The sequence below is a fragment of the Carcharhinus amblyrhynchos genome, chromosome 6 (assembly GCF_965287045.1).
Source record: "Carcharhinus amblyrhynchos chromosome 6, sCarAmb.v2.hapA, whole genome shotgun sequence".
Lineage (NCBI taxonomy): Eukaryota > Metazoa > Chordata > Chondrichthyes > Carcharhiniformes > Carcharhinidae > Carcharhinus > Carcharhinus amblyrhynchos.
The window spans coordinates 114,342,146-114,449,382 of record NC_137329.1 but is presented as its reverse complement, the minus strand read 5'-3'; the positions used below and the strand labels follow the sequence as shown (position 1 = coordinate 114,449,382).

General features: G+C 43.3%; 1 protein-coding gene across 4 annotated transcripts; it reads left to right on the top strand.

The window, feature by feature from the left end:
- The first annotated feature begins 26,847 nt into the window (after nucleotides 1-26,847).
- On the top strand, nucleotides 26,848-106,399 carry scaf11 (SR-related CTD-associated factor 11). Of its 4 annotated transcripts, none has more exons than XM_080191252.1 (15): nucleotides 26,848-26,929; nucleotides 32,199-32,286; nucleotides 53,701-53,867; nucleotides 66,398-66,475; nucleotides 71,028-71,110; nucleotides 73,354-73,409; nucleotides 73,748-73,851; nucleotides 78,315-78,418; nucleotides 79,646-79,765; nucleotides 84,558-84,673; nucleotides 86,858-90,271; nucleotides 97,325-97,680; nucleotides 99,383-99,625; nucleotides 100,698-100,817; nucleotides 101,595-106,399. In XM_080191252.1, exons 2-15 carry the CDS (start codon nucleotides 32,226-32,228, stop codon nucleotides 101,739-101,741), a joined length of 5,169 nt encoding a protein of 1,722 aa, XP_080047378.1. In that variant the 5' UTR covers nucleotides 26,848-26,929; nucleotides 32,199-32,225; the 3' UTR covers nucleotides 101,742-106,399. The 4 variants fall into 4 exon arrangements, with proteins under 4 accessions (XP_080047378.1, XP_080047375.1, XP_080047379.1 ...); XM_080191249.1 differs by having other exon boundaries at nucleotides 26,879-27,078; XM_080191253.1 differs by lacking the exon at nucleotides 66,398-66,475 and having other exon boundaries at nucleotides 26,879-27,078.
- The last annotated feature ends 838 nt before the right edge of the window (nucleotides 106,400-107,237 follow it).

Below are 107,237 nucleotides of genomic sequence, written 5' to 3'. Positions count from 1 at the left end.
AGAACCCATCAACCCGCTTCTTAAAAATATTTAGCGAGGCAGCCTCCACCACTTCAACGGGCAGAGAATTCCAGAGATTCACCACCCTTTGAGTGAAGAAGTTCCTCCTCAACTCCGTTCTAAACCGCCTCCCCTTTATCTTGAGGCTGTGCCCCCTAGTCCTACTGTCTTTTTTGAGCGGGAAGAGTCTCTCCACCTCTATCCTATCCATCCCATTCATCATCTTATACGTCTCAATGAGATCTCCCCTCATTCTTCTAAACTCTAACGAGTACAAGCCTAGTTTATTCAGCCTCTCCTCATAGCTCAATCCCCTCAACTCCGGTATCAGCCTAGTAAACCTCCTCTGCACTCCCTCCAGGGCCAAAATATCCTTGCGCAGGTGCGGCGCCCAAAACTGCACACAGTACTCCAGCTGCGGCCTCACCAATGCCCTATACAGCTGCAGCAAGACCTCCCTACTTTTATATTCAATCCCCCTCGCTATGAAGGCCAGCATCCCACAGAGTATTCCAAAGTACATTTTCAGCTCTTGGATTGTAGTCACTGTTATAGTGGATCTGGGCCAAAGAGCTGAATGGCCTACTCCTGTTCCTAAGTTTGATGTTTCCATCATTTATCAGTTGAGGATGTACCTGTACGTGTAAACTAGCAGAGGGATTTGATGCCCATGTTTGTCTGATGCAGAGAAAATTCAGGGGGGTCCAGCTTCAACGCTGAGAAATCTCAGGGCCTTTCTCTCTTGACTATATCATTGTGCTGCCACTTCTGATGGGCTTCTGTTGCCACTAATGGGACAGGACAGACCCAGGGATGGTGATGGAGGAGTCTGGTACATTAGCTAAAAGGTACGATTCTGAGAACATGGCTATGTCTAGGTGATGCTTGACCAGACTATCGGATAGCTCTCATGGTTTTGGCACAAGTCCCCAGATGTAAGCGCAGAGGAAGCGTTGAGCAGACTGTGTGTACCTTTGTCATGTCCGGTGCTGTCAATGACACCAAATGGTCCCATGTTATTGTATATTTTTTCACGATAGTTCAATACAAACTGAGTGCCTTGTAAGGCCATATCAGAGGCAAATAAGAGTCAATCTTGCTTTATAGTCACAGTTTATTTAAATAATTGGTTGTAAAATTCCCTACCTGCTGTGGTAAGATCTGATTTATGATTCTTGATAATTAAACTAAGTTACTGAATTCAAATCCGGTAACATAACTATAATGCTCGCTTGCATATATTATCTTCGATTGTATTACATACATAGACCACAATAACGCAAGAAATTTAAAAAGTACATTCAACATCCTTTTCCTTCCCAACTTTGAAGGGTGTTTACCGTTGAAGGGACCACAAGACCCACATCTAATTGAGTTCTTTTTTAGCTGCGTAGCAGTATTTAGAATTTTAATATCAGTTCCACAGGTGCAGATGGGCTTTCTGCTGGAGGAAAAATGACACCCGAGTCACAAATTTGGAAGTCCCAACCCTGAACCTGGCACCCACCATTTTCACTGATGGGTGGGGGGGGGGAGCGGCAGTGGGAGAGGCACAGGTAACAAGGGGAGATTGTAGTTTGCACATGTATGATTCACGGAGGCAACTGCACATGTGAAAGTGCAGCTGCCTTCAGCAAATTTTTTTTGTTTTGTTTATATCCAGTTCAATCCAATCCAAAGTCCAACTCAAAGTGAGACATTCCAGATCCAAGCTGACAAGACAGGCTTCCCACTTCCTGTCTTGGACTTGATCTACATGATCCAAGCTGATCGGAGAAGGCATAGCACCTCCTCCAAGGCTTGATCTCTTTTGCATCTTAGCCAAAAGGCCTGGATGCTGCTTTAAAAAGTTGCCTCAGCGAAACCTCATAATGTCGATACTACACTCGAGCTTAGCCAAAAGGCCGATGCAGTTTTCATTGGAGGGTTGTCCAGAACACAACTTGTAAACTCTGGGGGAGGGAGGGGTGCGATTCTCCCATCCCACTGCACTGCTTGCCCAGTGGGCGCCATGGCCTCCGGGCACCTCCCAGCGCCGGAATTCCAGCGCCGTTAGCCAAAAATTGGCAGGGGGCTCCCTAATATAGTCAACAGCTGATTTAAATATCATTTAAATCCTATTAGCGGGCCCAGGGCGGAGATCTCCAGGACAGAAATTTGGCACTGGAAGATGCTAGCGGGGCACGAGCGCTCGCGGGAATCCTGGGATTTCCTCCCACCCTCCACGCGATTCTCCCAGCCCACTGCGCAAGAAAGTTGGGGCGGCACAGTAGCACAGTGGTTAGCACTGCTGCTTCACAGCTCTAGGGTCCTGGGTTCGATTCCCGGCTCGGGTCACTGTCTGTGTGGAGTTTGCACATTCTCCTCGTGTCTGTGAGGGTTTCCTCCAGGTACTCCGGTTTCCTCCCACAGTCCAAAGGTGTGCGGGTTAGGCTGATTGGCTATGCTAAGAAATTGTCCCTTAGTGTCCAGGGATGCATAGGTTAGAGGGATTAGTGGGCATAATATGTAGGGATATGGGGTTGGGGCCTGGGTGGGATTGTGTTTGGTGCAGACTCAAGGGGCCGAAGGGCCTCTTTCTGTACTGTAGGGTTCTATGATTCAAAATTAGCACAGCAGGATGGGAGAATTGCCCCCGAGGTTTTTGAAATCAAATACATTTAGGAGCTGGAGCATAGTGAAGGTGGGTGAGGGCAGGGTTAATAGAAAAGAAGACAGTAGGACTGATGTATGAGGAAAGATTGACGAGGTTAGGATTGTTTTCACTGGACTTCAGGTGAATGAGGGGGAATCTCATAGAGACTTATAAAATTCTAACAGAACAAGACAGGGTAGATGCAGGGAGGAGGTTCCCGATGGTGGTGCTGTCCAGAATCAGGGGTCACAGACTGATGATTCAGGATAGACCATTTAGGATGGAGATGAGGAGACATTTCTTCACCCAAAGAGTGGTGAGCCTGTAGAATTCATTACCACTGGAAGTAGTTGATGCCAAAACATTGAATGTATTCAAGAGGTGGCTGGATGTAGGACTGGGGCAAATGGGATCAAAGGTAATGGGGAAAAAGCAGGATTAGGCTGTTGAGTTGGATGATCAGCCATGATCATAATGAATGGTGGAGCAGGCTTGAAGGGCCAAATGGCCTCCTCCTTCTCCTAATTTCTATGTTTCTATGTCTATGTAAGACAATAGTTGGATAGGATGAAGGCAGCAGAGTTTTGAATAATCTGAAGTTACATAGAGTAAGCAACTAGCAAGAAGAGGATTGAAAACGTCAAGTTAGAAATGTACTTAAAGTACCAAAGATAAGTGATATAAAGAAGTGAAAATAGATTTTTGGTGATGTTTAAGAAAAGCTCAGTTCAGGCTTAAAAAGACATCCTGAATGATCAGATACGAAGTTGCATGGATTTTGACTGCAATATTTCTGGTGGAAGCCAAACAGGGGTGTACCAGCTAGTGAGCTACTGATACTCGCTGAGCCAGAATTGTGGGAATTGTAATTGTCTTCACTAGTCACGGTTCGAGAGGACAAGATCGTCCAAGATTACCGTTCCCACTTTTACCATGCGCAGCTGAAGACTCCAATCAGAGCAGCAGCGTTTTGGGCACGATAAGCCCCGCCCACAGCACGATTCAGTCTCATGACTTTTCTTTCAGGCTGAGTGCATGTGGGGGGCGCCTAAGAACAGGTTTTCACAGTCGGATCGGAATCACTCCCAGATTCAGCACTTAGAATCAAAATGGTAAAATAGGGCCCACAGTCTCCAATGGACACCAGGTCTGGACAGGGTCAGGTTCGGCTATGATGCTCTCCCCCCACAGCCCCCTCGCCCCGACCCTCACACGCTCTTTGGATACACTCACCATTGAGGCTTACCCACAAGTAAACAGCCACTTGGGGCAGGGGAGCGAAAGGGTGACTTGCAGCCAAGAAATCACCGCCTAACAAGCGGTCATCACTTGCAGAAGGGGAGAGAATTATAGAAAGCAATGACAAAAGTGAGAGAGAAAAAAGATTTGCTGAACCTGCGATTTTGTACGGGGTGGGGTGGAAGCTAAAGGTAGGTTGCTGCCGCCTACAAACTGCATTCGATTTACAAGAAATGTCCACAAGAAGCATTGAGCTTATAATGAGAATTTATGTGAGAACTTGTGTAACTGCAGCAGGCTGGAACTGTGTGATATTAATGGGGCAACAAGCTCATCATTTTCCTGTGATATAATAAATCTAATTTACAAACCTTTTAACCTTTAGAAGGGAACAACCACTGTTTCTGTTCTGCCTCATAAGGCTGTAAAAGCTGGGAATGTAAAGCAGATTTTTAGAGCACTCATCCTTTAAAGAAACAGTACGGTGCTAATTAATTATTTATCAACCCAGAGCAATCTTACCTTCCTCCAACCTGAGGACAATGTTCCTTTTTAAATTATTGATTAATGCTTCCATCAGCACAGTCTCAAGCCAGCTGCTCATCTCTCCTCTTCTGTCTTCTGGTCGGGTGCAGTGACAGACATGGCATCATTCCCAAGAGGAAAGTTGCCTAGGAAACAGGGTCAGATGTTGGGTAACTGGAAACATACTGCTGTAGTGTACTCACTTACCAATGTTGGAAATGAATGTGGCAGAAATGCTGGCGTCAGTCAGTTTAAGATTTTGTTTATCGATCCAATTGTAACTTTGGTGCATTTTATGAGACACTTCTACTCTGTCCCAAATCCATCAACTGCCACAGCTTCCGGGCTAAAGCTTTAAAAACTCTGCTGCCCCTGCCTTAATATCCTATTCTCCTATCACCCCTGTGCTTGTTGGCCTATATAGGCTCCCCAACAAGCAACTTCTTGCATTCAAAGTTCCTGTCCTTGTTTGCGGTGGCACGGTGGCCCAGTGGTTAGCACTGCTGCCTCACAGCGCCAGGGACCTGGGTTCGATTCCCAGCTTAGGTGACTGTCTGTGTGGAGTTTGCACATTCTCACCATGTCTGTGTGGGTTTCCTTTGGGTACTTTGGTTTCCTATCACACTCTAAAGATGTTAGGTTGATTGGCCATGCTAAATTACCCTTAGTGTCAGGAGGTTAGCAGGGTTAATAGCTGAGGTTATGGGATAGGGGCTGGGTGGGATTGTGGTCAGTGCAAGCTCAATGGTCCAAATAACCTCCTTCTGCACTGTAAGGATTCTATGGCTTGCCCCTCCTAATCTCTGTCATCGCCTCCAATACCACAGCCATCCAAGATATCCGCACTGCTCTTATTTATTCCCATTTCCAACTTTGGTGGCTGTGCCCTCAGTTGCCAAGGCCTTAGGCTTTGGAATTCCTTCCCTAGGCCTTGTGGCCTCTCTTCCTCTCTTTCCTCCTCTAAAGCAGTCCTTCAAATGTTTCTCTCTGACCAAGCATTTGGTCACCTCACCCTAATGTCTCCTTAATTTGGTTTGGTGTCACACTTTGCTTTATAACACTCCTGTGACGCTCCTTAATGTATCTCATTTCATGCAGCGCTACATAATATACATTGCTATTCTTGCTTCCACCTCCCTCACTGTGAAGATCCTTGTCTGGATTCTCCCTCACATTCTTGCCGTAAATCGGCCAGCATAATGGGGCAAACAGTAGGAGAAGATCAGACAGGGAGGTCTACCATTGCCTTCTTCACCGCAACCTCCATTTCCCTTTCCTACAATCACCGCTGAATGTTCCTTTCTAACAGCTGCCACAGTGAGGGAGCTTTCAGTAAAAATAATGATTGCTGAGGTTTTACATTCTCTTATGCCCCACTTCTTCCCGTGCTGAATCGCTACTGGGACTCCCCTGGCAGGATGCCTGTTGGGTCATAGAACTCACAACAGAAGCCCACCCATTAGAACTGAGTCCTTTCAGTGTCTGCTGAGATTAATCAATTCACTACCAAAAACTGCCTTACTATTGTATTGTTTTAAACAAGTTCAGGTTTTATGATTAAGCTTTATGTGATAATCTCATTTGGCAACAAAGATGCTTGAGGGACAAGATTGTGACATCTCGGGGGAACTCCATAGAGGTATGTGAAGCATTAAGTAGAATAGGGAAAATAAACTCAAACCATCAGATACAACACAATAATGTGGCTAATGAATCATAGGGCCCGATTTTACCAACAATTTGCGCCCGTTTTTGGGCGCAAAATTGTGGTAAAGTTGGGTGTGAGGTCTTTATCGCAATCTGCACCCGAGAGTGCACAGATCGCCACTTTACCGAGATCTGCGAAGGGCGGGGATCCGTTCCGCACCCAAATTGGGCGCAACGACGATTTAAATGCATTTGTATGCGTTTAAATTGAATCAATGAACTGCCCGCCCAACTCTATCAGCATTTCCCCCTTTACCACCGCGTTCGCCAGTCCGGAACCGCGCTTTTAGGGACCCGCTGAATAAAAGTCTGAGTCGGGCACTCCAGCCTCTGAAGAGGGCGTTCAGTGTTTGCAATTGTTCTCTGACTCAAGTCAGTGGTGGGGATGGGGGTGGAGGCGGCTCAGATCATTCTGTGGTTGGAGGGAGGAGGAGGGGAGTGAGGTCAGATCGTTGCCTGGTTGTGGGGTGGGGGGAGGAGGAGGAGGAGGAGGAGGAGGAGGCGGGTCAGATCAGATATATCTCTGGCCGGAAGGAGGGGAGGGCTGATCGTTGTCTGGTGGTGGGGGGGGAGGGCTGATCGTTGTCTGGTGGTGGGGGGGGAGGGCTGATCATTGTCTGGTGGTGGGGGGGCAGGGCCGATCGTTGTCTGGTTTTTTTCAGATTGAAAGCTAGTTTTATTGGTTCAACTGACACCTGAATTCACATTTGAACGTATTCAAACTGGAACAGTTGTCTATAATTAAATTATAATTTGTCATCGACACTTTGCAGCACAGTACAAACCCCTGACCTAGTCAGTGCAAATCCAAATACAGCGTATTCCAATGGCTGAAATATAAAAAGTACTCAAAAATTCTACACTTTGTTATTCTTCAAATAAAAAGGAATGTTACTCTCTCATTTCCCCATCTTCTTCCTCTTCCTCATCTCCTCTGATGTACAGGGCATTATTACACCTTACTAGAACTTCGCCAAGGTGACCCCCTAAAGCGCCATCAATATATTCTCCTGCATTCACCAGCTGCATGTTCCCTCGACTGATAAGAAGTAGCCCTTGTATTCCATTCCCCATTTTAACATCATCATCACCGGTTTGCCAGTTAAGCCATTGAGGAAAGGTTTTGGACTCAATGGTAAACTCCCACAGGGGGGTGGGTAAACATAGCCCTCGAGGCCTGGCTCCTCTATCTCTCTCCCTCCCTCACCATGCTGGGGGGGGCGGGGCTGATCATTGTCTGGTGGTGGGGGGAGGGGGAGGAGATGGGTCAGATGTTCTTCTGGAGGGGAGGGGGTGTGAGGCTAGACCATTCTCTGGGTGGGGGGAGAGTGAGGCGAGTTCATTGTCTCAGCGGAGGTTTGGGGGGGGGGAAGAGTGAGGCCAGATCGTTGTCTTGGTGGGAGAGGAGGAGGGAGGCGGGTCAGATGGAACTCTGGTGGGGGTGGGGGGGGGAGGCAGATGGATTTCTGGGAGGGCAGATGGATCTCTGGTGTGGGGGGGGGCAGATGGATTTCTGGGAGGGAGCAGATGGATCTCTGGTGGGGGAGTTGGGTGCACTAATATAAGGAACGTGGAAAGCTAGCAGGCAGGTACATCAAGCAATTGGGAAGGGAGGTGGAATTTTGACCTGTGTTGCAAGGGGATTGGAGTGCAAATATAAAGAAGTTCTCATACAGTTACGTGGAGCTTCGGGGAAACCATACTGGAAGAATTATGTGAGGTTTTGGCATCTGTGTTTAAGAAAGGATATACTTGCAATGATGGGGTTATAGAGGAGATTCATAAGATTGGTTCCTGATGAGAAAACTGTCCGATGATGAGAGACTGAGTTAATTGCGTCTATGCTCCCTGGAGTTCAGAAGAATAAGCGGTAACCTCATTGAAACATACAAGATTCTGAAGGAGCTTGAGAGGGATCACTCCGAGAGGTTGGATTACGGGACAGAAGCTCAGGGTAAGGAAGCAATCATTCAAGACTGAGATGGGGATAAACCTTTGGAATTTTCTACCCTAGAGGATTAAGCTTGCTCCATCATTGAATATATTTAAAGGCTTACATTAACACCACAATGAAGTTACTATGGAAATCCCCTAGTCACCGCGCTTGGTGCCTGTTTGGGTACACTGAGGGAGAATTTAGCATAGCCGATGCACCTAACCAGCATGTCTTTCGGACAGTGGGAGGAAATAGGAACACCCGGAAGAAACCCACGCAGACAAGGGGAGAATGACTCAGGGAATCAAAAGATGGTTTACTTCTGCTCCTACTTCATATGTCCTCATATTTTTAAGACAAAAGAAACAGGAGTCAATTTTCCCAAAAGCCAGAGTGTTTTTTTCATGTAGATGTTAAGCAACATCTGGGAGACCTAAAAGGAGACATGCTTCAGATGAGGATACTGGATTCTTTCAAGAAATAGGTAAATTCTGCAGAAAATTGAGTTAGGTTTGGTTTTATGTAAGGGAGAGGTAAAATGCTCCGAAGAACCTTGTTCATCCAAATTTCCTTTTACAAAGTCTGCTGATCTTGCCCTTGCTCCGACTTGACAGTTTTCTCTTTGAGGGATCTTTCTATGGGAAGGTAATGGCTCCATAAATCAATACAACAACTATCAACACAACTTCTTTTTCAAGAGAAACTTTGCAGAATTAGGAAGTCACCAGGATAGAATCAAGGCATTCAGACAGTATCACAAAATGGCTGCTTACTTGAGGTTCTTTTAACTGCACTGGAAACCTTTTGCTCTGTAAAATGTGGGTGATTAAAATGGATGCCTGATTAAAAGAAGTTCACAGCGTCACAAGATGAAGGAAATATTCTTGAGCCATCAACTTGGGAGGTATTTTCTACCAAAAAGGCACTTTTACATTTGTAAATTCTTGAATGCATTCTGAACACTGTGAATGCAAGAAAAGATTTTGCACGGTTCTGTTCGTTATCAATATTCCAAAATTCATAAACTGCAACTTTGTTTTAATCTGTATGGATGTAAGTGCATGCTTTTCCTCATAGATCTCAAGAGGAAAGCTTAACAAATCACACATGACAAAGCTTTACTTCTTGTATTCTTAGAAAAGCCACAACTTTGTAGGAAGTGGTGACTGGTTGCTTTCGTATTCCTTCAATTTAACTTTTGCAGTGCCCAGCAGCCATTTTGACATCAAAATGCAAAGAATGATGAAAATAATTTTAGCTTAATTTTATTCAGTGAATGGTAGGAACATAGAAATAGGAATGGGGCACTCAGCCCTTCCAGAATGTTCTGCTGTTGAATTTAATCATGGCTGATTTGTACCCCGATTCTATTTATTTATCTACATACAAACATACAAAATTAGGAGCAGGAGTAGGCCACTCAGCCCTTCAAGCCTGCTCTACTGTTCAATAAGAGCATGGCTGATCTGACTATAACTTCAATCGCACATTCCTGTCTCACCGCCAATAACCATTCAAGAATTTGATTGTTTGCCTTATCTTCAAATCATTTTACAGCCTCCTCTCCGCCTCCCCCACCCAACCAAAAAAAGTCAATTAATCTTAGTTTGGAATTTTTTGGTTAACCTCAGCACCGCAGCTTTTTTGAGGAACAGAATTTCAGATTTTCGCTGTCCTTTGTGTGAAGAAGTGTTTTCTGACTTTTCTGTGAATGAGCGAGTTCTAATTTTAAAACAATTCCCCTCTTAATGTCAGCTTCCCCAACAGAAGAAGTGGTATCTCCCTCTCTCCCTTATCAAACACTTTAATCATTTTACACACATCGTCAATTTATCTTCTGCGCTCAAAAGAAGTATAAGCTTAGTCAACGCGGCTTCGCCTCATAATTTAACCCTTTAGCTGCAGTATAATTCCAGTGAATCTGTGCTGGACTCCCTTCAAGTGTTAAGGCATGGCATCCAGAACTTTTGATTTATTATTGCCACATGTATTGGGACACAGTAAAAGGTGCTGCTTTTTGTGCGCTATGCAACAAAACATACCATTCATGGAGAGGCGGCACGGTGCACAGTGGTTAGCACCACTGCCTCACAGAGCCAGGGACCCGGGTTCAATTCCCGGATTGGGCCACTGTCTGTGTGGAGCCTGCACATTCTCCCTGTGTCTGCGTGGGTTTCCTCCGGGTGCTCTGGTTTCCTCCCACAGTCCAAACGACGTGCTGGTTAGATGCAATGGCCATGCTAAATTCTCCTTCAGTGTACCCAAATAGGCGCTAAGCGTGGCGACTAGGGGATTTTCATAGTAACTTCATTGCATATTAACTTCATTAACATGCTGGTTAATGTAAGCCTACTTCCGACAAATAAACTTTAAAACATAGGGGAGAAGGTGCAGAATATAGCATTACAATCATAGCTAAGGTGTAGGGAAAGATCAGCTTATTATATGGTAGGTTCATTCAAAAGTCTGACAACAGCAGGGAAGAAGCTATTCTTGATCTCAGAGATTTTGTCTCTTCTTCTGATGGAAGAAGGTCATCATTAGATTTTTAATGCCAGATTTTTTATTGAATTCAAAGTTCACCGTCTGCCATGGTGGGATTTGGACCCAGGTCCCCAGAGCAATGCCCTGGATCTCTAGATTAAAAGCTCAGCAACAATACCACTATGTTTTTGTATTACCGAGTAAAGATTCCATTACCTTTCCTACCACCAACATTAAGTTCCCTTGAATTTTTTCTATTTCATTTTTTAAAAACAGGAAACACGTTAGCTGTACGTCAGTCTCCTACTGAACCCTTTTTCTAAGGAATTTACGTACATATATGCGTAACAGCTCTTCAGCTGTCTTTTCACTAACTTCACTTAAAACACATTGAGTAATCTCTCTGCTTCACGGTTTCCCTGCAAATAACTGAAGCCTCTAATTTTGGTAACTCTCCTTTGCACCTTCTCTAAGGTTCTCCCTAAAATCTGACACCCAGAATGGGACGTGATCCCCTAGCTGAGCCTGAACTTGTTGCTGAATGATATGGGTACTCAGACAGATATGTCACCAAAATGATCTCACATTGCCTAAAAGTGATTTGATTTGATTTGATTTATTATTGTCACATACAGTGAAAAATATTGTTTCTCACACACTAAAAAGACAAAGCATATCATTCATAGAAGAAGGAGAGGGTGCAGAATGTAGTGTTGCAGTCATAGCTAGGGTGTAGAAAAAGATCAACTTAATGCAAGGAAGTCCATTCAAAGGTCTGATGGCAGCAGGGACGCTGTTCTTGAGTGAATTGGAATGTGACCTCAGACTTTTGCATCTTCTTCCCAACAGAAAAAGGTGGAAGAGAGAATTGTCAGGGTGCGTAGGGTCCTTAACTATGCTGGCTGCTTTTTCGAGGCAGCGGGCAGTTAGGTGGAGTCAATGGATGAGAGGTTGGTTTGCATAACGGACTGGGCTTCATTCGCAACCCTTTGTAGTTTCTTGCTGAGTTGGGCAGGGCAGGAGACATACCAAGCTGTGATACAACCAGAAAGAATACTTCCTATGGTACACCTGTCGAAGTGGCACCATTGATCCGTTTCCTTATCAGTACCATAACTCCATGTCGTTTGGTTCTGCTTTTTTTTTAAGTTTACACAGTTAACACAATTCTGACCATGTAAGTAGAACTTAAAAAGAAAATCTAATGTAAGTCAAGATAATAGCTGTGATAATGTGAAGACTAAAGTAAATTTTGACTTTGTCATCTTTCGTCGTTTGTAAATTGATTTCCATTTTGTAAGATGATGCTGGCAACGAGAGCATCCAAATTAACCTAATAACATACGACCCACCTACAGCAAAAATATAATGACATAAAGATGTATCAGTTTATGAAATCCATCAAAGGGCCAATACGTTTCCACAAAATCAAGACAGAAAATATTTAAAATGCACAGCAGAGCAGTCAGATTGTGATAGAATCCTGACAGTGCAGAAGGAGGCTATTTGGCCCAAAGAGTCTGCCCCAACTCTTCAATAGAGCATCCCACCAAAGCCCTATCCCCCTAGCCCCAGATATTTACCCCATAATCCCCCTAACCTACACATCTTCATTAAGGGACAATTTAGCATAACCAATCCACCTAGTCAGCACAGGAAACCCATACAGACAGGGGGTGAATGCACACAGACAGTCACCCATGGCCGGAATTGAATCCATGTCACTGGCGCTGTGATTTAGCGGTGCTAACCACATTGCCACTGAGGAAAGCAGGTTATTACCTCAAAATTCAGATACCAGGTACTCAATTTTTGCGGTCCCAATGGTGCCTATACGCACTCTAGTGCAAGATCGAACCATAAAAGTGGGGCCATTCGTCTCCACTTTCGACATCAAGGCCCCCCCCAGTGCAACGTCAAAACGTCTGGCGGACCTGCTGTGTCGTGCCATCGTTGAGTGTTCTTCATTTTCAGTGGAACCCATTCCAGTCGCAACGCACTCCTTATTTTAAAGGGTGGAGGCTGACTTTAAACAATGCAGGTGAGCTTTAATTCATGCCAGTTTCTCAGACTGTTGCCCCTCTGCTCCCATGTGCAGCCACTCAATGGTGCACATAATGCCAGCTGTACTCTACGATAATTCAAATTAGCACACAGGTCAAAGTTTGCATGTGATCTACATTGGAAGTGACAGACATGCTAATCCTGCATCGCTAAGCCCTGGACCTCTTTCCTGCCCCATCCAGTTTTGCAGCTTATATACAATTAGGCTCTCAAAAATGTATTACAACCAGCTTTGCACAGTCTGAGCAGAAAGGAACCTAAAAATAAATGTTTTCAAATTACAAGCGACTGGCAATGCAAGAAGGATTATAGGGAAAAAGAATAAGATTGGAATGCTACCTTTGAAAGGGGACATTAATCTGGTTTAAACATCATGCCAGAGCTCAGAAAAGCTCTTCAGTGTGGAAGGAAAGCAGCAAATATAGTAACCCAGGAGATTCTTGTAACTCAGTGATACTAAAAGGTATATGTTTATTTTAACATAATGTCACATAATTTCACATACCTAATACTTAGAATGTGCATTTTACAAAAATATACCACATAATTAATACCCTGAGAATTGTCTTCAAATCTGAGTTCAGATATGTTGCATTCCTGACAGCAGCAAGAATTCACAGGCATCAATCATCCAGTAACAAGGGTCATCTATAATCCAAACACTACACTTCACAGGCAATGAATTGCTTTTGAAACATGTTCAAAAGTAGGGAAACGCAGCAAACAATTTCATGGATTAGAAAATGATAATCCCCTGGAATTGGAAAGAACCTGTCCTAATAATGTGAGCAAAAGTACTTGTGCACTGGGGTGAGTCTTTCTGCACCATCAGCAGGGTAATAGGGAAAATGACTAAGGATCATGGCACATAAATGATATCATACTGTTTAAGAAATTTGCGATCCCTCAGAGCTTGCCAAGCTTGACATGAGTGGCATATTCTGAACCCGTTTTGCTCAGTGAGGTATAAACAGACATGGGGAGACTGTGACATGCATGCAGTGTAGAATTCCTGGAAGGGAACCCACAAGCAAACTTTGCCCCTTGAGTCTCATTTCTCTTTTCTGTGAAACTGAAATCAGCTCCCTGCCAAACCACGTGCTTTCAAAATGATTAAACACTGGGGAACATTGCATCAGCCAACAATGCCCTCACATTGCCTGCAATATGTGTGCTTAGCTTAGAGGCTTTCCCATTCCTTAGTGGCGCATGAGGTGGACAATGCACGTACCTATGTCCATTTGGGTGGCGCAGCTCCAACAACACTCATGCAACTCAATACCATCCAGGAAAAGCAGCCCGCTTGATTACTACCCCGTCCCCAAACATTCACTCCCTCCATCACCCACAAACAGTAGTAGTGGGCTTACATTAACACCGCAATGAAGTTACTGTGAAAATCCCCTAGTTGCCACACTCCGGTGCCTGTTTGGGTACACTGAGGGAGAATTTAGCACGGCCAATGCACCTAAAGAGCACGGCTTTTGGAGGAAACCGGAGCACCCGGAGGAAATCAACGCAGACACAGGGAGAACGTGCAAACTCTGCACAGGCACCCAGGTGGGAATCGAACCAGGATCCTTGGCACTGTGAGGCAGCAGTGCTAACCACTGTGCCACCGTGCCTTCAGGTAGATAATCAAGGAAGAGAAACAGAAACATAGAAACTAGAAGCAGGAGTAGTCCATTCGGCCCTTCAAGCCTGCTCCAGCCTTTATTTTGATCATGGCTGATCATCGAGTTTAAGATCCTGACCCCTCCTTTCTCCCCTTATCACTTGATCCCTTTAGCCCCAAGAGCTATATTTGATTTCTTCTTGAAATCACACAGTGTTTTGGTCTCACCACTTTCTGTGGTAGTAAATTTCACACATTCACCACTTTCTGGGTGAAGAAATTTCTCCTCATCTCAGTTCTAAAAGGTCTACCCCTTATTCTCAAACTGTGACCCGTAGTTCTGGATAAAATAAAAGCAAATGGGAAGCATGGTGGCACAGTGCCGCCTCACAGTGCCAGGGACCCAGGTTCGATTCCTGGCTTGGGTCACTGTCTGTGTAGGGTTTGCACATTCTCTTTGTGTCTACGTGGGTTTCCTCCGAGTGCTCCTCCCACTGTCCAAAGATGTGCAGGTTAGATGGATTGGCTGTGCTATATTGCCCCTTAGTGTCAGGGGTTACTAGATAAGGTAAATGCACGGGGTTATGGGGGTAGGGTCTGGGTGGGATTGTGGTCGGTGCAGGTTCGATGGGCTGAATAGCCTCCTTCTGCACTGTAGGGATTCTATGAATGCAGCAGATGCTGGAGACTGAAACAAAAACAGAAAATGCTGAACCAGTCTGGCAGCATCTGTGGAGAGAGAAACAGAGTTAATGTTTCGAGTCTAATAGGACTCTTTTTCAGAGAGCGGAAGACTTGCTGAGCTTTTCCCAGCACCTTCTAGCCTTCGGGATGAGAGTTGAGCTGTTTTGTCCACATTATAAATGCACCTTCCTTGGCCATCAAGTCCTGGACTGGGACTCGAACCCAGAGCTTGTAACTCAGAGTAGGGTTGCTATCCACTGTGCCACAAGACCATCGCACATGAGTATAGCTGTACAGTAAATAATATTACCTGTTCAGGTAATTAATTGTTTGAAGCATCATTACCTTCTGCTCTGAGCATGTGTTCCCTTATTCAAACTACTTTAATGCCCAGTTCTTTCTAACCAAGGGAAGAGCAGTAATTCATTGGAAGATAGACAGACCATTCATGTGAAGAACGGGAATAAGTTAAGCCCTTTCCCATGTTACACATTCGAGCTGGAAATGTTGATAGGGCAAGATGAAAATAAATTGAATCTGGATATTTGAGCGCATAAGTCTTAAGCTTCAAATGCTAAGCTCTTTTTTGCCAGTATGTATACACATTTAGTATGGCATTACAGTAAAATTGGACCTCATGAGAGTAGCACTGCGATCGTAGACAATGAAATTTCATACCTGCATGTGAAGCATGCCTTATCAAACAGCACTTTTCACTGCAGATTTAAGTATTAAAGTCTGTATGAGATTAAAATGTCAGCTGTGCAAACCTTTCAAAGCAATAATGGAGAATAATCACAGACTTAAATACATAGATTTTGTATGACAAATTGTTGCTCAGGTAATTAAAGCTTATTAAAGAATATTACAACATGCCAAGAAATTGGTAGATCATTTATTTGTTCATTGGCTTTGATCTGGATTTTTTTAATCCTTATCTTTTATGTATTATGTTTGTACTGGATGTTGAAATTTACAATATATCATCTAGTATTAGTCAGCCGAAGGTTAGAATTTTACAATGGGCAGTGCCAGGTTATTAAGAATGCATTTTTAAACTAAGGAAAATTACAACTCCTAACAATCAAACAATATTAAAAATGCATGCATTTTCATCTCCTCTCTTCCATTTTATTCATATCTTCAAATGCAAATTTTTATCCAGTAAATAATTCTGATTGGCATAACTCAAATACCAGTTCCTTTCGACACATTTGGTCATGTCCTCTGATTCAGGAAAATACTCCCAAATCTAGCCAGCAAACAGAACCTGAACTGTTGTCCTTTTGCTGTGTGACATCTCAGAGAGGATGAGGGAGTGAAACACAATGGAATGCAGCTGAGATGAGATTCTATTCCATCAAGAGGAGTCCAGCAAATGGGGAAAAAAAAAATGCATTTATCATAGAATCTCTATAGAACAGAAGAGGCCATTTGGTCCATTGATTTACACCGACTCTGACAGAGTGTCTGATCCAGGCCTCTCCTCCGCCCTATCCCCACACATTTACCATGGCTAATCCATCTAACCTACGTACCTTTGGACAGTAAGGGTTAATTTAACATAGCCAGTACACCTAACCTACATACCTTTGAACACTGAGGCGTAATTCAACAAGGCCAGTGCACCTAATCTGCACATCTTCATACTGTGGGAGGATTTAGATAACGTTCTTCATATCCAGTGGACACCTCAAGTGCTTTATAACTAATGTAGCACTTTCAAAGAGTTATCACTGCCATCTTGTAGGAAGTGTGGCCACCAATTTCTGCACAGGAAGCTTCCACAGAGGGAAATGTGATAATGATGAGGTAATCTGTTTTTGTTTTGTTTACTTGAGGAATTGGCCGGGGTACCAGGAATGACTCTCTGGTGAGTGAATGCTATGGGATCTTTAACACTCACCTGAGAATAGTGGACGAAGGAGGAGGGGGTTCTGGGAGTGGAGGAGCAAAAATGTGTTCGATCTGACTTGATTGATTATATAAATTGGGTTTGCTAGATCTGCCCCTTTTCTAAAGTACACAAAATTCCGGTGAAGGCGGCTTCCGGTAGGAAACGCGGCCACCTCCAAAATGGTGCTGGGTGGAAAACGATGGAGGAATGAGGCTGCAGGAATTGGAATGCTTAACCAGATTTGGCGGAACGAATGAAACCTGATGGATACAGAAGTATGTTACTCGCACAGTTTATCGAATGGGGAAGTGGCCACGTTCACAGGCTTCGACTGTCGACCAATATGTTCTCAAGTAACAGCTCTGACTGCACAGACTTGGCTGTTTTGTTTTCCTCTCTCGATGTTTTAAGATAAAAATTCCACAGATGGTTTTCAGCAATTTCAGGCAGGGAATTTTTAAGATTCCTTAATTTCTTCCCCTTCTGATTAGAGCCCTTATCAGGGGACTCATTGCGATCATTGTAATCTGTACTCTCATTAAAGAGGCAGAACTGGAACATGAGGAAGAGGGAATGAGAGTGGTTTTCTGTACCAAAGTTTGGGAACGTCTATTCCACCAGATTTTATTCTGCATTCTATCTGCACCATGTGAAGACTCTGGCCAAAAACTTCAAGGTGTTGTGAGAAGTTAGCCTAGACCCTAAGTGACCATGGGCGAGCATGAGATGTTTCACTCCAGGTACAATTCAAGTGACCCATTACAGAGAATTCATCAAACAAAGCTTATTTAAGAATACAGTTCAAATATAACAAAAACATTAGCATAACTTTTACCAATCACAAGACTGAAACATGACACAGTATAACTCCTAACAGCTAGCTATCTCTGTTGTTCCAAGTTAAATACCAGCCCATAGACACAAATCCTTCTTCAGACTTGGCACAGAAACAAGTATGCTCACGTGATGCTGGATTTGCTGCTTTTTAACACCTGCTGCAAACTGATCCTTTGAATGTTGGATCAATGTTCCGAGGCTTCCCAGTCCTGGAACTTTACAAAAAGCTTCTGGGGAGAGAAAAAGAGATACAGAGATACTACCTTTTCCACCGGCTTCTAACAGCAAGCAAAACAAAACTAAAAACTTGGAATGCTCTATAAGAAAAAAACTGTCTCTAGGCATCTCACCTGTCAATCATCCACAAATCAAACTCCACTTAGCAATTTCCACTGGACCATTAAGCCACAGAGCATGGCATTAGTCCAGATTAAAAAGGGCGGCACATTAGCACAGTGGTGAGCACTGCTGCTTCACAGCTCCAGGGTCCTGGGTTCGATTCCCAGCTCAGGTTACTGTCTGTGTGGAGTTTGCATATTCTCCTCGTGTCTGTGTGGGTTTCCTCCAGGTACTCCAGTTTCCTCCCACAGTCCAAAGATGTGCAGATTAGGTTGATTGGCCATGCTAAGAAATTGCTCCTTAGTGTCCAGGGATGCATAGGTGGAGGGATTAGTGGGTATAATATATGGGGTTGGGGCCTGGGTGGGATTGCGTTTGGTATGGGCTGAAGGGCCTCTTTCTGCACTGTAGGGTTCTATGAAAAACAACATGATGTCCATTATTCTGTTTTAGTAACAATTAGAGGACACCGGTCACAGAAACGATGCTGGCACATTCCTGCAAAGGTGATTAAAATACATTTCTTAAAGGCACAGTATCGTCACAATGAGTAAAATCGGCACTCGGCAACCCGAGAGTCAGTATGTAACACTTAGCAGCCGACATGTAAACTCCCGCTGCCATTGATTGGCAGTGGATGAGAAACCTGCACACCCTTGGAAAGAAGCCCCTCCCATGAGAACTGTAGGCCAATCAAATTCGCTGGCAGCTCTTCAACCCATCCAGGCACGGCGCTGCAGTGGCCAGAAGCGGTACTGCAGTATTCCGCCTGGAACTGAGCCCCAGGCGCTTTGAAAATGTAAATCTCTGGGGCCCTGAGGGCAGGAGGGCCAGGGACACCCTGGTGGGGGGGGGTGGTCAGGAAGGAGGCAATTGCAGCATTGGGGGGGTTAACCATGGGAAGGGGGAAGAGTCCTGGAGCTCCTACATGCTGGATGGAGGAGGCACCAAATCTGAGGGAGGTCTTCCGAGTGAGTGAGCCCACCCCTCCTCCTCTTCCTGAAGAAAAGCTTAACTGTAATTTTCCATCCTGAAAAATTGAGGCTGGGCAGGATAAGGCCTTTAAGCGGCTGTTTAAGAGCCTTAATGGGTGGATGAGCAGGTTTCCCCTTTGAAACCCAACCAAGCGTGAAATCGCTTCTGAATTTGGGCAGGTCGGTTCCTGCTGGGAATCCTATCCATTCAATCTTACCCTCCTCCTCCCTGCTGCCTCACAGGGTAGGGGTGAGAGTAATATTCTGGCCCAAGAGGATGCATTAGAAGAGGTCGCCTCCAAAAATCCAGTTAAGGAGTCATCAGAGGAACTCTACACCACTGCTAACTTGACCCCCTAATTTTCTCTCCCACACTAAATATTTCACTGTTGTTTTACTTTACACGCATTTGAAAGAAATTTCCATCATCCAATGGCTGGTGTCTCTGTGTGCTGCTGCCCTGCTGAGCTAACGTTCAGAGGGTCAGGGATGTCAGTAATATTTGGCTAGGCTGGGACTGCCTGAACTGCTGAGGACTCAACCAACCTGGGAAAGAGGAAGATGACTGTTCTCTGAGATTGGATTTGAACGTGGGGAACTGTAAATTGATGCAACTAAATAAAGTGACCACCAGATGGTGCCAACAATACTCACAACCATCAGGCTTTTGAATGGACCTATCTCATATTAAGTTGATCTTTCTTTATACCGTATCTATGACTGTAATACTACATCCTGCACACTCTCCTTTCTTTCTCTTTGTATGGTATGCTTTGTCTGTACAGTGCTCAAGAAACAATAATTTTCACTGTATACCAAAACATGTGACAATAATAAATTAAATCAAATCAAATCAAAAGCGCCTCAGTCTTGCAACCACTCAACTTGTAGCTTTCACTGATTCAATAAGAATTCACCCACAGAATCATAGAATCCCTACATTCAGTCTATTGAGTCTGTACCAACTTTTACTCAGGCCCTATCCCTATAACATTACCCCGCTATTTACCCCACCATGTATATCTTTGGATACTAAGGGGCAATTTGGCAGGGCCTCTGCGCCTAACCTGCACATCTTTGGACTGTGGGAGGAAACAGGAGCACCCGGAGGAAATCCACACAGACACAGGGAACGTGCATCTTACAAATTACCAATGGGACTGGAATTCTACTGCGCCAACATCCTTGACACCAGGAAGATAGCAGCATTCAGGTCCTTGCAATGCAGAATTGGGCGCAGTGAGGTATCCAATCCGTGACTATAGCCTGAAAGAGCCATAAGTTATTAACATTGCAGCACGCAGCCCGGAAAAAAGCAAATTTCTTAGCTCACTGCAATTCATCCCATTCCCTTGCACTTTGCCTATTGTCCTGCACGTTTCTTTTAGATTGAGTTTCTAGATCTTGTGGCACAGTGGGTTAGTGTCCCTGCCTCTGAGCCAGAAGCTCCGGCTTCCAGTCCCAGTCCAGGACTTGATGGCTAGGGAAAGTACACTCATAAAGTGATCAAACAGGTTGAGTGGCAACCTGCAAAATCCTTCCAAACATACCAATGGCCGGCAGTAAGAGTGGGAGAGACTCCTGGTCAACCCACGCTTGTTGTGGAGTAGTGCCCCTCAAGCTATAAGCCTCTGGCGACAGACTAGCGACCTGTTCCAGGAATGACTAACTATGGAAACAGATGAAAATTTGCTTTAGTGCACCACTAGGAGTGGAAGAGAATTGGAATATGTTTGTGAGCAGCACGGTTGTACTGTGGTTAGCACCGCTGCCTCACAGCATCAGGGGCCTGGCCTCGGGTCACTGGCCGTGTGAATTTTGCACATCCTCCTTGTGTCTGCGTGGGTATCCTCCGGGTCCTCCGGTTTCCTCCCACAGTCCAAAGATGTGCAGGTTATTTGGATTGGCCATGCTAAATTGCCCCTTAGTGTCAGGGAGATTAGCAGGGTAAAAGCAAGGGGTTACGGAGATAGGGCCTGGGTGGGATTGTGGTCGGTGCAGGCTCGATGTGCCGAATGGTCTCCTTCTGTGCTGTAGGGATTCAATGATTCTATGATACGGACATGTATGTATACTGGCTCTCTATAAAGGACCCTCTGATAAGGGAGACTCTGGTTGGGTCAGGATAGCAGTCAGTAAGAGAGCACAATTTTTATTTTGCCATAACTGTGCGAGTGGAGTGAGGCTGGAGATTTTTGGGGCCATCGTTGATTCATTTTAATCATTTTACCAGCCTTGGTCTTCAGAATTTCCTTGCATGATTGTTGGAGCTTGGCACCACCTGGTGGTGCCTTTGTTTAATTACATCATTTCATGCTGGGTTGTTCAAATCCAATTTCAGGAGAAAGATCCATCGGAATTCTGCTGCCTGCCACACAGGAATCGGAGCGGATGAGGAGCGGACAATGGGAGGGTCCATTGACCTCGGGTGGGATTTTCCAGTCTTGGGTCGATTGAGGCTGTAAAATCCCGTCCATCATCCTTTGTCCTTTCTGCATGTCACTAAATTTTATCCAAATGTATGTGGGTTGAGAGTTCATACTAAGTGGGAGGCAGAGATTGCTCCCCCCCCCATCCCACTAACCTATGCATCCCAGGACACTAGGGAGCAATTTAGCATGGCCAATCCATCTAATCCGCACATCTTTGGACTGTGGGAGGAAACCGAAGCACCCGGAGGAAACCCATGCAGACACGGGGAGAATGTGCAAACTCAGACAGTGACCCGAGGCTGGAATCGAACCCAGGTACCTGGCGCTGTGAGGCAGCGGTTCTAACCACTGTGCCACCGTGCCATGCAAGGTTGATGAACTGCAGGTACAGAAAGCGAGAGTGAATATGAGGTTCTGCAAAAATCGGCAGTACTGGATACAAAATATTCCTGGACACAGGAGGCTACATTTTCCTTTAGGAAACTGGATTAATTCTGATGTCTGAATCCTATCTCCATCTAGGCAGCACCAGCAAGTGAGATCTACAGACCATGTGTGATTGGCAGAAGTCAGCCTGTCACTTGTAATGCAGACAGAAGCGGGCTTCTCCCAAAGTAGTCAGGTTAAACTGCCCACCTCTGCTCCTAGAAACATTGGTCTGGTCCTTCAGTGGCTTGAAGATAAACCTACAGATCAGTGAAAAGCTCCCCTTACCTTAACCCCCTTTATGTCCTTCAGCACCCTCATACCTCCCTCATCTTCCCCTCACCAGCATTTGGAGGTCATTGGAAAGCTCATAAATCTATCCAAGTAAACAATCATCATTTGAATAGCCGCATAGGAAACAATCAGACTCTGCAGAAGCTCATAAAACTGTCAAAACAACTAAACTCACATTCTCCAGGACAACTCATTAAATGAACCCAGCACTATAAACTGCACTTCACAGGTCCACTCTGCAGGAGTGTATGAGCAGGACTTACAAATTGCAGCCACCTCAATGTAGTGCTAACATGCACATTCCTGAATAGGAGCGTAGCAGGTTCATGGCATTCCCTCTTGCCTGTGTTGGTGAAAATAACCAGCACTGGAAACAGAAGTGGCCATTGCGTGGTTCCCAACACTGCAAGGATGGAAAGCTTGGGGCAGGAAATCCTCGCCATGAGGAGTGGCTGAGCAATGGCTGAGTCACAGCAAGCCATGGCAGAGTCTCAGAGGGCCACAGCCAAGTCACAGTGGGCCACAGCTGAGGGCCTCAGCAGGCTTCTCGGAATTCTGCAGCCCATAGCTGAGAGCTTGCAGGACACCCTGAGGGATGGTACCGAGACACAGCGGACAATAGCAGCAGTCATTGAGAATGTGGCCCAGTCACAGGGTCATGGCTGAGGAGCTACAGAGCGAGGCCCAGTCTCAGAGGGCACTTGCTGCTAACTGATGGACCCCGATTCAGAGGGCCATCACAGAGGGCTCAACCACCGTGGCAAGAACGCAAATGGTCCTCCAGGACGGGCAAGACCAGGTGACGCCAGGGCTTCTGGAGTTCACTGCAGAAGCACCATGTCCTATGGAGTGACCCGGGGCCCACAGGGACCCCAAGGCAGGAGAGGGCTCGATCCCATCCTGGGGCCTTCCACCCATGACACTGTGGCTACGCCTTCTGACTCTCCCCTTCCTGATACTGGGGCATCTCAGGGGCAATGGGATTTAGAAGATATCATGGATATATCCCTTACGCCTGGAATCCAGCCAAGGCCCTCAAGGTCCAGGCCCTCCAAGAGCATCACATGCCATGGAGTGCAGTAGGCAGCTGGCCACCTCCACCTCTAATGTCCATCCTGGGGAGATATCGAGACTTCACCAAGGCGTCAAGGGCGATGTAATCTACAGCACCCTACACATTTGGCATCCCTGCAATGGCTGCAAATCCTGCAGCCCAGGCTTCCTCCTGGACCTGGTTCAGGTCAAATTTAACACACTGGCCAGCCTGGGCACACAGGGCCTCCATGAGCTCCTTGACACACTTGTGGATGGAAGGTTGGGAAATGTCGCAAACGTCTCCACTGATGGTCTGAAAGAACCCGGTGGTGTAAACAGTTAACGCAGTCACCACTTTCACAACCACCGAGACTGGGTGCCCCTCTGTGCCTTGAAGTGCCAGGCCCTGCAACAAATGGCACAGGTGCCACACAGTCTCCTTTTGGAGCCAGGGCCGTCGGTGGCATGCAATGTCCGACAGTTGCTCAAAAGACGTGTGGAACTGCTGGTGTCTCCGCTCCTTCCATCTCCTCCTCCCTACCACCCCACTCTCCCCTCCTCTAAGCAAATGGTAGCCGCATCCTGCCTCCAGCAACCATCTCCCTCTACTCCTGAGAGTCCCGGGCCTCCTGTCTCCACAATTCATCCTCCAGCTCCTCCTCCTCAACTCCAGCAGCAACCAAAAGGACAGCAAGACCAATGGGTTACATCGCAAAAGCCACCTCATTGCTCTGAATGGGGCAGGGGAAACAAATTTGAGGAAGGGGAGGGAACGATGGAAAGGTTAAAGAACTCCACTTGCCCTCAGCCCAGCAACACACACTCCCCATATCCGCCCCCACAGACTCCCAGCAACACACACTCCCCATACCCCTCACAGACTCCCAGCAACACACACTCCCCATACCCCTCACAGACTCCCAGCAACACACACTCCCCGTACCCCTCACAGACTCCCAGCAACACACACTCCCCGTACCCTTCACAGACTCCCAGCAACACACGTTCCCCATACGCCACTCCACACTCACCCCCAGCAACACACACTCCCCATACCCCACCCCACAGATCCCAGGATGGCAACACAGCCATGCCCCGATCCCTCCACCAATCACTGTCTGTAATGGCCACAGACAGTGCTGCTTAACAAGTATCGAGGCACAGCACTGCTACTTCAGAGAGTTTCCAGCCCATCCCCCACCTGAAACTGTGCTCGTTGCTGCCAGCATTAGGACCCAGAGTCAGCACAAAGACCTAAGGTCTGTTCTGAGAGTCTGAGGTTGGACCCCATGAGCAACAACCCACACACTCACAGGCCACAGCCCCCGATCCAAAATACAACATGGCCACCACAAAACAACCCCTTTTGAGCAGCATGGAGTACTTTGAAAGCTGAGACTTACCTCCTCGCTCACCCTCACTGATCAAGCGCCTGAATCCGACATTTATACATGAGGCGTTTCCCTGACTGATCCGGTTGCAGTGAACAAGGTGGTTAAGGCCACTGAGCTGAGATGATTGGGAGTGAAACACACTAATTAGATCACGATGAATGCAAAAAAAAATGCAGTTTGACATTTCGCCCGTTTTGGGCGGGCTCCCAATCATAGAATTATAGAATCCCTGCAGCGCAGGAGGAGGCCATTTGGTCCATCAGGTCTGTACTGACCACAATCCCATCCAGGCCCTATCCCCACAATCCCATGCATTCACCCTGCTAATCCTCCTGACACTAGGGTCAATTTAGCACGGCCAATCCATCTAACCCGCACATCTTTCGACTGTGGGAGGAAACCCCGGAGGAAACTCACGCAGACACGAGGAGACTGTGAGCCAAGTCCAGAATTGAACCTGGGACCGTGGCACTGTGAGGTAACAGTGCTAACCACTGTGGTTATGCTGATTTCTTTTGTAAAGTGGGAATGGGTGTGAAAACAGTCGCCATTCCCACTAGTCACATCACACCCGATTTTGCAACATTTTCCTGGTGCAGTGAGGTCATAAAATTCCATCCACTGTCTCAGGGTCAACTCTTCTTCAGGCCCGTCCCTTCCTCACAGGCCACACCCCTTCCTCAGGCCCTGGCTCCGCCTCCATCTTTTCAACTTCATTCCAGGGGCTGGGACTGATTTCCCCCTGGGTTGTTATCACTGCTGCCTCACAGCACTCTGTGCACAGTCTGCATGTTCTACCTGTGTCTGCATGGGTTTCCTCCCCATGTTCCGATTTCCTCCCACAGTCTGAAAGACATGCTGGTTAGGTGCATTGGCTATGCTAAATTCTCCCTCAGTGTACCCGAACAGGCTCTGGAATATGGCCAGTAGGGGATTTTCATTGCATTGTAATGTAAGCCTACTTGTGACACTAATAAACTTAAACTGTCCTCTCCTGGCGGGTCCTAGTGCCCTGCACAGAATGCAATCTATCTTTTTTATTGAATCATAGAACCCTACAGTGCAGAAAGAGGCCCTTCAGCCCATCGAGTCTGCACTGAATCAGGAGCTGAGTGCCTGTCGCATCCCCCCCCCCCGTGCTTATTGCAGTCATGCTACAGATTGCTGTGATGCGGTGTTGCAGCAGGGCGTGTTTAATGGCAATGAAATCCTCTGCAACCAGCATCAAATTTAACTGCTGCCATCACCAGCATCGCCCTGCGGCCAATCTGGAATGGCAGTTTATTCCCATGTGTCTCACAGCGCTAACAGTGGCCAACCCCGGGACTGCGGGCACACAGCGCCGCCACTGGTCAACACCGGGACTGCATGCACACAGCGCTACCGGTGGCCAGCACCGGGACTGCAGACACACAGCGCCGCCAATGGCCAGCACCGGGACTGCAGACACACAGCGCCGCCAGTGGCCACGACTGGGACTGCAGGTACACAGCGCCGTCGGTGGCCAGGACTGGGACTGCAGGCACACAGCGCTGTCGGTGGCCAGGACTGGGACTGCAGGCACACAGCGCCACTAAAAGTCAGCACCGGGGACTGCAAGCACACAGCGCCGTCGGTGACCAGGACTGGGACTACAGGCACACAGCGCCACTAATGTTCAGCACCGGGACTGCAGGCTTCACAGTGCCGCCAGTGGCCAGCAGTGGCACTGCAGGCTTGATGTGGATATAACACAGTAAAAAGTCTGACAACACCAGGTTTTAGTCCAACCGATTTATATTTATATAAATACAAATAAAGGGAATGCAGGCTTCACAGCGCCGCCGGTGGCTAGGAGTGGGACTGCAGGCACACAGCGCCGCCGGTGGCCAGGACTGGGACTGCAAGGTACACAGCGCCTCCAGTGGCCGGGACTGGTACTGCAGTCATACAGGGGCGCCAGTGGCCGAAACTGGGGCTGCAGGCTCACAGCGCTGCCAGTGGCCAGGACAGGGAAAAGTCTGAATGCAGGCACACAGCGCCGCCGGTGGCCGTGACCGGCATTGCAGGCACACAGCGCCGCCGGTGACCGGGACAGGGAATGCAAGCACACAGCGCCGCCGGTAGCCGGGACCGGCACTGCAGGCACACAGCGCCGCCGGTGGCCGGGACAGGGAATGCAGGCACACAGTGCCGCCGGTGGCCGGGACCGGCACTGCAGGAACACAGCGCCGCCGGTGGCTGGGACCGGCACTGCAGGAACACAGCGCCGCCGGTGGCCGGGACCGGCACTGCAGGAACACAGCGCCGCCGGTGGCCCACACCGGCACTGCAGGCACACAGCGCCGCCGGTGGCCCGCACCGGCACTGCCGCTCCCCTCCCCCACTCAGAGCGACATGTGGCCGTGAGGCTCAGGGCCCCGCGTTTCCGCAGTGAGTGAGTCGCTTCCCCAGGCGCTCGGGGGCCGGTAGCGGTCGCGTTTAGGCCGGAATTAGTGGCGGCTTCGGGGCGAGGATGATCACATGAGGCCCGGGGGACGGAGCTAGAGCGGAGAGCGAGCGAGCAGGGCCTCGGGTCTCAGGTAGGAAGCTGGAGGACCGCCCGAGGCTCGGGGCCCCGGGGACTTTACCAAGTGCGTGTGCGGCCTGGGGCCGGGGGAGGAAGGAGGGAGCTCCGGCCAGGAGGCCGCGGCTCAGCTCCGGGCTGGCGGCCTAGAGCGGAGGGCGCTTTGTTCGAGCAGTGGAGGTGGGGAGCGGGGCCTGGGCCCGGGCTGCCCGGGCGGGGAGAGGCCGGACGGGCGGAGAGAGAGAACGGCAGCGCCGGGAGGTCCGGCCCTGGGGAGAGAGAGAGACAATAACCACCGGGAAGAACCCCCCGTCAAAACACCGGGAAGAACCCCCCCCTCAAAACACCGGGAAGAACCCCTCCCCCCCAAAACACCGGGAAGAACCCCCGCCTCAAAACACCGGGAAGAACCCCTCTCCCCCAAAACACCGGGAAGAACCCCCGCCTCAAAACACCGGGAAGAACCCCTCTCCCTCAAAACACCGGGAAGAACCCCCGCCTCAAAACACCGGGAAGAACCCCTCTCCCCCAAAACACCGGGAAGAACCCCCGCCTCAAAACACCAGGAAGAACCCCCCCCCTCAAAACACCGGTAAGAACCCCCCCCCCCAAAAACACTGGGAAGAACCCCCCCCCAAAAAACACTGGGAAGAACCCCCCCCAAAAAACACTGGGAAGAACCCCCCCCCCCCCCAAAAAAACACTGGGAAGAACCCCCCCCCAAAAAAAACACTGGGAAGAACCCCCCCCCCCCAAAAACACTGGGAAGAACCCCCCCAAAAAACACTGGGAAGAACCCCCCCCCCAAAACACTGGGAAGAACCCCCCCCCCCCCCCCAAAACACTGGGAAGAACCCCCCCCCCCCCAAAACACTGGGAAGAACCCCCCCCCCCAAAACACTGGGAAGAACCCCCCCCCCCCCCCCAAAACACTGGGAAGAACCCCCCCCCCCAAAACACTGGGAAGAACCCCTCTCAAAACACCGGGAAGAACTCCCCCCCCCTCAAAACACCGGGAAGAACCCCTCTCAAAACACCGGGAAGAACTCCCCCCCCTCAAAACACCGGGAAGAACCCCCCCCCAAAAAGCTTGGAATCGTACCCAAAACACCAGGAATAATCATCATCCCGGGAGGGGGGTGGCATTAGCAATAATCTTCATCCTGGGTGGATTAGGAATAGTTTTCACCCGGGAAGGGGGACTTTGGGAATAATACCCATTCCAGAAGGGAATGGAAATAATCCCCATTCTGGAGGAATTGGGAGTAATCCCCATCCGGGGTGGGGGGGGTAGTTTGGGAATATTCTTCATTCCAAGGGTGGGGTTGGGAATAAGTCTCATTGTTGGGGGGATTGGTAACAATCTTCATTTGACCCGGGATAGGTTTGGGAATAATTTCCTCTGGAGAGATTGGGATTGACTTCATCTGGGGAGGTGGGGGATTGGAATAATCTTCACCCAGGAAGGATTGGAAATAATCTTTACACTGTTGGGGGGAGGGGGAATTTCCAATTCCATCCTGTTGGTGATCATTAGGAGGAGGGAATGGAATGGAGCAGTTCGACAATAATCTTTACTCCTTTGTGTTGTGAGGAATTGCAACTTGCATTAAAACTTTCAATTGTTACTTTTTTCTTGTCTCACATACTTCAATACTTTCAGTTTTCTGTATCTACCATTTCCTGTAGTTGCTCATTATGTCATACTACCTTTTAAAAGGGTAAACTGTTTGACAAATAAAATGACAATTGGAGAGTGAGTTGAGGAATGGACTAAGTTTCTAGCTCCTACAGGACCTGCAGCAGAACAATGGGCAGAGTGTTGGCCTTCTGCAATGTGAAATTCTCACTCTTAGGCTACATTAAATTCTGAAATATGATGTGTTAGTTAGATCCATTGGAATTAACATATATCAACGCAGCCAGTGTTTATTACACATGTTAAGCTAAACAGTTATCTAATACTAGCTCCTTTTTTAAAAAAAATCCAACCCATTCCTTTTCTAAAATGTTTACAGCTTTGAAACAGTTGTTTACGATACACTTTAGTTACAAAACAAACTGGAGTCTAAAGGGCATTTTCCAATTCACCATTCTCCTTCAGTTTCCACTTTACCAGAATCAAACTACTGGTAAATTTCACTTATTTTCTATTTTGAATACAATTGAAGATGGAAAAGCCTAGCCAAAGATGTATAAAGCTGAAAGTACTATAAATTCCATGTACAACTTAGTAGATATTAACAAAAATTTGTTTAGTGATTGCCAGTTGTTTGTACTACCACTTCCTGTTTATCTGTAGACGATTTTGGTATCTTATTTCATTTGATTTATTATTGTCACATATTGGTATACAGTGAAAAGTATTGTTTCTTGCGCGCTATACAGACAAAGCATGCCATTCATAGAGAAGGAAAGGAGAGAGTGCAGGATAGTGTTATTTGGGTTAATATCAAGGTAATATGTTTTTTAATGCAAGAAACAGGTCTTGGTTTTGACTCTTTACATGAAAATCACATCTCTCAGATCTCCTACCCTTTGCATTAAATATTTCTGAACTCTCACCACTTCATATGAAGAGTACAGTTGGAATGATTTACATACTGACTGATTTGACAGTGGGTTAAAGGAACAATGACTTGTTTTGGTTCACGCTGGCACAGTGGTTAGCACTACTGCCTCACTGCACCAGGGACCTGGGTTCAAAGCCCAGCTTGGGTCACTATCTGTGCGGAGCCTGCACATTCTCTCCGTGTCAGCGTGGGTTTCCTCTGGGTGCTTTGATTTCCTCCTGCAGTCCGAAAGACATGTTGTTTAGGTGCATTGGCCATGCTAAATTCTCCCTCATTGTAGCCGAACAGGCGCTGGAGTGTAGATTTTCACAGTAACTTCATTGCAGCGTTAATGTAAGTCTAATAAATAAACTTTAAATTTGTTACTAAGTGTGCAAGTTTGGGAAAAGGAAAACATCCGTGTCACCCTTCAAGCTGTAATGTTTAGATATATACTGTTGAGATGTTGAAGGGGAACAGATTTATTCAGGAGTGGTTCCTTTTGATCACACAACCTAGATGTTTAAACGCATTTTTCAATGAAGGAATTACAGCCCTGCACAGTTTTTTTTGTCAGGCTGGTGAAGGGGATATTCTGTTATTTTTATGTTGCAACCCTCTCAAACATTATGTAACTTTGGAACTCAATGCCTCACAAGGTGGTGGAATCAGGGTCACTGAATATTTTTAAGGCAGAGGTAAATAGATCCTTGTTAGGTAAGGGAATCAAAGATTACCGGAGGTAGATGGGAAATCTGGAATTCAATATGTACAAGTCAACTATGATCTTATTGAACGGTGGGGCAGGCTCAGGCTAAATGGCCTACTTTTGCTCCTATTTCATGTGTTAGTTTAAAGTTTTTTTCTTAGTCTCACAAGTAGGCTTACATTAACACTGAAAGAAGTCTCACAACACCAGCTTGAAGTCCAACAGGTTTATTTGGTAGCATGAGCTTTCAGAGTGCTGCCCTTCATTAGGTGAGATCTGACGAAGTGACAGTGCTCTGAAAGCTTGTGCTACTAAATAAACCTGTTGGATTTCAACCTGGTATGTAAGACTTCTTACTGTGCCCACCCCGTTTCGATGCCGGCATCTCCACGTCATGGCTACATTAACACTACAATGAAGTTACTGTGAAAATCTCCTAGTTGCCACACTCCAGAGCCTGTTTGGGTACGCTGAGGGAAAATTTAGCATTGCCAATTCACCTAACTGGCACATCTTTTGGACAGTGGGGGGAAACTGGAGCACCTGAAGGAAACCCACACAAACATGGGGAGAATGTGCAGACTACACACAAACAAGAATCGAACCTGGGTCCCTGGCACTGTGAAGTATCAGTGCTAACCAATGTGCTGCCTGAAAGTGTAGAGCGAATTGACACATTTATTTAACAAATACGTATCTGGTCAGCTGGTATCTGTGTAAAAAACAGATTCTTCTGCTTAAGACCTCATGACAATCTATGTTTGATTAAAGTGGGGCTGGATAGGTGGTCAAAATGAGGGATTTAGAAAAAAGACTTCAGAGGCTTACAACCTGATAATCTTATGTTCTGAGATGGCCTCCTCCTCATAGGAGGCACGAAATACACATCTGTAGATATGCTCAAGCTCCCTGGGGTGATGGACTTCCTTTCTGCACGATATTAGTGAATTTGATATTCTTTCTAACATTAAGATGTGCAATTTTGCCTTTGTCTCATCATAGAAATTAATTGATATATCCAGCTGAGTTTTGCCACTTGCCTTAATGGATCATGGTAGGGTTTTGTGTTGTGGTATTTGATTGGACTGATCTTTCCCCTGGGGCTCTTGGCCCTTTCTTTAAGCAAAGGGAGGGGTACTTGTTAGTCCCTTCTGGTTATAGGTGCTAGCACATTCTAAGACTGATTGGAGAAAAATGTATGGTTGAAGTGGAAGAAGGTAATCTTTCACATCCAGCGTCATTAGAGTAGATCAGCGACCGTTTATAACAAATGATTTGATTATTGGAAGAGCTGATAGCTTTACAAGGCTGCTTGAAAGGAAACCTTGCTGCTTTATGTATTTATTTAAATTTAATTAGGATATCAGCTGTTTAGTGCCCTTATTTTGGAGAGCTGTAGTATTTAATTGGCAGTTGTGAGAAATCAGAACAGAATGTCAATTAAAAACAATTAATCTTATCCTTCCTGAGGAGGACTGGTTTATACCTTGTTAATTGTATATATAGAGGCTTGGCATCAAGGACCTTATAATAAATGGGTATAACACCAGACAACTTTATTGCATCAAATGCTACCATTATAATTTTGTCTTTCTTTACACCCTGTTTCCATCTTTTGTTGGGAGGTAGTGTAGCAACCCGATAACTATGCCAAAATTACTCTGGCAGATAAGCTACCTGATGATATGTCTTTTTTATTAAGACCTCTCAGTCTCAGGTGGACAATTGAAGCAGGTATCATTGGAGCTATTAAGACAACACAGTTTTGTGTATGGCTCTGGATCAGAAACCTGTTGCATTATGCTGAGAGAGCTTAACTATTCTGTGCAAGAAAATATGAACTTTAATTGCCTTTAATTTTTGTTTAATTTGCAGTGTTGCATTTTCGACTAAGTGTAAAAGATGGGAGATAGCAAATTAAACAAACCTGCAGCAGCTCCAGAACAGGATGAAGATTTTGAAGGTAAGTTTATTTGCATTGTGATGTTTGTCAACTTTGAAAACTTTATTGTGAATTAGAAATGTTTTACATTTTTAATTATGTTTGTAACCAGTTGCAGTCCTGGGAATGAACCCTTGTTTGACACCGAGGGAACAGTTGTTTTTAATGTAGCAGTGAAAAATGCATTTTAACACATTGACGTGATCTTGATTAGCCATGCTCCCAGTAAACTCTGTTCTGCATTATCAGAGAATTTTTGCAGTTAATGGAAGTCTGGTGATAATCTGGTCTACCATCTTTTTCATTTCAGAAAGTGGGCTGCTGACAGATGATTGGAGAGAGTAACAGCTACTGTGTAACACTGGTTTTAAAGCTAGGATTTGTGTGGTACTTTTGGCCAGTTGTCTTGGGTTTCTGTAGCTGCACATGAACATGTGAGGCTGTGAAATGGAAAATCGACTGATGAGTCGTTGCAGGCCAATCTTGCTGGCGGGTCTGAGTGCAGTTTGTAAGGGAGATACCAGTGTACAACACTTTGGGATATCCCCTCCATTATATTGAATAAGCAGATTCCATTCTACTCTGGGTAGTCGATTTGTTTTGTTCTTTTAACAGATGTCACAAGATTGAGACAGAGTTAATATGTGAATAATATAATTGTTCCTGGTCAGTGTTAAGTTTGTTGAAAACACATACTTGCAGACATATTGGCCTAACTGCTGAAGTGGCCATTAAGGAGTTTTTAAATGTTTTCCAAACTCTTTGTGTTGATGTCAGTATGATTTACTGGCAGATTTTTCAGTATTCAGCCTATTTCCATCAAGGACTTCTGGTTTTTCAAGGTTGGTACCTTTGTTGAAAATTATTACTTAAATGGATCTTGTTGTCATGAGCACTTTAGAACTTTTTAAGGTTAGTTCTGTATGTTCCGAGTGACTTTTCAGAATGATCCCTATTTAATTTTGGTATTTGCATGATGGTATTTCAGTGCTATCTTGAAAACATACTGGTCAGCCTTTCTGTTCCTGAGATTGGGTGGGGAATTCCTGTTGACAGTGAAGACTTGGTGGTAAATAAATCAGCTTGGAATGTAAGTTAGAGCAGAACTTGGGGGAGTATGTATTCCCATGATCTTGCTACTTTTACCATCCTTGGTGGTGGAGATATCAGGTTGCTGTCAGATTGAGCTTGCTGATCAACATCAGTATATCCTATGGATGGTACATACAGTGCATTGGCACTGAAAACGTGTACACTGAATCCATTTGTCATGGTGTCAATTTCCCTTGTTCTGATGATAAGCTCCAGAGGTGATGTTGCAGCTGTCCCCATCAGGCAAGAAGACTATTTAATCACATTTGTGCTTTTAGCCTTATAGAAGTTGGGGATGACCCTGAGGGTTAAGGAAATAAACCGCTTGTCTCGGAACCCCAACCTGAGGTCAGTGTGGACCCCCATTACCCAGCACAATATTATCAGTGGGGACTTGATATTCATGATGCAAGTGAATGTCCAAGGTGGATTTCTTGCTAGCAGTGGTCATGTGAAAGTGTTTATGGAATCTGCTCCTTATGTTATCTAGTTGTCCACGCCATGACTGCACCCAGGAAGGTTATTAGGTTTTGCTCCAGCAGTGGATGTTGAATACTTAACTCTGACTGCAAATATTGCTTTTGGTACTTAGTGCACAGATATTCCTGTGTTGTAGTTTCAGTAACTTGGTGCCTCCATTCTGAGCTGAGCCTTCTACTCATGGCATACTTTTTTCATATTTCTCATTGAACCATGGTTTGTCTGCCAGTTTATTGGTGACAGTCTCGAGTTTTTTGGAGGCAGAAGTGTAAGAGTTGTGAGCAGCATGAGATTTCTGGCTGTATTACACAATCTTGATGTTGATAAGAGTCTACAAAGTCTCAAGACCGTCCAGTTTAGGGTTTCTACATTTGTCCCACTTGCTATGGCTGCATAACCTTGTTTCATGAAAACTGAGTGTGATTACTTTTCTGGTGCTATGTTTGATAGACAACGTTTGGTAAGTGAGGATATCAAGTGGATTACACTCAGAGGTTCCTTTGCCACCTGATGGTGATCCAGTCTCAATGCAAACTCCTTGGACTTGGCATTGGTAATAACTCCTGCCCTTTCCCCCTCCCTCCTCTTCTTCTAGAGTATATTCCCCTCTGTGTCTCCTCCTGAGCGGTGTTCAGGCTGCAGGGGTAGGGATTTGTCAGTTAGTGGGTTTGAGGTTAAATGGTGATCAGCAGAGGATTTATTTTGTTTTATTTAATATGAAGCCATGATGCTTCATCAAGTGAGCAGGAGCCAATGTTGAGGAGTTCAACAGCAAGGGTGTTCCTACCTGACTTTGTATCATTCTGACCCCATCTTTGGTGGATCTATTTTGCTAATGGTACAGGTCAAAATTTGTGCCTTTGACTGTTTTGCTATGTTAAGGGTGTTATATAAATTCAAGTTGTTAATGTAACTAGGGATGTTTAGAGGAGTCTGGTATTGTCTGGTTATTCTTTGAGATTGGCTTTGTTGGGCTGTTGCTTGACTGTGCTGGGATAGCTCTCAGTGTAATGCAGCAGTGTACAAATAACTAGAATGAGGGGCATGCACACGGTGGGTCGTGCGTGGGCTGCTCTTGGAGGTTCCGGGAGTGGCCTAGTACTTCGTGTCGGTGTGTGTGCTTGATCGTGGACCGGTAGACGGGCACCGCAACAGCTCAGTGACTAGCACTGCTGGCTGTGCAGATACATGGATTTGGGCCTGTGTCTGTGGGAGTTTGTGCATTCTCCCTGTGGTTGTGTGGGTTTCCTCTGGGCGCTCCGGTTTCCTCCCACACCCCAAAGATGTGCTCTTAGGCTGATTGGTTTACCAAATTGACACTATTCTCCCCTGAATCTGGCTAAGTTAGGGGTTCCATTCGTAGACACACAGGGTAGAATAGGTGTAGGGTGATGCGGCGGCGCGGGCTCGTTGGGCCGAAGGGCCTGTTTCCCGTGCTGGGTTGTTCTTTGTTTTCAATATCGAGTGGGACATATTGCTGTTGGATATGATCTAAGCTGATTTTACAAATAAGTAGCTTGTTAGGCCATTTCAAAGTACATTCAGAGTTGACCACGTGCAGGACGACTTGGACCATATTAAGGCTTAGACTGATAAGTGGCAAGTAGGATTCATGCCACACAAATGCCAGGAACGACCATTTTCAGCAAGAGAGAATCTAACCAATTTCCTTTGACCTTCACTAGCATTATCATCATCAAATTCCCCCCCCCCCCCCCCCAAAATCAACATCCTGGGATTGCTATTGACCAGCAACTGAACAGAACCAGTCGTATAAATACTGTGGCTTCAAGAACAGGTCAGCCCCCCAATAATGATCTGGAGGTGGGGCGGGCTGTTAACGCGCAAATAAGTGCGGCGTGCAGGAATGGGACAGCCGTAGTTATGGGGGATTTCAATCTGCATACTGATTGGTCGACCCATGTTGGAAGCGGTGGGCTCGAGGAGGAGTTCTTGGAATGCTGCCGGGATAGTTTCCTGGAACAGTGTGTGTTGGAGCCGACGAGGGAGCGAGCTATCTTGGGTCTGGTGCTATGTAATGAGGCGGGTAGAATTAGGGAACTTGCAGTGAAGGATCCTCTTGGGGAGAGTGATCATTGTATAGCGGAGTTTCTGGTGCAGATGGAGGAGGAGAAAGTGGGTTCCCGGACGCGCGTCCTTTGTTTGAACAGAGGGGAGTACGGTAGGATGAGAGAAGAATTGGCGAATATGGACTGGGGGAGCGCGTTGGAAGGTAGGTCTGCTGAGGAGCAGTGGAGGATCTTTAAGGAGATCTTTCTTGGTGCTCAGCGGAAATTTATTCCGACGGTCAAAAAGGACCGTAGGAGGAGAGGTAATCAGCCGTGGATAACGAAGGCGGTGAAGGAAAGTGTTAAATTAAAAGCGGAGGCGTTTAGAGTAGCTAAGAGTAGTGGGCGAGAAGAGGATTGGGAGAGGTTTAAATGTCAACAAAGATTGACAAAGAAGTTGATAAAGAAAGGTAGGAGAAACTATGAAGCTGGGCTAGCGCTTAATATAAAAAAGGATAGCAAGAGTTTTTATAAATATATAAAAAGGAAGAGGCTGGCTAGGGTGAACGTTGGTCCCTTAGAGGATGAGAAGGGGGACTTACTGGTAGGGGATGGGGATATGGCGGAGGTCTTGAATAACTTTTTTGTTTCTGTCTTCACGGAGGAGGACGTGAATAATTTGCCGGATGTTAGAGATGGAAAGGTGGTAGGACTGGAGGGTCTCGATGACATTACTGTTACTAGAGAGGTGGTGCTCGACAGACTGGAGGGGCTGATTGTGGACAAGTCCCCAGGACCGGATGGAATGCATCCGAGGGTCCTGAAAGAAATGGCGGAGGTGATAGTGGATGCCTTGGTGGTTATTTTCCAGACGTCGCTGGATTCCGGGGAAGTGCCGGAAGATTGGAAAACGGCTAATGTTACGCCGTTGTTTAAGAAGGGTGCCAGGCAAAAGGCGGGGAATTATAGGCCTGTTAGTTTAACGTCTGTTGTAGGTAAAATGTTAGAATCCGTCATCAAGGAGGAAATAGCGAGGCATCTTGAGGGGAACTGCTTGATAGAGCAGACGCAGCACGGTTTCCTAAAAGGGAAGTCGTGTCTGACAAATTTACTGGAGTTCTATGAGGATGTGTCTAGGGCGGTGGATAGAGGAGAGCCGGTGGATGTGGTCTTCCTGGATTTTCAGAAGGCGTTTGACAAGGTACCTCACAAGAGGTTATTGCAGAAGGTAAGGGGGCATGGAGTTGGGGGTAGAGTGTTAGCGTGGATAGAGGATTGGTTGTCAAATAGGAGGCAGAGAGTGGGGGTCAATGGGTGTTATTCGGATTGGCGGATGGTGACTAGTGGAGTGCCCCAGGGGTTGGTGCTGGGGCCTCAGCTATTTACCATTTATATAGATGATCTGGAGGAGGGAACTGAGTGTAGGGTGTCGAAATTTGCTGATGACACCAAAATTGGTGGAAAGGCAAATTGTGCGGAGGGTGGGGAGAGTCTACAGAAGGATCTAGATAGGCTGGGCGAATGGGCCAGGAAATGGCAGATGGAGTTTAATGTTGGCAAGTGCGAGGTGGTCCACTTTGGTAGGAATAATGGTAGGAAGGATTATTACTTACGTGGAGAAAAACTGCAGCAGGCGACGGTGCAGAGGGACCTCGGGGTCCTTGTGCATGAGTCGCAAAATCCCAGCTTGCAGGTGCAGCAGGTGGTCAGGAAGGCGAATGGGATGCTGGCTTTCATCGCGAGGGGGATTGAATATAAAAGTAGGGAGGTCTTGCTGCGGCTGTATAGGGCGTTGGTGAGGCCGCAGCTAGAGTACTGTGTGCAGTTTTGGGCGCCATACTTGCGCAAGGATATTTTAGCCTTGGAGGGAGTGCAGAGTAGGTTTACTAGGCTGATTCCGGAGTTGAGGGGGTTGAGCTATGAGGAGAGGCTGAATAGATTAGGCTTGTACTCGTTAGAGTTTAGAAGAATGAGGGGAGATCTCATTGAGACGTATAAGATGATGAATGGGATGGATAGGATAGAGGTGGAGAGACTCTTCCCGCTCAGAAAGGATAGTAGGACTAGGGGGCATAGCCTCAAGATAAAGGGGGGGTGGTTTAGAACAGAGTTGAGGAGGAACTTCTTCACTCAAAGGGTGGTGAATCTCTGGAATTCTCTGCCCATTGAAGTGATGGAGGCTGCCTCGCTAAATAATTTTAAGACGCGGGTTGATGGGTTTTTGATGAGAGAGGGGATTAAGGGTTATGGGGAGAGGGCGGGAATGTGGAACTGAGCCACGACAGATCAGCCATGATCTTATTGAATGGCGGGGCAGGCTCGAAGGGCTAGTTGGCCTACTCCTGCTACTATTTCTTATGTTCTAAGAGTAACTCACCTCCCAACTTCCCAGAGCTTGTTCACCATCCACAAGGCATGAGTGAGGAATGTCTCCACATGCCTGGATGAATGTCACTCCAACAATGCTCAAGAAGTTCAACACCATGCACGACAAAACCACCTGCTTGATTGGCACCCCCTACACCACCAATGCACTTGGCAGCTGTGTGTACCATCTACAAGATGCACTGCAAGTACTCACCAAGGCACATTCCAAACATCATGACTTCTAGCACCTTGAAGAATGAGGGCATAGGAAAACTGCCATCTGCAAATCCCCCTCAGGTCACTCACCATCCTAACTTGGAAGTTTATTGCAATTCCTTCGCTGTTGCTGGGTCAAAATTCTGGGACTCGCTGCCTAATAGCCCTCTGAGTGTACCTAAAACACATGGACTGCAGCGATTCAACAAGACAATTCATCACCTCGAGGGCATTTAGTAATGGACAATAAGTGCTATCCTAGCCAGCAATCTCCACAGCCAATGATTTGAATACATTTGAAAAGGTTTTCCTTCTCTGAAAGACATGAATGTGCCGGTTAGAAGCTTTGGTGAATTTCAGCAGCCCTGATCATTCTTCCTGCTGCCAGTCTTTAAATGACCAGATTTCTGAAACATAAACTGGCCACAGTTGAACTGTTTGGCTAGTCCTGCACCACAACTATGCTGTACCCTTATTAAGATACCAGATCTGACTATGTAAGGGTGCTGAATTACTGCAGATTTGATGTTGAATTTTCCCTTGTTTTCTGACTATACTTAAGAAACTTCCTCAAAGCCTTATTCATTCCTTGACGCCTCTTTGTCTGATTTCAGCTACACTTGCTTTAAAGCAAAAATATTTTTAAAATGCCAGAAAAAAATTTGTACTTTAATGATGTGGGTTTTGTGATGTTCTTTCAAAACCTGACATTGCCAAAGCACTTCTGGGAGTGGGAATTTCATTTGTCATCTATAAAAAGTGATTTCAATGACACCGTGCGCTAGAGGCAGATGAGAGAGGTCATTCAGTTCATCTTGTCTTTTTAAGAACGATATCACTTCTTCCCCTCCCCAATCCCCACAAAATGACACCAACACAATTCGATCGGACTCTGCTCTATTCCGTTCTAAATTTTCCTGAATCTCCTATCCTACTCATTATAGTGTTCTGGATTTTCCTTTACTAGTTTGTGCTCCTTTCAGATTGCTTACTTTCTAAGCTAAGTTTCGCTCATCTTTCCTCATAAATTAGCCTTTGAATGTGATGTACTTGGTTTTCCAGAAGACATTTGACAAGGTGCCATATAAGAGCCTAATATGTGTGGGTAACATATTAACATGGACAGAGGATTCGTTGACTGACAAGAAACAGAGGCAAAAATGTGTCGTATTCAAATAGGCAGGATTTAACGAGGGATCAGAGCTAGGGCCTTAACTGTTTATAATCTATGTTAATGGTTGGATAATTGGACCAAATGTGTGGTTGCTAAATTTGCGAATGGTGCAAAGATAACTTGGAAAAGAAATGGTAAAAAGAACTTAACTTTCTACATCCCTTTGCAAACCCCTTAAGTAGGTGGGCACAAATTTGGCAGATGGAGTATAATGTGGAAATATGAATTTGACCAGTTTGGCAAGAATAAAAAAGTAGTGCATTATTTAAATGGGGAGAGATTGCAGCGGTACGTAGGGATTTTTGTTGTCCTGGTACATGAATTTCAAACAGTTGACAGCAAATGATTAGGAAAATAAATGGAATGGGTTTTTTTTGCAAGGGAAGTGGAATACAAGAGGAGGAATATTTTGCTACCATTGAATCGGGTAGTTAAGAGTGTTGTGTACAGTTTTGGCCTCCTTATTTAAGAAGTAACTTAATTGCATTAGAAGTAGTTCAGAGAAGGTTCCCTCACTTGTTTCCAGGAATGAGGAGGCTACTTAATGAAGAAAGGATGGGTCTGTATCCATTGACCCTGAGGACTCTTGACAGATTGGATGCTGAGAGGATATTTCCTGTGCTGAGATACTAGAACTAGGGGACACCATTTAAGAGTATCTCCCGTTTAAGACAGCATGGAGATTTTTTTCCCCAAGGGTCGTAAATCCTTGGAACACTCGTGACCATACAGCAATGGAAGTAGGATCATCAAATATTTTTAAAACAGATTCTTGATTGACAAAGGAGTCAAGGAGTAGTGGGGAAGGAAGGAAAGTAGAGTTGAGTCATCAGTCATGATCTTATTGAATGCCAGAGCAGGCTCAAGGGGCCAAATGGCTTACTCCTCCTAATTTATTGTGTGTATGTTCAGTCTTGTGGCTATTCATCCAACTGTCCCCCATGGCTTGAATGACTTTCTTTTCTTTCAGGAATCAGAACAAATCGCTGTGATCAAGCTGTGGTCTGAAACGAGCACTGTACGATTTCAGCATGATGTCCTCCATCTTCAGTCCGACTGTGCTGTTTTGGATGTGTAGTTCAGTCTTCTGTTTGCTTAGTGGATTAAAGCTCGCTGTAGTTAGATGAAGTTGATTGTTGAGTTTCTTGAAACTGTTTGGGATTTTGTCCCCAACGCCACCTGATGTGCTATGCTTTGAACTTGTCTGTATTAAATCTGACCTGTTTACTTGTTTTGTATACTTTGTAGTTTCTGATCCAACTCTTCCAAGTGCAATTTCCCCTCCTGGTTTGATGTGTCAGTAAATTTGATCAATTTGGATTAAGTATCTGCAAGTAGTAGTTTATTTAGAGTGATTCTAATGATGATTCCAGTTGCCAACTGCCTCTACTCCCATGCTTCTCCACATACCTCCACTCTGCCCCAATCGAGGAATTCTCATTCAAAAGGTGCTACTGATTCCTACCATTCAAACTTTCCTTTTCATTGTGAGAATGAGAATCCTTAGTACTTCAAATGTTATAACCTTTCATGAGGAGATTTATCAAGTGCATTTTGAAGTCAAGGTACACCACATCTGAGGTACCACATCATCAAAAACTTAAGGAAGTTGGTCAAGCAATATTACCTTTCTAAATCTATACCTGGTGCTGCCTCCTGGGCTATTGTGATACAAGTAATTCTCAGGATTCCGCATGATCAGTACATTATTTAGCAGAGCATTGAGGCAGGACTGATTAGCCTACTGGTGCTTGCATTTGTTTTGTTTCCTTTCTTGAAAATTAACCTTTTCAAAATGCCTGCCTGTTTCTGACTTCTGTGGAACTCCCAAAGCCAAGTGACTCCTTCAATAGCTCATAAGTGTCATCTCTTGTCTCTTGCTAGTCCATCCCAGGGGATTTATTTGTTGAAAACCTTTTTAGCTTGTTTAGAATTTCCACCTCATTTACGTCTCATTAGTTCCAACTTCAAATATTACTGTTTTCGGAAGCCGTGTTCATGTCTTCCCTGATGAATACTTGAAGGAAACATTCATTCAATACGAACGAGAATATACTTGTGCTTATCCTCCATTTAGTTCAGATTGCCGTCTTTTGGGGGTTCTCATTTCTTCCCTTATTCTCTAAAACTTAAAGAATTTCTTTTATGTTTTGTATCTGCATTCTGCTATTTTCCAAATCTATCTCTGCCTCTCTGCCCTTCTGGTTTGATGTCATGAAGATTTTTGCCTTTTTCTCCAATTAAATCACTTATCAATTTGGGGCCAACGTTGCTTTGCACTTTATTAATTATGGCTGTACCTTTTTTAATCCTGTATGCTTAGCATTCTGCCTTTGAAACTGTTCCACTTGTTCACTGCTGAAATGAAGTTAACCTTTTAAAAGTATATCGCGACCAGGTAACTCCCCTCTATTCAACCTCCTTAGTTCATCATAATGAAGGTTTTAGGCTTCTTTTCACAAGGACGTGCTTTTTTGAAATTAGAATGTTTAACTATTTAAGGTGTGAGTAATAAGGAGCCAGTCAAATCAAGTTTTCTTGAGTCAAAGAATAAACTTGTTAGCCACTAAACTCAAGAAAAATAATAAAAACGTGACCTCTCAAATTTGACCCTCATGCAATTATTAGGGCCCACAAAGAAATGCATCCACATGTACACATATATCAGAAATAAGGGGAGTTAAACTATATATTCTTTTTATTTTCTTTTGTTGAACTCTTAAGTGTCCTTTGTCAGTGAGGCATATCTTTTAAACACTGCAGCCAAATTTAGGTTAGCTGCTTTCTTGCATCCAGTCAGGTGTAGAAAATATTGTAATTACTTGGAGATCTCAGTTTACTGGTAGGTTTCTGGTAGAGTTGACTTCTCAAACCAGCTGCCATTTTTACTCCAAAAGAGAGGGGGAGAGAGCAGCCTTCAGTCTAATTCCTCTGCTGACGATTTCTTGACGTAACTTGTGTGTCTTGAATTTTCTCTCTAGTTGCTGAGAAGCCTTACCTTGAAATACGTCACCCATTGTGCACTTCCCTAGGGTTTTGGGTGTTTGTGGCAGCCAATGTTCTAGTATCCAGTATTTTGCCTTTTTAGTATCCCTTCCTTCAAGTATTAAGACATTCGATGGATGTCTGCATTATAGGAAATATGTCTCCCTTTTCACACTCCAAGGGTAATTTGTCTGCTTCTCACAGTTGTCTTGGAATGTGGCTGTGCATTTTTTTTTTCAAATATTTTGCCCTGTCTCAGTTCAAGTTGCAAAATTTTCAGTCAATTGAATGTTGAAAAATCATATCTTCAAAAATTAAGAGACAGCCTTGTGATGAGTAATACTAGCAAATCTTCCGAGGCATTACATTTAGCCAATCAGAGGAGATGTGGTTTGATGAGGAACAAGGGAGTTATCGATAAAGTGGGATGAAAAAAATTTTACAGAAGGGAAATGTGGGAAGTGTACAAAACATCAACTGTTTAATACGTAGATTGAGGACCACCTGTATTACGATCTTATTTTTGAACCACTAGTCATGTCATATTAAGTATTTTGCCATCGCTGTCTTTGAAGAGTATCACAGCTTCCACTCCCTGTATATTACTTGGGTTACTTATTACCAAGTCAAGATAAGCACGGTCTCTGACAACTTCCCTGACTTGTTGGATCATGAAGCAACTATCTGTTTGAACTACGAACCATTAGGTAGCATGATTGCAATCTGTTTACATCGTTAATTATCACCTTTTGTATTTTCCCTTTAACGTTTGACTCCCATCCAGTTGAAGAATCTGTTTATTTCCACTTTGAATATATCCAATGGTTCAGACTCCCAGGTCTCTGAGTTAGAGAATCCCAACGGTTCACAACCTTCTCAAAGATTAAATTTCTCCTTTGCTCCATCTTATGTGAATGACCGCATATTCTGAAGCCGTGTCCCCTAGTTCTAGACTGTTATGAGGGGAAACATTCTCCCAGCATCTATCCTATCAAGCCTGCTTAGAATCTTCTGCTTCTGTATAATTACCTCTCTTTTTTAAATCCAGTGAGTATTGTCCCAACCTGTTCAACTTTTCATAGGAAAAAATCCCTCATATCGAAGAGCACCCTAGCGAATCTTCTCAATAACTTTCAATATAGTTGTATCCCTCCTTTTTAATGCTTTATTTTGATCTCCTTATTTATGTTAATGCAAGTTTCACTTTTCCTCAAAGATTTTGGCACTAGTATAAAAATGGTTCCGAGATCAGATTTGTAAGTATTTAAGATGACCCCTAAATGACTCCATGAGTAACCATTTGAAAGGTTCTATAGAACAGACCTTTTTTCTTAGTACAAGGTTTCAAAGGCAATGGTAACCAGGTACTGAACCAGGGCACTCAAGAATAAGTTGGCCTTTTAACTTATGCATTCCAAAATCAATTAATGTGCAAAGTTGACCTGCATAGATTAATGTTGAACAAGGCAGCGTCTTTACCCTGTAACCCATAGCGAGTGAAGCATATTTCAGTTCTAAATAGTTATCTCCAAAAGTCAAATAACCGGATTGCAGGTGGATAATTTGGTAGTTCTAGTTAGATGAAACTAGCACATACTGATTGTCCTTCTTTCTCGCACTTGGCACACTTTTAGACATTTGACATGTGACATCCACACTAGTTGTAAGATTAATATATAACATTTATATCTCAGCTGCCATTTCTGTGGTATTGCTACTGCCATCATGTTTAAATATGCGTTATTTTCTATATAATTCACTATTTATTGCTAAAGTTATCAAAATAATCGTGTATTTGTTGCACTTGTAAAATATTGATGCTGGTGTATCATTTTGTCTCAAATCCTGTCCAGAAGAAAAAAGTTGAGATCTCAACTCTTTTTAATTCCTTCGTGGGATGTGAATGCCCTTGACTAGCCCATCATTTATTGCCCATCTCTAATTACCCATATGAAATGGTGGTGAGCTGCTGCCTTGAACTGCTGCATTCTATGTGTTGTAGATACACCATGATGCTGTTAGGAAGGGAGTTCCAGAATTTGGACCCACAACTATGAAGAGGCAGCGACAGAGTTACAAGTCAGGGTGTTGTGCAGGGCTTGGTGTGTTCAAATGCATCTGCTACCCTTGGCCTTCTAGGTGAAAGAGGTTGCAGGTTTGGTAAGTACTGTCGAAGGGGCTTTACTGAATTGCTGAGGTGCATCTTGTAGGTTGTACACTGGTGCTGTGGATCACAGTAACAGGAGTGAATGTTGAAGGTGGTCGGTGGGGTGTCAGTCAAGCATTCTGCTTTGACCTGGATAGTGTCAAGCTTCTTTAGTGTAGTCGGAGCTACGCTCATCCAGGCAAGTGGTGGGTATTCCATCACGCTCCTGACTTGTGTTTTGTGGTGGTGGGCAGACTTTGGGAAGTTAGGAGGCGAGTAACTCCCAACAAAATTCCCAGCCTCTAACCTGCTCTTGTATACACAATATTTATATGGCTGGTCCACTTCGGTTTCTGTTCGACATTAACTCCCAGGATGTTGATAGTGGGGGATTCAGCAATGGCAGAGGTGTTGAATGTCATGGAGAGATGGTTGTAGCCTCGTACTAGTGACAAGTTATATTCACACCACACATCAGCCCAAGCCTGAATATAGTCCGGGTCTTCCTGAGTATGGGCACAGGCAGCTTCAGTACTGAGGAGTCACGAATGATGCTGAAGGTGGTGCAATCGCCAGAGAACATGCCCACTTTTGACCTTATGATGATGGAGAGGTCATTGATGAGGCTGCTGATAGTTCGGTCTAGAACACTACTCTGATAGTGCTTAGGATTAAGGTCAGCTATTGCAGAAACGTGCTGTTGTAGCAGATGAGAGGAACGTGCAAAGCTGCGGAAAAGCAATGTGGCACTTTGGAAAGTTACATTTATAAACATGTTTGAGATTGAAGCCCTCTTAAAATTTAGAATGGCAATTAACCATTTTAAGAAACCCAGAGCAAAATCAAACATGCACTCCTACTCAGTCCTTCTGTCAGCTCTCAAGCTGATGTTGATTTCAAATACTGTATTATAAACTGAATTCCTCTTGCTGTGGCAGGTAGATGACTAAAGAACCTTCAATTGATAACTTCCCATAAATCTCAGATGTAATATTGAATTGTCTGCACTGTGTTTAGCTTGAATGAAATGCTCACTTAAGCTCCACCTATAATTGTCAAATGTTGCAGTCACATATTGTAGTTGCTGGCTGTGACCTTGAAGTTGGCAAAATAAAATGAGCTGTCTCCTGGGACTGTGTGGATTTGTGTTGTTATGAATGCTTGCATGTTACTCTGGTCAAAGCAACTAGGATTTGAAACTGTCTCCTCCCTGTACGGCTAGCCTATTGGAATGTTGCCAGACGTTGGGAAAAATTATTGTTCTTGGTTTAAAAAGATGCAGTCAGAATGACTGCCCTTGACATAAAGGTAGTATTCGACTGAGTGTGGCATCAAGGAGCCCTAGCAAAACTGCAGTCATTGGGAATCGGGAGAAGCTCTAAGAGTCATACCTAGCACAAAGGAAGATGGTTCTGATTGTTGGAGGTGAATCATCTCCATTCCAATTTATTACTGCTGGAGTTCTTTAGGGTAGTGTCTAGGCCCAAATATATTCAGCTGTTTCATTTACATTGTCTCCATCCTGCAGTTAGAAATGGGATGTTCACAGATGATTGCGCAGTGTTCAACATCACTGTGACTCAGATACTGAAGCAGTTCATATCCATCAGCAGAAAGACCTGGACATTATTCAGTCTTGGCCTGATGTGTCACAAATGTTACTTGCCAAGTTAAGTGCCTGACAATGACCATCCCCAGCAAGAAAGAATCTAACAATCGTCCTTGAAATTCAGGAGCATTATCATTTCTGAATCCCCCTGTATTAACATCCTGGGATTTACCATCGACCAGAAACTGAACTGAACCAACAGTATAAATACATAAATACTGTGTTTACATGAGCAGGTCGAAGGCTAGGGATCTTGCAGCAAATAACTCGTCTCCTGATTCCCAAAACCCCTGTCTAATACATACAAGGCACAAGTCAGGAATGTGATGGAATGCTCTCCATTTGCGTGGTTCAAGAAGCTCAAAACATCCAGGACAAAGTAGCCTGCTTGACAGGCACCCCTTTCACATTCACATTCTCTGCCACCGATGCATAGTATCAGCAGTATTTACCATCTAAAAGGTGCACTGCTGCAAATCATCAAGGCTCCTTTGACAGCACCTTCCAAACCTGGGAACTCTACCATCTAGAAAGACAAGGGCACCACCTGCAAGTCCCCCTTCAAGTTGCACCATCTGACTTGGAATCATATTGTTGTTTACTGTTGTTAGGTCAAAATCCTGGAACTCCCTCACGGCATGGTGGGCATTCCGGTAATCCATGGACTGGTGTCGTTCATGAAGGAAGCTTATCACTGCCTTCTCGAGGGCATCACATCCCCTGAACGAATAAGAAAAGCATTCTGCTCGATTTGAAAATGGGGTAGCACGGGGGATTATTTTGCGTTGCACTTGATGCTATAGAAACCATTGAGCTAATAGGTGTTTCCACAGCACCTGGTTCTGAAATATCATTTGCTGTTGTTATTAGTGTCACTCACACAAAAGTAGCACCTTTAGCTTAGATCATGTGATTGAATTGACACACATCAAAGCTTTTCTCCATTTGGATTTTGATTATTGCAGTATGGGGTTCAGATAGCTCTTTGCAGTATAGAGGCAGTGTTCACATCAAAAGCAGATTAATGTCAGTTTTGTAGTAAGCAAATTATATTTAATTTTTCTATTAAATTTGCAACTGTTTGTAATGAAGATATGAATTTTTTTGTTGTTCGCTACAATCTCTATTTAGAGAGTTAAATGAAAATCGTTTTGGAACAGACTTCTTGAGAAGGTGAGAGGGCATGGGATCCAAGGGCCTTTGGCCTTGTGGATCCAGAACTGGCTTGCCTGCAGAAGGCAGAGTGTGGTTGTGGATGGGTCTTTTTCTGAATGGAGGTCAGTCACCAGTGGAGTGCCCCAGGGATCTGTTCTAGGACCCTTGCTGTTTGTCATTTTCATAAATGACCTGGATGAGGAAGTGGAGGGATGGGTAAGTAAGTTCGCTGATGACACGAAGGTCGGTGGTGTTGTGGATGGTCTGGAAGGATGTCAAAAGTTGCAGCAGGACATAAATAGGATGCAGGACTGGGCGGAGAAGTGGCAGATGGACTTCAACGTGGATAAATGCGTAGTCGTCCATTTTGGCAGAACCAACGGGATGAATGAGTACACTATCAAGGGCAGGAGTCTTAGTAGTGTTGGAGAGCAGAAGGATCTTGGGGTCCGGGTCCACAGGACTCTTAAATCGGCCTTGCAGGTGGAAGAGGTGGTCAAGAAGGCGTATGGTGTACTGGCCTTCATTAATCGAGGGATTGAGTTTAGGAGTCGGGAGGTAATGCTGCAACTTTATAAGACCCTTGTCAGGCCTCATTTGGAGTACTGTGCGCAGTTCTGGTCGCCTCACTATAGGAAAGACATAGAAGCTATTGAAAGGGTACAGAGGAGATTTACAAGGATGTTGCCTGGACTGGGAGGCATGCCTTATGAAGTTAGGTTGAGGGAGCTGGGACTCTTTTCCCTGGAGAGACGAAGGTTGAGAGGCGACCTGATAGAGGTTTATAAAATGTTGAGAGGAATGGATAGGGTGGATTCTCAGAGGCTATTTCCCTGGGTTGAAATGGTCGCTACGAGAGGACACAGATTTAAGGTGCGGGGAGGAAAGTACAGAAGTGATGTTAGGGGTAAGTTTTTCACTCAGAGGGTGGTGAGTGAGTGGAATCGGCTGCCGTCAGTGGTGGTGGAGGCGAACTCGTTGGGGTCTTTTAAAAGACTTCTGGATGAGTATATGGGGTTTTATGGGATTGGGGGTTATAGATAGGTGTTGATGTGATCGGCGCAACTCGTGGGCCGAAGGGCCTGTTTGTGCTGTAGTGTTCTATGTTCTATAACGTTAATGCAAATTTTTTCATCGTCGATCTGAAATATTAAAATTGCTACAAGTTGGTAATTGATTTGTGAGGTTTTTATTTTACCTTGAAGATGAGACCATTTTGCTACCTTTTTCCATTTGCTCCTGGAATGTGCTCAGTGCTGGCAAGACCCGAGGAAGTTCGTGATTGATGCTTCTTTTGAACTGCTGCTGCCATGATCGAATGACCTAATTCTGCTCCTATATCTTTATGAACTTGTGATGGTCCCCTCACGCTTACATTCACTACAGAATTTCAGGGTTTTGGCTAGTGATACTGAATCATGCGGATTACACAAAGTTATAATGTTACAACTGTTGTCAAGTGAGTCCACTGGCAGAGGAATTAACCAAATTAACTACTTAGTTTTAAGTAGTGTTGAACTTACTGAATGTTGCAATATGTCCATTTAGGCAGTGAGTTTTCCATGCCATGACTTGGGCCATGTGGTTGAAAGAGAAATTTTGTGGGGGGGGGTCAGGAAGTGACCCACTCGTCACAGTTTCTGCCTGTTCTTGTGACCACAGTACAAATATGACTATTCCAGTCCAACTTCTGGCTAATGATGAGCCAGAGGATGTGGTGACAGGGCAGTCAACTATGGTGATGCCTCTTGTTCCAGGTGGTCATTACTAGGCACCTGTCAATCCAAACCTCCTTGTTCTTACTGTAAATCAGCAAGGAATACTTCATTATTCAATGAGTTGTGAATGGCCAAGGAGTGGTGAATGAACCTGAATAGTACAGAATTAACAGTGCACAGTCCCAATTACAGTTGGGCACTAATTTCTATTCAGGTCATAGGTGTCAATTGGGAACTTGAGCTCAATATATAGGAACTGGGTGAAATAAGTTTTGTTTTTGTTGGAGGCACACTTAATGCAATGTTTCTCTCTGCAAATAAAAACATAAGTGTTTGAAGATTAACTCCAGTACTAGATATCCTTCACCATCTGACTTGAGTTTCAAAAAAAGCCTGAAGGAGAAGTCATTGTATGAGCAGCTGAAGATCGTCCTATGAAGATCAGTTTGCTGAGAAATTCTTGCAGTCATGCCCTGCTTTTCTAATAGTTGGACATTTATGTTTTTTGTGTCAGGTATGAAGCCAGCCTGTGGAGGATTTTCCTTTATTACTCCCATTGGCTTCAGACTTGCTATGGTACTGTATTCTGTTAAATATTGCTTTGGCATAAAGGACAGCTACTCGCTACACTGACAGAGGTGTCTTGCATTTATACTTCCTCCTTTATCCACAATACAGCAGAATGATGTGGCAATATGTGTATTCCTTATCATTTCACCGCCCCGCCCCATCCAGCTTCCTTTTGAAATTGGCCTGCAATTTCCTTGCTTAAGCAAATTTCTTGTTTTGTTGAAGGGAGGTACAGCTGATATCATCCGTAGGCTCGTTTTGGAAGTTATTTAATTGTTATGTGATTTAAGGTAATTCTTGGATTTCTACTGGGATTCCTCAGGATTACACATTTGGCTGTTAGGTCTCCACATGTGACGTCCAAATGCCTGCCATCTGTCTTAAAATACGTAGAGCTCATTTTGCCTAGATAGAGAAAACAGAAATAGAAAGCGTAAAAGCAACTGAGATTTAACCATAGCCAAAATTTCCTTAACAGAAAGTTTTCAAAGTTCAGACTTTTTGTTTTCTCTCCCAGCACACAGGGATATAAATCTTTCAATGTCCTTCAAATTCTGTCTGAAAGATTTTCGGGTAACTGTGGTTGCCATTCAGGAGGGGTAAGGCAGCGTTGTCGGTTTAGTGCAGGCATCGATTTATTCAATTACAGGAAGTGGAATCCTGTCGGGAAGTTGAATGGGAAAAATATAAGCAAGCATTTCGAGAATTAATGGGCGGTAATGTCATTGAACTTCTCCAAGAATGAATCTGAACTGGACTATACAAACATAGAGGGAAGGGAATTCAGAGGAATGAGTTCATCAATCCCATTCATACCCCCATTAATACTTTTTCCTTCATCAAACTATTTGGAGCACAAATTGCGACCATTGGTGACTGATCTTCCCCAATATCTCTCAAAATGTTTACTTGTTTTGTTGAAAGAGTGAGGGAATGCATCCCCCTTTGCGACAAAACATCTAGAACTTCCAGTAGCCGGACTTCCTTTTGCAGTCATTGAGGAAGAATTCTTGACTCTTATATCATACTCCCCATTATAGTATGTTCTGAGAGAACACGTTTCACCTGTTGTGTGGTTTAAAACTCCTTTTCTGGTACAGCCTTTGAGGATTCCTTAAGTGTTCCTATTGTTGCAGATGGTTTATCATATGAGGATGACACAGTGGTTAGCACTGCTGCCTCTCAGCACCTGGGTTCAATTCCAGCCTCAGGTTACTGTCTGTGTGGAGTTTGCACATTCTCCCTATGTCTGTGTGGGTTTCCTCCGGGTGCTCCGGTTTCCTCCCTACTTTAAAGATGTGTGAGTTAGGTTGATTGGCTATGTTAAATTGCCCTTTAGTGTCAAGGGGATTATCAGGGTAAAATGTTGGGTTATGGGGATGGAGCCTGAATGGGATTGTGTTCGGTGCAGACTCAATGGACTAAATGATATACATTTCAAATATATTATCATTCGACTTTCAACAATGGGTTTTGAGATGCTCTATCTTATGGCAACATTTTTGTTCATTTGTGGCCCGAAAGGGACATTTGTTGGTGCTGTCATTGATTGTTAAGGATGGGGTAATTAGGTCCTCTCCTATGTAGCAATTTCCAGCACTTATGTGGTGCAAATGTTACTCAGCGGTTACCATCTTAAGTCTTGGATTTTGGTGCATCCAGCTGTGAAATTGCAAATGGAACCACTCACTTTCTGACTTAGAGAGGGAAGGTCATTGAAGCTACTGATAATAGATGGGGGCTAGCACATGCCATCTTGAGCAATGCCTCTGGTGATGTCCTGAAGCTGAGGTGTTTGACCTCCAAACACAACTGCTGTCTGGTATATCATCATCTTAAGTTTGGGATTTAGGACTGTGTCTTCTGGGAATTGTTGCATGTGCTTTACAGCTATGTGCTGAAGTTTGTAACTTTTAAAGTTTGCATTATGGGTATTTGTACAGACAGGAAAAGTTCACTGGTCCATCTAGATGGTCTCATATATTATGAGCTGCCTTGTGCATCCCCCGATCCATTCAAAAACCATGCAGTCTTGGAGGAGCATAAAACTATATTTTAAAATCCAGATTAGTCAGGAGGAAAAAGTTGAAAAATAATTGTCACAATTCAACTGAGTAGTGAAGGTCCAGAAGCATTAAAAAATGTATCCAGGGTTGATAGTCATATGATTAGGTGAGATATATTAGACCATGCAATAGGAAGCATTATCGTGGTGTTTGGATGACGGGATGGATTTTTTTCCTGAGTTGAATTTCTGTCATGTTTTCAACACACGTTAATTTCCTAGAATCTACCAAAATTATCCAACGGCTTCATTAAAAACTGACAATTTAACACACCCAGAAATAGAGAGGTGGGACATTCCTTCCCTTACTTGGAAATATGTAAACAATTGCGCACTAATGCCTGAACTATGCAAGAATTTGTTTCAACTTTTGAAGCCACGTTTTAAGTGCCTAACTAATTGTTTACGTCTGCATTTGCACCTGCACCAAAACTGTTTGGCATTGAGATTGATTACTGTGTTCCATCCTCTGCCTTGGAACCATAGAATTCCTACAGTGCAGAAGGAGGCCATCTGGCCCATCAACTCTGCACTGACTCTCTGAAAGAGTATCTTACCCAGGGATTGAGTTTATTACTTTCTGATCCCTGTGGTTTAGTTGTTCACTGTTGTGACTGGAGCACACACATCATTTGGCGTTTTCTATAGTAGTTTAACCTCAAATACAGAGTAGGATAAAACATTCTGTGAAATAATCCATTTGCTAGCATACTGAGATGGTGTTCTAACATTCTTATGTATGTTACTTATTGACAGTGATTCATGGAATAAATTAAGTAAGCTGTCTGGGTATTTATCATTGGAAACCCTAACCTGCAATGAATCTCAACTCCAAAAACCTTTCCATTCTTTACAGCAGAAGAGTATGAAAACAATAAATGTGAGGTCACCCATTTGATTTATTATTGTCATGTATTTACATTGAAAAGTACTGTTTCTTGCGCACTACACAGACAAAGCATACCATTCACACAGAAGAAAACAAGAGAGTGCAGAATGTAGTATTACAGTCATAGCTAGGATTTTGGGAAATATGAGGTAAGTCCATTCAAAAGTCTGATAGCGGTAAGGAAGAAGCTGTTCTTGAGTAGGTTGCTTTGTGACCTCAGACTTCTGTATCTCCTTCTCGAAGGAAGAAGGTGGAATAGAGAATGTTCAGGGTGTGTGACGCCCTTAATTTTGCTGGCTGCATTGTCAAGGCAGCGGGAAGTGTAGACAGAGCCAATGAATGGGAGGCTGGTGTGCATAATGGATTAGGCTACATTCACAATCTTTTGTAGTTCCTTGTGGTCTTGGGCAGAGCAGGAGCCATACCAAGCTGTGGTACAACCAGAAAGGATACTTTCTACGGTGCATCTATAAAAGTTGGTGAGAGTCCTTACATTCTCTCCTCATGCTGTTAAGCTTGAGATTTTGTAAACGTGAATATGCATTTGCAGAACGTCCATCACAGCAATGGAAAAATACAAATAATTTAGTTGTTGCTTCTCTCTGAAATATCTTGGCATTTCGGGAAATCGATGTTGGAGAAACGCAGGAAGTATGGTGAAAATGCAATTTGATGGAAAATATGTTTGAATGTAAAGAAAAGAAAAATGAAATATAGAAAGTAAAACTGTTAAGGAAGAAGTGCTTACTATATTTCTTGTGATTGAACATGGAAGGCGTTGATGCAATTCACACATTCGTACAAGTTATTTGTGAATAATTGGTATTAGTTATCAGGGTTTAAGGTGACCAGTTGAGTTGAATTATTAATATGAATTAATGTTCAGACTTTGTATAGTCTGATTATTGTTTATTTTGAGTTGGAGCTGTTTGAGACCATTTTTTCTGATTCTCTTAACAGGTGGAGAAAATGATCAAGAACGCGCTGATAATGGTGTTTTTGCTGCAACAACCGGTCAAATTGATTGGTGTCCTATCTGCCTGAACCAATTTGTGGAACAAGAAGTGGCTGTTCCTGAGAGCTGTTCTCACATTTTTTGCCTGAGGTGCATTCTTGCATGGGCTGAAGTAAGAAAAATGTTAACTCCTAATGAAACAGCATTATAAATATGTTTTAAAAACTTCATATATGGAAGTGAAATGAAAATGTCGGAATCGAGAATTGTGAACCTGATTTGGTTGCGTGGGGTGAGCAATCTGTTATGAAATTAATGTATATGATCTATAAATGGAACAATTGAGCCAGATGAGCAGTGGTGCTGAAAAGTTGTATTTTGGTGCAGACTTTGGCAGGATAATGGTTTGAGATGGGAGATGGTGTAGCAGGAGTAAGAGTGATAGTTGCATTCCCTAAGCTTAGGATGAACTGTGACATTTAATTGAATATATGTATCCTGTACAGGAGAAGGTCGATCATACAACATTATGTATCTCCTTGTGACAGTTTATAGATATAATCAACCAGGTCACGCTGGGAAAATTACAGCATGTTAGCAACACACATCCAGATTAATGCGCAAGTTAAGAGATGCAGCATGAGTTACGAATTTCCAGACCTTGCTGGTGGACCACTTTGCTAATTTCTTCATGTAAGTGTCCTTAAACCCTTTCCCATTAGTTTCACAAACTAGGGTTGTATTTCTTGGAATCTAGAAGGTTATGGATGATACAATTGAAATTGCATGCTATTAAGAGGAACTGATCAGGCGGACAGAAATTATTTCCACTGGTTTGGGATTCGTGACCCAGGGGCGATGTCTAAAATTTAAAACCAGTCCTTTCGGGGGCGCAATTGAGAAACGCTTCTACATTCAAAAAGTTGGTAGAAGTTGGGACCTTCCTTCCGCAATGTTGTTTAATAGTAGATAAACTATGAATTTTAAAACTGAGGTTGAAAGCTGTTTGTTAACCAAAGGTGTTGAGGAAAAGGGGCAAAGGCAGGAACATGGTGTTGCGTCAGATCAGCCAAGATCTATGAATGGCTCAAGGGATTAAAGGGCTCCTCTTGTTCCTATGGACCGTTAACTGCACCACACAAACCTGTGACTGATGATTAAGAGTATAAGTACCAATTTAATTATGGTGATCGTATGCAATGTCAATCTTCCTAACCCAAAATAGGAAATGGTTGAAGTATTCAGTCGAGTTCGTGCATGTGGTCAATTTTTAACGATTTGTAAATCATTTTATTTCGTATATTTAATTTGTCTCTCCTTACTTTCTTACCCTTTTTGTTTCACCTTGTGTATCTGATTTGATTTCGATTCACACACTGATTTTACGGCCTTGTTCATTCCGAAACTGTAAAATCCCGCCCAAGGTCAACGGACCTTTCCGTTGTCTGCCCCTCATCTGCTCCAATCCCCGTGGGGGACAGAGCGGTAAAATTCCGGTGACTATTTTATTCTTCTCTGTTGTTTCTCATTTTCAAGCTTCAAACCCTGTTGGTTAAGGTGACACACAACATGTTCTTCCCCTGTTATCAGCTCATACTTGTGAACTTAATACAGAAAAATGTCATAGTGTGCACTAAGAGATGTGTGCTCCATTTAGAGCTGGCCCAATAATATTTTGAAATTATATATACAGAATTAATGAAAAATTAAACAAACATAAGCACTAAAAATCAAACAAAGTAGAGTCCAGTTGCAATTTACTAATTGGAGAAATGTTTTCATATCGACAATGGATAAAATAATACAAATTATTCCAAGAGGTTATCTGGATGAAGATAACCTGTGTAAAGATCATTTAACAACTGGAAAATGTTTGCAAGGGAGAGATTCTTCTGGTCAAACATCTTAAACTTCTTTGAATACTTTACAAGTAAATTAGATGGTGAATCTCCCCATAATATTTGGACTTTTAGAAAACTTTTAGCAATAGTTTTTAAGATGCTTCTTGGGAAGTGATGTGCCATGATGGGGATAATTCCTGATGAGTCATGCTTAGAAGGAGCCCTCTTGTTTTCAGTCTTTTGACCCCAGTAACAAGACCAAATATGTTTTCCAGGAGGCTCTGGCAGCACTAATATAGGGAGAGCAAAGAGACAGCAAGTGAAACACATGGTCTGTAAATACTTCAGTAAATGTGTAGTGTTGAACATTGGTTAAAAATCTCATTTCAGTTGTTGAAGAGTCACTTGGAAATGTACCTTAAAGTGATGGTCGACCTATCATTTTCATTGTATAGACACTGTGGCAAACTACGTTTCAAAAAGACTGATAGAATTTTGGGATTAAATAGTCAGGGCCATATAGTACAAATTTGTAGTGGTGAAGCTAAGATTTAACACTGCTGTATCAGACCACATTCAAAGTAAAATTATCCAGTTTTGTCACCAAAAAATACAGGTTGTGATGGAAAGAATGTAGGAAAACATAAGTCTGGTCTATCTGTAAATGGCAATGAGTTAGTGAGAGAATCATAGAATCCCTACTGTATAGAAGGAGACCAGTCAGTCCATCAAGTCTATCAACCACACTCCCATCCAGGCCCTATTCCTGTAATCCCACACATTTGCCCTGCTACTCCCCCTAACATAGGGTCAATTTAGCATAGCTAATCAACCTAACCCGTACATCTTTGGAGTGTGGAAGGAAGCCGGAGCACCTAGAGGAAACCCATGCAAACGCAGGGAGAAGTTCAAACTCTACACAGACAGTGACCCGAGGTTGGAATTGAACCTGGCCCCTGGCAGCAGGGCTAATTACACTGTGCCACCCTTTAAATTCAAGCAGCTGTGTTGGGATTCAAACCAGTGCCATTATGGGATTTGGACCAGTGCCTTCAGACCTAGGGTCTCTGGATTGCAAGAGTTAAGTAACGTTACCACTCCCCACCATCTTCCTCTTGAGTTATAAGGAAATAACTGCGAAGACTGACTGAACTTCATAACTTTGCAGGAGCGGACAGGTGCATTAATAAGGAGGAATACTTCACAGAAGTACGTACAGAAATATTAAATGACATGGACAACACAAATACAAAATGCTTATTTCAAGCAAACCAAGAGACTTGGATTGAAAGAGATAAGTTAGTGAATAATATACTTAGAACCAAATAGTAAAGAATTTTCTTTCGTTGGTGGCAATATTTATTCTAGAATAATCTGCAAAGCATGATTTTAAGTGCAAGAATATCAGATGGTAGAGTTTCCCCCATGGCCACAGTCAGTGATTCCGTGCAAGTCATTCCTATTTTCAAAGCATGGATGTCTCCCTCCCCAATCTTGGTTATTCGCTCAAGTTCATTGGCATATCACCAAATGTAAGATCTGTCAAGGACAGCATTTTACAATGTGGTTTTAGAAAAAAACATTGCTTTCCTTGATTATTTAAGAGTGGTAATTTGATATAATTTGAATACTGCAGCTGAAAATTGATTCATCACAAAAACGACGTAACTCCATCACCTATGAATAACCTTGATTTTAACTGAGTTGCTTTTTACAAATGTTTAAAACCGCTTTCCAATTAAATCGTGTTACCGTAGTGAGTTCCCTAGTAAACTAAAAACAAAACTAATTTTCAAAATGTATCTATTATTGTCCTTGTACCCATAAATTCCAGTTTTCTTTTGGAGCCTCCTCAAAAACCTAAGAACAAACGCAATTAGCGGGAACTCCCAACAATGATGAATTCATGCTGGGGCATGGCTGGTCTGGGCAGGGCCTGCTTCTCGTGTAACGTTTTTAGATTTAGCACAAAGGACTGGAGTTGCACTGAATGCAATTTGTGCTTAAAGTTCCAGGATCGTTTTGCACAATTAGCGCATTATTGAAGGAATTCCATCCTCAAAAATGGCGTAGTTGAGTGGCCAGGGTTCAGAATGCAGCTGCAAAATGAATGCATCAACAAAACAATTGCCTGATTCGAAAGATTGGGTGATTGTGGGAGAGGGGAACAGGGGATGGAATTGGTCATTTCCTCCTCTTGTTTTTTTGATGTTGTATGGATTCCTTCATGGTAATGCCACATTTAAGGAAGTTGGCTAAACTGCAATTCGTATTGGTATTTTGGAGTAGTTCTTTTGAGGTGGCCTAAATGTCACATGTTGCTGTTTATTCCATTTAGAATTAAAAAGGAAAGTCACCATGGGCTCGGCATTGAAATAAGGATCCAAGAAGTGTTTTTACTTTAAGCATGATGAGCTTGTTTTTATTAAAGATATTTAATTAGAATATGCTATAGTTGCACTATTAATGAATAACTTTTCCAGGTGCACTGTTGCCTAGAGCTGGAGAGGCTTGGATGTTAAATTGCATTCTTGCAGTAGTCCTATCAAATGTGCCCCATTTTGGTATGGTTCAAAAATATGCAGTCTATGGGCTGTAAATCAGGAAATATTTGCTATTGCCTGGTGGGATATTTTAACAGGACAGCCAGTACTTGAAACTTTAAATTACTAATTTTTGTTGTAAGTTATTCATAGAACAACAAAGAACAACCCAGCACGGGAAACAGGCCCTTCGGCCCAACGAGCCTGCGCCGCCGCATCCTCCTACACCTACCCTGCCCTGCGTGTCTGCGAGTGGAACCCCTAACTTAGCCAGATTCAGGGGAGAATAGTGTCATTTGGTATACCAGTCAGCCTAAGAGCACATCTTTGGGGTGTGGGAGGAAACCGGAGCGCCCGGAGGAAACCCACGCAACCACAGGGAGAATGCGCAAACTCCCACAGACACAGGCCCAAATCCATGTATCTGCACAGCTAGCAGCGCTAGTCACTGAGCTGTTGCGGCGCCCGTCTACCGGTCCAGGATCAAGCACACACACCGACACGAAGTACTAGGCCACTCCCGGAACCTCCAAGAGCAGCCCACGCACGACCCACCGTGTGCATGCCCCTTGTTTGACAACAAGGTGGACCTCCACCTGCGGAATAAAAAGACAAAAACGTTAACATATAAGTCTGCATTTCCAGTGTCTCCCGAGGCTCTGACCCTATTTAATTCCCCCTACTATAACCCTCCATCCTTGTTTCGCTCATGTGTCTAAGTAAACCTTAAACAAGTCCACTGTTCCTGCCTTCACCGCCCTACTCGGTAGCGTGTTCCATACCCCCACGACCCTCTGCGTGAAGAACCTTCCTCTCACATCCAAATTATACTTCTCCCCCCCTCGCCCTTAGATCATGACCTCTCATAATTGCACCCAGTCTAGGGAGCAGCCTCTCACTATTGACTCTATCTATTCCCTTCAGTATCTTATACACCTCTATCATGTCTCCCCTCAATCTCTGTCTTTCCAAGGAGAAAAGCCCCAGTTTCTCCAACCTTTCCTCATAACTCAGTTCTTCCATGCCAGGCAACATCCTGGTAAACCTCCTCTGCACCCTCTCCAGAGTCTCCACGTCCTTCCGGTAGTAAGGTGACCAGAACTGGACGCAGTACTCCAAATGAGGTCTAACCAACGTTCTGTACAACTGAAGCATTAGACGGCAGCTCCTATACTCTAAACCCCTTCCTATAAAGGCTAACATTCCATAAGCTTTCCTCACAACCTTCTCCACTTGTGTCGCAACCTTCATAGACTTGTGAACCTGCACTCCCAGGTCCCTCTGTATTTCTATACTCCTAATCGGTCTACCTTTTATCACGTAGCTCCTCTCTGCATTATTCCTTCTAAAATGCATCACCTCGCATTTGTCAGGATTAAATTCTATCTGCCAAATGTACCAACCTATCTATATCCTGCTGTATCACCTGACATTCCACCTCAGTATCCGCCAACCCTGCCGTCTTGGTGTCATCCGCAAACTTGCTGATCACACCACGTAAGCTCTCTTCCAAGTCGTTTATGTATACTACAAAGAGGAGAGGTCCCAGTACTGAGCCCTGCGGCACACCACTGGTCACTGGCCTCCAGCCCGAAAAGGCCCCCTCAACAACTACCCTCTGTCTCCTATTGCCCAGCCAGTTCTCAATCCACCTAGCTACCTGTCCTTGTATCCCATGCACCTTAACCTTTTCTACCATGAGGGACTTTGTCAAACGCCTTACTGACATCCATATAGATGACATCAACGGCTCTCCCATCGTCAACCGTTTTTGTCACCTCCTCAAAGAATTCTACCAGATTCATAAGGCAAGACCTCCCTCTAACAAAGCCATGTTGCGTATCCCTAATCAGATCGCAACGCTCCAAATGCTCATACATCCTACCCCTAAGTATTTTTTCTATTAATTTCCCTACCACCGATGTCAAACTCACCGGTCTATAATTTCCAGGGTTATCCCTACTACCTTTTTTAAACAGCGGTACCACGTTTGCTACCCTCCAGTCTTCTGGGACCTCACCTGTGTCCGAAGAAGAGACAAAGATTTGCGCCAGAGGCCCAGCAATTTCATCTTTCACCTCCCTAAGCAGCCTGGGATAAATACCATCAGGCCCTGGAGCTTTATCCGTCCTTACGCTACCTAAAAGCCCTAGCACTTCCTCCCTCGTAATAGATATTTCCTGCCACTGATCCACAGCTCCCTCCAAGACACTGCACGACACCCAACCCCTCTCCTTCGTGAATACCGACGCAGAGTATTCATTCAGGATCTCCCCCATTCCTCTCAATACATAACTCCCCACTTTTGTCCCTAAGAGGACCAATTTTCCCTCTAATTACTCTCTTGCTCCTAATATAGGAATAAAATGCCTTTGGATTTTCCTTAATCCTATCAGCCAAAGCCATTTCATGCCCTCTCTTCGCCCTTCTAACTCCCCTTTTTAGCTCCCTCCTACTCTCTCTATATTCCTCCAGCGCACTCTCCGTACCCAGTTGTTTTGACCTAACATACGCCTCCCTCTTCTTCCTTACTAAGTCTTCGATACCCCCTGTAATCCATGGCTCTCTAATCCTACCTTTCCCATCCTTTCGCTTAACCGGAACATGCCTTTCCTGCAACATTTTCAGTTTGCCCTTAAAAGCCTCCCACTTGCCAACCGTGGACTTGCCAGCTAACAGTCCCTCCCAATCAGTGTCCTTCAGCTCCCTCCTAATCCGGCTATAGCGCGCCTTCCCCCAGTTCAGCACCCTCCCGTTTGGCCAGCACTCATCCCTCTTGAGGGGAACTGCTTGATAGAGCAGACGCAGCACGGTTTCGTTAAAGGGAAGTCGTGTCTGACAAATTTACTGGAGTTCTATGAGGATGTGTCTCGGGCGGTGGATAGAGGAGAGCCGGTGGATGTGGTCTTCCTGGATTTTCAGAAGGCGTTTGACAAGGTACCTCACAAGAGGTTATTGCAGAAGGTCAGGGGGCATGGAGTTGGGGGTAGGGTGTTAGCGTGGATAGAGGACTGGTTGTCAAATAGGAGGCAGAGAGTGGGGGTCAATGGGTGCTATTCGGATTGGCAGATTGTGACTAGTGGAGTGCCCCAGGGGTCGGTGCTGGGGCCTCAGCTATTTACCATTTATATAGATGATCTGGAGGAGGGAACCGAGTGTAGGGTGTCGAAATTTGCTGATGACACCAAAATTGGTGGAAAGGCAAATTGTGTGGAGGGTGGGGAGAGTCTGCAGAAGGATCTAGATAGGCTGGGCGAATGGGCCAGGAAATGGCAAATGGAGTTTAATGTTGGCAAGTGCGAGGTGGTCCACTTTGGTAGGAATAATGGTAGGAAGGACTATTACTTACGTGGAGAAAAACTGCAGCAGGCGACGGTGCAGAGGGACCTCGGGGTCCTTGTGCATGAGTCGCAAAAACCCAGCTTGCAGGTGCAACAGGTGGTCAGGAAGGCAAATGGGATGCTGGCCTTCATCGCGAGGGGGATTGAATATAAAAGTAGGGAGGTCTTGCTGCGGCTGTATAGGACATTGGTGAGGCCGCAGCTAGAGTACTGTGTGCAGTTTTGGGCGCCGTACTTACACAAGGATATTTTGGCCTTGGAGGGAGTGCAGAGGAGGTTTACTAGGCAGATGCCGGAGTTGAGGGGGTTGAGCTATGAGGAGAGGCTGAATAAATTAGGCTTGTACTCATTAGAGTTTAGAAGAATGAGGGGAGATCTCATTGAGACGTATAAGATGATGAATGGGGTGGATAGAATAGAGGTGGAGAGACTCTTCCCGCTCAGAAAGGATAGTAGGACTAGGGGGCACAGCCTCAAGATAAAGGGGGGGCGGTTTAGAACGGAGTTGAGGAGGAACTTCACTCAAAGGGTGGTGAATCTCTGGAATTCTCTGCCCATTGAAGTGGTGAAGGCTGCCTCGCTAAATATTTTTAAGACGCGGGTTGATGAGTTTTTGATAAGAGAGGGGATTAAGGGTTATGGGGAGAGGGCGGGAATGTGGAACTGAGCCACGACAGATCAGCCATGATCTTATTGAATGGCGGGGCAGGCTCGAAGGGCTAGATGGCCTACTCCTGCTCCTATTTCTTATGTTCTTTCCATTTTTATCCTAAATTAGACGGACTTGTGGTCACTGTTAGCCACATGTTTGCCTACCTCAACCTCAACCACCTGCCCTGGCTCATTACCCAACACTAAATCCAGTATAGCCCCTTCCCTAGTCAGGCTAGTTACATACTGCTCTCGGGACCCCTCCAAAACACATTTTACAAACTCATCTCCCTCCATACCCCCAGCTCTAGGCCCCCTCCAATCTACTCCAGGAAGATTAAAGTCACCCACTACAACCACCCTATTCTTCCTGCACCTATCCAAAATGCCCCTGCAAATGCCTTCCTCCACCGACCTCAGGCTGTTGGGTGGCCTATAGTATACCCCTAGCATCGTAATCTCTCCCTTTTTATTCCTCAACTCCACCCACAGTGACTCAATCCCTAACTCTTCCATATTGTCCTCCCTCTGCACTACTGTGATGTTTTCCTTTACTAACAGTGCCACCCCTCCACCTCTCTCCAACCCTCCTCTGTCACACCTAAAACACTTATACCCAGGAACATACAGCTGCCAGTCCTGCCCTTTACGTAACCACGTCTCCGTTACAGCCACCACATCTAACTTCCTCACAAACATCAAGGCCCTAAGCTCATCCGTTTTTCCTGTCACACTCCTTGCATTGAAACAGACACAGTTCAACCCACCAGTGTCCCTCGGAACCTCCTTCTCCCTGATAATTTTCCTTTCACCCAACTCCCTCCCAGCCACATCCCCACCCCCCCTCCCTATTAGTTTAAACCATTCCTAAACACACCAGCTAACCTCCCTGCTAAGACACTAGTTCCCCTCCCATTCAAATTCTCTCCACCCCTCCTGTACAGTTGCCCTTCTCTCATAAATACCTCCCAGTGGTCTACAAAAGTAAAGCCCTGTACCCTACACCAATCCCTCAACCATGCATTCAGCTGAATGATCTCGTCATCCCTAGCCCTGCTGGTACTAGGCAGCAACCCAGAGAATGCCACCCTGGAGGTCCTGCTCTTCAGTTTCGACCCCAACTCCCTAAATTGCCTACGGACATCTACCCTACTCCTCCTTCCTATGTCCCCCTATGTGTATTATTACCTCTGCCTGGGTCCCCTCCCCTTTCAAAATTCCCTCTACCCTTTCTGTTACATCCTGTACCCCTGCTCTAGGGAGGCAGACCACCATCCTGGAGTCACGCCTCTGCCCACAGAACCTCCTGTCAATGCCTTGGACCCTCCCATCCCCTACCACTATCACCTTGCCAGCCCCCTTTTGTCCCTCTAAGTCATTCTGACCCTCCTGCCTATCCTTTTGTGTCCCTGTCGATGAATCTTGGGGGGCCACTGGGGAGGCCGGGGGACCATGACTACTCTTCTTCTTCCTCTTTTTCCGCCTAACAGTCATCCACCCATCCTGCTCTTCAGCCCTTGGGACCTCTTCCTGCTCATGGTTCTTAGACATTATCTCTTTGTTTTCCCTGACCAGAAACGCATCCTCCAAACGCCCCTCGAGTTGCCTGACCCGGGCCCTCAAGCGCTGCAACTCTAAACATTTAGCACAGATGTGGACCTTGGGGAGGCGTCACGCCACCAAGAACTCCCACATGCGGCACCTAACACAGCTTATGTTCCTCCCCATAGCCCCTGCCATGTCCCAACCTCCTGTATGTGGCAAAAGGTAGAAATCTGCAACTCACCTTCTCTAAGCCTACACTCGCCTAAGCCCAGCGAGCCAAAGCCCTTCTCACTCAGCTCCTGCTCCCGACGCTGCCCGCTGTATGCCGCTACCTCCGTTTTTATACCTCCCGCTCCCCCTTCCCGACAATCCCCTCGCCTAACTTCATGTCTGAATTATAAGTTTACCAGATTCCTAGTGTGCTTCCTAGTCTGCTATGTGAGGTGAGCAACGCTAAACAACAGTGACAATTTTGCTCTTGCCATTGTGCCCAACAAAATGTTAAAGTAAATTCTGTTTGTGTCAAAGTGCTGGCTGACAAAGTTGGGTCCCACAGATTATGCTATGTGTTAATATTTCCTGGATTACAGTATTTGTACCACTGATGTCTACTCTTTGCCCCAGGGGTTCTGGCTGAGGTTGGCAGGGACACTGGGGTGAAGAATGGAGGTCAGTTAAGTTCCAGCGTGAAAACTGGAATATCTTGGTGAATAATGCTGGAGAGGAATTTAGCAGGTAAGCTTCTTTCAGCCTTTACTTTGGCATCCCACTTACAGACCAGCTGTGGAGCAATAAAGGCATTTTAAATTAAGAAGCAGCGAGAACTTCTTTGCATTTCTAATACACTATTACGAATGTTTGGAGTTAAGCAGTTTTCTTTTATTGATGCAAGTTATTGTAGAATCCTTAAAATTATGCCTGAAGACTGGAAGAACTCATTAAAACAACTGGAAAATAAAACGCGCTTCTGTTGGTTGCACTCGTGGCTGCCAGTCAGCCAATGATATGTGGAATTACAGTGGAGTATATGTTCCAATTCTTCAGGCCTGAAAGTGCAATAGACTTTGTTGTGTTCGTTATTCAGACCTGAAAATTTGGCCTGTGTTTTTAGTATGATTTAGAAGAGCTAATGAAGAAAGAACATTTGAATGCAGCTTGTTTTTAAAGTTGCGTTTTCTGTTGCAAACCTCAAGAACCTTTTACCCCTGTGAATAGATTTATAGTACTGTTGTATTTTAGCTGATAACTCATATGGAATCCCAATTCTCAGTGAAGTCAGTGGGGTGGGGAGCTGAATTCTAATATACTTGACCTGCATGTTGCCAATCTCTGAATATTGATGCAATTTGCAACCCGAATGAGTAGTGTTATAATTATAGGCAGTCTCCTCTCATTAATTTAACTGATCTTGTTAGCAGACACTATTCCTTATGACCTGGAAGACATATATTTTTCCTACATTCCACTCTTTCAAAGGTGCAAACCAGAGCTGATGATAGTCATTCTACTTACTGTGTTCCATTTCTTAGATTTAATGTTAGTCTTTAGTTAGTCTGCAAAATTCACAATTGAGTGATATGAATGCAAGAATCGTTGAATAATACTTCATGTATGTTTGTGAAATTCATAATGGATCAGGTATTCTTTGTAAGTATAGTTTTGGATTGAACACAGGAGCTGCTGATAAATGTAGGAACAAGTTCTGACTCTAAATCATAAATTCCAGCAGGTGAGTCTACTCAAAACATCTGCATTATTATTAAAGCAGGCTGTGAAAGTGGACTTTCCATTCTGAGAAAACATCAGAGTTTGGAGGAGCTTCAAGTAGAATGGATCAAACCTGTCCATTCACGTTGAAAGGATGGTGTTGCTAGCAAAGAGTCATATTCCAGACATGTTAATCTTTTCTCCTATTTTCAGATGTCCCTGACCACCAAAAAGGATTAATATTTATCTTTGGCTATAGGAACAGGCGTGTAACATAATGACCGCTTTCACCTAGAGCAATTCATTTTCTATGAAATGGTTTTGAGGAGGATTTGGCACCTATGTGCTTTAGGTTTTGACAGTAAAAAGTCTGACAACACCGGGTTTTAGTCCAACCGATTTATTTGATAGTAAACTCACAAGCTTTCGTCAGAAGCTTGTGAGTTTACTATCAAATAAATCGGTTGGACTAAAACCCGGTGTTGTCAGACTTTTTACTGTGTTTACCCCAGTCCAACGCCGGCACATCCACATCATGACTACTTTAGGTTTTGGGCAGGGAAAATGTGAGAGTTTTTATGCAGCATGTGGTAATCATCTGGAGCTGGCTGTCTACGTGGGTGGTGGAAGTGGAAACAATCATGATTTGAAAGGAAATTGGCAAAAAAGCAAGGGAATAGGACTGACTGGATAGTTTTACAGCGATCCAACATAAACTTGATGGGCCAAATGGTCCCCTCCTGTACTATGTGAGAAATTCATATTGCTTTTCTTTTTGCATCGCTTTTTGCCTTCCCCATCCTTTCATGAGAAATGGGAGCAGGAGAGGACCACATGGCCCATCTAGCATTCTGTGGGAAAGATCTAAGTCACAATAGCACAACTGAGATTAGAAAATTGAGTATTCATCTCATTCCAGTGTACAATTTGGGTGATTCCAGTGAAAACCTATCGTCCAATGGATGGTTTTCATGCTAATATTGCTTGAATATAATAATTGAACATACTGTAAAAGACAAAAGAGTAACCCCAAAAAGAATCACGTTTACAAATGGAATTGTCTCTGTCTTGCAGAAACGCAATTGTTGTCCAATAGACCGTAAGTCATTCAGTGTGATTTACAAACAAGATAACATAAAGAGTAACGCAAAGGTAATGTACAGATCCTTTTTTTTAGTTCAATATATGCATACAGGTTGAATATCCAATATACAATGAACCTAGGTGCAAAATAATTCAGATGAATAGTCATTGAAATAAGGCACAAGAATGACCATTCTTGGGACTACATTATGCTCTCACGCCAGTGGCTTAGAAGGCTGGAAGGGCATGTAAAATCCAACGGGTAACCTGTCCACCGGCCATCCCCTGCCCCGACTTGTCTGAAATATTATAAGGCAGGGAGCCTTGTCAGGCAGCTGATCCACCCTTGACTCTATTGAGGCCTTTAAGTGCCAATTAATGGCCATTTAAAGGCCTTATCCTGACATCACCAATATTTTACCGATGGCAAACATAGAGGTTTACAGCATGGAAACAGGCCCTTCGGCCCAATTTGTCCATGCAGCCCTGTGTTTTAATCCCTAGGCTAGTCCCAATTACCCACATTTGGCCCATATCCCTTTATACTCATCTTACCCATGTAACTGTCTAAATGCTTTTTAAAAGACAAAATTGTACCCACCTCTACTACTACTTCTGGCAGTTTGTTCAAGACACTCACCACCCTCTGTGTGAAACGATTGCCCCTCTGAACCCTTCTGTATTTCTCCCCTCTGATCAAAAACCTATGTCCTCAAATTTTAAACTCCCCTACCTTTGGGAAAAGATATTGACTATCTAGCTGATCTATGCCCCTTATTATCTTATAGACCTCTATAAGATCACCTCTAAGCCTCCTACACTCCAGAGAGAAAAGACCCTGTCTATCCGGCCTCTCATAACTCAAACCATCAAGTCCCAGTTGCACTTAGTAAATCTCTTCTGCACTCTTTTTAGTTTAATACCCTTTCTATAATAGGGTGACCAGATCTGCACACAGTATTCCAAGTGTGGCTGTACCAGTGTCTTGTGCAACTTCAGCAAGACGTTCCATAAGAACATAAGAAATAGGAGCAGGAGTAGGCCATCTAGCCCTTCGAGCCTGCCCCGCCATTCAATAAGATCATGACTGATCTGTCGTGGCTCAGTTCCACATTCCCGCCCTCTCCCCTTAACCCTTAACTCTTATCAAAAACCCATCAACCCGCGTCTTAAAAATATTTAGCGAGGCAGCCTCCACCACTTCAACGGGCAGAGAATTCCAGAGATTCACCACCCTTTGAGTGAAGAAGTTCCTCCTCAACTCCGTTCTAAACCGCCCCCCCTTTATCTTGAGGCTATGCCCCCTAGTCCTACTGTCCTTTCTGAGCGGGAAGAGTCTCTCCACCTCTATCCTATCCATCCCATTCATCATCTTATACGTCTCAATGAGATCTCCCCTTATTCTTCTAAACTCTAACGAGTACAAGCCTAGTTTATTCAGCCTCTCCTCATAGCTCAATCCCCTCAACTCCGGCATCTGCCTAGTAAACCTCCTCTGCACTCCCTCCAAGGCCAAAATATCCTTGCGTAAGTACGGCGCCCAAAACTGCACACAGTACTCCAGCTGCGGCCTCACCAATGTCCTATATAGCCGCAGCAAGACCTCCCTACTTTTATATTCAATCCCCCTCGCTATGAAGGCCAGCATCCCATTCGCCTTCCTGACCACCTGCTGCACCTGCAAGTTGGGTTTTTGCGACTCATGCACAAGGACCCTGAGGTCCCTCTGCACCGTCGCCTGCTGCAGTTTTTCGCCACGTAAGTAATAATCCTTCCTACCATTATTCCTACCAAAGTGGATCACCTCGCACTTGCCAACATTGAATTCCATTTGCCAGTTCCTGGCCCATTCGCCCAGCCTATCTAGATCCTTCTGTAGACTCTCCACACCCTCCGCGCAATTTGTCGTTCCACCAATCTTGGTGTCATCAGCAAATTTCGACACCATACACTCGGTTCCCTCCTCCAGATCATCTATATAAATGGTAAATAGCTGAGGCCCCAGCACCGACCCCTGGGGCACTCCACTAGTCACCAACCGCCAATCCGAATAGCACCCATTGACCCCCACTCTCTGCCTCCTATTTGACAACCAATCCTCTATCCACGCTAACACCCTACCCCCAACTCCATGTCCCCTGACCTTCTGCAATAACCTCTTGTGAGGTACCAACTCCTGTATTCACAATTCTGACCAATGAAACCAAGCATGCCAAATGTTTCTTCACCACTCAGTCCACCCATGACTCCACTTTCAAGGAGCAATGAATCTGTACCCCTACATCTTTGTTCTATAACCCTCCCCAACGCCCTACCATTAACTGAGTAAGTCCTGCCCTGGTTCGATCAACCAAAATACATCACCTCGCATTTATCTAAATTGAACCCCATCTGCCATTCAGCAGCCCATTGAGCCAATTGATTGAGATCCCATTGCTATCCTACATGATCTTCTTCACTGTCCCATTGTGCCAACAATCTTGGTGTCATCTGCAAACTTACTAACCGTGGGCCTACACTATGCAGTAAGCTAGCACCTTTAGCTGTGCCAGCTGATGTTGGGCCAAGAGTGGTAATACGTTCCCAAGGATGCTGTCTGAGACAAACATCAGTTGCTGCAGGAAGATCAATGAAAGATGCTGTCTGGTCTGCCCAAAACTTGTTGGTCTTCCAGTACAGAGTTGTCCTCGAGTGTTGCAGAGTTGCATGTTCCAAAGTCCAGCACTCATGCTGAGTGACATGCTAAAGCTTGGGGCAGCTGGCTAAGAGATGCAATGGAGGAAGATCGCCAGGACTTTTCAGCCATTGTGAAGTGAGCAGAGTATAATTGTACAGACCCCCTCAAACAGTATGGCTCACGTTGAATGTATACAGTGATTATTACGTGCATCACAATTGTCTTTCAGAAACTATTTGACAAAGTCCCGCAAAAGAGACTATCACACAAGATTAAAGTGTGTGGGATTGGGGGAAGTGTATTGAGATGGATTGAAAAGTGGTTGGCAGAGAAAGAACAGAGCAGGAATTAAAGGGTCCTTTTCAAATTGGCAGTCAGTAACTAGCGGGGTGCCACAGGGATTTGTGCTGGGACCCCAGCTAGTCACAATATATAGTCATGATTTGGATGAGGGAACAAAATGTAACATCTCAGAGTTTACAGAGGATTCCCAGTTGGGTAGGAGGGTAAACTGTGACTAAGATGCAGAGATCCTTCAACGTGACCTAGATAGGTTGGGTGAGTGAGCAAATCAATGGTAGATGCAGTATAATTTGGATAAATGCGAGGTTATTCGCTTTGGAAGCAAGAACAAGAAGGCAGATTACTACCTGAATGGCTGTAAATTGGGAGAGGGGAGTGTGCAGCAAAGTTCTGGGTGTCCTTGTGCACCAGTTGCTGAAGATAATAAACATGCAGGTGCAGCAGGTGGTAAAGATGACAAATAGCATGTTGACCTTCATTGCGAGAGGTTTTGAGTGCAGGAGCAGGAATGTGTTGTTGCAATTGCACAGGGCCTTAGTGAGGCCACACCTAGAGTATTGTGTGCAGTTTTGGTCTCCTTTTCTGAGGAGGAATGTTCTTGCTCTCAAGAGAGTGCAGTGAAGGTTTACCAGGCTGATTCCAGGGCTGATGTAAGGAGGGATTATTTTCGTTGGAGTTCAGATGAATGAGGGGGGAGTCTCATAGAGACTTAAATTCTAGCAGGACTAGACAGCGTAGATGCAGGAAGGATGTTCCCAATGGTAGGGGTGTCCAGAACCAATGGCCACAGTCTGAGAATACAGGGTAGACCATTTAGGACAGGGATGAAACATTTCTTCACCCAAAGAATGGTGAATCTGTGGAATTCATTACCACAGGAAGTAGTTGATGCCAAATCATTGAATGTATTCAAAAGGAGGCTAGATATAGCACTTGGGGCAAATAGGATCAAAGGTTTTGGGGAGAAAGCAGGATTAGGCTATTGAGTTGGGTGATCAGCCATGATCATAATGAATGGCAGAACAGGCTCGAGGGGCTAAATGGCCGCCTCCTGCTCCTATCTTCTATGTTTTCATGTACGGAAGCTCCTCAGAGATACAACTTGATTTATGTAGAAAACTTAAATACCTCTGCACCATGTGTAGTGACCATTTTGAAATGTCTGTAATATTCTTGGACTTTGTTGAAGCAGCTCCGAGTGCAACATAATGTACGTAGAAAACCTGAATACCACTGCACTTGATATGATGGCCATTTTGAGATATTTGTAGTGTTCTTTCAGATATTTTACCAATAAAGTATATTTTTGCAAACAAAACTTCAGTGCCCTCTCCCCCACAACACCAACGACTTTTTGTAACCACAGAAGTGGTCACCAGATAGGACTACTTCTTCCTGAGACAGGAAATCTAGCCTTAAAGCAATTAACATTATTTGCTGCAGAGCAGCCATCAGGATTGTTGATGTGCTCTTGCATTACCACCAGCACCTTTCCCACCAGCAGGTGGGCACTACAGTGCAGTAAAATTTACCTCCCAGTTTAGTGTGAAATCTTACACTTTCTGCCTTCAGAACAGCAAAATAAATCAATTTATTATAAAATGGCATGTCATTTTCTCTGCTGTTTTAATTACGTTTCAGGTACCTTTGAAGCAGAGCGTTAGTAAAAATTCAAGAGAACAGAAGGAAGGCAGCAATGAAGAGCACTGTCATGGTGTCACAAGGTATGTACTGCCAAAATATCAAACTTTAGACCAAATCTATTCTTAACCCATAATAAAAAAAAATCTGGGCATGGGTTAGAGTGGAACCAAAATTGGGTGGCACAGCAATTTTGTTTTTAAAAAATGTTCAAAATTGTTTGTGGTTTTTAAACAATCAGTGAGCATTTTTGTTTGGTCAGTAGATATGTACGTGCTTTGCACATTTAATGATGCGTATTTGCAAAGCTTAATGGTTGCTTCAGATACTTTATTTGAATTGTGTGCCCTTTACTAATGGTACTTCTATATTGTGTGCATATTACATGTGGGGATAATGTGGGCATAACAAGGGTTCAACAACTGTGATAATGTTTCCATTCTTGCCACTGCTCATAAAATGATCACATTCCAAGTAGCCAAGTTTGCTTGACCCACATTGCTGATATCTTACAGACAAGACTGAGCAACCGTTAATCTATCAGGGTGCATCTTTTTTGAAGTGTGTCATATTAATAATGGGGAAGGGTGAAGGTGTGCAGTTAGGGACCCAGGTGCAGGCATGGCTGGAATGTTTCAATACTAGAGTAAATTTTGATTTATGGATCACAAAGCAGTACAGGAAAAACCATTTCATGCCAGGTTGTGGGAACACTGGCAGTTTCACAGAAGTATGTGTTTGTGTGCATAATCGTGTAGGAGCTGAACTTGTTAATCTTATAAAATAAAATTCAGTTACCAGTTCATTAAAATTAGAATTTGCACTGGGAATTTTGGTAACGATGTTTCCAGTGATGTAATGCTATTATGAGTTCATAATGTACTCTGGAAACTAATCCGATTAGGATGTTTTAGAATCATAGAATCCCTACAGCACAAAAGGAGGCCATTCGGTCCATCTAGTCTGCACCAAACGCAATTCCACCAAAGCCCCATTCTTGTGATGCCATACATTTATATTGCTAATCTCCCTGACACTTGGGTCAATTTAACATGGGCTATCAACCTAACCTGCACATCTTTGAACTGAGGGGGGAAACCGGAGCACCTGGAGGAAACCCATGCAGAAATGGGGAGAATGTGCAAACTCCATACAGACAGTATCCTCAGGCCAGAACTGAACCTGGATCCCTGGCGCTGAGAGATAGCAGTGCTAACGACTTTGCCACAGTGCTGCCCACATGTGATGGTGATTTTGTGTGGTTGGACCAGTGTGAATTAATCTAGGCATAGTTTGTTTAAGAAATAATTCTGGTTCCCTCATGCATTAGAGGAGCTATGATAGTTCTAGACAAATGGTGTCTTAAAATATTGTGGGCCTTGAGTAGCTCTGAGTTTGTTTTCAGATCTGTTGCATTTCATTGCTTATTCTGCATAGACAAAGAGCATTTTCAAGCTGGCTGCACAACCATAATGGATACACTGCCAAGTAATTTTTCTGCAGTGTTGTATCTAAAAGTAGTGACTTGGGTTCACTAATACAAGAGAACCTGACATAGTTAATGGGAATTCCTGCAACTGATTCGTATTAGTTTATAAAAATAAATGGGCTGGATTATATTCTCTGGTAGTCTAAATGTGTCAGCCATTCTTTACACTTCCGCTTGCCCACAGACTTTTTGTCAGATTTTGCACTGGAATTTACTGCAATTATAGAGGCACTGGTGCAGGGCTGTCTACAGGGAATTTAGGGCTTGTTTGAACAAGGCAAGTAACTTTGCATCTCAACTGTCAGAGTCAAGAATCAGCAGGGCCTGCATAGAGTGTGAATAAGGAAGTTAGAATATTTAAATCAGTGTCAAATCAGGGGGAACAGAGAGAAGAAAACAGAGGGAAGGATGGATAATATAAAGGGTGATGAAAGTCTTTTTTTGTTTTTTGCTAAAGTTAGGTTTCAGTTTCAGAGGAATTATTCGGCCATAAATTATTGTTGCACCATTAAAAAGTTTCCTTTAACTCAAGTGAAGTTTCTCTAATCTGTTTTATGGATATATATCACGTACGTGCAGTAACTTCACACTGTTTTATGTGTCTCAATGCCAAGTTTCTTAGCATATTAGTGGAAAAATACACTTCTGCAGAAGCATGTAACTTGGATAGTAACATCCCAATTTTGCATTTAATGGTGCACGTGCCATTTCCAGAAGCTCATATTAGATTGAGACCTTGCGTATGTTGGCCTTGCCATCATTTTGACAACAAAATGGAGCTCAAGATCATGCAGGTCTTTCAAAAAACCTCATCTATTTTTCTTTCTCAAATTACAGGGAAGAAGTTGCCTCGAGCGACAGGTTATGCACTTGCTTAAAGGAGAATTGTGAAAGTAAGTAACAGATGAGCATTGTGTTCATAGCATAAGTTTGAAGGAAACAAACATGCTTGGAAAAGGCACTTTTTTTGTACTCTTTGTATTTGTATTTTTGTCTGGACATAGGTCAAGAGCATAAAATCCAAAGGGAAGAAAGTTTTCAACCCATTATATCTGCTTGATCCTGAGTGCAGTATTTGTTGGAGATAATCCTGACCTTGTAAATGGTCAAATATGCATAAGTCAAGAGACCTATAATAGTCTTTGAAGAAAGGTTTTCTCCCTTAGCTGACTGCTTGGTCAGTCACAATAATACTTAGTGAAGAAGGCTATTGAAGTTTTTGTTTTTTCAGGAAACTGCGCTGCTTTGCAAGAAACAGAATTTTGTGAAATACAAAGCATATTGATCATGACCTGCAACAAAAAGGACAGGACTTCTAAGAAGAATAAAAATAAGGTTAGTGGAAGGTTTGTCGCGTCTACGGAGTAGTAGACAATGCAGTGTTAAACTGGGATTGAACATAGAAACATGTGTACGAAAATGCATGTTAGAAGGGATAGACCACTGGTAAACTATGAAGCTGGGCTAGCGCTTAATATAGAAAAGGATAGCAAGAGTTTTTATAAATATATAAAAAGGAAGAGGCTGGCTAGGGTGAACGTTGGTCCTTTAGAGGATGAGAAAGGGGACCTAGTGGTAGGGGATGGGGATATGGCTAAGGTCTTGAATAACTTTTTTGTTTCTGTCTTCACGGAGGAGGACGTGAATAATTTGCCGGGTGTTAGCAATGGAAAGGTGGTAGGACTGGAGGGTCTTAATGACATTACTGTTACTAGAGAGGCGGTGCTCGACAGACTGGAGGGGCTGATTGTGGACAAGTCCCCAGGACCGGATGGAATGCATCCGAGGGTTCTGAAAGAAATGGCGGAGGTGATAGTGGATGCCTTGGTGGTTATTTTCCAGACGTCGCTGGATTCCGGGGAAGTGCCGGATGATTGGAAAACGGCTAATGTTACGCCGTTGTTTAAGAAGGGTGCCAGGCAAAAGGCGGGGAATTATAGGCCGGTTAGTTTAACGTCTGTGGTAGGTAAAATGTTAGAATCTGTCATTAAGGAGGAAATTGCGAGGCATCTTGAAGGGAATTGCTTGATAGAGCAGACACAGCACGGTTTCATTAAAGGGAAGTCGTGTCTGACAAATTTAGTGGAGTTCTATGAGGATGTGTCTAGGGCGGTGGATAGAGGAGAGCCGGTGGATGTGGTCCTTCTAGATTTTCAGAAGGCGTTTGACAAAGTACCTCACAAGAGGTTATTGCAGAAGGTCGAGGGACGTGGAGTTGGGGGTAGGGTGTTAGCGTGGATAGAGGATTGGTTGTCAAATAGGAGGCAGAGAGTGGGGGTCAACGGGTGCTATTCGGATTGGTGGATGGTGACTAGTGGAGTGCCCCAGGGGTCGGTGCTGGGGCCTCAGCTTTTTACCATTTATATAGATGATCTGGAGGAGGGAACCGAGTGTAGGGTGTCGAAATTTGCTGATGACACCAAGATTGGGGGAACGGCAAATTGTGCGGAGGATGTGGAGAGTCTACAGAAGGATCTAAATAGGCTGGGCGAATGGGCCAGGAAATGGCAAATGGAATTTAATGTTGGCAAGTGTGTGGTGGTCCACTTTGGTAGGAAGAATGGTAGGAAGGACTATTACTTACGGGGCGAAAAACTGCAGCAGGCGGCGGTGCAGAGGGACCTCGGGGTCCTTGTGCATGAGTTGCAAAAACCCAGCTTGCAGGTGCAGCAGGTGGTCAGGAAGGCGAATGGGATGCTGGCCTTCATAGCGAGGGGGATTGAATATAAAAGTAGGGAGGTCTTGCTGCAGCTGTATAGGGCATTGGTGAGGCCGCAGCTAGAGTACTGTGTGCAGTTTTGGGCGCTGCACCTGCGCAAAGATATTTTGGCCTTGGAGGGAGTGCAGAGGAGGTTTACTAGGCTGATACCGGAGTTGAGGGGGTTGAGCTGTGAGGAGAGGCTGAATAAACTAGGCTTGTACTCGTTAGAGTTTAGAAGAATGAGGGGAGATCTCATTGAGACGTATAAGATGATGAATGGGATGGATAGGATAGAGGTGGAGAGACTCTTCCCGCTCAAAAAAGACAGTAGGACTAGGGGGCACAGCCTCAAGATAAAAGGGGGGCGGTTTAGAACGGAGTTGAGGAGGAACTTCTTCACTCAAAGGGTAGTGAATCACTGGAATTCTCTGACGTTGAAGTGGCGGAGGCTGCCTCGCTAAATATTTTTAAGACGCGGGTTGATGGGTTTTTGATAAGAGAGGGGATTAAGGGTTATGGGGAGAGGGCGGGAAAGTGGAACTGAGCAGCGACAGATCAGCCATGATCTTATTGAATGGCGGGGCAGGCTCGAAGGGCTGGATGGCCTACTCCTGCTCCTATTTCTTATGTTCTAAAATTCCTGTAACAATATCCCAAAATAATGGTTTCAGGAGTAGTTTGTCAAGACGTGTTGTGGGATAAGCATAATTCATGCTCTTAAATAGTATATACGCTCAAATAGTCACACTTGCTGGTTCAAAAGCTGAAGTTTCCTTTATTTTAAATAACAGTGCTCAATGTCATATTTTAGAATGCTCTTTTGGTGCATTTTTGAAACTTTTATTTTTACTTTCACTCTCAGGATGTGGACATCACTAGCAATGTTGCCATTAAATTGCCCATGTTCTAGTTGCCCTGAGAAATTGGCTGTTGGCTATCTTCTTAAACCACTGCACCAGCAAGTTGCTGTAACACAAGAGGTTACTTCAGAGGGCACATAAGAGTCATCCATGTTGATGTGTGACTGGATTGATACATAGATCAGACCCAATAAGAACAACTGGTTTTCTCTCAAAGATATTAGTGGACCAGTTAGGTTTTTACAACAGTCTTACGGCTGAGTGACCAAGAACTTATTGGCTTAGTATAAATATAATTTAACTTGAAGTACAAATTATTGAAAAAGGAATTACTGTTTAAGTTTGTATTGAAATATTTTCACCCTCTGTTTCTCTGTCTCGTTTTTAAGCAGTATCTGTTATGTCCTAAAAAAAAAATCATTGCTTGTATCTCCTTTATTATTGCATTTATTTCAGTCCTGAGATGTATTTGAGAATATAACATAAAAATAGGGAATAGGACCTGGAGTAGCCCATTTAGAATCCTCAAGGCTGCTGTGCCATTCAGCAAGATCATGGCTGATGATCTACTTCAACTCCACCTTGCCACTCATCCCTGAATACCCCAAAATCTTATCATCTGCTATCTTGAATGTATTCAGAAGGCTGAACATTATTCATAGTTCTCTAGTTCAGAAAATTTCCGAAGACACTCAAGCTTTTGAATGAGAAGTTCTCCCCATTTCAGTTTTAGGTAGCCAACTCCTGTTTGAGTCTACTCAGTCTCTTCTCATAGGGCAATCCACTGAAACTTCATTGCACTCACCCTATGCTCTTTCTTAGGTAAGGGAGCCAAGACTACATGCAATATTCCAGGTGTGGCCTCACCAATGGTCTGGATAATTGTAAAAATAATAGTCCAATCCCTTGAAAGAAAGTTCTGTTACAACATTTGTCTTCCTAATTTGAGTACATTCTTTTTCACTCAGGATGGTGGGAATCTGGAATTCACTGCCTGGGAATATAGTGGAGGCTGGAAACCTTACAACGTTTGAAAAGTATTTGGACGAGCATTTGAAACATCATAACATTCAAGAATATGGGACAAATGCTGGAAAATGGGATTAGTGTGACTTTAGTGGTATTGTCAGTGCAGATTCCATGGGCCAAAGGGCCTTTTCTGTGCTGTAAGACCCTATGACCAACTGCTTGTTGCACCTGCATATTAACTTCCTGCAATTCCTATAAAAGTAATTCGGAATGCAGATATTTCCCAGTCTCTCACCATCCAAAATAGTTTTTTTATTTATCCTAACAAAGTGCATAACTTTGCACTTTGCCAGATTCTATTCCATCTGCAGTGCAGTTGTCCATTCACCTCGCCCATCTACATCTCTCGGCAACCTCTTTGCACCTTCGCTTACTTTCTCACCCAGTTTTATATCATCAGCAACTTCAGTCCCTTCACCTAAGCCATTTTTATAGATAGTAATTAGACCTCAGTTATTAATAGATCGTTGTGGTACCCTGGTAGCTACAGCCTCTCAACCTCAAAATATCCATTTTGTTCCTAATCTTTGTTTCCTATCTATTTACCAATCTTCAACCCATGCTAATACTCCAATCTCCTGAGTCCAGATATTATGTAATAGCTTCTTGTGTGGCGCCTTATTAGATGCTTTTTGAAAAATTCAAATTATTGAGCATTCTTTATTTTCAAGTGTTACTGTTCCAAATATAATCCAGCACATTAATCATAGACACGTGAAAGAAATACATCAGAATATTCATGGTCAGATTTGGCAGATTGCCACAATTTTAGAAAGAAATTTGTCATACTGCTAGAGACTACTTGTTTTCTACTGTTTCAGCCAGCTGTCATTTTCAAATAGAAAGTTCAGTACTCTCTGCATATCACATATCTGTTAATTATTTATACTGTTCACTGGGAGGACAGCTCACTTTTTGTATACGTGCATGAAGTTTCTCAGTGTGTGCAGTGGAGGCAGGTCACTAAGCTTTAAGGGGCAAATGCATCTAACAGCCAGAAACAGTGTGGTAATAACTGCTGCTTGAGCACCATGGACAGAAAGTTGATTCAAAGGGAACGGTTGACAGTGAAGTCTGGTCTCACCGTTCTTTTCCTTTTTTCAAATGAATGAAACCAAACTAGTTTGCTTGGTATATTTACACATCTCACTTTGCAAGTTACAATATATTAGCTTTTTTTTTCACAAGTTATCCTTTTGCCTCAATAGGTCAACAGAAAAACATGTTACCAGCTGTGTGAGAGGAGTGATCTCAACAGTTTCTGTCTGCAGTACGAGAAGTCAGAGATGTCCCATTCTCAGGCTGAAGATGGGTAATACTCAGTGCTAAATTGGGGTTACACAGCTCATTAAAAGTTGCAGAATTATAGAGTTAAAGCAAATAGTCTTGCCTGCTAATGCATTTAAATGGTGTGTTAGTCGTGTAAAACTGGTTTTCCAATGCAATCTGCTGTTTTAAATTTGCTTCCTTTGCACATTGTAAAATGATGAAGCAACTGTGGTGACTACTGTGCACTTTGTTTTGCATATCTCACTTTATACGCTCCAGTAAATTAGCTTTCTTGTTTGTTATTTTCTTTTTGCTTCAACGGGACAATGGAAAAGTCACCTTTTTTATATAAAGGGGGAAATGAGCAAGAAAGATTTGAGGTGCAGAAGGTGTTTGATGACTTTAACCTTTAAAATCTTGAAGGAAAAGTAATTAAATGTTGGGAAAAGAAATCAGTGCAATTTTTATTGTCCTTTCAAAAACGAAACTGAAAAATAAGCCTTGTGCTAGGACTTAGCATATTATTTGAACAATTGAGTGACCCACTTCATTTTTGTATAATTTAGAGGATAGTCCTTATGCCATTTGTGAGTTTCTGAGATTGTCTTAAATTGAATGCAAATACTATATTTAAAATTAATACGACCAAAGTGAATTTGTGCAATCCAGGCATAAATAAGTTAAGGCAGAGTTAATCAACAATAGCTTGCATTTATATAGCACCTTTGATGTAGTAAATGTGTTGATGTACTTCAGAGGAGCGGTTCTGATAAAATTTGACACCAAGCCAAAAGAGTTGGGGATCCAAAACCATGGTCAAATTGGTAGGTTTTAGGGAGTGACTTAAAGAAGAAGTGAGATTATAGAAAGGTGATGAGGTTTAGGTAGGGAATTTGAGAGCTCGCATCTAGGCCACTGATGGTGTAGCCACAAATGATGAAACAAAAAGAATCAGGGATACACAAGGTCAGGCTTGAAGAAGCTCGGTTGTCGAGCTGGGGAGTTTGCAAAGGCTGGGAGGGGTGAGGGCTTTGAGCACAAGGATGAAAATGCTGGATTTCACGTGGAGTAAAATGGGTACTTTCACCGAGAAAGTAAACGTGGCAGATGGTTATTTTGGATACTGGTGGAAGTGTAGAGATGGGAGAGGGGCAGATGTTTAACTAGCTAGTGTTTCTGTAACTAGATGGGAAATATGGACTATACTAGGGTGAATTGATTTCTACATTTTACTCCTAATCATTTGAACCTTTTTATCTGTCTCTTATAGTACTGAGTTTGTTGACCTGTATGAAATTGCACCACTGATCAGACAGAAGAGAAGAGGACCCGAAATACTTAGGTTCCAATGGCGAGCTGCTTCCACTGCTCTTACAACAGGAGTATTGAGGTATAGATTCAGGGTGAACTTGTGTGAAGTACCTTTTGCAAATGAGTTGAGCACCTTTTTAAAATAACAGTTTTGTTTTTGTACAAAATGATAGTGACATTAGTTATAAACCAATATCTATTGACTAGCTCCAGCTGCATCAGTTATTGGTTAAACCTTGCTGATAATGGATATAGTTTAAGATATGCTGTCTGACCTTGTTATTTTAGATGTGATAATTGGACAAATTATTAAATTTTAATAAACACTCATAATTTTTACAAATCACATTATCCTAATGTTTCACTCAGCAGGGATTCAATTTGGTCTCGACCAAATCTTGCCTAGTGCAAGATTTCTAATTTCTTGTTTAGTTGTGAGTACAGCAATTGCATGTCCCTTGTCTACTTTTATTTTTAAAAGTCTTACTGCAAACCAAACTCAATTGTCCCTTCTTTCATTATCTACATTCTTGATTATCAGTAAGAGTTCCTGCAGAAATAGGAGACTAGCATCTGTTGGGGCTGTCAACGACCTTTTCATCTTTATTCACATCTGTTGATGACCAGACCATTTGGTGCTCATTTAACAACCAATAATCCAGCATACAATTTCCCCTCGGACATATACCCCAGTGGTTCAGCAGATTTATTAGATGGATCGTGTAAACTGCGCAGGTCCCAGGTTGAGGTATCTTCTCTCAACAAATGGAATAATGAGGCTTGCTGTAATGGGCCTGGGCTGTGAAGAAGAAACAAATTGAGTCTCCTGCGCTGTCACATTCCTGGAGCCCCTTTACTGCGAGAAAGCTGCTAACAAGGGTAAATGAGGTCCAGGTACTAATTTAAGAAACATCTAGATCTGTTAGTGGTGGTTGACAGGTTTTATATTCTATAATGAAAGGTATCTTCTTCACCTGAGTTGATCCCTCTGATTCAGCCAGAAGTACTGACCCAAGAAGTAACTTAAAACTCTTCCTCCAATATAGAGGCTCATGAAAATTTAAAAGGATATATAATTACATTAAGATAGAAAGAATTTTTTATTAAAATCATTCATAGGATGTTGGCATTGCTAGTTAGGCCCAGCATTTAATGCCCATCCCTAATTGCACTTACTGAGTGGCTTGCTAGGCTACTTGGGAGGGCGCTTAAGAGTCAATCACATTGCTGTGGATCTGGAGTCACATGTAGGCCAGAGCAGGTAAAGATGGCAGATTTCCTTAAGGACATTAGTGAACCAGATAGGTTTTTGTGACAATCGACAATAGTTTCTTTGTCATCATTAAACTTCTAATTCGCGATTTTTATTGAATTTACATTTCACCATCTACCATGGTGAGGCTCAAACCAAGGTTCCAGAGCATTACCCTGAGTCTCTGGACAAGTAGTCCATTGGCAATGCCACTGTCTCCCCTGAATCCAGAAATGTGAGGGAATAATATCAAGAAAGGATTAACCAACTTGATCTCCTCTCTTGAACTATGCCTTTAAAATGATGAAAGGCATTGAGAGAGTGGATACAAAAAGAATGTTCAGTGTTGTGAGGAAGAGCAATAACTAGAGGCCATGGATATAAGACAGTCACCAAGAAACCCAAAAAGGAGTTCAGAGAAACCTCTTTGTCTGAAGAGTGATAAAAATGTGGAACTCGGCAGCACAGCAAATGGTTGAAGCAAATAGTGTAGATGCATTTAAGAGGAAACAATACAAGTATTTGAAGAAGAGAATGGATGGTTATGGTGGTAGGTCTAGGTGAGAAAAGATGCAAGGAGGTTCTACTGGACTGTAAACTGGCATAGACTGTGCCAAGTGGTCTGCCTCTTGGCCTTATTTCCTATGTAATCTAATGTGAGGTAAGTGCTAAAAGCAGCCTGGGCTAAAATGTCAGCTGTATCTCAATGGTAGCACACTTCTGAGACGGAAGGTTTTTGGCTCGAATCTCACGTGAAAGATTTGTGTAGAAAATAGGATGATGCTTTTTGAGAGTTTGTCAAAGGTGTTGTCACTCGGATGAGGCGTTAATTCTTTGAGAACATTACATGCGCAGTGGACAATGGGCAACCTCTGGATGTGGTGTATCTGGATTTCCAGAAGGCATTTGACAAGGTGCCGCACCAAAGCATACATGGTGTTTCAGGTAATGTATTAGCATGGATAGAGGATTGGTTAACAGAAAGCAAAGAGTACATAGAACATTACAGCGCAGAACAGGCCCTTCGGCCCACGATGTTGCGCCGACCAGTTACAAAAACAATGACCCACTAGCCTATACCAATCCCTTTTCGTCCATAAACCTATCCACGGATCTCTTAAACGCCCCCAAACTAGACGCATTTACAACTGCAGCAGGCAGGGCATTCCAATCCCTCACCACCCGCTGGGTAAAGAACCTACCCCTGACATCCGTCCTGTAGCTACCCCCCCTTAATTTAAAGCCATGCCCCCTCGTGCTAGCTTTCTCCATCCGAGGAAAAAGGCTATCACTATCCACCCTATCTAAACCTCTAATCATCTTATATGTTTCAATAAGATCCCCTCTTAGCCGCCTTCTTTCCAACGAAAACAACCCTAAATCCCTCAGTCTCTCCTCATAGGACCTCCCCACCATACCAGGCAACATCCTAGTAAACCTCCTCTGCACCCTCTCCAACGCCTCCACATCCTTCTTGTAATGCGGGGACCAGAACTGCACACAGTACTCCAAGTGCGGCCGCACTAGAGTAGTGTACAGTTGCAACATGACGCTGCGACTCCTAAATTCAATCCCCCTACGTAGGGATAAATGGGTGTTTTTTTTGGTTGGCAATCAGTGACTGGTGGTGTGTCTCAGGGATCAGTGTTGGGACCACACTTGTTTACGATTTACATAGATGATTTGGAGTTGGGGATCAAGTGTAGTGTGTTAAAATTCCCAGGTGACACTAAGATGAGTGGCAGAGCAAAGTGCGCGGAGGACGCTAAAAGTCTGCAGAGGGATATAGATAGTCTAGGAGTGGGCAAGGGTCTGGCAGATGGAGTACAATCTTGGTAAATGTGAGGTCATTCATTTTGGTAGGAATAACAGCAAAATTGACTTTATTTAAATGGTAAGAAATTGCAGCATGCTGCTGTGCTGAGGGACCTGGGTGCCCTTGTGCAGGAATCAGAAAATGTTGGTTTGCAGATGCAGCAGGTAGTTAAGAAGGCAAATGGAATTTTGTCCATCATTGCTAGAGAGATGTAGTTTAAAAACAGCGAGGTTATGTTGCAGCTGTATAAGCTGCTGGTGAGGCCACGCCTGGAGTACTATGTACAGTTTTAGTCTCCTTACTTGAGGAAGAATATACTGGCACCAGAGGAGGTGCAGAGGAGATTCACTAGGTTGGTTCCAGAGTTGAGAGGATTGGCTTATGAGGAGAGACCGAATAGACTGGGGCTATACTCATTGGAATTCAGAAGAATGAAAGGAATGAAACATAGAAGCAGGGAGGTTGTTTCCACTGGCACATGAAACTAGAACTGGGGGCATAGCCTCAAAATAAGGGAGAAGCAGATTTAGGACTGAGTTGAGGAGAAACTTCATCACCCAAAGGGTTGTGAATCTGTGGAATTCCCTGCCCAGTGAAGCAGTTGAGGCGATCTCATGGAATGTTTTTAAGGCAAGGATAGATAAATTTTTGAACAGTAAAGGAATCAAGGCTTCTGGTGAGCAGGAAGCTAAGTGGAGCTAAGTCCACAAAAAAGATTAGCCATGATTTTATTGAATGGCGGAACAGGCCCGAGGGGCTAGATGGCTAGCTCCTGTTCCTAGTTCTTATGTTTAAATCAAGCTCCCATTTGCCATCCCATGTGAGTATGAAAGATCCCACAGCACGATTCAGAGAAGAGCAGGAGAATCTTCTGGTTGTCCTGGCCAACATTCATTCCCTCAACTAGCATATCTGTATCAGATTATCTGGCCAATTATCTAATTGCTGTTTGTGGGATCTTGTCATGTGCAGATTGACTGCTGTCTCTCCCATCAGTTGCCAAGATTCTGAATTGTTTGGAATGTCCTGAGGTTGTGTAAAATGCTATAAAATTCTTGTGTGCATAATGTGATGTTCACAGTGTTTAATCAGTGAATGTACCAAGGTTTATGTTTCCAAGCTGTGCTATTTGTCAATCCATACAGTAATTAAGTGGCTGGCAGTCCCTTCAAGTTATGAAGTTGGAAATATTTTTAATTTCCTGTTGCTGTGTACAATTTTTGCCTTCCACAAAACTGTACTATTTTACTCTCAATGCCTTAAAGATTGTTGATATGTGTGAGATCATTAATAAATGTTCGCAGGAGGAGGACGCCATTGCTGCCCACTCAGAGCTATTACCGGTCACAATTAGCTAAGTAATTCGTACCTTCACCCTGGATTTTGTGACCTTGCAATTCAGCTAAAGGCCTTCGATTAAAGACAGCATTAAATACTTTCTGAAAGCCAATGTGCCTAATATCCAACATTTCGAATAGTTTTCTATGGCGTGGCTTACTCATGTTCATACGTGTTAATGTGTTCATTACTTTATTCATAAAGCCACATTTATATAGATTCCTTGCTTTGTTAGATACTATATTGGAAAATTACAGGATTCTGTTAAGAAGTTTAGGTCTTTTTATAGGTCTGCTTTGTGTTGCTTTGTTGATCTTTGTTATACTAGTGGAAACAAGATCATGTGGATTACCTTATGTAAATCCAGAGTAACTGTTTGACCATTTGAGACTTGATTGGATCTACAGCAAACAAGTCCCTGTGCTCTGTACAGAAAAAGAAGACTTTTTTTTTACTATTTTACAGATACGGAATAGACTTCAATTCTGTTGGATATGATGAAGCAGCAACCGCACGCCCCCTGCGAGATCTGATGTCAGAAACCATATTTCCATCAAACCCACTTGCCCTGGGACGTTCTGGTGAGATTCTTATTTCCAACTCAAAGACAACCCCTATCTAGGTACTTCCTGATTTTAAAACCTCTATGGTTTGCACTGTTCAACATTTATGCTTCAAACTTAAACGTCCAAAATTGGGAATGTTTAAAATTATTTTTCCAATTTCTGTTCTTTTACAGCTTCAATTTGCTTAATTGCTTTGAATTTTCTGTTCTCAACTTCTCAGTTTTTTTTTAAAACTGTTAAATGAGGTTAGGGACTAAATAGTCACGTAGAGTCATTTGCTCCATACCTGCTGTCAATTTTGGAAAATCTGTTCAGTCCAACTGAAATAAAAGACAGTGAAAAAGCCTCTGCTTTTCCAAACTGAAATGCCTAAAATCTTTGAAATTGCAGATTTAATTGTAAACTAAAATGGCTTCATTTCTCTAAAACTGGTCCTGAGAACACTAAATATAATTCTCCCCCTTAACTGGAATAATTGAAGCAGAACGACAAGCACAGCATTCTCATACCTGCTCAAATGAAGGATGAGATTCAATAAGTTGCATGCTTCGTGCAGGTTTGTTGACTGGGTGTAAAGCAACAGAAACCATGACAACACTTAAAAGATGGTAGACCAGCCACAAAGGCTATTTTCAGTGCAAGTGCGAAGAGACATGTGTGCACTGAGTATGTTTTATTAATTGTTTTGTAGAGTTTCCTTTGTCATCTGATAATGTTTGTTAATTTTTTAATATCTTTATTGTGGGAAGAGGGTGATGTGGTCGTAATGACACTGAGCTGGTAATCTAGAGGTCCAGATTAGTGCTTTTGGAGTATGGGTTCAAACCCCACTATGCAGCTGGCGGAATTCAAATTCAATTAATAACAGTCTAGAATTGAAAGCTGGTCTCAGTAATGGTGACCGTTAAAACTACCATTGATTGATGTATAATCCCCTCTGGTTCACTAATGTCCTCCAGGGAAAGAAACCTGCCATCTTTGCCTGGTATGGCCTACATATGACACCAGATCCACAGCAATGTGATTCATTCCTAAACTGTCCTCTGTCCCACAGGCCATTCGGGTTATGGGTGGGCAAAAAATATTGGCCTTGCCAGCAACGTCCACATCCTGTGAAAGAATCTTTAAAAATTAAAGTTACTTTCCAGTCCTTGAGTAAATTTATTCAGTTTGCATTTAGATAGCACCTAGGCATGTCTCTTAAATGTTTGTGCTTTGCATAGATTGCATTATTTTGAGTAGATGTGGCTCTTGCGTAGACATGCAGAACAGGAATTCTCGCACACTAAGGACTTGAATGCCCAAAGGAAAACAATGTAGACCGGGGCACAGACCATTTTCCTGCCCCTTTTCAAATAGTGCAAATACTGATCTAAAAAGGCTGGTAGGACCTCAATTTAGCATAACCAGTGGTGGCATACACTCTTGATACTTTACTGGACTGTCACCCTAAGTGATGCCCTAAAGTATTAGTTTACTATTAGAATCTGCAGCCTTCTAACTCAGAAACAAGAGAATTAACAACTCTCCCAAGAACACAATTGTGTTCAGAAGGCAAGTTCATAAAATTAGGTAAATAAACATTACTGTATTTATTTTTGAAGGCTGTATGGTGTCATAATGCATTAACAAATGCATTTCATCTTTACAACATAGGTACTCCTGTTCCAGCCACTAGTGATGAGGTTTCCTCTCCTTACCAGATACATTTGTCCTGGGTGAATTAATATTATGAAATTTCAACCCAGTTCCTAGAGGGCATTTTCTATCATTGCAAAACTGCCCTTAAATTAGCAATATCACTCAACACAAAGGTGGGTAGTGTGAGCAGGAAGTGGGAACACTCTACTGAGATTGAGTTCAAACATTTGATATGGATCTGCCATAGACTATATCTAACCTGGAGAGATTGAGGTAGGAAAATGTTTCATTTCCCACTATTGATATCTCTTTTGATCCAAATACCTACCCCCACCTCCCTTGCTATCTGAAGTTCCTTGTAGCCATGAGTAGGAAATGACAAATAGAACTTTGAGGGATTATTTATAAAACTGACAAGTTTGCTTTTGTAGTGTATTGAAGATAATCAGCAAGTGGACATTTTCTCTGTTTGAAAATAGCTTTCAGTAAAGTAGCAATATTACAATGTTTGTATTAGGAGGCGATAACTGATTGAATGTAATGTATTTTTTTACCCAGTTCATTTTCCTGGCAAGAAGTGTGCACTTGCAGGCACCAGAGGAGGTGGAGAGAAAAAGAATATATCTGGAGCGTCAGGTAGTACTAATGCAGGGAATAATGAAGCTTCTCAAGGCAGAAGAAGATCGATGCGTATCAGCAAAGCAGAAAAGTTGGACAAATCTGCTAGCTCGGCGCAAAGGCCTCAGTCAAGCTCAGGTGCCTCAGTTCCTAAAACATCCCCAGAATGTGCGAGAACTCCACCCAAAAGGGGTGGAAAGCAAAAGGCAAAAAGGAAATTGGAGACTGAACAAAGTAAAGTCCCCCCTGATAAAAAGAAAACCAGAGTTACTCGTAGCTCCTATAAGAAATCTAGTTCCAGTAGTTCCGACCCAAATGATAGTCCTTTAGTCAGTGAAACTGAATATCAGCCTCAACCACCTCTTTCCAATAAAGAGCTGTTGACAAACCTGGATAATAGTGATGCAAGCCAAACGTCACCTAATGATGGTGATGAATGCGTCACCTCAGTGGAGAAGGATAATGAGGAAGAAAATAATGAAGAGCTTGATTGTGTGGATAACAAAAATTTTTCTGTCAGTGAAGAAAACTGTGCACCAATCAGTGACCAGATTAATGTTGAAGACTCAGGAAACTCAATTCTTTCACCAACTACTGATAAGAATCATGGAAGTTGTGTGGAACATAACTCAGGAAACTCCACAGAACACAGCGACAAAGAAACTTTTGAAAATGAACAGAGTAGTTCAAAAAATGGAATTTATTTTCTCAATGAAGGTGATGTGACCAATAGCGATCAAGGCATTGGTCAGATACAATATCCTGGAAGTTCATCAAATGAAGAAAGTACTGCGATGGAAAATAAGGCACTTGTAGAAGAGCAAAATACTGAACAATATGAAGCAGTAGAATTTGCAGAAACAAAGGAGAATTTTCAACAAGTGCCTGCTTGTGAGGTTGATACCGGAAAGCAGTCACCTGTTGGAAGTCCAGGAAAAAGTGTTGCAGAGACCCACCCCAAAAGTAAAATGTCTTCAGAGAGTATCGATTCTGAGCAATTGAAGGATATGGAATCTGCAAAAGATGATTTGGGTGAAGAAAATCATACATCCAATTGTAAAAGTGACATTGCTGAAGAATCATTTGTTGACACTCACGAGAAATCAGTGGAGAATAGTGACAGGATGAGTAAAACGTCTATAGAGAATGTCAACTCTGAGATATTTAAACAAACGGGACCTCTGGAAATTTTAAGTGTGGCGAATACATCTGATTCTAAAAGTGTTATTGGCCAACAGTATGCAAAAACTCCTGAAATATTTATGGAGGACAATAACCCAAAGAGCAAAATAGCCTCTGTAAAAACAGAGCAGCTTGAGATGGACTCTACAGAGGATTTAGGTGTACCTGGGCAGGTACCAGATTCTAAGCCATCAGCTGAAGACCCTGGTAAGTTCATGGAGAATGACAGCTTGAAAAGTGAGTTAGGTACTGGGCATGTCAAAGCTGAGCAGTTTGAGATGGACCTGGAGCACGATTTAAGTGAACCGCCTCCTGCATCTGATAGTAAAAGTGATATTGATCAGCAGTTACCTGATAGTCCTAGAAAAACTATAGAGGATGACAACTTAAATAGAGTAATCTCAGATAAACAGATCACAGAGACATATGAAGCCTCTGATGATAAAAGGACCAAACCTGAATTATTTATTGATGGGGCTGGAAGTGGCAGCATTGATGACTTCAATGTGGACAACAATGAAGTAGTGGCAATGGAATGTGATTCACCCATCAATGACCACCAAATGTCTGAAGCTGAACTTGAATCTCAAAAAAATTCAAAAGAAAGCGAGGTTGGTTCAGCTTTACCCTTTATTTCTGACCACCCGATCTTGATGCCAGATAGCACTATTGAAAATAACAACAAGGAAAACACAGTGCAAGGACCACCTGAGGTTGAACTTCAAAAGAAGTTAGAACAGAAAGGGAAAGATGTACCACGTCGCAAGTCTAGATTCCATGCAGCAACCACAACTTGGTCCCCAGAAAGGGAGAGAAAACGTGAACAGAAGAGATCCACGTCCAAGTCACCAGGGCAGTCCGGATCTGGATCCAGGTCTCGAGGAAAATCTCGGTCCCTGTCACGGGGCAGATCCGGGTCCAGGTCGAGAGGTCGGTCCGGGTCTAAGTCACGGGGAGGGTCAGGGTCCAGATCGCGAGGACGGTCAAGATCGAGGGGACGGTCCAGATCGCGCGGAAGGTCCAGATCACGAGGACGGTCCAAGTCAAGATCGAGGGGAAGGTCCAGATCGCGAGGAAGATCCAGATCCAGATCGCGAGGGCGATCAAGATCACGAGGAAGGTCCAAGTCCAGATCACGAGGACGGTCAAGATCACGAGGAAGGTCTGGCTCCAAGTTAAGGGGAAGATCCAGGTCCCGATCATGGGGTAAAGACCATCATGGTCACTCAGATAGGCATGTGCTTGAAAGAAATCGCTCAAAGGGAGGTGACAGTGATCGAAGCAACCAAGCTTCTCCAGTCTGTAGAAAAAAATCCAGGTCTCCCAGTAAAGAGAGAGACAAGGAAGAGTTGCCAAGTGAGGCTGAGAAGAAGGAAGCTGAACCAGAAAGAGGAAGGAAAAGCAGGCTGCGCTCGAGGTCCAGATCCAGATCCAGGAAAAGATTTAATTCTGGAGACAAAGAGGAGAAAGTTAATTTTTCTCCCGGAAGAAGAGACCGGTACATGGATGACAACTGGAGAAATGTTCGAGGAAATGATAGACCGAGAATGAATGATAGGGAAAGGCCAAGAGGATTTGATAGATTCAGGAAGGATAATAGGAGTAGAGAATTTCCACAAAGTAACAGATACCCAGATGAACAGTCAACTGTGAGTACTAATGAGTATATGGAAGACAGGAATCCTGACTGGGTGATGGAACAATTGCAGGCACCTTCTGACACCAGTATGAGAGAAAACGAATACAGGAATGATGCCAAATGGGAAGAAAATAGATACGAAAGGGATGATTCTTGGGGGAATAGGAACTTTGGTTGGAAACGTGGTCGTGGACGTTTTCGGGGAGGCTCCTTTCATGGTGACCAAAGTGAAATGCCATGGCAGAATCGGCGGTCAAATTTCTCAGGCGAGCAAAATAATTCAGGGAAATACCAAGGAACTGGACCCCGCAGGTACAATGACCACCAACAGAATAGGTGGCGAGGTGATTCAAATGTATCTTCCGAGGTCCGTGACCGTTCTGGATGGTCATCCATCTCCAGTTGGAACGCGAGGAAAACTCTGCCAGCTGATGTCCAAAATTACTATGCCAACAGGGGAAGGCAGGCTTCAAGCGCGCAGTCCAGCTGGCGAGGCCCTGATGAGGAGCAGTACCAAGCTTCATCAGAGCAAGGTATGTGTTTTGTTTTATTGTCAGCCCTTCTTTGAAAGCTTGCTCTTGAAAATTGTGTGGTGCTAGTTATAAGTCTGCTTTGAGAGAAAACATGCTGATTGCTTTAAAAAAAGGAATTTAAACACCTTATTCACAATTTATGAGCAAGAGGAAAATGAAAATTGAAATCTGATGACTTGTTTTAGGCAAAGGGATGTGATTTCTACAATTTTTGGTGACAAGGTGATTGCTGTTGTTTTTAAAGCTGATTGTAAAATATTGTCTTTGCTGAATTATATCTTTTGAAACGTTTGCTTTAGGAAACAACTTATTTTTAAAAATCACGCTGGATTGTTACATTCAGTAGATGGATAGTACATCCGAATAGTCCATAATCTGAATTATTTTAAATGGAATATGCCAAGAGAGAACACTGTTTGAGTATACAGTAATAATGAGTTTTCTCATGGCTGAGATGGATATGATGGCTGATTAGGATTCTTTCGTGCAGAATATAGTTCTGAAAAACCAACTGCACTTTTAGTCTTTTGTGATTTTTTTTCAACTAGAATTGGGATTCGGTAACTTTGCATTTTATACTACTTTTAGAGTCATGACAAAAGGCTTATTTATTATTGATTTTATAGTGCATCAGTTAGTTAGGAGGGCAAAAAGAGGCCATGAAATGTCCTTGGCAGGCAGAATTAAGGAGAATCCCAAGGCATTTTATACATGTATTAGGAGCAAGAAGGTAGCTAGAGAAAGAGTTGATCCACTCGAGGACAAAGGAGGGAAATTATGCATAGAGCCAAAGAAAGTGGGTGAGATCCTAATGAGTACTTTGCATCAGTATTCACAAAGGAAAGGGGCATGTTGATTGTTGTCTCGGGGGGGACGTATGTAAACCCTCTAGAACAAGGCACCTTTACGAGGGAGAAGCTGTTAGGGGTATTAAAAAGCATTAAGGTAAACAAATACCCAGGACCAGATAGCTTCTATCCCAGATTACTGAGAGAGATGAGAGGAAATTGCTGGGCCTCTAACAGAACTCTTTGTTTCCTTGTTAGCCACAGGTGAGGACTGGAGGATAGCCAATGTTGTCATGTTATTTAAGAAGGGTAACAAAGATAACTTGGGTAATTATAGGCCAGTGAGTTTGATGTCAGTGATAGTGAAATTGTTGTAGACAGTTCTTAGGGATAGGATCTATACACATTTAGAACTGAGTGATCTTAGTAGCGATAGACAGCACGGTTTTGCACGAGGGAGGTCATGTCTAACCAATCTGATTGAGTTTTTTGAGGAGATGACAAAAATGATTGACGAGGGAAGGGCAGTGGATGTTGGCTACATGGACTTCAGTGAAGCATTTAACAAGGTCTCTCATGGCAGGCTGGTGCAAAAGGATGAAGGATGAACTAGCTAGATGGATTCAGAACTGGCTTGGCCATAGAAGACAGAAGGTAGCGGTGGAAGGAAGGTTTTCTAAGTGGAGGTCTCCAGGGATCAGTGCTGTGACCTCTGTTTGTATAAGATATAAATGAGTTAGAAGCAAACATAGCTGATTAGCAAGTTTGCGGAGGATACTAAGATTGCTGGAGTGATGGATAGTGATGAAGATTGTCAGAATACAGCAGGATATTGATAGGCTGGAAAATTGGGCAGAGAAATGGCAGATGGAATTTAATCAGGATAAATGTGAGGTGATGCATTTTGATAGATCCAGTTCCGGTGGGAGCTTTAAAATAAATGACAGAACCATCAGGAACATAGACACACACAGATCTGGGAGTACAAATCCTTAAAAATGGCAGCACAGGTGGAAAAAGTGGCAAAGGAAGCAAATGGCATGCTTGCCTTCATTGGCCAGGACATGGTTTATAAAAGTTGACAAATTATGTTACAGTTAGACAAAACATTGGTTAGGCCACTTTTGGAATACTGTGTCCAATTCTGATCGCCGCACTACCAGAAGGACGTGGAGGCTTTGGAGGGAGTACAGAAAAGGTTTACCAGGACGTTGCCTGGCATTAGCCTTGAGGAGAGATTGAATAAACTATTGTTTCCAGGGATTGTCATTTCTCCCTGGAAAGACAGAGGCTGAGGAGTGACCTGATGGAAGTTTATAAAATTATGAGGGGCATAGATAAGAAGAACAGTTGGAAGTTTCTTCCAGGGAGAAATGACAATTACAAGAGAACACAAGTTCAAGGTAAGGGGAGAAAGGTTCAGTAGCAATGTGTGGGGAAAGTTGTTTTTTCACAGACGGTGGTAGGTGTCTGGACTGCACTGCCAAATGAGGTGGTTGAGGCAGACACCTTAGCGACATCTGGATATTTATCTGCAAACAAATATGCATTTTTCCAAGTAATCTACTTGTAAATTGTGAAATAGTTTTAAAAATTTGTTTGAAAGTAGACCTGTGGCTTTATGGTTTTCAGATGAAGCTATTGAGATGGTTATTCTGATGATTAGATCAAACTTCTTTGGATCCATTCCTTTAGGTTATCAAAATGCCACCGATTCAAACCTCTTTCATGTTGAACATAAACATAAGAACATAAGAAATAGGAGCAGGAGTAGGCCATCTGGCCCTTCGAGCCTGCCCCGCCATTCAATAAGATCATGGCTGATCTGTCGTGGCTCAGTTCCACAAATAAAAAAGATCAAGAGTGGTTTAGATGCAATCTAAAAGCAACGTGTGAAGCTGCATGAATGCTGGATTATTTCCAGAGCTTATTTTTTGAATTCCTATCAAATTGTTCTGGAAATTGAATGCCTGAAGCGGTTTTCCTTCAGTGGTCAGGCGTTATTTTGCTCTTGGCAATTAAGTACATAGTCTCTGAATGAGAAAACATGTTTTAAAAAGCCTTTCACACATTATCACTGAGAATGAAGAGACCTAATAGGAAAATAAAGTGATAAAAGGTTAAAATGTCTGACCTGTAAGACCTGATTCAAAGTAAGCCCATATTGATTGAATAAAAATCTGATAGCTATGCAAGTTGAGTATCCTTTATCCGTAAATCCAGAAACTGAACAGATCTATAAACCACACTCTTGTGAACTTCAGCAACCTTTAGCTTAGGACGTCAAGTTGTTTCTCTTGTGATTTTTGTGGTGAACATACCAAAAACTAACTTCATCAAAAATAAAGTATTTATTATTTCGTCATGCATCTTACGTTTCAAGCCATTTTATTTATTTAGACTTCATTGTAAATTTATATGCGGTATCCAAAAACTGAATTTATCTGGAATCTAAAATACAATCGGCCTCAGGGGGTTTCAGATAAAGGATACTTAACCTGTAGATTCAGTGACACTTCCATGCTGTATAAATATTACATTAATTTCCAAAAGCTTGTGGGTTTAATATCGAATAAACTGGTTGGACTTTAATCTGCTGTTGTGAGACTTCTTTCTATATAAATATTACACCAGACAATGTTTTCCTGAGTGCTTCATTGGCACTTCCTGTCTGTGACATGGCTTTATTAGGATGTTCAACTGAATGTACCCGCACAGTCCATTGGGCAGCCTACGCTGCAGTCTTATCTACATCCACTATCTGAGACACTGGACAATTTCCCTATTTTTCCCTTCTGCTTGTCACACCTCTCTGGTGCTCCATCAGGTTCCATAACTCATACCTAATGATCTTCTCTGACTGACAACATTGTGTGAATGGACTTGGAGAGAAGATGTTCTGATTTGAGCACTTAATTCTTTCAACTGCTGGGTTATGCAAAATAAAGTTTGAATTCAATGCATATATTCAACATAACTATTTCAAGGAACAGGAGTAAGCTAAATGTTCATCAAATTTGTTTGATCATTGATTGAGAGCATTGAATTAAGAGTCATAGAGGTTTACAGCATGGAGGCAGGCCCTTCGACCCAACTTGTCCATAAGAACTAGGAGCAGGAGTAGGCCATCCATAAGATAACGGCTGATCTTTTCATTGGCTCAGCTCCACTTACCTACCCACTTGCCATAACACTTAATTCCTTTACTGTTCAAAAATTTATCTATCCTTGCTTTAAAAATATTCAATGAGATAACCTCAACTGCTTCACTGGGCAGGGAATTCCACCGATTCACAATCTTTTGTGTGACGATGTTCCTCCTCAACTCAGTCCAAAATCTGCTCCCCCTTATTTTGAGGCTATGCCCCCTAGTTCTAGTTTCACCCACCGGTGGAAACAACTTCCCTGCTTTTATCTTATCTATTCCTTTCATAATCTTTTGTTTCTATAAGATCTCCCCTCATTCTTCTGAGCTCCAGTCTACACAGTTTCTCCTCTTAAGCCAACCCTCTCAACTCTGGAATCAACCAAGCGAATCTCCTCTGCACCTCCTCCAATGCCAATATATTCTTTCTCGAGTAAGGAGACCAAAACTGTACACAGTACTCTAAGTGTGGCCTCACCAGCACCTTGTATAAGACATAGGGGGCAGAAGTAGGCTATTTGGCCCATCAAGTCTGCTCCACCATTCAATCATGGCTGATATTTTTCTCATATCCATTCTCCTGTCTTTTCCCCATAACCCCTGATCACCTTATGAATCAAGAACCTATCTATCTCTGTCTTAAAGACACTCAATGACCGGCCCTCCACAGCCTTCTTGGCAAAGAGTTCCACAGATTCACCACTCTCTGGCTGAAGAAATTCCTCATCTCTGTTTTAAAGGATCAACCCTTTAGTCTGAGGTTGTGCCCTCTGATTCTAGTTTTTCCTACTATTGGAAATGTCCTCTCCACTCTAGCCCAGCCTCACAGTATCCTATAGTTTCAATAAGTTCCCCCTCATCCTTCTAAATTTCAATGAGTACTGAGCCAGAGTTCTCAATTGTTCCTCATATGACAAATGCTTCATTCCAGGGATCATTCTTGTGAACCTCCTCTGCTCCCTTTACAAGGCCAGCACATCCTTCCTTAGATATGAGTCCCCAGAATATTGACCCTCCTCTCCTATTGGTAGAAAGAGTTTCTCACCATCTACTCCAGCAAAATCTTACAAATGTCTCTGCTCTCAGCAGGACAATCTCAGTAGGACAGGCAAAGGCCTTGCTAAAGTCCATGTAGACAACATCAACTGCACTGCCCTCATCTACCTTCTTGGTTACCCCTTCAAAAAACTCAATTAAATTTGTGAGACATGATTTTCCACTCATAAAGCCATGCTGACTGTCCCTAATCAGTCCTTGCATCTCTAAATGTCTGTAGATCCTGTCTCTCAAAATACCTTCCAACAATTTACCCACCACAGATGTGAGGGTCACTGGCCTGTAGTTCCCAGGCTTTTCTCTGCAGCCCTTTTTCAACAAAGGCACAACATTTGCCACTCTCCAATCTTCAGGCACCTCATCTGTGACTATCAATGATTCAAATATCTTGGCTAGGGAACCTGCAATTTCCTCCCTAGCCTCCCACAATGTCCTGTGATATAACTCATCAGCTTCCACAGATTTATCTACCTTGATGTGCTTTAAGACTTCCAGCACGCCCTTTTCTGTAATACGTACAAGCTTAGTATAAGTATATATATAAGTATAGTATATATAAGTTTTTTATATATATATATATATATATATATATAACTATACTATATATATATATATACAAGCTTAGTAGTTTAAAAGAAAGGGCGGCATGGACATAGATGATTTGGAGTTGGGGACCAAGTGTAGCGTGTCAAAATTTGCGAATGACACTGCAGAGCAAAGTGTGCAGAGGAAAGTCCGCAAAGGGATATAGGTAATCTGAGTGGGCGAGGGTCTGGTGTGTGTATATATATATATATATCGTATAGCTGCAACATAACCTCAGTTTTTTAAACTCCATCCCTTTAGCAATGAAGTACAAAATTCCATTTACTTAATTACCTGCTGCACCTGCAAACCAACTCCTTGAGATTCCTGCACAAGGACACCCAGGTCCCTCTGCACAGCAGCGTGCTGCAATTTTTTACCATTTGAATAAGGGTCCACTTTGATGTTATTCCTATCAAAATGGATGACCTCACATTTACTCCATTGTACTCCATCTGCCAGACCCTCGCCCACTCACTTAGATTACCTATATCCCTTTGCGGACTTTCCTCTGCACACTTTGCTCTGCAGTGTCATTCGCAAATTTTGACACGCTACACTTGGTCCCCAACTCCAAATCATCTATGTCCATGCCGCCCTTTCTTTTAAACTACTAAGCTTGTCCAAATTGCCCACATTTGGCTTATAACCCTCTACACCCACGTAACTTCAGCCACCTTTAACTTGGAATGTCACGTTGTTTCTCTTGTGATTTCTGTGGCGAATATGCTAAGAACTAACTTTATCAAAGAGACCGTGTATTTATTATTTGACATGCATCTTATCAAATTAGCTGAAATCTAAAATACTGATCTGTGATCCATATATCTGTCTGGCCCTATATATCCCTTACACCTTGGCCAACAAAAATCTATCAACATCAGTGTTTAAATGAATAAGTGATTTAGCATCAGTTGCCATTTGCAGAAGAGAGTTCCAAATTTCTACCTCTTTTTACATGAAGTCTTTTCCAATATCACCCCTGAAAGATCTGGCCCTGATTTTTAAACTATGCCCCCTAGTCCTAAAATCTATAACATGGAAATTGTTTACTGCACTCTTGTTCCATCCAATCCTTTTAATATCTTGAAAGCTTCAATCAAATTCCCCCTCAATCATCTAAATTCCAGATACTGGAATCCATGCTGCTATCCCCCAAGGCCAGTACATACTTACCATATGATGGCCAGAACATGTTCAGTACTCCAGGTGTTGTCTACTCAGACCTTTGTGTAGTGAGGCAATATTCTGTTGTATTAAGTAATGGTTAATTTAATAAGCTTATTTCAAGTATGTATCAGAACAAACTACCTAGATGAAATCTATTTTGTAAAGGTTCATGGCACTCGGGTAAAGTTCATGTGCTAAGATATTAAGGCTGAAATGTCATAGACCTGAAGAATGATGCTGAGACTCCACCCCCCCTCCCCCCTCTTTCACAATACTTCTCCATTAATTAATGTCTTTCTTATTTGGCAGATTCATCACATGGGGTGCCAGCCTTCGGTGACCAAGCAAATCAGCAAATGAATGGTTCTCAGCAGCCAGTTAATATGATGCATCCACCAGTTTTACCACAGCCAATGAATGCACCACCCCAACCAATGAATGTCTTTCCATACCCGATGAACGTCCACCCACCACCCCCATTAATGCATTTCCATAATCCCTACATCCACCCTCCCCCACCACTCAATGTCCATGCAGGAATTCCTGCAGTGCAACCAGCTGTAGCCGGAAACCTGCCTAACAGCCCACCTCCACCACCACCTCCGCCTCCACCAGCCCAATCGATGAACTACGCGATTCAGCAGCATGACATGGCACAACCTCAGGTACGTCCTTCAGAAGGATATGAATGCTGTTCTACTGTGTTCAAGGGTGGCAGATAAATGAGAGCAGGAGGAAGTGTTCTGGCAATGTTTCCACGTTTGCTTTTCCAGTCAGTTCAAGGGCATGCAGACTCAGTTAAGTGCTAGCTGAGTACAGTTCATTTGTTTGCATGGTTACAGTGCTTTTCCTTTACATGTTAATATGTTGAAAGTTAAGAGTGCTTCCAGAATAAGGCACTTTTTTAAGGATATACTTCACCTCTAATACACTTAATAGGCAGCACAGTTGACAGTGTTTAGCACTGCTTCCTCACAGCACTAGCAAGCCAGGTTCAATTCCCAGCTTGGGTCACTGTCTGTGTAGAGTCTGCATGTTCATCTCATGTCTATGTGGGCTTCCTCCGGGTACTCCGGTTTCCTCCCACAGTCCAGAGATGTGCAGGTTAGATTGATTGGCCATGATAAATTGACCTTAATGCTGGTTGGTTCATTGGCCGTGTTAAATTCTCCCTCGGTGTACCAGAACCAGGCGCTGGAGTGTGGCAACTAGGCGATTTGCACAGTAACTTCATTGCAGTGTTAATGTAAGCCGACTTATAACAATAAATAAATTTGAGCTTAATCCAGACTTGTTATCTGGGAAATCTGAGTCATGTAGCCCACCTTACTCCCCAGAGTCCCTCCATCTTTTACAAGGCATAAGTCAGGAGTATCACTTTTTTAGATCATTCCCACCTCAATGTCGTATTCTGAAGGTGAATTTGCAGAGCAGTACTGCTTCTGTCCCCATTCCAGCTGGAGGGTCAAGCAAAACAGTGCAGGTTCCACTTTCTGTAGACATTTCCTCTTTATCCGTTCAGTCTGTGCAACAGGTCTTTGCATCTCTTTCAACTTCGAAACCTACGATATCCCGATGTGTGCAAGATGAAAAGCCTTGATAGCATTTTTCCTTTTTCTGAGCAATAAAGATATCCTGGTTGTCACACAACTTTACATCTTGTGTGGCTCCTTCTGGAGTTTGGTGAATAGCTCACCACGAAACCCATTGAATTTCTGTTTGATCATCTTTTAAAAAGAGAAGGCAGATGTTCACCCACCCTGTTGGCCTGAATTTCTGATGCTGATTTTCTTCAAATCAATTTAATTGCGCTAAAGGCTTGGTCCTGGCCTGCTAATTTGTCAAGCAACTTGTGTAAACCTGAATCCAGGATTGTTATGAGAATTGGATATCGGGATGGATGCTCTAACAAGAAATAAGCAGATTACTGTCTTGGTGTAAATTCAGATTGGGTGAATTTTTTTTAAATAATGGTGTTAGCCTGCTGCATCTCTGGAAGGTCTGTGAGGTTTTTTTCTGTCCTATGCCAAAATTGTGATGTGATACCCAGCACCTAAATGAATTATCGCATCTGATAATCACCTACATGGAGGAAGATGGATACACTAAGCTCTTGTTTGCTTGTGTTGAAATCCTGTTTCTTTAGTCTGATGCTGCACGTGAGGTTCTGAGTTTGTGCACAATAGCCCCAAAATAGTGGGGGGTTTTTCCCAGCACTGTTGGCACATCGCAAAATTGATGTTCACGCGTCATGTTTTTGTGAAACCGATTGACATAAACGTCTCAGTAAAAACAGTGTGTTTGTGGATTTCCTTTTTGCTGCTTCCATGGATAATTACAAAGTGTTTTACTCCACTTCCTTTTTAGATCATCCCTCCTCCATGTACTGTTCCGGAGGTGGATTTGCAGAGCAGCACTGCCTCTGTCCCCATTCCAGCAGGAGGGTCAGGCAAGACGTTGCAAGTTCCACTCTCTATAGACATTTCCTCTTCAACCTTTCAGTCTGTGCAACAGGTCTTTGCATCTCTTTCAACTTCAAAACCTACTGTAGAAAAAGAGAGAGAGAGCTTGAAGGAAGAATTTGAAACAGAAAAGCCCAAAAAGGACAAGGCAAGTCCAGCAGTATCAGTGGTTGCTTTAATTTCCAATGAATCAGATTCCCGCACAAGAAAGTTACAGCTACATTGTGAGCTTTTTGTAACATTGTTGTATAATACAGGCTTAGCAGGAATCTAGCAACTAAGATCAGTTTACTTTTTCAGTTGTGTGGTGTTGGCCTAAAACACGATCCTGCTCCTATGCCCACATATCTGTCCTTGGCATGCTGCAATGTTCCAGTGAAGCTCAACGCAAACTGGAGGAACAGCATCTCATCTTCCGGCTAGGCACTTTACAGCCTTCTGGTCTTGACGTCGAATTCAACAGCTTTAGATGATTAACAGTACCCCACCTTGACCCTTTGTTTTCATTTTCTTTTACTGTTCTCTACTTTTTATTTCTTTACTGTCTTCTTTTATCTTCCCCCCCCCCCCAGCTTTTTCCTCCTACTTTATCCCCCCTTTGCTTCCCCTTTCCTCCTTTTTCTACATTTTACCCCTCCCACCCATTCCTGTTTCTCCTCCCCCCTCCACATCTTCATCTGTAACAGCTTATTCTCTGATTTTAGCTTCTCTGCTGTTTGGCCATTCACACCCTTCAGTCTCTCTATGGACTGCCATCAGCAGCCTTTTTTTCTAGTTTCTGTGGCTGTGACTCATCTTTGATTCACTCACCCTGCAGGATAAATATCTCCCACTTTCTAAGCCTTTTAACTTTGACAAAGGGTCATTTGGACTTGATGTCAGCTCTTTTCTCTCCTTCCAGATGCTGCCAGACCGGCTGAGATTTTCTAGCATTTTCTCTTTTGGTGTACGCCTTTTTGTAGTGATTAGGATTTGTTTCTACTTATGTATTTTTGTGTGTGCATCTTAGCTTGCAGCCTTCTTAAAGCTTATGAACCTGTGAATTAGAAAGCATACCCATAGCTTGTATAATACACTGTATTAAATCATTGTTCCAATCAATTTACTACTGCCATCTGTCGGTGATGTGACTGATGCTTGAACTTGCTGTTCCATATTGGCTGAAGTTAAGGTTTATTGTGGAATATCCAGCTAAAGTACTTTTCCTGTCCAATGTATAGAAATGTACTATTCAAGAAAGGGCTGTAGAAGAAGTGAAACTAGCCATCAAGCCTTATTACCAAAAGAAGGACATTACCAAGGATGAATATAAAGAGATTGTCCGCAAGGCAGTGGATAAGGTAAAAACTGGAAAATGGATTTACTTTTACACAAGATTTTTGATACTAGTGAAGAGTCTATTTGAAAGGAAATGCTTCACCCTCTTCTCCTCCCCATTCTCCGCACACCATTTAACTATGCTTGCCTTGAAAAAAAGAGGTTTAATTATCTACATGTAAGCTATTGTAGATCGACTTGAGCAGTAATATTTGACAGCTTTTACTCTGTCTTAAAGGATCGTAAGATTTTATTGTTGTCTTAACTCCACTTTTCTGTCTGTCCCCCCACAACTCTCGGCTGCCTTGCCAGTCAAAGAAATTATTTGTCCTTTTGCATTGTCCCAGGCTGAACAATTTTGTTTTCACAATTAAAACAATGGATGTCACAGTGGTTAGCACTGCTGCCTTACAGCACCAGGGACCCAGGTTCAATTCCGGCCTCGGGTCTCTGGCTGTGTGGGTTTCCTCTGGGTGCTCTGGTTTCCTTCCACAGTCCAAAGATGTGTGGGTTAGGTGGATTGGCCATGGGAAATTGCCCCTTAATGTCCAAGATGTGGAGGTTAGGGGGATTAGTGGGGTAAATACTTGGGGTTATGGGGAACAGGTGTAAGGGGGATTACATGGGGTTGCAGGGATGGGGCTTGGATGGGATTGTTGTTGGTGCAGACTCGATGGGCCAAATGGCCACCTTCTGCACTGTAGGGATTCTATGAACAATTGCTATCCATCATGTTTGCACTTCATAAATGTACATTTTGTTGAATCAATTCATTGTATTTTGTATGTTTTGTTCCTTAGGTTTGCCACAGCAAGAGTGGTGAAGTCATCCCAGGAAAAGTAGCCAATTTGGTAAAAGCGTATGTAGAGAAATACAAACACGCAAGGAAAGGGAACCCAAAGCAAAATCCTGAGGAATGCAGTATCATTGGGAACAAATCTTTTTAAGCTGTAACAGATTGGTTGCCAGTGTTAACATGAACCCAAAATAGAATGATAAGTAGGAACTTTGTTATCTATTGGTTCATATATTTTTTTCCCTACACAGATTAGGTGTTTTTCTAAAAAATCAAAACATTTGAGACAACACAATAACGTGAAATGAAAGCATGCTGTTGTTAGTTATTTGGAGTTGTAAGGATACTTAAGTATAATATGATCTGTCCTGGCCCCTCATGTGGGTTGTCACTAGATCAGTTGTATAAAATGTGATATTTGTTAGATGAATTCCTAATGTATCAAATTATCTCTTGCTATTTTTTTTTTGTTAACTCTAGTTAAGTGTTTTTGTAAACCGTTTGTATGCTGTACAAAAGCTTCCAGGTTTAACTGGAAGGATCTGGATCATGTAGTTGCACTAAAGACTGGCGTCTGAGGCTGATCAGCTGTTTTAGTGCGTATAGGGTCTAAACAAAGATGATTGCTTAACACTGCTAGGACTGTGGCTCAGTGGGGAAATGTTTGATAAAAGATTTGATTCTATAGTTTCATTTTTGAGAAAAGCAGAAAAGAATGGTTAAAAATGTGAGGAGTATTCTGTAATACTTGCCCAACAGAGCAAAATAAATTTTCTGCTGCTTGTCAAACTAGTTTCTGGGTCTTGATGGACACAAGTATGGGTTTAAATAAATCCAAGTATGTATTTTTACTCCAAATGAAATATCCTTTATAAAAGTTGAATTATTTTTGATTGATATTCTGTTGATAATAGTACATTCCACTAAGGTAATTATTTTGTCTTTATTCAGATAGCTCTAATACAAATCATGACAGTATACAATTTACAAGGAGATTAGTTTCGACCTTACAGTGGAAGTATCTATATACATATGCTGGCTTGAGGTCTGTTATTAAGTGAAATGTATTCTTTTCAAAGGCTGGCATTCTGAATTTCTATAAATTCCAAATCTGTCAATATTGCTTAATCATATTTGTGTGTTGGAGCTAATCATTATGCAGAATAATATCAAAAAGTTGCTTCTAGTTTTTGGTTATCTAGTAGAATTTTGCAATAGAAGCAATCAAACTTATTAATTGCTTCCCTTCTCTTTTTGATCATCTGCTTTTGAACTGGATTTTCCTCTAAGTGCTTTTGTTACTACTACAAGAGGCTTGACATTTTGACGATAGAATATGCCTGCATTTTTTGAGAAAAGAGCTAATTCATCAGGAGGACAGGATGTTATATTTTATGTTGCAAATGTCTTTTTTTTCCTAAAAACCTTCTCTCCATTTTATGAATTTACGAATATGGGAAATTGATTCTAGGAAGAGAAAGATTGTCAGTTTATGCCCTTCAAGATGCCAGATTAAATTGTTGGTGAAATAATTTTCAATCTCCTAAAAAAACAGTCAAAGAAACATAGAAAATAGGTGCAGGAGTAGGCCATTTGGCACTTCGAGCCTGCAACACCATTCAATATGATCATAGCTGATCATGCACTTCCAGTATCCCATTCCCATTTTCTCTCCATATCCTTATGATCCCTTTAGCCGCAAGGGCCACGTTCAACACCCTTTTGAACATATCTAACAAACTGGCCCCACCAACTTGCTTTGGCAGATAATTCCACAAGTAACTATAAGTGAAGTTCTTCCTCATCTCTGTCCTGAATGGCTTATCCCTTATTCTTGGACTGTGAGCCCTAGTTCTGGATTTTCCAAACATCAGGAACATTCTTCCTGCATCTAGACAGTCCAATCCCATCAGGATTTTATGTTTCTATGAGATCCCCTCTCACGCTTCTAAATTCCAGTGAGTACAGCCCAGTCAATCTAGTTAGGTTAAAAGTGGTTCAGCCTCAATTGGAATACCGCAACCGGTTCTGGGCACTACATTTTAGAAAGGACATGGAGGTATTAGAGAGAGTACCAAATACATTTGCAAGAATGGTTGCAGGGATGAGGACATTCAGTTACGTAAATGAATATTTCAATTCATTCTTGAGATGTGGGGGTCGCTGTCTGGGCCAGCATTTATTGCAAATCCCCAATTGCCCTTCAACTGAATGACTTGCTAGGGCATTTAAGAGTCAACCACATTGCTGTGGATGTGGAGTTACATGTCAGCCCGATAGGTAGGAGTGGCAGATTTCCTTCCTTAAAGGACATTCAGATCCAGAGGGCACAGATTTAAGGTAATTGGCAGAAGAAGTAATGAGGATATGCTATGTGAAAAAGTTTTTCCTTAAATGGTTGGGTTCTGGAATGCACTGCCTGAGCATGTGGTTGAAGCAGGGTCAAATGGGGCTTCTGAAAAGGACAGATTTTTCAAGAAATGGCAGGGGAGTGGCACTAAGTGAATTGCTCTTTCAAAAGGTTAGGTGGACTGAATGACCTTCTTTGGTGTTGTAACCATCCCATGATTCAATACTGAAATATATTTAAATAATGGAGTAGTCTGAAATTTAGATGTGTACACCCACCGTTACTTAACATTTTTAATTACTGGCTTCAAACACTGATTAAATTCATAAGTATTTCACATTTTTCATTCATTAATATTCAAAGTGCCTGTCCATTGCAGTAGAAATTTGGAGTTGTGGAGAAGTTTTAGACTTTTATGAAAAGAGGTGTTTGTATTATTTCTGCACATGACCAGCTGATGCTTTTGTCAGAACCCTTAAAAGCAGTTCTCATTCTCAGTGGACTTTGGATGAACTTCCATTTCTTGTAGCATTGGCATGCATGCCTTTTACTTAAATATTTTAGTGAGTAAGGGCCCTTAATTGTTCTTCCAATGGGAATAAAATAATGTTTCTTGGATTAAAGAAATTGCTGGTTATGATCCCTTTAATTGCCAACTTCAGATTGCGAAAGAATGTCCTTCATTTTCAGGTAGAGAATCAATGCGGGAAATTGTATTGAAGAGATGGCTAACTTCATGTTATTCACTTGAGTTTTCCATCCTATTACTTCAGGATCAAAATGAATCTACAACCCATTACATTGAAACAAATTGCTCAAGAATTAAATTATCCAGTTCATTCCCCTATTATCTATATCCTGAGTCCTAGGACTGATAGCAAACATCAGCTGGAATGTTTTTCTCCCCTTCCAAAGTTATGGACTGCAGCTGTTTTGTGGGGATAGGAAACGTATCTTTGCGTCTCATTTTTCAGTTACCTTTTGCAGTGAATTTTGATATGTTATTTGGAATAGTTAATACAACCAATGTTAATCTTGTTCTCAAACTACATTTCTTGTGGATTGCCAGATAGGAGTCATTTTTTTTCCTTCTGTAACGAAGGGATGCTTAGACCAATGGTTAACATGCTACCAAGCTGGTTGCGATCAACTAACTCAACACTGACCTGAAATTAACCCCTGGGTCCATTTGATCTGGACGGCTCAATTATACCGATTTCTTACCAACTGAGCTACTTTAGAGAAGAATGCCCATTCTAAGTGTTCGGCAGTATCAGATTCTCAATCATTATCATATAGGCCAGCTTCAGACTACATCAAGATTCAGTAGGCTGTTAGGCTGATTGGCAGGAATAAATTGTCCCTAAATCAGTTTCCCTCAATCTGGATGGCCATAAAACATTAGATAGGGGTCATGGGTAGAGAGGTGGACTGGTGGTGTTGAGATGGCGGCGCGGGCTCGTTGGGCCGAAGGGCCTGTTTCCCGGGCTGATTTTGTTCTTTGTTCTTTGCTCTCTTTGTTCAGTACAAATTACCTGCAAGCGACAGCTACACAATTTAAACTCCCAAAGTAGATAGTCCTGTTACCAGAGGACAAGCTATTTTAGGATCCTTGAGGATATCTTCATGATTGGCTTTATGCAGTGAGGCAGCTATGGAGCTTTTGATGGATCATTTATTAGAACCAGGGATATACATCAGGACAGATCTTTAAGATGTATATATTCAAGATCTCAAAAGTCAATGCAGTAGATTTTTAATTAGTCCTCAAAGAAGTACTCACGACAATGGTAATGATGATATTGAGTATGATTATTTTATGTAGCATACAACACAAAAAATGGGCATTTTGACCCATCTATACTGTATCTCAGACACAGCTTTCCACCCAGGCCCATCCCTGCTATCCTATGTAATTACCCCACAAATCTCCCTAACCTACATATCTTTGGACACTAAGGTGCAGGTTAGCATGGCCAGCCCATCTAACTGCACATCTTTGGACTGACGGGAAACCAGAGCACCTAGAGGAAATCCACATAGACGTGGGGAGAAGTGCAAACTCCACACAGACAGTGACTCAAGGCTGGAATCGAATATTCTTACACCGTTTAAAAGATTATCTTTGCCATAAACCTTTTCAATCAAGTTGACTTGGCACAATACTTTCTACATGCCCATCTCTACAAAAGGTAGAAGTAGACCTTGATTTTGGTGGAAGCCACTTAATAGTGGGCATAGATGAAGTAATAATAGTGGGTTTGTCATACATTATCCCAATGAGGCACACTTGTTTTATCCCTTTTTGTCAGTGCCAAACAGGATACGTTAGTCATACTTTTACTCACAATTGTGGTCATCAGCAGGTTGAAGTTGGAAACATGTTTACAAGATGCATTCAGGGTGTTCCAGAAGGCCCATCATCTATTTGGAATTTTACAAAAGAACAAGTAGCGGATCTTTTCAGCAGTAAGTGCAGAGAGCTGATGATGATCTGCACAAATCGAACTTTAGTCCTTAGCACATCTTAACTGAATCCTCCAAACTGATGGTTTTTATGCAGAATATGTTGCATAGAATGAATGAAGAAAGAAACTGCTTATCTTTAATTTTAAGCAAAGGTGTGTATTCTTTTCACTTCTCCAATTTCCTACTAGAATGGTAGATTGGTACAATGTATTTCCTGGGTTGCTAAATTAATGTATCTGACCTATTTTTGTATATAGTCCTGTTATTTGATGTACATAGTTTAAATTAATAAAACCCTTTTGGTTTACTTTGTAAATACTTTATTTACCAACATTTTTCTGCTCCCTTCAAGACAAAGACATTCACCCAAACTCAGGTGATTTCCTAACCTCCAGCTCATCTTTCCAGACGTTTTGTGTGGGGGGTGGGGGGGTGAAGAGAGTAAAATTAATACCCTCTCTGTGAAGACCTGTTATGGGGTAGGTTAATCTACTACACTTGGTTACACATTTCATGTGCTCTATGATCTGATCTTTTAAAAACTGCATTGTTGTAGAAACACAGAAGAAAGGAGCAGGAGGAGGCCATTTGGCCCTTTGAGCCTGCTGTGCCATTCATCACGACCATGGCTGACAGTCCAACTCAATAGCCTAATCCTGCTTTTTCCCCATAACTTTTGATCCCATTCACCCACGTGCTATATCTAGCTGCCTCATGTGTTTCCATGTCATGAACTTTGCAAACAAAACAAATTTTTTTAAATGCAATTTTTTATAGTACTGGTCATTGGATACCATTCTTCACTTATTGCTGAGACAGTGGTAAACT

Coding starts and splice junctions, on each gene's coding strand:
- scaf11 (XM_080191252.1), top strand. CDS start 32,226: ATGGGAGATAGCAAATTAAACAAACCTGCAGCAGCTCCAGAACAGGAT. Junction 73,410..73,747: donor CTTAAAGGAGAATTGTGAAA/GTAAGTAACAGA, acceptor TTGTTTTTTCAG/GAAACTGCGCTGCTTTGCAA. Junction 90,272..97,324: donor CCAAGCTTCATCAGAGCAAG/GTATGTGTTTTG, acceptor CTTATTTGGCAG/ATTCATCACATGGGGTGCCA.